The sequence below is a fragment of the Pelophylax lessonae genome (genome assembly GCF_965119305.1).
Source record: "Pelophylax lessonae genome assembly, chromosome: 2".
NCBI classification, from domain to species: Eukaryota; Metazoa; Chordata; class Amphibia; order Anura; family Ranidae; genus Pelophylax; species Pelophylax lessonae.
Window position 1 is genome coordinate 295,799,349 of NC_138769.1, and position 144,179 is coordinate 295,943,527.

At 43.8% G+C, this 144,179-nt stretch overlaps 2 protein-coding genes across 6 annotated transcripts in view; one reads left to right on the forward strand and one right to left on the reverse strand.

Annotated features, from left to right (window-relative positions):
* The first annotated feature begins 14,106 nt into the window (after nucleotides 1-14,106).
* Nucleotides 14,107-81,265, forward strand: BRPF3 (bromodomain and PHD finger containing 3). Its single transcript, XM_082245613.1, has 13 exons — nucleotides 14,107-14,200; nucleotides 23,251-24,663; nucleotides 37,890-38,046; nucleotides 41,331-41,462; nucleotides 53,031-53,159; nucleotides 53,243-53,555; nucleotides 73,572-73,775; nucleotides 74,230-74,526; nucleotides 77,359-77,452; nucleotides 77,534-77,613; nucleotides 78,603-78,697; nucleotides 78,786-78,943; nucleotides 80,497-81,265. Coding segments are annotated over exons 1-13 (3,261 nt in total). The 5' UTR covers nucleotides 14,107-14,198; the 3' UTR covers nucleotides 80,684-81,265.
* A 55,048-nt stretch (nucleotides 81,266-136,313) lies between these two features.
* The window catches only part of KIF21B (kinesin family member 21B), a 212,120-nt gene continuing 204,254 nt past the window's right edge, over nucleotides 136,314-144,179 (reverse strand). For 2 of the 5 annotated variants that reach the window (XM_082245371.1, XM_082245370.1), the window contains 2 exons: nucleotides 137,431-137,630; nucleotides 136,314-137,143 (listed from right to left, as the gene is read on the reverse strand). In XM_082245371.1, the coding sequence (XP_082101497.1) occupies nucleotides 137,044-137,143; nucleotides 137,431-137,630 (300 nt within the window). In that variant the 3' untranslated portion in view covers nucleotides 136,314-137,043. Of the gene's footprint in view, nucleotides 137,144-137,430; nucleotides 137,631-144,179 lie in introns of those variants that run through there. The other 3 variants (XR_014224915.1, XM_082245372.1, XM_082245373.1) reach the window with 3 other exon arrangements.

The following is a 144,179-nucleotide window of genomic DNA, read 5'->3' on the forward strand; positions in this document are numbered from 1 at the left end:
TGAAGTATTACGATCATGATAGGTCGACTCCGGAACCGGAAGTGCGTCATTGCACGTCCGGGTCTTCGGAGGAATATGCTATGATTGGCCAACTCCGCAACCGGAAGTGCGTCATTGCACTTCCGAGTCCCCGCCGAGTCCGCACCGGAAGTCTCCACTTGCCAACACTTAAATGAGAGATGTGGACAGCGCGGCTGTAGCTCCAATCCCAGAAGCCGACTTGTTAGTGGAAACGCGTCGGGGGGAGCCAGCCGTGCTGTCATAGGTCCCGGTTTGTACTGCAGACACCCGCGACCGCCCTGTATTTGCTGTTTGTTCGTCCGGAATGTGTAAGTGTACCCTCATTCGTTTTATCATTAAAGTCGAAGGTAATGCACTATAGTCCTCTTCTTTTCTCTGGGTTGCTCTGTCTTGGCATCTCCCCCTGCTTGGAAGCCTACAGATCCCCCCCCACTTCGGAAGCAGCTGATTGTTCCGGTCCATTCCGAGAGCCATCCCTGCCAGCTTGATCAGTTGGGGACTTCTAGACACAACCAAGTACATGCTCACATCTCTCCACATTGTGGTAAGAGTCCACTCCTAACACTGGGTGTCCACATGTGTACATCAGGCCACTGAGAATCACTTTGGATCATTTTTTGGGACGAGGCCCCACCCACCTCCCAACACTCCCTTACCTTCACTCCAATTTGAAAAGAAAGACTTTTTCACAGTTTTTGCACTTTTGTTTTGGACTGAATGCATATGATTTTTTAAATCCGGTTACCATCCATGTACCTTTGAACACTTGGTTCATTATTTGTTAGCGCACTTTGGTAATGTTTTCCATATTGCCATCTTCTCACGTTTAATTTAAATTTCAGTGCTGCTTTCACTTCACTTCTCATCACTTCAGGACTGCGCACCTATTTTCTTTCACAATTTATTCACACTTTCACAGGTAGCTGCGTCCTTTTTTAGGGAATGGACATCTTTGAATATCACAGTTCCCGCAAACTAGCAGTGGATGATGTGTTTACTAGAACCAAACCAGAATCCACTGATCTCAGGGGAATATTCATGCGACTCAAAAATGTAATGGTGGCAGAGTTACATGCCGCATGGGATATAGTCTTCCTAGAGAGATATATAGCAGAAAAAATGGTTCCCCGTAGCCTCAGGTGGAACTTGAACCCTGACCAAGGGGATACAGAACTTCTGGAATGGAGTCAGTTTTTCAATGGTGCAGGCATCAGCCTGCTAAACTTCCTTGTTGACAAAAAGAGGAGGAAGACCATTAGACTCAATAAGGAGATGTTAGAAATCAAAGAGAAACTGACTCCATTTAAAGAAGAAGAGGCCTACAAAATGTATACACAAGAGCTAAGAGAGATCCTCACCATGGAGGAAGAGGAACAGAAAATAAAAAAACGGAAAAAATATTTCCGAGATTTGGAAGACTACAACTCTACCCGTGTGTTCAAGTGGCAATTGAACACTGGGGAGGGTTCTAGTGCAACCACCAGTACTTTAGTCAATACTGAAGTTGGAAATTCAAATTCAATAGAAATGCAGGAAAACTTACAGCCTGACAACCGGAAACTCCCCCCTGCGGGAAATCCGGTACCTTCTACATCTGGAGCTTTCCACTCCAAATTTAAACCTTTGAAGGAGAAATCCCTCTCCCAATCTACCAAAGGGAAAGGAAAAAGTGGAAAAGGGGTTACCCATTCTCAAACCAAAAATTTGAGATGGGAAGAGGAAGATCATAGATCTGCTTATAAACACCGTACCTCACCCTCTCCTAAAAAATCTAGAAGATTGTCTTTGGATTATGAGGGAAACTATCTTGGTCCTTCTTATCAAGACCCAAGAAAGTTAGTGTCCAATAACAGATATGAATCTTTACAAGAGGACACAGACGAGAGTGAGGATGATGATTATGAACCTCAACATAATCATTCTACCAACACCCCCATTAGCCAAAAACCGAGGGGTTTTTTAGGGAAGGGCCACAACAAAGGCAAAAGAAAAAAACAAGGGGGTGCAGGGGAGGTGACTCCAGGAAAAAGGAAAAGATGAAAGGGCAGGGCATCTTCAACCTAAGTGGAGTCACCCTGACAGATTCAGAACAACGAACCCTAGACAAAGGCCTGAAATACGCACCAAAGAAAGGCATCAACAAATTTGACACATTCATAGATGTGCACAAATATGTCAGAAAATTAAATGTGAAGAGACATTTTTTGTCAAATGCTAAGGAAAGAAACTATACCAGCTATCAAGTTTCTCCTTACAGTCACACTAATTTAAAAAATGCCTCACTCTTTAATCCCCAAGGTGTCAAAAGTAGTAACATCACGGTATTCAAAGATTTGGTTTTGAAGGACCTTGATGAAGCTAAATTCTCTCACCATATTCAGAAAGATTTGATGGAAGGAGTGAAATCACTTTGTGAGCGTAAAGATTTAATTATACGCCCAGCTGACAAGGGAGGTGGGGTTGTGCTGCTGAAAAAAGATGATTATGTGGAGGAGATGGACCGTTTATTGTCTGATGGTGAGACTTACCGGATCCTCCCAAATGATCCTACTTACCTATACAAGAGGAAGCTTGAACGCTTAATTTTGAGAGGTTACGAAGAGGGCATTCTTAATGAAAAAGAAAAAGAACATTTAGTTCCTTTAGCCCCCAGAATCCCACTTATTTATTATCTACCCAAGGTCCACAAAAGCTTAATAAAGCCCCCAGGTAGACCAATAATAAGTGGGATAGATTCAGTCACCTCACGTATAGGTAAATATGTGGATCATTTCCTCCAGCCTCTTGTGCAGCAAACCCCCGCATTTTTAAAAGACACCTCCCAGTGCATCCAGGAACTCACCAACCTGGAGACAGATGGTGAGGTATTGATGGTTACAGCGGATGTTTCATCCCTGTACACCATCATACCTCACCAAATGGGATATGAAGCTGTCAGCACCTTCCTTGACAACCATTTTGACCTTCCATTCAAACAAAAAGTGCTCATTCTGGAGCTTTTACAGTTCGGAATGGAGCACAATTATTTCTATTATGGTGGGAATTTCTATTTGCAACAGACTGGAGTGGCGATGGGAGCAAAATTTGCTCCCAGCCTTGCAAATTTGTTTATGGCACTATGGGAGGACCGTAACATCTATGATAACCGTGAGCCTAACATCTTCCTATGGAGGAGATATATAGATGATGTCCTACTGCTGTGGAAGGGTGACACCCCTTCCCTCAAACTCTTTATGGAACGACTGAACTGCAACGATTGGGGCATTCGCCTCACCTACCAGTTCAGTGAGGTTTCCATCAACTTCCTAGACCTTACCATCTATAGGATAGGATGTAAGTTTGGCACTAGGACATTTTTTAAACCCACGGATAAGAACGGGTTCATCCCCCTTGATAGCTGCCACCACCCAAATTGGCTATCTTCGGTCCCCACCAGTCAGTTTAGGAGGATCAGCCGTAATTGTACGGACTCTCACGACTTTAAGGTTCAGAGCGACATATTGAAGGATAGATTCCTGGAAAAAGGTTTCAAAAAAGAAGCTTTGGAACAAAGCATCCTCCAAGTTAAAGATGTACCACAAAGAGAACTATTGGTCCCTAAACCTAAACAAACTGGCGCCTTTTCTAAATTCGAATATGCCTTTGTTACCTCCTTCTCCACTGGATACAGATGGGTTAACAAGACTTTACGGAAGTATTGGCATATACTTAAGGGAGATAGAATCCTAGGACCAAATCTTCCCGAAAGACCCCCCATCATATATAAGAGAACCAGGAATTTGAAAGACCTGATTGCTCCTACTCCAGTTGAGAAGCCTGCCATCCCTAGAATGTTTTCTAATATGAAAGGCTTTTTTCCTTGTAAAAAATGCCGGGTATGTAAAGAGTTAAAAACACAGAGAACTAAAACCTTCAACTCTACAGTAACCAAGAAAAAGTACGATATCCAAAACTTTGTTACATGCCAAAGTAGGGGAGCTATATATCTCCTTACTTGTGGATGTGGGTTGCAGTATGTTGGAAGAACGATTAGAACCCCTAGTATAAGAATTGGGGAGCATCTTACCAACATACAAATTGGATTCCCTGGACACAGCCTTTCAGCCCATCACGACAGATGTCATAATCAAAACTATGCACAACTGAAAGCCGTCGTGATTGAAGGCTACTCCCCCCATTGGAGAGGGAGTGATATGAAAAGGACTATCTCCAGGCGCGAAACGTTTTGGATTCATGAATTAAAGTGTTACCAGCCCTGGGGCATGAATGTAGAGTGGGACATTAATGCCCATATAAACAATGACTAGTCCTTCCTACAATTGACACACACTTTCTTTCATAGTCTGTTCTCTTTCAGCCAATCTTTTCCTCTTTCATTATTATTCTCCTTCTTTAAATTTGGTGTTTAATAATTTTTTAAAAATTTTTTAAAAAAATTTTTTAGACAACTTTTATATTTTTATATATGGAAAATTTGGTATTTTATACATGCATTGTTATTAAATATACCAGTTGGCGGATGGAGATTTCCATTGCGATCCACCCTAACCAACAATTTTGTTTTACACATAAAAGTTTTTTAATAATTTTAAAATAAATCCATTTTTTAACATTGATTAAAATATGTCCACCTATTGGATTTTTAGTTTTTAGTCCAAATTGTGGCCATTTATAATTTATCCTCCAAAATTGCTTACTCTCACCAATAGATAATTCTTTCACCGTGAAGATTAGCATTTTTTAACCATATTTTTTGCCTTTTAATTAAATGATTCTCTTCTTAGCCGTTAAGAAAGGTAAACATGGCCACACTGCTTGCCTTCTTACATTGCACCACTAGTCTATGCATTGTTAGGTAAAGTACGTTTCCTTTTCTGGACACTTTAGTACCACCTATCAATTGCTTTGTTGACATCCGCTGTAATTGGCCCAACAAGAATCCGGAAAGATATCGTAACATTTCCGGGTCTTTGAAGTATTACGATCATGATAGGTCGACTCCGGAACCGGAAGTGCGTCATTGCACGTCCGGGTCTTCGGAGGAATATGCTATGATTGGCCAACTCCGCAACCGGAAGTGCGTCATTGCACTTCCGAGTCCCCGCCGAGTCCGCACCGGAAGTCTCCACTTGCCAACACTTAAATGAGAGATGTGGACAGCGCGGCTGTAGCTCCAATCCCAGAAGCCGACTTGTTAGTGGAAACGCGTCGGGGGGAGCCAGCCGTGCTGTCATAGGTCCCGGTTTGTACTGCAGACACCCGCGACCGCCCTGTATTTGCTGTTTGTTCGTCCGGAATGTGTAAGTGTACCCTCATTCATTTTATCATTAAAGTCGAAGGTAATGCACTATAGTCCTCTTCTTTTCTCTGGGTTGCTCTGTCTTGGCATCTCCCCCTGCTTGGAAGCCTACAGATCCCCCCCCACTTCGGAAGCAGCTGATTGTTCCGGTCCATTCCGAGAGCCATCCCTGCCAGCTTGATCAGTTGGGGACTTCTAGACACAACCAAGTACATGCTCACATCTCTCCACATTGTGGTAAGAGTCCACTCCTAACACTGGGTGTCCACATGTGTACATCAGGCCACTGAGAATCACTTTGGATCATTTTTTGGGACGAGGCCCCACCCACCTCCCAACACTCCCTTACCTTCACTCCAATTTGAAAAGAAAGACTTTTTCACAGTTTTTGCACTTTTGTTTTGGACTGAATGCATATGATTTTTTAAATCCGGTTACCATCCATGTACCTTTGAACACTTGGTTCATTATTTGTTAGTGCACTTTGGTAATGTTTTCCATATTGCCATCTTCTCATATTATAAGAATGTCTAATCTGTAATTTGATGCCTTTTTGGATGTTTTTCCATCTTTCCTTGGCTTCCTTATGCACATTAATACAAATTTTTACCTGGGGTGCCCAAACTTTTGATCACCACTGTATCTTGAAATTTCAGGGCCTCCGAAACTGTGACAGGTAGTGAGGAAGTAAAATAAGCAATTTATGCCATTAGAAAACCTGAAGGTGGCGATTGGTTGTCGGGGTCCTGTACACAGCTAAGCTCCCAAAAAGTCTCACACGTGGTATCCCTGTACTCAGGAGAAGCAGCACAATGTATTTTGGGGTGTCATTTCACATATACCCATGGCATCCATGAGCAATATATCATTTAGGGCCTAATTCATAGTAACGTTATTTGGCTAACGCCGGGAATTTTGCGAAGTGGCGAATTTTAACGTATGAAATTGGTATTCAACATACCGCCGGCGGCCAATAACGTATAGTGTTAGATTCATTAACGTGCTCCAACGTCAGGGCGCGACTTAAAAACAGGTCAGGTAAAAGCTGGACTAATGTTTTGCCAAATTTTTTTGAGTACCCCCAAAAATCCCAAATCACTGTGGAAGGTGTGGGAGATCATTTGGAGATTAATGGCTTTTAAACTGTGTCAAAAACTGACCTAGAAAGAGAGACTTCTACAAAAGTGTATAAAGTAAAAATAGCTCCCCAAGTCCTGAGCTACAAGAGAGCTCATGTGCGCATGCGCAACGCCAACTAGGCTCAAAAAGTTAAGTTTTCACAAATTTGATTGAATGTGAACGTAAAATCCGCTGTATCGCCCATGTAAAATGGAATGAACTGACGGATTTGAAAAACATGCACATAGTTCATACTTCTAGCAAGTGATTCCTTGGTAAACACCATCACATTACCACGTTCTAGACACCTTTCCTGCTCAATCATATTTCACTAGAACAATCTTATATAAAGTTTTTAGATCAAACCTCCACATTATCTAGGGTATCCCACAAAATATTTAATCGGAAAAGACGTATGGCCAAGCTTTTGCATTTTAGTACACATTTTACTGCAGGTATATCCCCATACTTGGCTAATTCGCAAAGTCTGGTAAACAAACAAATCTAGCTCTATCTCTCAATATAGCTAGATATTGACTTTATGTGGTATATTTTGTATTTAGATAATGTCTTTATATTAAGAGTTTGGTGATACACATGCCTATGTCAAACAATAGCAAAAGTATTGATGCTAACATTTGGAGGGTTGGAGACCTCCAATTGTTGCCCATACAGAGGGCTCATTCTGGATTCGAACTCACAAACCTACACCAGGAAGGCAGACTCCCTAATCATTGTGCTATTTCTCAGTCCTTACAACTCCAAACTTATTAGGCTATGTTCACATCTCAGCGTTGCTATTACAGGCGTTTTTATGGGCGTTTTTACAGGCGTTTCAGATGTGAACAGGGGCTATTGAAATGATTTCCAGCTGAATTCTCTGGCAAGGGGCGAATTTGGATTGGCGGTAATAAATTGACTAGCATACAAATTAATTTGATCCACAATAGATCTGTAAAGATCTTCAGTGAAAAACAGCTCAAAAAAATTAAGGGGATTAAAACCAGCTGTTTCCACTCGAATTCCGGGTTGGGCAGTGAATGGGGGAAGTACGGGCGCTGTAGAATCTGTGGGCTGCCAATTAGGATATGCCAGCGCTTCAGGGAGGGCACTATGGGCTCTACGGGCCTGTCTTTGAATACGCGGTGGCTGCGGGCCACTACTCGTGCTAGCCACCGCACCAGCTTCAACTGCACTTATGGGACTCGCCACGTCACCAAGTCTTACTGCAGTGCTGGTATGTCTAGGTCCAGGGTGTACTAGGCCGCTCGTGCTTGCCAGATCACGAGAAGTGTGAGCGGCACTAATACTGGCACTCTACTGCATACAAGAAACATCCGGTTCTTGCATCTCAGCAACTCCAGAATAGGGTCGGGTACACCTGACCTTAGCAGGGACCCATCCCTCATCGGAGCTATCTGTCAGGGAGCCGCTGTTCTCTAAAGGTTCGTATACTGACCCTGATTCTGCCAGTGAGGCTTCCCCATCACTCTTATCTGACATGGTCAGTATACTGTAGGCCTCTGCACTACTGTACCACCGTTTGGACATTTTATCAACTAAATTTAAAGGTACAGAAGTGTGACTAACAGGTAAAAAAAGCACCTGGTTGTCAAGGACTTTTTGGTCACTACAAAAAAAACTGCTAGTGCTAGCAGAGATCAGGCCTGACTCTGCTAATGCAGCGGTTTTGTGTGATTTGTGTTTTTTAGAAGTGACAGTAAGTTGCCTGGGTAGGGTGGGCTGGGCAGAGGGGCTAAACGCAGGTGCTGGCAGGAATCAGTGCTGATTGTGCAAACACCGCGTTTTGGGAACACTAAACTATGGGGACGTTAGTATAGTTCTGATCAGATCAGATATTGATCTGTTCAAACCCTATACTAGAAATGGAGGTGTGCGTGTATGTGTGTGTGTGTGTGTGTTAGTGTAATTGACTGTAACTGACGCTAAATAACGGTGGTGTGGTGGGATTCTGATGCTAACTAGCCTAACTAGCGTCACCCGAGACACTAATACAGTGATCGGTAATCACTGTATATAGTGAACACTGTGACAGGGCAGTGAAGGGTTTAACTGGGGGAGATAAAGGGGTTAAACCTTTTTAGGGGATGTATGGCGGGTGGCCTAAACCTATTTGGGCCTAGCGCAAGCGCAAACTGGGGTCACAAGTGACACTAATACAGTGATCAGTAGTTAACTGATATACTGTATATATTAGTGCATGAGTGCAGTGTCATAGGGAGTGAAGGGGTTCACTGGGGGAAATCAAGGGGTTAAAAGTTTATTAGGGGATAGATGGCGGGTGCCCTAACCCTATTTGGGCATAGCGCAAATTAGGGTCACAAGTGACACTAAATACAGTGATCAGTATTAACCTATATACTGTATTTAGTGCACAGTGTGATAGAGAGTGAAGAGGTTAACTGGGGCTGATCAAGGGGTTAAAACGTTATTTGGGGATAGATGGCAGGTGACCTAAACCTATTTGGGCCTAGCGCAAGCGCGATTTAGGATCACAAGTGACACTAAATACAGTGATCAGTAAAAGATCTGTGTCAAGAACGCTCCCTGTGCACACTGAAGTACTGTCATGAATCTGCAACCTAAGGGTTAACCTAGCTCAGACTAATTTAATTAATTGGCAACAGGCTGCCTTATTTAAGCACCTCAGCAGCACAGTGTCTTTGCTGTCTGATCTGCAGCTTCTCCTGTGTTCCTGAACCTGAAACCTGTTGTATCCAGTTTGATTCCTGTTTGACCTCCTGGCTTGTCCCTCACCTCGCTTGTCTGCTGCCTGCCCTGACCTCGGCTGTCTGTTTACCTGCCACCGGATCCGGACCTGTTCACCTCCTGGCAGGGCAACCCCGAGGACCGCGACCTGGTGCTATACATGCAGCAAAATCCATCCTCCCAATCAGAGGCTCTGGTGAAGACTGGTTGGCACTTAGATTCCGCACCTCAGGTTAGCCTGCCTCTACTGCCTAGGTGGCTCGTCTGTGCTCCATCCCTCTGTGAGCTAGAGGCTACTCTCTGCACGTCAGGCTCACCTCCAGAGTCCTGACAATCTGTATACCACTGTACACTGTATATAGTGTACACTGTGAGGGGTTTGGGGGGTGATAGAGGGGTTAAATGTGTACCTATATGTGTTAGTGTCAGTGTAGTGTTTGTGGAACTCCCGTTTAGCTGTCTCTCCTTCTTCTCCTGGAACCGAAAGGGCTCCAGGAGGGAAAATTACATCACTTCCCCTGCCTGTGTTTACATTACACAGGCAGGGGACATGATGCCATTGGCCACAACCGATCACCAGATCCAGACCAAAAATCATTGGTCTGCATCTGGTGACTGATCAGTTCTGAGCCGAATCAGACCAGGATCGGCTCGCAGGGCGCGCTGCAAGCCGGGAATGCGCCCGACGTAGGTCTACGTCGCTGGACCTAGCCGAGCCGCTCTGCTGCAGTAGCAGCAATGAGAGCGGTCGGCAAGTGGTTAATCTGCATTCTCGTGTGGTCTGGCTTCCTGGCACCCTGACAGGTGTAAAAGATGCCACCCGGCAAGGATTACCACACGCAATCCTCGCGCTCCTGCAGTTTCTTACCCTGGACCATGCAGCGACCTACCTTGGGCCATGGGACGTAAAACATGCCATCTGGCTAGGATTACCGCACGCACTTGTGCTTCTGCAGCGGCCTGCCATGGGGCATAAGAGATGCCACCTGGCTAGGATTACCGTACGCACTGACGCTCCTGCAGCGGCCTACCCTCGGCCTATGTCAAGGTCTTACCTTTCCCTCCTGTTGGAGGTGCACCCTCCAACGTGCATCCCTGCTAGCAGTCTTGGGTTCTCTGTGTTCCTCCATGCATGACCTGGCTTGGCTGACGACTCTCCTGGCTCTCGACCCGGCATCGGCTGACGACACTCCTGGCTCTCAACCCGGCATCGGCTGACGACTTTCCTGACTCTCGACCCGGCATCGCTGACGACTCTCCTGGCTCTCGACGCGGCTCTAATGGCTATCGGCCTGGCATTGGCTGATGACCCAGCTTTGGCAGACGACCCGGTATTGGCTGACTACCCACTTCTGGATCCGACCCCAGCTTGGAGTACTACTCACTCCTGGACTTGACCCCGGCTTGTTCCTGCTCTCATTTCCTCACTGTTGCTTTGCTATTATTATTATTGTCGTTCCTCCAATAATCTTTTTCATTTAACCTGCATTCCCATGTGGTCTGGCTTCCTGGCACCCTGACAGGCATAAAAGATGCCACCCGGCTAGGATTACCGCATGCACTCCTCGCGCTCCTGCAGTTTCCTACCCTGGGCCACGGGGCGTAAGAGATTCTACCCGGCTAGGATTACTGCACAAACTTCTTGCGCTCCTGCAGCGACCTACCCTGGACCATGGGGCATAAGCGATGCCACCTAGCTAGGATTACCGCATGCACTACTTTCACCGCTGCAGAGGCCTACCCTCTTGTAGCGGCCTACCTTGGGTCATGGGATTTAAGAGATGCCATCCGGCTAGGATTATTGCATGCACTCTTTGCGCTACTGCAGTGGCCTACCCTAGGCCATGGGGCGTAAGAGATGCCACCCAGCTAGAATTACCGCATGGACTCTTCGAGCTCTGGCAGTTTCCAACCTTGTTCCCATGCACTGCGCTCGGGAGCCGGGTACAGTCATTGTCCTGACTGCAGCCGGCATGTCTGCGTGTCCCTGAGGAAGTACAACTCTCAGCATGCATTGTAAGTAATGGGTCCCAGTGTGTAATAGGATGCTATGGGACTACATATGCCAACATGTTTTTTTTCTATGGAGGAACTACAGATCCTAGCAATCTCTACATAGCCCAGCCTATCCCCCCTCCTCAGGGGTTATTGTGCTCCCTCCACACCCTACCACCTGTACTCCTCTCCCACCACCCTCGTACCCTTCCCCCAGGCCCAACAGACCCTGCACTTATCCTGGGGGGTGCCACCACTCATTGGTGGGAAAGGAATGCAAGAGTTTAGGGCGCAATCACCCCCTGGGGTATGTAGAGATTGCTGGGATCTATTTTGTATCCATAGAAAAATCCATTATAGGATTTGTAGTACATCTATAGAACAATCCATGCTAGGATTTGTAGTACATCTATAGAAAAATCCATGCTGGGATCCGTAGTACATCTATAGAAAAATTCATGCTGGGATTTGTAGTACATCTATAGAAAAATCTGTAGTAGGGATCGACTGATTATCGGCAACGCCAATATTATCGGGGGCCGATATGCAATTTCCCCGATATATCGGAATCGGGCCCTGAGGAAAGTGCTTGTCCCAAGGTGATGCCTGCAGCTAGATGCATCAACCCAGTACTGGCGTCTATAGCCGACAGTCAGTTTTCTTGTAATGACAACCGATGCGGCTGAGAAGCCGCTTGCCTGTCATTACAAGGAGCAGGAGGGGACGTCTCCCCCCTCCCGCCGCCCTCCGCGGCTTGCCCAGGTCTCCTGTTCCAACGAGAGACCTGGGCATCCTACCTGCACGGCCGCCGAAGAGAAGACCTGATCAAAGCTGCATTCGGCTCTGATCGGGTCTCCATGTAAAAAACCCAGAGGTGATGTCATGACATCACTTTCAGGTACTCTGCGGCAAATTAAAAAAAATGGGAGCATTCAAAACAGCCAAACTTCTTTTAGACCCCCATATCCCTCCACCACAGTACATTTAATAAAAAAAAAATATATTTTTAAATGTCTGAAAATATCGCCCAATATCGGCCGATACTGATATCTGATGACCAAAATATCGGTATGGCCGCAAAAGAAACTATATCAGTCGATCACTAATCTGTAGTACAGATATAGAAAAATCCATGCTGGGATTTGTAGTACGTCTAGTACGTCTATAGAAAAACCCATTAGTGGGATATTGATGCAGGTAGGTGGGGTCTGGGGAAAGCATCACAACCCTGGGTGTTGGTGAGTGAGGGCAGATGATGCCTGGGGGAAAGCTCCACTGTCCACACTAATAAAATGTGAAATAACCAATGTGGTACTACTCTTTAACCACTTTCCCACCGCTCACATTGCTGCTACTGCAGCAATGTGGCTCGTTATCGTCCAGCGACGTAGACCTACGTCGCTGGACTCCTCCCCCTGTAGGCGGCGCTTGCGCGCCGCCGGAGGCGTGCTCCTGCTGTTTTCAGTCACAGCGGGAGTCGGGCCAGGGGAGGAGCGGCGGCGATCGCCACCGCTCTTCCCCGATCGCCGGGGAATCGAGTGAGGAGATCTGCCCGCTTGTGTAAACAGAGCGGGCGGATCTCCTAAGTGACAGATCGCAGTGTTCAGCATAGCTGAACATCCGATCTGTCCTTGTGTCACTCAGTCACCTCCCCCCACACACGTTAGTAAGCACCAGACATACATTAACCCCTCCCTCTCCAATAAAATTAACCCCTTCCCTGCCAGTGTCATTTTTACAGTAACAATGCATATATATAGCACTGATTACTGCAGTAATGTCACTGGTACCCCCAAAAGAGTCAAAAATGTCAGTCAAGAGTCCGATCTGTCCGCCGCAATGTCGCAGTCCCGCAAAAAAAAAATCGCAGATCGCCGCCATTACGCGTTAAAAAAAAAACACCAAAAATGACATAAATCTTTCCCTTTGTTAGTAAACGCAATAACTTTTGCCCAAATCAATCAAAATACGCTTATCCTGATTTTTTTTACCAAACATAGGTAGCAGAAAACAAATTGGCCAAAAATTAAAAAAAAAATAGATTTTTACATTTTTTTGGGGGGAATTTCATATAAAAAAAATGTTAAAAATATTGTTATTTTTTTAAAATAAACGTTCTTTTTTTGTTTATAGCGCAAAACGTCAAAATCGCACTGGGGATCAAATACCACCAAAAGAAAGCTCTGTTTGTGGGAAAAAAAGGACGTAAATTTTCTTTGGGTACGGCATCGCACGACCGCGCAATTGTCAGTTAAAGCGCCGAATCGCAAAAAGTGGCCTGGACATAAGACAGCAAAATCCTCCGGTGCTAAAGTGGTTAACTAAAAACTAGAAAATATGGTAAAAAACAAGTTGCAATTCAGACAGATAGCCTTTGTGTGAAACGGCTGCCAATCCTAAATGTGTCACCAAATATAGCTGGGTAATGGATAAAATAAGTGGATAGGCGCTATTAAAAGGTATCACAGGTAAAATAATATTGCACTCAAAATACTATAAAATTATATTTATAAAATAGTCCACTCCCACTCCATGCGCTGGTCACGCCCACCCCAACCACACTGGTCATTCCAGTGGAACCAAAACTACACTCATAGAGAGGGGGACTTACTCCTATTCTCAGCCAATCGGAACCTGAGAGGCAGAGTTGTCGTCACTAATAATAGTTTGAACAGACGGGGCCATTTTGGTTGTGGGCAAGAGACGTTCTATAGGGCAGCAGCTGAATATGATGTTGCAGGGTGGTGTTTACAGCTCAGCCAGTAGGGGGCTCAGAACGCGTAACGTCATAATTCAGCGTGCGCACCCTCGTCGCAGCGGAATGCTCCGGAAGCGGAAGCAGGAGCAGCAGCTGCCTGAAGTTGTCACTCTCCTCTTCCCCGTACTGGTTAGCTGTTATTTACCTCTTCAGCTGCACCCTCCCCTGTAATCTGTGTAGAATTCTTGAGACGATGGAGCTGTGGGTGCCTCACTCCTAAGCAACCCTTCATCTCGCCTGCCGCCTATAACGGAGCCTGACACCTCAGACGAGTAAATGTCTGTTTGTGTGACGTGTAGTGTGTGTCTTGTCCTGTGTCCTGCTGTGTTGTGTGCGTATACTTTGCTAGCACCCTAGTACATGCTGATATTTACTAGGAATGAGAGCCTTGCTGAACAGAGGACAGCAATTAGCAATGTTTTTTAGGGGTGCCCTCAGTGTATGTGTTCAAATAGTAGATTTAGGGCTCCAAGTTCAATGCCCTGTAACGCGTTAGCTGTGGCAATATTTATGATTTAAAAAAAAAAAAAAATTGAGGTATACTTCCATGCATTTGTGGTATGTTTACATGTAAAAATATAGCATGTTGTAGTTTTTCTTAAATGCATGCGAAAGCACCATAATGGTGTATACTAGGCTCATTGAAACACATTTTATTTTTCTTGCATGCGTGTTCATACTGCGTTTCAAAATGACTGATGTAAACAAGACCTTACTGTTCTAGAACCTCTGTTGTGGTTGGAGAATGTGAAATATGTTCGGTCAGCCTAAAGTAAACAACAACAATCTATAATTATTTTAGATTGGTTGATGTTGCATAGTTAGTGAGGTTGAAAAAAGACATCAGTCCATCCAGTTCAACCTATGATGTGTGTGTGTGTTTGCTGTTAACCGTACATTGTATACCCCTGTATGTTGTGGTCTTTAAGGTGTCCATCTAATAGTTTTTTGAAACTATCAATGCTCCCTGCTGATACCACTGCTTGTGGAAGAGAATTCCACATCCTTACTGCTCTTACAGTGAAGAACCCCTTACGCATTTTAAGGTTAAACCGCCTTTCCTCTAGTTTTAGTGAGTGGCCACGTGTCTTGTTGTATTTCCTTACTCTGAATAGTTTGTTCCTTATGCTCGGGTCACCAGTACAGTATTTGTACATTGATATCATATCCCCCCTCAATCGTCTCTTCTCCAGAGAGAATAGGTTCAGTGCTTGTAGTCTTTCCTCATAGCTGATGTCCTCCATTCCCCTAATTATTTTTGTTGCCCTTCTCTGGACTTTCTCCAGTTCCAGCACATCCTTCCTGAGGACCGGTGCCCAGAACTGGACAGCATACTCCAGATGTGGCCGGACCAGAGTCTTGTAGAGAGGGAGAATAATCTCTTTATTTCTGGAGTGAATCCCCTTTTTTATACATCCCAGTATTCTGTTGGCTTTGCTTGCAGCGGCTTGGCATTGCATGCCACTGCCAAGCCTGTTGTCTACCAGTACCCCCAGGTCCTTTTCCATCCTAGACTCACCCAGAGGTTCCCCCCTAGTGAGTAGCTTGCTTTCTGGTTACTGGCCCCCAAGTGCATTACTTTACATTTTTCAACATTAAACCTCATCTGCCATGTAGTTGCCCACCCCGTTATTTTGTTCAGGTCTGCTTGTAAGGTTTCCACATCCTGCATAGAAGATATTGGCATGCCTAATTTAGTATCATCTGCAAATACTGAGATTGTACTAGATATCCCCTCCTCTAGATCATTTATGAATAAATTAAACAGGATTGGTCCCAGGACAGAACCCTGGGGGACCCCACTTTCCACACCCGCCCAATCCAAGTACTCCCCATTAATCATCACCCTCTGGACTCTCCCCTGGAGCCAGTTCTCTATCCAGGTACTCACCTTATGGTCCATACCTACCTTCCTTAGTTTGTACAGTAAGCGTTTGTGGGGAACGATGTCAAACTATGTTCATAGTTTTGGTATTTTTTTACCTTCAAAGTTTGTTGATGGCATACTTTTAACCACTTTAAGACCGGAAGGATTTGCCCCCTTAATGACCAGGCCCTCTTTTGCGATTCGGCACTGCGTTACTTTAACGGACAATTGCGCGGTCGTGCAATGCTGTACCCAAATAAAATTAATGTCCTTTTTTTCCCCACAAATAGAGCTTTCTTTTGGTGGTATTTGATAACCTCTGTGATCTTTATTTTTTGCGCTATAAACAAAAAAAGAGCAACAATTTTGAAGAAAAAAAAAAACTATATTTTTCACATTCTGCTATATAATATTCCCCCAAAAAAATATTTAAAAATTTAAATTTTTTAACATTTTAAGCCAATTTGTTTTCTGCTACATATTTTTGGTAAAAAAAAAATTGCAATAAGCGTATTGTGATTGGTTTGCGCAAAAGCTATCGCATCTACTAACTACGGGAAAGATTTATGTAAATTTTTTTTTTTCTACTAGTAATGGCGGCGATCTGCAATTTTTAGCAGAACTGCGACATTGCAACGGACAGATGGGACCCCTAACTGACATTTTTGACACTTTTGGGGGGACCAGTGACATTTCTGCAGTAATCAGTGCTAAAAATATGCACTGTTACTGTAATAATGACACTGGCAGGGAAGGGGTTAACCCTGTGGGTGATCAAGGGGTTAAATGTAAGCCCAGGGGAGTGATTCTAACCGGGGGGGGGGCTTGGCTTGTGAAATTACCATAGAGACATGTGATCCTATATAGAAGGATCACATGGGCTCTATGGTCATTGCAGGGAGAAGGACGGTCAGCTGTGTTTACAACAGCTGACCGTCCTTCTCTCTCAGGGTCCTTCTCTCTCAAAGGTGGCGGGTGGTCGGGAGGTGGTTAAAGCAGAAGTAAAATTACCTTTGCTTCAGCTTTCCAGTCCCACGCTGGCATCTTGTGCTGTGTGTTGATCTTTGGCCATATTCATTGGCTGGCACAGGATGATGCTGCTCCTAAGCATTCTCAGGAGTCAGTCACTCCGGTGCACGGAGATTGGGCAGGCCACGTAAACTGAGCTGTGCAGGCAGGCGGGTAGGCACATTTTATTGTATTAGTAGAGAAAGTGCATGTTTCTTCTGCAATGAAAGCCTGCCTGTTTGCAATTCTTTACAGCGGCAGAGTTAATCGTTAAAAAATTGTAATCTCGATCTTAATCCAGCATTTCCTCAATTCAGTACAGAGCCAATGTCTGCTCAGAGCGGACAAAAAAAATAAATTAGTAGCCAAATGTTTATTACCATTGCTCAGAGCTGAGATAAATAGAAACATTGTATCATTTGGTTCTTTTAGATCAAAGGGATGAAGTTTGCTCTGTAAATGAGGTCAGTTTACCCACCTAAAGACCAGGCCTTTTTCTGACACTTGTATTTTTTTAATAGAATTTCTTAGAACCCCCCCCCCCCCCCCCAGACAAAAAAAAAATAATATGTCACACTGTATTTGCGCAGCGGTCATTAAAATGCAATTTTTTGGGGAAAAATACATTTCAATGAATTTACCACTTAAGTACCAAGCCTGAAGAGACAAGGACTCACTGCTCCAGGTGGTGTGATTGCCTGATGACTCACACAGGTGCATGCCCCGGCTCGCCTCCGTGAAAACTTGATAAAAGAAAAGGAATTGGCAGCACTCCAGGTTGAGTCAAAATCCAGATTTATTGACTGGACATCCAAATTATGACAACCGTGACAAGGTAGACGCGTTTCACACACTGATTGTGTGCTTAATCATTACCTGACTGTCAGCAGCTCTCTGCTCACGGAGCTGTCAGAGCCGAGCAACCAAACACCGCCGATCGCTTGATTCTCAGTGCAGAGGCACCAGGGGACAGATGCAGCATCCATCTAGGTAAGTATGAATGGGGGGTAAAAAAACCCCTACTTCTTTTAAGTGCCTGTGAAAGCACCGCAGTGGTGTAAGGCTTATTGAAATACATTCATTTTTCTTGCATATGCGTTCTGTGTTTGACCTGTTGCCACCTGCATAACACAAGTGTGGCAGTAAGCAAGTGTTGGTCTTAATACCCACACCCAATGTTTTAATAGTTAAGTGTTCATTACTCATCATTTGGTAACTTAAAAACAAAAGTTTATTGGCATATGGATTGTATTTTGTATAATTTAAATAAGTCATTCTGCGCTTGTCATTTTGTCCTTGTTTTTTATCTGAAATTTGGCAAAAGCTTCCGTCACTAAAACAAAATGTGAGCTTTCTGGAGTCATTTACACTGAAGCAGCTGTGCATGGTAGTGATGAGCTTGAGCATGTTTGCATCCTAGTCCAAACCCACCTGAGCCCACGGGGAAGCTGTCACCTGTACTAGGCCAATGATAAGAGACTGGGGCTTTCCCTGCCCCACAAGCCACTCACCTCGTATATGTGCAGTTGCGAGGAAGGGATTTACCCAGTCACAGATAACAACTTCCTGGCAGGCTCACTTGGGTAGGATCTGACTAGGATCCAAACGCTCTTGAGTCCTAGTGCATATTGACCAATAAAATTTGAAATTTTGTTTTCAAAGTTTAAAGAGGAAGTAAACCCTCCCCTGCAACCTGTACCTACTGTATAGGTAAGCATATGATAAGGCTTACCTATAGGCAGGGCTTGACAAATTTGTTTGGAATCTAGGAGCCAGCTAAAAAAGTTAGGAGCCAGTTTTTTTTTTAACAACAAAGCTTTATTTTCAATAACGAAAATAACCGATCTTAAATTTAAACAGTGCAGCAAGGTTGGGGCGATAGGAGATCCAGTGACCAAGAGTAACATATGCCACCTTAGGCCCCTTTCACACGGGCGCCTACGCTAAGCAGAATCCACATGCTCAGTGGGGATCTCTCTGCTGATCCCCGCTGAGCAGGCGGATGACAGGTCCTGTCCACTCTGCTATGCAGACACAGCCCATTCTCCTCTATGGGGCAATCAGATGGAAACGGATCATCTGTTTCCATCCGATGCCATCCAATCCGATTCACTGGACGGATGGTAAATAGAACCACCATCCGTCTGTTTTTGGCGGACAGGATCGGATGGCGGCGGCTTGTCACTCCATAGAGACTGAAGGGTCCGATCAGGTCCGCCTGAAAAACTGACAGGCGGACCTGATCAGAAAGCCAGTGTGAAAGGGGCCATCGGCTGTGTGGCATGGCAGGGCAGGGAGATGATGAAAAATAATAATTTTTTTTTTTTTTTCCATAAAAGATTCTTATTGTGAATAAGGGATTTTAATGCAAAACAAAAGATCAACACATTGCAAGGAGATCACAAAATGCAATTTTTAAAGTAAGGCCCCTTTCACACGGTCCGCATTCCGTTGCGGACCGTGCTCTGCTCAGCGGGGATCGATCCGCTGAGCCGGCGGATGACAGCTCCGTCTCCGCACTATGTGCGGAGAGGGAGGTGTCAGAGCCCCGCTGCTCTCTATGGGGAATCGGATGAGAGCGGACCGCCTGTCCGCTCTCATCCGATCCCATCCGATCAGATCCCCAGGACGGATGGAAAATAGGGTTTCCATCTGTCCGGATTTCACGGACAGGATCGGATGCGGATGGCAGCTGTGTCAGCGGACATGTCTCCGCTGACATCCGCTGCTCCATAGGGCTGAATGGGGCACCCGATCAGATCCGCCTAAAAAACTGACAGGAGGATCTGATCGGAACGCCCGTGTGAAAGAGCCCTTAGGGCTCTTTCACACTGCCGCTCCGTGTGTCCGCAAATATCCTATTTTTTTGCGGATGATTTGCGGACATAATGTAAGTCTATGGCATTGCGGATGTCAGCAGAATACCATCCTCTGACATCTGATTTTCTTCCTTTCAGTTCTGTTCCGTTTTTTGGAACGGAACAGAACCCTATTTTTCCTCCGTTCAAAAAAACGGAAAGGAAGGAAAATCGGATGTCAGCGGATGGTATTCCGCTGACATCCGCAATGCCCATAGACTTACATTATGTCCGCATATCATCCGCAAACGGATGGGATGATATGCGGACATACGGAGCGGATGACACAAATGTCATCTGCTCCGTGAAAAAAAAAAAAGTCCCGCAGCGGAGAAAAACAGCGGAGCGGCCATCTGAAAGAGCCCTTACACTCTTTTGCAGAATTGCATAAATATGTAGAACACATTATCCTTGAACTTCCAGGAGAGAGCGGTGTAAAATGGGATTTAAAAATAAAATCAAATAATACCCACACTCCCTGCACACTTACCTTTAAGCAAAGGGCGCCAGATGAAGACTGCAAAAACTTCCGTCTCTCCACCTCTTGGGAAGGAGAAGGGCGAGCATTGAAAACAAGCAGTGGAAATCCCTTGCATTCCTAATTACTGCTTGCTGTAATACTCCCGGCCACCACAAGAGGCCGCCAGTTTCCCATTGGCAGCATCTCAGTGGAGAAGGCCCAAAAGCCGGGGCCTCAATTTTCAGATGATGCGGAGTTCGAGCGCTCGAGGGGGGGGGGGGGGCGCAAAGCAACAGGACATCTCCTGCAGTGCACCCCAGGCGCCAGGTCGCTAATTCTAGTCGCAAATGCGACCTGGCGCCCGGGGATTGTCGAACCCTGCCTATAGGTACTGTAAATATCTCCTAAACATGTACCGTTTAGGAGATATTTACTTTGCATGCAGCCAGTGACATCACTGGCGCATGCGCTCTGAAGGAACGGCCACTCGTGCCGTTGCTTCAGAGCCCTGTGCCGTGACCGTTGGCTCCCGCGTGCATGCGTGGGAGTGCCGTCATCGCGTCTCCAGCCAATCAGATGGCCGGATGCTGCAAACCCTGAAAAAGGGCGACCGAACATGTCACCCATGAGACAGGTGAGCGGTCTGCACTGCGGGGCTTCGTTCTAAGGTAAGTATTTCATAATAAGCTAGTATGCGATGCATACTAGCTCATTATGTGTTTGTCTTTCAGGTGTCCGTTTTTTTTTTTTTTTTTAATTTCTGAGGTTTGCAACCTCTTTAATAAGTCATAGTAAACCTTCAATTATTATTATTATTTTTTTTTTGAATAGGTTTATACATACCTGCTCTGTGCAATGGAATTGCACATGGTAGCCCTAAAGCTCCTCTTCTCAGGCCCCCCACTGGTGCACCTAGCTCCTCCCCTTCAGTGAATGCCCCAATAGAAAGCCACTTTGAATGGGGCCACCAGTGCAGGCTCACTCCCCAGCCTTGTTCCCTTATCCGTAGACACAGACAGCAGTCCCAGCCCCTTTGTAACTGGCTTTGTCTAACCGCAGCGAAGCCTGTGAGATCAGGAAGTGAGGGGAAGGTAAGCACTGCAGATGTGCAAAGCTCTGGGTTAAATGAGGCCTCAGGTCATTGTAAGGAGGGGGGGGGGGGGGTGAGGGCGGATACTAATGCCTAAACATTTTAGACCAAACCTTTTCTGGGACTTTTTGTTTACCAGTTTTAATCCATATATTTTGCTAAAAAAATTACGTATAAGGCTACATTCACACCTGAGCGTAGCGTTTTACCGTGATTTTTACAGCGATTTTTACCTTGATTTACAGGCGTTTTTACAGGCGTTTTTTGTGCAGGCATTTTTAGATTGAATAGAGACCAATGGAAAACGCCTGTAATCTGCCCAAAAAGAAGCTCATGTACTTTTTTGAGCGTTGGGCGTTTTGCTCACAGCGTCAAAACGCTCAGATGTGAACAGGGGTCATTGAAATGAATAGGATTTGTCTTGTTGGGTGTTTTGAGAGCTGATCCTAGAGCAGAAAAACTCCCCAAAAACGCCCCAAAACGCCTACATGTGAACGGAGCCTAACACCTAAACCAGGGGTCTCAAACTGGCGGCCCTCCAGCTGTTGCGGAACTTCAAGCTCCTATCATGCCTCTGCCTGGGAGTCATGCTTGTAATTGTCAGCCTTGCAATGCCTCATGGGGATTGTAGTTCTGCAACAGCTGGAGGGCCACCAGTTTGAGACCCCTGCCCTAAACATTATATATATTTTTTAGCAGAGACCCTAGGGAATAAAATGGCGCTCGTTGCAATTTTGTATGTCACATAATATTTGCGCATCGGTTTTTCAAACAGTTTTTTAGGGAAAAATACACTATAATTAGAAAAAACAACCCAATACATACCCCAATTTTTTTTTTGTAAAATATGAAAGATGTTATGCTGAGTAAATAGCTACTTTGTCACGCTTTAAAATTGTGTACGCTAATGGAATGGCGACAAACTACGGTAATTAAAAATTTCCATAGGCGATACCCCAATTTTTTTTATTTTATTTTGTTACTGAGGAGTTCTAGCGCTAGAATTATTGCTCTCACTTTAATGTTCACAACAATACCTCACATGTGCAGTGCGAACATACCTATGCGTGCACGACTTGCATATGTGTTTGCTTCATGAAGGGATGGGGGCACTTTACCTTTTTTTTTTTTTTTTTTTTTCTTTTTCTTTTTATATTATTTATTTTATTTTTACACTGTCCCTTTTTTATTTATTTATATTTATCACTTTTATTCCATTTACAAGGAATGTAGTCATAGATATAAGGATGACCGATCCCGTTTATGGAGAGACCTGGGGTCAAAAATTCCCTGAATCTCTCCTTTACCTTTTAAAAGCAAACAATCAAAAATACATTTCTTTTTTGCTGATCTATTTCTTAAAAAAAAATTGTTTACTTACGCCCTAGACCAGAAGTGACGTCATGGCGTCACTCCAGTCCTCCAAGGCCATAGAGGCAATCGGAGAAGATCCAGTCTCTCATTGCCTTTGTGACCAGCCATGGGGACTGTCGGATCCTTTCTTGAAAAATTTTAAGCTCGAGAAACAGCTGCGGGGGGATTGGGAGTCCCCTCCCGCTGCTTCAGAAAGTGATCCAGTGGATATGAGCCGCTCGATACGCTTTCATCAGAAAGCCAGCCACCGGCTGAAAAAAGATACCAGGGTTATGGCTGATAGCTTCAGCCATATCCCCTGGTAAACCACTTGCAAACTGCAGTGTATATGTACGTATTGTGGTCGGCAAGTGGTTAACACAAGGAATGCATTAAGGTAAAAAATATTTAGGCTTTGGAACCACTTTAATATACTGAAGATAGAAGCTGATTGGTTACTATGCACTGCTGCTCCTGATTCTGTCTGCTCCAATATTCGTAAAATCCACCCATTGTATTTTTTTTTTACAGCACTGTCCATTTACTCTCATTTCTATTTAAAGTTGTGTGGGTTAGGGGACTTAAAAATACAGTTTTCTGGAAAGTACAGATATTGTTGATATTTCTTGTGTTTGTCCTAATTTGTCAGAGCTTAGTTGTTTTTTTTATTTACATCTATGCATATTTCATAGGGCTTTTTATTCGAAGGACATGAGAAAACCACGCCGCAAATCACATCAAGGTGATGATGGACAGCAGTCTTCCTCCCCTTATGGATTATCTTGTTCGCCAAGTCGAGAGACTCTGACATATGCACAGGCACAACGCATGGTCGATATTGAGATAGATGGGCGTCTTCACCGAATAAGTATATTTGAACCTCTTCGGATTGTTTCTGAAGATGAGCTTACAGCTCAAGACATCACTGAATGCAACAGCAACAAAGAAAACAGCGAGGTAACTCTGTCTACCAACTGTCGAAAGACCTCAACCAAAGGTAAAAAGAGAGAAGTTTGTCCAAAGCAAGACGTGAGTACTAATTTAACACAGTTACCCCAGCCTGTATTCAGAGAAGTTGAGCAAGTTTATGTGGAAAACCTACCAGAAAACGCTGTATTGCCAGATACTTTTTATCGCTACACTGAGCGCCCAGTAGAAGAGGTGGATAAGGATATTGAATATGATCTGGATGAGGTTGATCTGGCATGGCTGGAGATGATTAATGAAAAGCGCCTGAATGATGGTTTTTCAATGGTTTCTGCAGACACCTTTGAACTATTGATCGACAGTTTAGAAAAGGAGTCATACCTTCAAAACAAGCGTATTGGTGTAACACAGTCGCCTATTGATGAAAATGCATTTTGTTGTGTATGCTTGGATGATGAGTGCCACAACAGTAATGCAATCTTATTTTGTGATATGTGCAACCTTGCAGTTCACCAGGAGTGTTATGGTGTGCCATACATCCCAGAAGGACAGTGGCTTTGCCGCTGCTGTTTGCAGTCACCTTCAAGCCCAGTTAATTGTGTGCTTTGTCCTAATCAGGGTGGGGCTTTTAAACAAACTAGTGATGGACGGTGGGCACATGTAATATGTGCTATCTGGGTTCCAGAAGTTTGTTTTGCCAACACTGTATTTCTGGAGCCAGTTGAAGGTATAGATAACATTCCACCAGCTCGATGGAAACTTACATGTTACCTGTGTAAACTTAAAGGACGTGGAGCTTCAATTCAGTGTCACAAGGCAAACTGCTATACAGCCTTCCATGTCACATGTGCTCAGAGGGCTGGACTTTTCATGAAGGTGGAACCAGTACGTGAGACTGGACTGAATGGCACTACCTTCACTGTGCGCAAAACTGCTTATTGTGAGGCTCACAAGCCTCCTGGCACCCAACAAGAAGAGTCCCCAAAAAGCTATTTGCAGGAGGTAGATTCTGAGGAACAGGCCACTGACATTGATAAGATGGAAAAGGATAATGAAGATAACAAGAAGGAAGGTGGGAAAAGGTTTTACGAGAAACTATACGCAAAAAATAGCAGGGAGTTGGTGCGGAAGGGCGATCCTGTGCCAGTTATGGCAGCTTTGCAGATCCCGCTTTGTAGGTAAGGTTTTTTTAGATTATTTTTATAAAAAACTTAGTTTGTTTGTATTTTTTTACAGAAAATTGAGAATCCTGTCCCTTCACTTTTCCAGTCACATCTGTTCATATGATCCAGTATCTTACATACATCTAAGTGCCATTTTACACTGCTCCTCCAAGCTGGCAGTCCTTTTTGTTTCTGAAGTGGTCTGGTGTTCAATTTAAAGCTGGTCACAATCCAGTGGTGTATTTTGGTTTTGTGCTGCCCTAGGCAAGACTAAATTTGGGGGCCCACCCTCCCTCCCCCTCCCTCCCCCTCCTATGTAAATTTGCTCCACTCCCTTTTTAACGGACGTGACTCCCTCCAAAATTTAGGTCCAAGCATGAACCCCTGGCATCTAACCAGAGGAGGGGGGTGAGAGGGGGTGGGAGAGAGAGAGAGGGAGAGGGGGGGATGAGGGAGGGAGAGATGGGGGAATGGGAGGATGATAGAGAGAGAGAGGGGGGTGAGAGAGGCAGCTCTAGCAACCAGTGGCCAATAGAGTCTCAGGTGGAGGGGGGGGGCAGCTTTTTTGCTGCCCCCCTGCAAAATGCTGCCCTAGGCCTGGGCCTTGTCGGCCTAGGCCAAAATACAGTACTGTCACAATCATACAATATAATGACCTTATCTATACTACTAGTACATTTGCCTAGGAAAAGCCAGTTTCTTCATCACCACTGTTTTGTACAATTGTTTTTTAAAAACAAACTTGTAATGGGAAAATATGTTGGCTATAACTGCTACCTTTTTAAAAAAAAAAAAATCCTAGTTTCGCAGTAGTCATCACTTGTTGCATACTTGTTTGGGGGCTTGGGATTGGTGCATCAGAATTGACAGCGAGGCAACTGATAATTTTTAGAAAGAGGTTGGCACCAGAAGCCTCAGTATTTCTCCTATGAAAGTTTCTACTTTAACCATTTGACCTCCGGAAGATTTACCCCCCCCCCTTTCATGACCAGGACATTTCTAGTGATACGGCACTGCGTTATTTTAACTGAAAATTGTGCTGTCATGCAACGCTGTACCCACATAAAATTTCTTTTTTTTTTCCCCCACAAATAGAGCTTTCTTTTGGTGGTATTTGATCACCTTTTGTGGTTTTATTTTTTGCGCTATAAACAAAAAAAGACTGACAATTTAAAAAAAAAAACAATGTTTTAATTTCTGCTATAAAACCTATCCAAAAAAAAATGTAAAAAATCAAATTTCTTCATAAATTTAGACCAGTATGTATTCTACTACATATTTTTGGTTAAAAAAAAAAAAAAAAAATCCCAATAAGCATTTGTTTGGCTTGCGCAAAAGTTATAGTGTCTACACACTGGTATATTTTTATTTATTTTTATCGTTATTATTATTAATTTGTTTTACTAGTAATGGTGGTGATCAGCGACTTATAGTAGGACTGCAATATTGTGGTGCAGGCTGGGAAGCGGTTAACATCAGGGCGATCAAAGGATTAACTGTGTTCCTTACCAGTTTTTTACTACACTGTGGGAGGTGCTTTTATTAAGGGAAGACATGGATGCTAGTCCCTGCTTTGCAGAGACACACACATAGGCAGACCTCCCTTCTGCCTCTGCTCGATGAACAACTGGTTTTGGTGGACATTGAGCTTGTGGTACCCACCGCTCAGCTCCCGCTGTGTGTGATCCGGCATAGAAGTGCTGCCATGTAGCAGTAAAACTGCTATAGGGTGGACCTTAAGCGGTTAAAGGCAAAGCTCACCTTTCTTTTTATTTTTATATTTTTTTTTTTTCTAAAATCCAGCTCCCCTATGTACCAATATACCATTAATGTATCTTGGTTGCAAAAAAATACAAGCTTTCTTTTGATTCTGAGAACAAAGCTTTATCTTAGTACTTGCTATAATTCTTAGAAAGCTTCAGAGACTCCATGGTATAGAGACAGCGGAACCAATAAGATACAGGAAGGAGTTTACCAGCTAACTTCATTAGCACACACCTTTCACTCATCAACTAGCTTTCTCTTTCATTCATTGAAGGACACAGCGTCTTCTATTCTCGACCTTAGGGTTATATCCCCACCTACAGCAGTAGGACACTAGGCTGAAAAAAGAAACTCGGCACCGCCTATGGGCAGTCCTGACTGATATAAACCCCTCTCTCGGTTCAAAAGGAATGTGCCGAGGTTCGCGGCCGGAACTAAGGAGCCTTTGGCCGATGCAGTGGATGCCCTGGTGACGTCTTGGAGTCGGTATCATCTCATATATGCATTCCCTCCTTCTACCCTGCCTGCTCTGAAGGATATATACTGAAGAAATTCCAGTCATTATGGTGGCTCCAGATTGGCCCCACTGCTCCTGGTATGCTGATGTCATGCGGTCGGTCGCGGATGCCCCCTGGTGCCTGCCGCTCAGGGCAGATCATCTGTTTTAAGAGCTGATCTTTCACCCTGCTTTACAGTCACTGGCTTTAATGGCTTGGGTATTGACAGCTTAGTTCTATAGGATAGGGGATTGTTTGAGTCTGTCCTCCCTACCATGCTGAAAGCACCAAAGTCTACTTCCCGGAAGATATACAATTGCACTTGGAAGGCTTATGTCTATCCTGTGGTGTGAGGCTGCTGGTGTTTATCTGCAATCCTTCATGGTGGTTAGGATATTGGCCTTTCTTCAGCGGGGCGTTGTGAAGAAGTTAGCCTTAAGTAACATCAAGGGCCAGCTTTTCTTCTCTGGCCATTTTTATTTTCAACGTCTCCTAGCTACACACTCTTTGACCCATACTTTCGTTCAAGGAGTTAGGCATGTGGCGCCTCCAGTGCACTTCTTTTTGCTGCCTTTTGGGTCTGAATCTGGTTCTCTCTGTTTTTCAACGACCTTCTTTTGAGAATATTCGTGAGATCCCCTTGCCTAAGTTATCCTAGAAGGTGGCCTTTTTAGTGGCTATCACTTCTGCTTGTTGAGTGCCGAAGTTTGCGGCCTTGTCCTGCAGGTCTCCTTATTTGGTTCACACGGACAAGGTGATTTACCATCTCTGCCCCTCCCTTTTTTTTTTTTTTTTTTTTTACTGAAGGTGGTCTCTGCTTTTTTTTTTTTTTTTGAATGTGGACATTTGTCCTATATTCCTCTTGTCCTCACCGGTTGCATCCTAAGGAATGCGCTCTGCACGCCCTAGATGTGGTTCGGCAACTCAAGTGTCTCTGTCCGCTAATGAGTCCTTTCAGAGGTCGATTCCCCTTTTGTGATCATGGACGGGCCTAAGAAGGGTTTGACGGCATCCTCTGCCACCATTTCTAGGTGAATTACACAGACTGTGGTTCATGTCTAAACCAACATGTGTCAGGTTCCCCCCTTTCCTATAACGGTGCACTCTACTTGGGTGCTTGGTGCTTCCTGAGCCTTCCGTCATCAGGCATCTGTGCCTCAAATCAGCAAGGCGACTACCTGGTCACCTGTGCTCACCTTTTTACTAATTTTTACACGGTGGATGTCCTGGTGTCTTTAGATGTATGTTTTGGCCTCAAAGTTTTGCAGGTAAATATATTTGAGGTTCTGTCCCCCCCTCCGGAGGGTTCTGGATGGGCTCTTGTGTTCCAGTTGAGCTCCTGTTGGCCTTTTTTTTTTTTTTTTTTTTTTTTTTTCCCACCCCTCACTTTTTGGGCACTGCTTTGGGATGTCCCTATGGTCGAGAATAGAAGACTCTGTGTACATCAATGATTGAAAGAGAAAACTGGATTTTCTTTTTTTGTTATTCACCGTAAAATCTCTCTGATTTTCATTGATGGACACAGCACCCACCCCTCTGTGATTTTTATTTTTTTCCTTTGACACTTGTAACTGGATTGCCTATGCAGAGAGGGGGTTTATATCAGCCAGGACTGCCCAGCGGTGTTGAGTTTCTTTTTTCAGCCTAGAGTCCTACTCCTGTAGGTGGCGATATAACCCTATGGTCGAGAATAGAAGAAACTGTGTCTGTCAAAAGAAAGGGATTTTATAGTGAGTAACAAAAAAATCCAGTTTCTCTTACGTCCTCCGACAGTCGCCGCCCCTTCCCAAGTCTTCACCAATGGGTATTGACCTTTGCTCCGTAGGAGTAGCTAGGCAACAAGAATTGTTAATACAAAAGCTTTTAGCATAGACACACCCCTAGGGGCTGTCCCCTCAGTCAATACCTCCCTGCACCAGCATTCCCAACTCAGTTTGATCTTGCCTAGCTTAGGAGTAGCTGGCTTTCCTGTGCTGGGGCTCAGTCTCAGCCTTCTACCCTTTATTTGATTTTATTTCAAGTATTTTTTTCTTTTCTTTACTAGCTGTTGTTTTGTCAGCTTTAGTTTAGGGATCTTCGGATGAAGAATCATCATGCGGAGCTGGGTCTCGGACTGGCCGCCCTGGATCCCAGGGCTGAGAGCCAGATGGATCCCCAGCCTGCCATCGAGCGTTCAGCTTAGGTTTGCCCTGGCACATTGAACGACCCATCCCTGTTCGCTGCAAGGATGCTGCCTGTGAGGTGGCTACCTCACTGGACGCCATGCTGCGGTCTATGGCTGCAGTCCACAAGCGTCCTGGCTGCGGCACTCCCTGTCTGCCTTGATAGCGGTTTGTCGCTGGAGACGGCTCCCCACGCCATCTGGTACGGTAAGCACCTTCTGTGTGGGGACCTTCTGTGTTGGTGTCAGTCTGTGGCTGTGTAGTACCCCCCATGTCTGTGTAAGTGCGGGCTCCCTTTCAGGTCCTTGTATGGCTGCACTGCCTGTGGGCTGCGAGGGGGGGGCCATCCTGCTCTGCTGTGAGTTGTGCTCTGGGTGCAGTTCTGGGTGCAGACATGTGTTGCTGCGGCGATCCGCCATTTTTCTTGCTTGCATGCTGTGACCGGCCCTGTCCCTGTACAGCGCCGTGTTTTGGCGCCATTCGCCGCCATTTTGGTGGGCCGTGCTCATCCGAGCACATGTCGGCGCCATTTTCCTGTAGCCTCATCCCTTAGCCGGGCGGCCATGTTTGCGGAGCCTCATAGGCTATATCAGTCAGCCAGCTATTGCATCACTTCCTCTTTCTCTGGGAACAGCGATCGGTGGAAGCAGCCTGTTGTGCTCTCTCCAGGTTTTTACCTTCTTTGTCCTGTCATTCCTTGCTCAGTGTTATCTACCTCTGCGGGGTCGGTGCATACAGTAGTGTACGGTGGGCTGCGCTCGCCGTGGTGTTAAAGGGCTAGTACCTTTTTTACTTTTCATTACTGGGGCATGGATTCTCAGGATAGCAAGTTTCCCCCCGCCCTGGTGGGGGACCAGGGGGCTGCTGCACCCCCCGAGGGGGGCGATCTGACCGCTGTGGTGGCTTCCTTAGTGTCTCAGGTGCAGATGCTGATGGCTGAACGATCCGCTAAAAGGGCCAGGGTGTCCTTTTCCTCTGATTCAGAGGGCGATGTGGCTGCTGTGGCTGGCGTACCCTTCTCGGGGTCCCGCTCATCTTTGGACCTTCTGGGGTCCGAGGTGGAGGGGGTTGATGTTTCTCCCCCTGGCTCGCCTGAAGAGCTTGCACTCATGAATGAGCTGATTGCTTCCATTAAGGATACCTTGCACCTAGAGGATGAGCCTACTCCTCCTGCTAGGGTGTCCTCCTTTGGAACGCAGAGGACGCGAAAATCAGCGCAGGTTTTTCCCTGTCCTGCTGAATTTCACCATACGGTTAATGAACAGTGGCGCAATTTAAAGAAGCCCTTTACTGTGCCTAATAAGATTAAACTGCTTTATCCGTTTGCGCCCTCCACCGACGAGCGTTGGTGTGTGGCGCCTCAGGTGGATCACGCGGTGGCCATTTTGAACAAGGCTACTGCGGTGCCTTCTGAGGATACCCCGGTTTTCCGGGACCCTACGGACAGGAGAATGGAGTCTCTTGCCCGTCATGCCTATATGGTTGCTGGTTCTATGCTGAAGCCTATTTTTGCTTCCATTATGGCGGCACAGGCTGTTGCGATTAGACGCACCTTGGTGGCTGATTCAGCTTCGCCTACCACGTTGGCTATGGTGGACCAGATCCATCAGGGTGTCATGTACTTCTGTGATGCGGACTTGAATTTAGCTCCCTTGGCTGCGCGCCTGTCCAGCGTGGCGATCCTGAACCGTCGTCTGATTTGGCTGAAAAATTGGTCGGTCGACCAATCTTCTCGCAAGACGCTGGTGGATTTTCCCTACGCGGGATCTCGCCTTTTTGGCGAGGCTTTGGATACTCTGATAAAAGGGGTTACGGGGGGCAAGAGTACTCTCCTACCCCAGTCTCACAAGCATAAGTCCTTCCGTGGTAAACGGAATTCCTCGTCTAGGCCCTCTCAGGGGTCCTTTCGTGCCTTTAGGTCGCAATCCAAGAGCAAGCCCTTCAAAGGCCAAGGCTCCCAGAAGAAGCCGTGGGCAATGAAGCAGAAGTCCGGCCAGTCTGGTTCAACTTCCCATACCACTTCCGCCTGAAGGGGCGCCCTCACCCATTTCTGGGGTGGGGGGACGTCTGCGCGAATTTCTCTCTCGGCCGGCGGGGAGATTTTTTCCCTCAAATCTTCAAATCTCCGGAGCGCTTGCAGGATCTGCACCGGGCGGTGCGGGACCTGCTGGCCCACGGGGTGGTTGTTCCGGTGCCTCATCGGGACAGATTTCAGGGGTTTTACTCCAATCTGTTCACTGTGCCCAGAAAGTAGGGCAAAGTGCGTCCAATTCTGGATTTGAAAGCTCTGAACTGCTTTGTGCGGGTTTGCAAGTTCCGCATGGAATCCCTGCGCTCAGTGGTGGCTTCCCTGAGTCCGGGGGAATTCATGGCCTCCATCGATCTGAAGGATGCGTACCTGCACATCCCCATTTTCGAGGGTCACCAGAGGTACCTTCGATTCGCCATTGCGGAGGATCACTAACAATTTGTGGCGTCACCTTTCGGTCTCGCTTCGGCTCCGCGGGTTTTTACCAAGGTGCTGGCGCCGGTTCTGGCCCTGTTGCGAGCACAGGGCATTGCTGTCTTGGGGTATCTGGACGATATCCTGATACGGTCAAACGCCAGTCAGAGCCTGGTGACCGACCTGTCCACCACGATGCGGACACTGCAGGATTTCGGTTGGACTATAAACATTCCGAAGTCGACTCTGTCCTTCGGTTCGTCTTCCCTACCTGGGAATGATTCTGGACTCTGTCCAAGCGAAGGTCTTCCTGCCGGAGGACAAGCTTCGGACTCTTCAGGACGAGGTCAGGTCCCTCAGGGACATCCGGCACTCGTCTCTCCGGACATGCATGAGATGTCTGGGTTTAATGGTCTCGGCTTTCGAGGCGATCCCTTTTGCCCAATTTCACATGCGGGGTCTCCAAGCGGAGATTCTTGCCGAGTGGGACGGGCGGCCGCAATCCCTGGATCTGCGGATCTCGTTGAGCCACACCACCAGAAGGGATCTTCTGTGGTGGCTCCAGTCCCCGGCGGTGTCGGGGGGGCAAGTCTTTTCGTCCATTGTTGTGGACAGTGATCACCACGGATGCCAGCCTGTCGGGCTGGGGTGGTGTTCTGGGCGTTTTGTCCGCCCAGGGAACTTGGTCGGAGGAGGAGTCCTCCCTTCCGATCAACATTCTGAATTGAGGGCGATAAAGCTTTGCCTTTTGCGATGGACCGACCGGCTTCGGGGCCGTCCGGTTCGGATTCAGACGGACAATGCCACCACGGTGGCCTATGTCAACCTATGTCATCAAGGGGGCACCAGGAGTGCCCGGGCGGCTAGGGAAGTGGCCGACATTCTGTCTTGGGCCTAGACGCACGTCCCGGCGATAACGGCAGTTCACATACCGGGGGTGGAGAACTGGCAGGCGGACTATCTGAGTCGCCAGACCCTGGACCAGGGGGAATGGTCCCTTCACCCGGATGTCTTCCAGATGTTGTGCGCGAAGTGGGGTTCTCCAGATGTAGACCAGTTCGCGTCTCGTCTAAACAACAAGGTGGAAAGGTTCGTGGCAAGGACGCACGATCCTCGGGCGGATGCCTCGGACGCGTTAGTGGCGCCATGGCATCAGTATCGTCTGATGTATGCTTTTCCACCGATTCAACTACTGTCCAGGCTGCTTCGCAGATTGGCCTCGGAACCGCACACGGTGATTCTGGTGGCACCGGACTGGCCTCGCCGGTCTTGGTACGCAGACCTCGTAAATCTGGCAGTCGACGCTCCGTGGCGCCTGCCGCTTCGGGAAGACCTTCTGTCTCAAGGGCCGATATTCCATCCTGCTTTACAGTCGCTGACTTTAACGGCCTGGCTGTTGAAAGCCAGGTCCTGAAGGATAGGGGTCTCTCCCCTGAGGTCATTCCCACTTTGATCAAGGCTAGAAAAGCCTCTTCGGGAAAAATTTACTACCGTACTTGGAAAGCGTACTTTGCCTGGTGTGAGTCCAGGGGGTATTCTTCTCGCTCATACTCGGTGTCGAGAGTGTTGGCTTTCCTCCAAACTGGAGTGGACCAGCGTTTGGCGTTGGCCACAATTAAGGGTCAGATTTCTGCGCTGGCCGTTCTCCTTCAACGCCCTGTGGCGTCTAATTAATTGGTTAGCACCTTTGTTCAGGGGGTGCGACATTTGGCCCCTCCTAGGAGGGAACCTTTGCCTCCATGGGACTTGAACTTGGTTCTGTCCGTGTTACAACAGGCTCCCTTTGAAAAGATCAGGGAGATCTCGTTGTCTCTGTTGTCCAAAAAGGTTGCTTTTTTGGTGGCGATCACTTCGGCTCGCAGGGTGTCGGAGCTGGCGGCTTTGTCCTGCAGCTCTCCTTCCCTGGTGATTCACAAGGATAAGGTGGTCTTGCGACCTAACCCATCTTTTCTTCCGAAAAGGATCTCGGAGTTTCACCTTAATGAAGACATTGTCTTGCCTTCGCTCTGCGCGAAGCCTAAGCATCCGAAGGAGGTTGCCTTCCATTCCTTGGATGTTTTCCGGGCGATCAGGGTTTACCTGTCGTCCACTAAATCTTTTCGCAAGTCGGATTCCCTCTTCCTTCCTGAGGGACCTCGGAAGGGCATGGCGGCGTCGGCTGCGACCATCGCCAAAATGGATCAGACAGATCATTGAGCAAGCCTATGCCTTGAAGGGGAAGGTTCCACCTTTCCCTGTGAAAGCGCACTCTACCAGATCCTTGAGTACGTCTTGGGCTTACCGTCATCAGGCTTCTGTGGCCCAGGTGTGTAAGGCGGCGACTTGGTCGTCCGTTCACACCTTCTCAAAATTCTATAAGGTGGATGTTCAGGCATCGGCCGATGCCTCCTTTGGCCGTAAAGTTCTCAGTGCGGCAGTTTCTTAGGGGCCCTTGTTTTTCTGGGCCCTTGGTTATTGGGGTGTTTTACCCCTGGGTTACTTGTCTTTCCTGGGTTGTTGCTCCTGTTGAGCACGTGTTCCTGTTGCCCAGTTGGTTCTCTTACTGTGGTAAGGTTCCTTTTTCTGATGTGGGTACTGCGTTGCCTTTTCCATGGTTGCGTCCCCCACCCCTCATGTCTACACTGCTTTGGGACGTCCCATTGGTGAAGACTTGGGAAGGGGCGGCGACTGTCGGAGGACGTAAGAGAAAACTGAATTTTTGTAAAATCTTTCCGTAAAATTCCTTTCTCTGAGTCCTCCGACAGTCGCCGCCCCCCGCCCCTCTTTTGGGGTTTTTGTGTACTCTTACTGCTATGCTACCAAACTGAGTTGGGAATGCTGGTGCAGGGAGGTATTGACTGAGGGGACAGCCCCTAGGGGTGTGTCTATGCTAAAAGCTTTTGTATTAACAATTCTTGTTGCCTAGCTACTCCTACGGAGCAAAGGTCAATACCCATTGGTGAAGACTTGGGAAGGGGCGGCGACTGTCGGAGGACTCAGAGAAAGGAATTTTATGGTAAGATTTTACAAAAATTCCGTTTTTTCACAGCACCCATGGCATTTTTCCACGTGCGCATTTGTCGGGCTTCCCCAGAGTCCCTTCAGACTGGCTCAGCCGCATGCTAAACTCCCTGTGGCCGCATGTAGCCCACGGGATACACCTGACGTAGTGCAAGAGCCTGCCTGATTGGATACAGAGTGATTGGATAGATGGCGTGTCCTATTTATTTAGGTTTAGTATATCTAAAGGAGATTGAACAATCAGATTGTATAGTGTATGGCCACATTTATACACCTAAAATTACCTAGTTGTCTTTTCAGTGTCATTAATTGTCAACGACACACCAAACACAGAAGCAAGCACATATTGAGCCATATGAAAAAACAGGTGACAAATGCAGTAAAAAAAACGTGCACAAATGTCCAATGAGCTACTTTTGTCATGTGTATGTAACACAGCCTATTGAAATCAACGGGCTGCCCTTTGTGTGTTACTGGAAAAACGAGCCAAAACCAGGCACTCCCGCTACTTTAGGTGTAAATGGGGCCTGAAAGTGAAATTTGTGTGTTTACACAACGAACAATGAGGCTCCATTCAAATCTGTTTCCAAACGCATGGCAAACTGCACAGAAAATGTGCTCTTTGCCATGCGTTTCAGAAACGTTGCAAATGTGTATCGTGCTTGTATTGTCTTTACATGTTGAAGGGACCTTAAGTGTGGGTAAAGCACCATACTCCGCTCCAAAAAAAGTTCTGGCTATTCTCTAGGGTGATTGTTGCGCGCAGGGCAGCCCTATCAAGTGAATGGGCTGTCCTATGCATGATGAGTGAAAATGCTCCAACACAAATGCATGCTAGAATGTTAGGTTTTTTTTTTTTGCTACGCAGAGATGTGAATGAGGCCTGAGGATAACTAAGTGTCTGTCCACTCCCTCCTTTGTACTTGTATAAAGATGGCCATACACTATGCAATCTGATTGTACAATTGCCTCTAGATTTACCAGTACTGTGATATAGGAGGACACCCCTGAACAATCCATTCAATTTGTATCAAATCAGACAGGCCCTACAGGTACTACATAGCCGATGGGAGATCTAATGGAGAATGTACAATCAGATTGTGTAGCAAGTGGGTTGAAGGTGGTATTGTATTGAGGGAAGTGTGGTCCAGAGTGGGGAACACAAGAAAGTGAAGGCTGCTGGGAGATGACTTAACAGGAAGTGAAAGCTGAAGAAGTGAAGGAATCCGAAAATCCTTTTAAAAACCCAAATAAACTGACAGATTTTAAACCCCCTGTGGATAAGGTAAGAGAAAAGCACATTGGGATGGCTGGGACAGAAATGGCATTGGAAAACTCTTCTATTTATTATGAAAAGTGGAATTCTGCCATAAAAGGTGAAAATATCCTTTAAAGCGAAACTACATACCATCTGAGCAGCACAAACCAAAAAAAAACAATTTAATTCATTTTTAATATTCAAAGCAAACTCCCCAATCCATCCATATCCCCATGCTTCATTTTGTGGAGAAATTACTTTGAAAAACATCCCCTAATATTTCTGGCTGTGGCCATCCTAAGTGAGGTTCATGTAGCATTTACTTCCTGGGATCCATCTGACCTTAACTCAGGCATGCAGGCAGGTGAGTGTGCTTATCTGAGAAAACCCCTCTTCCCCTCCTGAAGGCTCCTGGGTTGACAGTCTGGAAAGTGACTGAAGAAATATAAACAAAAAAATGAAAATAAGTAAAAATAATATAGTTTCTTATCTGTTTACTAATGCTAGCAGCATAGGGATTAAGTCCCCATTCAAACTAGCGTGACTTGTCAGGCGACTTGGAGCCTGACAAGTCGCGGTGGGTCGCCCGCCATTGATTAGCACAGGACCCATTCTAATAGGAGCGACACAAGTCGCTCCGACTTAGAAAAAGGGTCCTGTACTACTTCGGGGCGACCTGCATTGACTTCAATGATATGAAGTCCGTGCATGTCGCGCCGAGGCCTCACAGTTCGCTCCAGCAAGTAGCGTCGCCCCTGTCTGAACGGGGTCTAAAACTAGCCAATGTTGATTGAAAGAGTGAAGTTCAGCTTCAAGCTATGCTTTCATTTTTCATAATTACATGATGTCTTGGCACAACGGCATACTGCTGATAGTTCTAACTATTCTCCATCTCCAAAAACTGAGATGTAGGTTATCATTTATGTAGAGAACAGGAAATAGCAGTATGTGTGCTGCATGTTGCATCTGGAAAAAGATTGTGGTGAATTCTGGAAGTGTGGACAAAGACAGTCAGATGTATCACCACCAATCGCTTTCATTGAGACATCTGCCTGTGTGTGTCCAGTTTTAGAACTTCTGGGAGATTTAACCTGTCTCCTTTTGGGGTGTGAGGAATTGTGAATTAGATATTGAACTCCAAGGCTGGCCATATATTCATTATACGTTTTTTGTAGTTTTTGTTTAGATTTACTAAAACTATGTACAGTAAACCCCACGCTCCATCGCGGTTCAGTTTTTGCAGTCCCGGTATATCGCGTTTTTTTTTTTCTAATGTTATTTTACTATATAAATCATTAAAAATGAAATATGTTTGTGTTTTCCATAGCTTTTGCTATGTCTCTCAGTATCTTTTATGTGTTTAAATGAGTTTCTATTGTTTTAAAAGTGTGTTTAAAGACCTTAAAATGCTTCTACACGTACAGTGACAGTAAAAAAAGCATGCCTACAATGCATTTTAATAGGGTTTTTCTATTTCGCGGATTTTCACTTTTCGCGGCTGGGTCCGGAACGTAACCCCCGCAATGGAGGGGGGTTTACTGTAATATGAAACACTTTCAATTTTTGTATACAATGAGGCAGAACCTTGCACTGCCTAGTTGAAGGTAAATCTAAAGGAAATTGAACAAGAAAATTGATTAATGTATTTTAAATTAGCACAAGGGCCATTATTTACAGACAATGAGGAGTATCCCTTGTGCTGCTGGCTAGTTGAAATCATTACACCCCCCCCCCCCCCAAATATTGCATTACAAATCCTTCCGGACTGCTTCAAAAATGCAGGACAGATTGAAGGGGCAAATGTCTGTGTGCATAAGCCCTAAAGCTCTAACACAGGAATATGAATGGACATTGCTGGATGCTGAGAGGACAAACCTTGTCACCCTGGTTTCAATGGGTCTCTATGTTGGACCCAGCTGGTCTACTCTTGTTGATGCCTTTCAAAGACTGAAGTGCCTTGGATACTCATAGGAGTATCCAGCAGAGAGCCGAAGATCAGAATGGGCCTGTGTTAAAAAACTGTAAAACTGGGATGTGGCAAGTGGATTTTGTGACATGAGCATCCCTAGTGTTCATGAGAATAAGCACTTACAGTACAATGTTTGTTACCCTTTCAGGTTAATTAAGATCTCTAGTGGAGTCTGTTTGCAAAAAAAGACCCAGTTCATGCGTCATCTACACAGTTACTGGCTACTCAAACGTCAGTCTAGGAATGGTGTTCCTCTTATTCGAAGACTTCATTCTCATGTACAGTCTCAAAGAAGTGCAGACCAGGTGAGAATAGAAAGAAATGTAATAAAGGTCCACAATCATTTGTAATAATCTGTGTAAAATTGAGATATGATTTCATGATTTCTAAAACGTAGTTATTGATTATTTTCTTAACCAAGTGGCTGTTCATAAGGAGATGGACTTCTGCACACAGGAAATTATGGCTTTTTAATCTTGGATCTGATTAAATGTCTTGCGAAGTGATGATTCAGTAAATAATAATAAATTAGCCTACTAAAAATATTGACCGTCATTATATTGGTTGTCCTATTTCTGTCGGGTAAACATGACCAACATGAAAAACCTAACTATTGTCAAAGCAAGCAAAAATTGCAAAAACACACATTTTTAAGAGCCCATTCACACTGCCGCGACTTGTCAGGCGACTTTTCAGCCTGACAAGTCGCGGTCCATTGAGTAGTACAGGACCCGTTCTAATAGGAGCGACACAAGTCGCTCCGACTTAGAAAAAGGGTCCTGTACTACTTTGGGGCGACCTCAGAGCGACTTGCATAGACTTCAATTTTGTGAAGTCCCTGCAAGTCGCGGTGCACGCGACTTCACAGGTCGCCCCCCGAAGTCGTGTCGCCTCAGTGTGAACCGGCTCTAAATGTATTGCAAGAGTTTGGTTGAATTAATTTTCTTAATTAAAAAAAAAAACAACCCTTACATCTAGGATACGATACAGTATACATGACTTGAAAGTGATACATTTAAACTCTAAGCAGATAAAGAAAAACACAATTAAATGTAGTTGTGCAAATGTATTTTTACGTGCCAGATGCATAGGTACTGTACATTAGGCACTGTTATAAGCAGCCAGAGGCTGTCTGAAAAAGTGAGTACAGGCTGCACCAAACATCTGACAGTTTTTCCACCTGGCGTTTATAACATTTTTCTATCAAAGGATGTTGGGGAAGGGGTGGGCTTGATTTACTAAAACTTTAGACTGCAAAATTTGGTGCAGCTGTGCATGTTGGCCAACCCACTTTTAACTTCAATTTATGCAATTAAGCTTTGAAAAAAACTGAAAGCTGATTGGTTTCTATGCAGAGCTGCACCAGATTTTGCACACTCCTGTTTTAGTAAATCAATCTCAGTGTCTCACTAGCTTATAGGCAGTGACAATCCGGGGTCTAAACTGTGAAAGATGGAACCCGGTAAAAGAGCACCACAGGGGTGTGGTTATCTCTGTCAAGTTGCTGATATTGTTGGTAGTAAAGATCTGGCTTGCCATTTACCATCAGTGTAAAGTGACCTATGCTTTTGTTGTATGCAAGGTCAACAACTTCTAGTAAAGCTGGCCCTAGATGGATCTTTATTTGTTTTTTGATGAAAAAAATTTAACCGATTCCCCCCTATTTACACATTTGAGCCATGTTATTGTAGTCTGAAAGGGAGAGTCCTCCACTGTCAGAATACATCGATCAGTGCTGCAGGCGCTAATCGAATGAAACATTTACGGCATGCTTATTCAAGGGAAGCTAATTATTAGATTGACTTGTCTCTAGAGGGAACAGCCATAGATGAATTGAAATTCGGCCAGTACTTATCTGGAGTTTGATCCATCTATGGCCAGTTTAGGTAATCCAGTGTGTTCAGTTGTGGTGAAGGAATATGTGGGGTTATCTAATCCAGGGGACAGTGCTACATTTACAGCGTGGCATATAATAATGAATATACATGTACATAAATATGACTTTGTATCAGCCTCTGTCTCTGTTTTATGTTGGTGTGATGACATTAAACACGCAGAGTTGATGACTTATCACTGCACCTCTATTGTCCAGTTGGCAGGCTGTAGGCAAGAAGGGGACATCACAATATTCCTTAAAGAGGAACTCTAGTCTACCCCCAAAAAATTAAGTCTCCAGTTACAAATACTAACGTATTTGTTACAAAAAAGTATGTGTCTAGGGATCTAGTGCTGTCCTCACCCGAGCCTGTTCTTAAATCCGCTTCTGGGCATTGGTATCTTAACAAATAGAAACCCGCAGCGAAACCTTGCAGGTTCACAGCTGGATTCCCACTGTGCATGTACGAGTAGCACTGTGAATTTTCACGCAGTCTTCTGGGACCTGTGATATGTCCCAGAAGGAAGGCTACGGAATAAGGAGGGGGCCAAACTCCCGAACTGTCAAAACCGGGTACCTACTTCCTGCCCCCAAAAAGTGCCAATTGTTAGGGGAAGGGGGGATGCGAGCAAGTGGAACTTCTCCTCCTCCTTTTAGGAAAAGTTCAGCTTTACCTTTTAAATGAGGAAATCATGTCACCATCTTGGTTGTGATATCTAGAAGAGAAGTATGACTAACAAGTGATTGGATCAAATTAGAAATCTTTTAGTAGATAAGACAATTCAGCCTACATTTTCATTGTTGGTGTGTTGTTCAGCTTTACATGTGGTTACATGTGGTGGCTGCATTCGTTTTTTGTTTACAAATTTTTCTATTTTCACCTGGTAATCATTGGAATAACCCACTTCATGTACCTGAGTGACTACGCTCACTCAGTCTTTTATTTTTATGGAGGAAGCCATGGTTGCCACCCAGGCTCAGCTTTAAACATTTCTGCAGTTGTTCATCTCCCTTTACAGGGGAATAGTAGAGATTAGCTGTTTAAGTAAGGAATATAAGATTGGTTTATGCTTCCAGTTAAAAATTCCAGAAGTGACAAGGACACCAACTCTGGCAAGATCAACATGTATTTTCTGTTTTTGATAAATATGTTCTTAGCCTTAAGAAATTAAATTAGGGCAGCCACTGCATCTTAAGCCTAGTACACACTGAAAAGCACAGGAGAGGAGCTGCTGTACTAACAATATGATGTTAGTACAGTGATCTCCCCTGCTGAGCTATTGTCTTCTGACGGGGATGTCTACCCCCCCCCCCCCCCCCCACCCATTAGAACACGCCAGTGGATAGCTGAGCCGCTGATCGGGTGCCGATCAGCAGACCTTTTTCAGTCAACAAATGTCGGCCGGTTTCTCTTGAACCGACTGATGCTGCCCGATATTCTGCCCTTGTGTATGGCCCTTAAGGAATGATAAACTGCAATATATTACATTGTTGTTCTTGGATTAGACTTTTAGGTTATCTGCTAGTTATCCTGTAAAGTGACATTATCAAAGGGAAGTTGATTATGTACCTGCTTTCATTCATATATACTTTGTGGACCTTTTTTATATTGAACAGCTTGCATGTTTTTGATTTCCTATTCACAAATATTGGGATGTTGGGTGAGAATTATAATGACATAATTTGTTACTCCTATTGCCTGTTGATTTGTAGAAGGAAAGAAATGGACAGACATCATCTGTTAAGGATGCATTGAAATACTGGCAGAAATTACGACATGATCTTGAGAGAGCCAGACTGCTGACTGAACTTATTCGAAAGAGGGAGAAACTAAAGAGAGAACAGGTAAATGAGACTGCTGACTGAATTTAGTATGAAAATGCTTAGAGATATGCTGCATTGTTTACAGATATAACCGTGGGTACACTTTTCATGGTAGAATTACTTTTACTTTTGCTGTCTGAATACTTTTGTTAAACCTGCCCTGCACAGTTTATTTGCTTTTTAGGCCTATAAGCGATTAATCCTGCATCTTGATTATGCCTTTTGAGGTGCAATTATGAGATATACCTTCATTCAATAAAGCAGAGTTCCAGCCTGTACAAAAAAATGAAAAGTCAGCAGTTTCAAATACTTTAGTTGTTGACTTTGAATTTAAGGACATTTACCTGTCAAGGGATCCTGTGATGTCGGCACCCCAAGCCGATTTGTCCATTGGCTTTATGTGCAGGCCCCGGCATTGCAAGTAAGGGAAACTGGCAGTGAAGCCTCCAGCCGGTTTTCTGCTGCACAAGCACAAGCTTTTTCTGAATGGTCAAGTCGTCTTCTGAGACACACACGGGTCCCAGAAGGCAGTGGGGGGGGGAAGAAGGAGGGGCCAGAAATTACGGAGATTTTACCAGGAAGTGGTAGTGGGTACCTGTCAAAAGCAGGTACCCGCCTCCTCCCCCCCAAAAAATGCCAAATGTGGCAGTGGAGGGGGGGGGGGGGTAGGGTGCGAACAAGCGAAGCAAACATTTGCAGGGTTGATCATGGGAATTCCATGGGAGATTCCAGACAAATCTTTCCAGAAGGAGGAGGCGACAAAGTAATCTCCAAGCAAAAAATTGGGGGAGCAAACCCTGAACATTAAAAAAGAATAGCGCACACATGCAAAAGAAATGACTATCAAATATGGAGACAATCCATAAATAAAAATGGGGATTTAGTCCCACCATATGGCCATATCGTGCTCAAGCCCACCACTGCGTCAAAGTACCCCATTCTCAGTGGGTCCTACACTATCCATAAAATTTTTTGCTTGTTTATTATGTATTCGGTCTGACCAGACTTCGGAGGTTGAGCATCCCATCCCCCACACACACCTGTACTCTATTGGTGTCCACTATCAAGTAGATATAGGAGGAGTCCCCTGTAGTGCATTAGCACACCTTCCCAGCAAGGAGTGTTGTCTCCAAGGGTAAGAAAGGCTGGATTCACCCCTTTTTTTTATGGATAGTGTAGGACCCACTGAGAATGGGGTACTTTGACGCAGTGGTGGGCTTGAGCACGATATGGCCATATGGTGGGACTAAATCCCCATTTTTATTTATGGATTGTCTCCATATTTGATAGTCATTTCTTTTGCATGTGTGCGCTATTCTTTTTTAATAGACAAAGTGATCTCACCAGAGTCTTCCAAAAGGCAAACTCTTAACACTTGGGAGCCCTGCATGGGAAACCTAATGGGGTATAGTACCACCTCCTTATGTTGCATGACATTCTTTCAGGTTAACATTTTGCTGAATGTTTTAAGTCATCACAAATATTTTATTCCAATTGGTATGGTTAAGTAGGTGTGCAGCTCATTCTAAAAATCTGGTTGCAAAAGGCTACACGCTTACAGGCAGTTTGGCCTATCATTGTCGAATTCCAGGGTTTTCAGACCCATAGGAGGCAATGGTATAGTGCCCAGGCTAAAATACATGGTGGCTTGACGCTAATGAGTGGTACTTGCATGTAGGGCCATATACCTTCAGGGACGTATACAGCCCTAAATGTGGGTATTGCTCACTACAGTGTTCAGGCACCGCATAGGTCGATGGGACGGAGTAGAACGTATTTGGTGGATGATGTAACATTGTTTGTTTTATTTATTGGCCCTCTACTTTTCAATATAGTAATTTTCTGCTTAAAATCCTTTTCTCTTACGTCCTCCGGCAGTCGCCGCCCCTCATAGTCAGGAGTAGCTAGGCATAAGACTTGTTAAAAAACAAAAGCATTTAACATAGACACACCCATGGGGCCTGTCCCACTGGTCAATACCCCCCTGCAGTAAGCCATCCCAACTCAGTTTGTCTCTGCCTAGCGTTAGGAGTAGATAGGCTTCCCTGTGCTGGGGCTACAGTCTCAGCCCTGTAATCTTTTCTTATGATTTTATTTGCAAGATGTCAGTTTTTTCTTTGCTTTACTAGCTGTTTATTTTGTCAGGTTTAGTTTTTAGTCGGATCTTCGTATGAAGATGGATTTTGCGTAGCTGGGAATCGGACTGGCCGCCCTGGCTCTCCAGGGCAGAGGGTCAGAGGGATCCCCAGCCCGCCATCGAGCGTTCGGCTATGGTTCGCCCTGGCACTATGAACGACCCATCCCTGTTCGCAGCAGGGATGCAGCCTGTGAGGTGGCTACCTCACTGGACGCATCTGCGGTTAAGTGCTGCAGTGTCCTGCGTTTTGGCTGATGGCATTCCCTGTCATCTGAGGACAGAGGCTTTCCGTTTTTAATAGAGGCTCCCCACGCCATCCGGTACAGGTAAGTACTTCTCTGTGTGGGGCCTCTGTCTGGGGTGGCAGTCCTGTGTTGCTGTGTGTCCCCTCATGTCTGTGCGTTTGTGGTGCTCCCGGATGCGATCCCTGCGGGGTTCTTTTTTATTGCACTGCTGGCGCTGTGTGTTTTTGGGGGTCCCTTTCCTGTTTCACTTCTGTGTTTTGGGAGGTGCAGACTGTGTGTGCAGCGGCTAAAAACCGCGTGGTCCGCCATTTTGGATGTGGGCAGCATGTCTGGCTTCACTATGGGCTTTGCTAACAGCTTGCTGTGTAGTGTTTTGGCACCATCCGCCACATTCTGTGTGGCAGAACGATCGTTCCGAACACATGTCGGCGGCCATCTTGCCGAAGCCTCCCATTACTTTCTATGGGCAGCCATTTTCCCTTAGCCTTGCAGCATATAGTTCAGCCCCTGTTAACCTCACTTCCTTTTCCTCTGGAGCAGCGATCGGTGTGGTAACACTCTGTGGGGCTCTGCAGACTGTCTCTTCCATAGTTCTCTGTTTTATCCCTTCTGGCTCAGTTTTGTCCCTTTTGGGGAGTCTGTGTACACAGTGTATTTAGCGGTGGGCTGCGCAATCCGCAGCGCTTTTAAAGGGCCAGTACTCTTTTTTCATTGTGTTTCTGCAATGGAATCTCAGGACAGCAAATTCCCCCCAGCCTTGGTGGGGGACCCCAGTTCTGCTGAACCCCCCGTTATACCTAATCTGGCCGCTGTGGTGGCGTCTTTAGTGTCAAAAATGGAGGTGCTGATGGCTGACTGAGCTGCTAGAAAAAGGCCTAGACTATCTTTCTCCTCTGATTCAGATGGTGATGTGGCTGCTGTGGCTGGCGTGCCCTTTTCAGGGTCTAGCTCGTCCCTGGACCCGCTGGGGTCTGAGGGGGAGGTGGAGGGGCTAGATGATTCTCCCCCAGGGTCGCCTGAAGAACGCGCAGCTATGGATGTGTTCATTTCTTCTGTTAAAGAAACACTACATTTGGAGGATGAGCCCATTCCTCCGGGCATTGTCCTCTTTTGGTACACATAGGACCCGCATGTCGGCGCAGGTTTTTCCCTGCCCCGCTGAGTTTCATCACACAGTGAATGAACAATGGCGCAGTTTGAAACGCCCTTTCACGGTGCCTAATCGGTTTAAACTGCTTTACCCCTTTGCGCCTTCTACGGATTCGCACTGGTGTGTGGCTCCCTAGGTGGACCACACGGTGGGCGTGTTAAACAAGGCTACTTTGGTTCCCACTGAGGATACCCCGGTGTTCCGGGATCCTACGGACAGGAGGTTGGAGTCTCTGGCCCGTCATGCCTACATGGTGGCGGGTTCCATGCTCAAACCTATTTTCGCCTCTGTCATGGTGGCTCAAGCGGTGGCAGATTGGACTAAGGTGCTTAGACGCACTCTCACATCTGATTCTGCCCCACCTGCTACGCTGGACATGGTGGACCAAATTCATCAAGGGGTCATGTATTTGTGTGATGCGGCCTTAAATGAGGCCCTTTTGGCTGCGTGCCTGTCTAGTGTCGCGGTGCTTAACTGTCGACTGATCTGGCTGAAGAGCTGGTCGGCTGACCAGACGTCACGGAAAACGGTGGCTGATTTTCCCTATGCAGGGTCTCGCCTGTTTGGCGAGGCTTTAGATACCTTGGTAAAAGGTGTCACTGGGGGCAAAAGCACTCTGCTGCCCCAGAATCCAAAGAACAAGCCTTTTCGCGGCAAGCAGGCTCCCGCTTTTAGACCCAATCAGGGGTCCTTTTGTGCCTTGAAGCCACAAAACAAGAGTAAACCTTTCAAGGTCCAAGGTGGCCAGAAAAAGCCCTGGGCGGGCAAGCAGAAGTCCGGCCATGCCGGTGCGGCGGCTCAATCCGCCTCTGCCTGAAGGGACGCCCTCACCCGTTTCAGGGGTGGGGGGACGTTTGCGTGGTTTCCTCCAACCTTGGCTGCTCCGAATCCCGGACGGGTGGGTTCAGGAAATCATTTGATCGGGATACAACATGGAATTCCTTTCACGGCCGGCGGACAGATTCTTTCCCTCAAATCTTTATTTGACCCCAGGGCGCCTGCAGAACCTGCATCAAGCGGTGCAGTATCTCCTTGCCCAGGGGGTGATTGTCCCGGTGCCTCATCGGGACAGGTTTCGGGGGTTTTACTCAAATCTGTTCACTGTGCCCAGAAAGGGGGGCAAGGTGCGTCCTATCCTGGATTTAAAAGTTCTGAACCGCTTTGTGCGCGTTCGAAAGTTCCGCATGGAATCTCTCCGCTCGGTGGTGGCCTCCCTGAGTCCAGGGGAATTCCTGGCCTCTATCGACCTGAAGGATGCGTACCTGCACATCCCCATTTTCGAGGGTCATCAGAGGTACCTCCGGTTCGCCATAGCGGAGGACCACTATCAGTTCGTAGCGTTGCCTTTCGGTCTCGTTTCGGCTCCAAGAGTCTTTACCAAAGTGCTGGCGCCTGTTCTGGGCCTGTTGTGGGCACAGGGCATTGCGGTCTTTGGGATATCTGGACGATCTCCTGTTAAGATCGAGTGCCTGTCGGAGTCTGTTGTGCGATCTGTTGACTACGGTACAGACGCTCCAGGATTTCGGTTGGACCATCAACGTTCAGAAGTTGACTTTGTCTCCTTCGGTTCATCTTCCCTATCTGGGAATGGTTCTGGACTCTGCTCAAGCGAAGGTTTTTCTGCCGGAGGACAAGCTCCGGACCCTTCAGGACGGGGTCAGGTCCCTCAGGGACAACCATTCCTCGTCACTCAGGACCTGTATGCGGTGCCTGGGGTTGATGGTGTCAGCCTTCGAGGCGATACCCTTTGCTCAGTTTCACACACAGTCTCTCCAAGCGGAGATCCTGGCCAGGTGGGACAGACTACCTCGGTCCTTGGATCTGAGTGTCTCGTTGAGTCGCCGGACCAGAATGGATCATCTGTGGTGGCTTCAGTCCCCGGCTGTGTCGGAATGCAAATCCTTCCGTCCGTTACTGTGGACAGTGATAACAACGGATGCCAGCCTGTCGGGTTGGGGTGGAGTACTGGGCAACCTGTCTGCCCAGGGCACTTGGTCGAAGGAGGAATCCTCCCTTCCGATCAACATATTGGAATTGAGGGCGATCAAACTGTCTCTTCCAGTGGTCGGATCGAATTCGGGGTCGTCCCGTTCGGGTACAGACGGACAATGCTACCACGGTGGCGTACATCAACCACCAAGGGGGCACCAGGAGTGCCCAGGTGGCCCGGGAGGTGACCGACATTCTGTCTTGGGCTGAGACTCATGTCCCGGCGATTTCGGCAGTTCACATTTTGGGTGTGGAGAATTGGCAGGCAGATTATCTGAGCCGCCAGACCCTGGATCAGGGGTAATGGTCCCTACACCCGGAGGTCTTCCAAATGCTGTATGTGAAGTGGGGATCCCCGGACGTGGATCTGTTCGCGTCTCGGCTAAATCACAAGGTTCGTGGCAAGAACGCGCAATCCTCTGGCAGACGCCTCGGATGCGCTGGTGGCCCCTTGGCATCAGTATCGTCTGATGTATGTTTTTCCTCCGATTCAGTTGTTATCCAGGTTCCTTCGCATGTTGGGCTCGGAACCAAACTTGGTGATTCTGGTGGCCACGCCGGTCCTGGTACGCGAACATCGTTCACCTAGCAGTCGCGCCTCCTTGGCGACTGCCAATACGAGGAGATCTACTGTCGCAGGGACCGATCTTCCATCCTGCTTTACAGTCGCTGGCTTTAACGGCCTGGCTGTTGAAAGCCAGGTCCTGAGAGACAGGGGTCTCTCCCCAGAGGTCATTCCTACCTTAATCAAGGCTAGAAAAGCCTCGTCTGGTAAAATTTTATTACCGTACCTGGAAAGCTTATTTTGCCTGGTGTGAGTCCAGGGGGTTTTCTCCTCGCTCATACTCTGTGAAGAGAGTGTTGGCTTTCCTCCAGTCTGGTGTGGACCAGCGCCTGGCGCTGGCCACGATAAAGGGCCAGGTATCTGCACTGGCTGTTCTTTTTCAATGCCCTGTGGCGTCTCATTCCTTAATTCGTACCTTCATTCAGGGTGTGCGACATTTGGCCCCTCCCTGGAGGGAGCCTTTACCTCCATGGGACTTGAACTTGGTTCTGTCCGTGTTACAGCGTTCTCCCTTTGAAAACATCCGGGAGATATCGTTGCCTCTGCTGTCTAAGAAGGTTTCCTTTTTAGTGGCGATCACTTCGGCTCGCAGGATGTCGGAGTTGGCGGCATTGTCTTGCCGCTCTCCTTACCTGGTGGTTCATAAAGATAAGGTGGTCTTGCGACCTTGCGACCTAACTCGTCATTTCTCCCTAAGGTGGTGTCTTGACTTTCACCTTAATGAGGACATTGTTTTGCCCTTCGCTCTGTGTGAAGCCTAAGCATCCAAAGGAGATTGCCTTGCATTCCTTGGATGTTGTCCGGGCGATCAGGGTTTACCTGTCATCCACTGAATCCTTTCGGAAATCGGATTCCCTCTTTGTCCTTCCTGAGGGACCTTGGAAGGGCATGGTTGCGTCTGCGGCGACCATTGCCAAATGGATCAGACAGACGATTGTCCAGGCCTATGCTTTGAAGGATCGGGTTCCACCCTTCCCTGTTAAGGCGCACTCTACCACATCGATGAGTACGTCCTGGGCCTACCAGCATCAGGCTTCGGTGGCCCAGGTGTGCAAGGCTGCGACTTGGTCGTCAAGTGCACACCTTTTCCAAATTCTATAAGGTCGATGTTCTGGCATCAGCTGATGCCTCCTTTTGGCCGCAAAGTTCTCTGCGTGGCAGTGCCATAGGGGACCCTTGTTTTTTTGTGGGTCTTTTGGTTGTTAGGGTTGTTTATCCCCTGGGTTATTTTGTTTCCTGGGCTGTTGCTCCTGTTGAGCTTTTCTGTTGCCCAGAAGGTTCTCTTACTGTGCGTGTAAGGTTCCTTTCTCTGATGTGGGTACTGCGTTGCCTTTTCTACGGTTGCGTCTCCCACCCCTCATGTCTACACTGCTTTGGGACATTCCATTGGTGAAGACTTTATGAGGGGCGGCGACTGTCGGAGGACGTAAGAGAAAACTGAATTTTTATAAAATCTTACCGTAAAATTCCTTTCTCCGAGTCCTCCGACAGTCGCCGCCCCGCCCCTCTTTTGGGGTTTTTTCTTGTACACTTACTGCTATGCTACTAAACTGAGTTGGGATGGCTTACTGCAGGGGGTATTGACCAGTGGGACAGCCCCCATGGGTGTGTCTATGTTAAATGCTTTTGTTTTTTAGCAAGTCTTATGCCTAGCTACTCCTGCGGAGCAGAAGTCAATACCCATTGGTGAAGACTTTATGAGGGGCGGCGACTGTCGGAGGACTCAGAGAAAGGAATTTTACGGTAAGATTTTACAAAAATTCTGTTTTTTTGTTCTTGGTTACCCTTATTGAAAGAGATCTGATTAGCGTTGTTGTGGGGAGCCTCTCCAGGACCCTTGGTCCTTCATGACTTCATGAACAAGCCTATTTACTGCCGTTGTCTTGGCTCTTGTTGTTCCTTTTTGTTTGTTGCCTTATTCTTTCCTTCCTTGTGACAGGGCTCGACAATCCCCGGGCGCCAGGTCTCATTTGCGACTAGAATTAGCGACCTGGCGCCTGGGGTGCCCTGCAGGAGGTGTCCTGTCCCTTTTGCGCCCCCACCTCCTTCCCGGAGTGCACGGACTTCCGCGCCGTCCAAAAATTGAGGCCCCGGCTTTTCGGCCTTCTTCTGTGAGATGAGAGAGGCTGGGGAATTGGCGCCCTCTTGTGGTGGCCGGGAGTAATGCCTGTTCTCAATGCCTTTCCATCTCCTTCCAAACAGGAGAGGAGAGGGAAGTTTTTGCAGGCTTCATCTCTCTGTCCAGTTACCTTTGCTTAAAGGTAAGTGGACAGGGAGTAGGGTCATTATTATTAATTTATTTTTTAAATTTAAAAAAAAAAAAAAAATATTTTTTTCTTTTTTTTTTTTTCTTCAATTCTTATTAAAAAAAAAAAAAATTTATTTATATATATATATATTTATATTTTTTTTATTTTTTTTTCCCTCATCACCGTGCCACAGCCAAAGGCCCCTTTCACACGGGCTGTCTGAACAGGTCCGCCTGTCAGTTTTTCAGGCAGACCTGATCGGACCCTTCATTCTCCTCTATGGAGCAGTAATCTGCCGCCATATGATCCTGTCCGCCAAAAACAGACGGATGGTGGTTCTATTTTCTATCCATCCCGTGGATCGGATCAGATGGCATCGGATGGAAAGAGACAGTCTGTTTCCATCCAATTGCGCTATAGAGGAGAGTGGGGTTCTATCCGTTTTATTAAATAAAGCTTGGTTGTTAGTGTAAAAAAAAAAAAAAAAACTGGCTCCTAACTTTTTTTTAGCTGGCTCCTAGATTTCAGGCAAATTTGTCAAGCCCTGCCTTGTGAGCTAACTTCTGTTACAACTATCAATGCTAGCCCCTGCGTGGGTGGAACCTTTGCATGTTCGCTACTTGTTAAACCCGATTTAAAACTATTGAAACAGAGATCAGAGTAGGATGATCAGTTTGGGTAGTTTCATGATTTTTACTACTGCTAAACTTCCAATTTAGGAAATGTTATTTGGACCATTTATTGTTAATGTTGATTGAGGTAAAACGGCAAAGAAATCCTGCAAGTTTGAATGCTGTCCGTGTTTTCTTTTTCTGTGTAATCAGCCTTTGAAGTTTCCATCTGTTTCCAGCGATATCAAGCACTTCATAGTGTTGCTCACCCCCTTTATCATCTGCCCTTGATCTGTACTGTGATAAGAGGGGGTAAGGCACAATAACCAAAATTAGGGACAGATTTCTAGTATAGCCCTAATCTCCATTTGCATGTGTAGAATCTTGTGGCTAAAAGCCATGACAACTGAAGCTGCCTGTAACAGATGCCGCACATATTTGCCTTTTTTTAAACACCAGTTTGAACAAGATGTCACAGGAGGGAAGATTTGAGTGCCGGTTCACACTTCTGCGATGAGGGAACGCTGCTAATATGCAGCGTGTTCCCGCATCGCATCCGCACATCTGCGATCTGCAAGTACGCACAGAATCCGATCGCACAAGTATGAACCACGATGCAATCCGATTCTACTGCGGCTCAAAAAAAACTCATGTGCGTGTTTGGTGCGGTTACAGTGCGAATTCAGCAGTACAAAGTGTATGGCTGAACTCGCATCCGCACATCAGATCGCATGTAATTAGGAGCAGTGCGCTCTGAATTACATGCGATCTCCGCAAACGCGGAATTGTGAACCGGCACTTCTACAGCAGAAGCTTCCAAAACCCTTTCCTTCAAAACCTAAGTTCAGCATTTCCTTTCAGTGCTAGACTTTGGCACAAAACCCAACAAGTCTTCCCCAAAGCCCTCTTCCCAAGGAAGGAAAGCCTTCACTCCTAAGAATAGGGGGGTAATTTGTTACAGTTTGCCCCTCCCTGGGTCTTTCATGGTCCTAAAACAGGCTTATCTGTGACTTTCCTCCAGTGCAAGTTCTGTCGCATTTGTTCAAATATAGAGCAAGAGAGGAAAACTGATTCTCATTACACCGAACTGGCGCAGAAGAACCTGGTACACAAGCATACTCTACATGACCCGTGGCATCTCCCAGCTGACTAAACTTCCTGTCTCAGGGCCCTCTATTCCATCCTGCTTTTCAGTCTCTGGCTTTAACGACATGGGCGATGAAGCCCAGGTCTTTAAAGATAGAGGGGTCTCTGAGTCTTATTCCTTCCTTGCTGAATGCAAGAAAAGCCACTTCCTGGAAGCTCTGTTTTAATTTAGTAATCCTTTTTTGCCTGCTATTAACACAGGCACTTCAACCCCAGAAATTCCTCTGTGCTTCAAATTCAAAGCACTCCCAAGGGAGAGGTTTCAGCCTTGTCCATTCCTTTTCAAAGTCCTCTTGTTTTTTGCTCTCCCTTGTAGGGATCGACCAATATCATTTTTTCATTGCCGATACCAATACAGATATTTTGGCCATTGCATAGCGGTATCGGCTGATATGGGCCGATATTATGAACATTTAAAGTTTTGCAAAATAAACACAATTTTCTACACAAATCTGTTACTGAACATGTTAATGTTTGTTTATTAACATTTTTAACATTAAGGGCTCCTTCTTCACACCTTAACTGCATGAAAACTGATAGGAAAACCGCACTTGCAGGGACATCAGTTTCACATCATCTGATTGTGAATGATTCATAAACTGCTGCAGTAGTGCACTCACTCACTGCAATAATTTTAAATTACTACTGCAGTGCAGTAAGTGCAAAACTACTAGAAAAAAAGCTAGACAAACAGCCAGACAGTGGATTGGAGTCAGTGGATCATCATCTTATTACATATTATTAATCGATTCCAAGAATCTAGAGAAATTTCTGTGCGCAAGGGACAAAGCTGAAACCCAATATTGGATGCTTGTGATCTTCCATTCTCAGAAAGCACTGCAAACGGGCATGATTCTATAATGGACATCACTGCATGGGATCAGAAATGCTTCCAAATATCACTTCCATATACTAAACTCTATACTACATCTTTGACAATGACATGGCTTTGTAGTAGAGGAGTCTGGGTGCTTAACTGGTCTTGATGCAGCCCAGACCTTTCACCAGTTTAAAATATTTGGCATATCTTGAAACAAAGAATATGACAAAGACCCACAACTGTTGAGCAATTAGGCTCCTATATCAGGCAAGAATGGGACAACATTTCTCTCCCAAAACTGCAGCAATTGGTCTCACTTCCCAGATGTTTACAGAGTTTTGTTAAAAGAAGAGGGGATGCTACTCTGTGGTAGACAGGACCTTATTCCATTTTTTTTTTTTTTTTTTTCAGCTGTGTTTCTGCCATCAATTTGAAAATTACCTTTTTTTTTCCCTTAAAATGGTACTTTTCGCAGTTTAAACATTTGATATGTTTTTGTTTTCTATTGTAAATAAAATATAGGCTTGTGAGATTTGCAAATCATTGCATTCAGTTTTATGTAGATTTTTACACAGCTTTCCATCTCCTTTGGAATTGGGGTTTTATTCTATCTACTTATTATTAATTATTTTATGTTTTTTGTCTTATTTTTAAAGTTTGCTTCCTTCTTTTATTAGGTTAAATTGCATCAGGCAGCGTTGGAGCTACAGCTGACTCCATTTAATGTGTTTCTACGTGCTACTTTGGATTTGTTGCAGGAGAAGGACCCAGCTAACATCTTTAAAGAACCTGTAAATCTAAAGGAAGTAAGCTGTCTATTTTTTTCTCGAATTGTAAGTTTCAGTATATTTACAATTTACAGTTGTTAAATATATGACTTCTTCACCAGGTACCAGACTACATGGATTTTGTTTTACACCCCATGGACTTTTCCACAATGCGGCACAAACTGGAATGCCACCAGTACTCAACATTTCCAGCTTTTGAAGATGATTTCAACCTAATCATCTCTAACTGCTTGCGTTATAATTCTCAGGAGACTGTGTTCCATCAAGCTGCATTGCGTCTTCACCAGTTAGGTACAGCAGTACTTCATAATGCTAGACGTCAGGCGGAAAGCGTTGGTTATGACCCACATACCCTGATGCACCTACCTGAGAAGCCTCATGCTGATGACTACTACCGATTTTCATGGGAAGAAGGTAAGATCTTTTTGCTCAGCAAAAAGGGATATGGTGTATATAGAGTACTTGATCCCCTGCAGATTTTGTAAGCTTTCCTATACATAGTTGCATAGTTACATAGTAGGTGAGGTTGAATAAAGACAATAGTCCATCCAGTTCAACCTGTGTAGGTGTGTGTGGCCGTAATCCTCTCGCATACACCTGAATGTTCTGATCCTTGAGATGTAAGTCTAAGAGTCTTTTGAAAGCCACCATACTTCCCACAGAAACCACCTCTTGTGGTAGAGAATTCCACAATCTTGTAGCCCTAACAGTAAAGAACCCCCCTCGTTGCCTGAGGTTAAAACGCTTCTCCTCTAATCGCATTGTATGCCCTCGAGTCCTCATGCAATCCCTTCGACTGAATAGCTGTTTTTCTATGCCGAGATCACCATTGAGATATTTATAAATTGCTATCATGTCCCCTCTCAGGCGTCTCTTCTCCAGGGAGAATAAATCAAGCGATTGCAGAAGCTCTTCATAATCAAGGTCCTCCAATCCCCTAATTAGTTTAGTTGCCCTTCTCTGGACTCTCTCCAGCTCCAACACATCCCTCCTGAGGACTGGCGACCAGAACTGGACAGAATACTCCAGATGTGGTCGGACCAGAGTTTTATAAAGTGGAAGGATTATAGTCTTATCTCTGGAATACATCCCTTTCTTTATGCATGCTAATATTCTGCTGGCTTTGGCAGCTGCCGCTTGACATTGCATGCTATTGCCTAGTCTATCATCTACCAAGACACCCAGATCTTTCTCCATTTTTGATTCCCCCAAGGGTTCCCCCCCTAACGTGTATTGTGCTTTTATGTTTTTAGTCCCCAAGTGCAAAACCTTACACTTCTCCACATTAAACCTCATTTGCCATGTCGTTGCCAAACTTATTTTGTTCAGGTAATTCTGTAGGATATCTGCTTCATGCTGTGCAGTTATTGCCCTGCCCAATTTTGTGTCATCTGCAAAAACTAATATAGAACTACTGATCCCGTCCTCAATGCTGTTTATGAATAAATTGAACAAGGTTGGTCCCAGGACTGAGCCTTGGGGGACCCCGCTTACCACCTCAGACCAGTCTGAGTATGCACTGTTTATTACCACCCTTTGGACACGCCCTTTTAGCCAGTTCCGTATCCAAGAGCAAACCCTGCGGTCGATACCTGCAGACCTTATTTTATAAATTAAGTGCTTGTGGGGAACTGTATCAAACGCCTTAGCGAAATCCAGGTACACCACATCCACTGGTTTTCCCCTATCTAGCTCACCTCTTTGTAGAATGTTAAGAGATTGGTTTGACAAGAACACCCATTTGTAAACCCGTGCGGATTACTGCTCATGATGTTGTCTTTAGCAAATTCTACAATATAGTCCCTTATCATCCCCTCCAGAAGTTTACATACGATCGATGTCAGACTGACAGGCCTATAATTTCCCCGGATATGCCTCTGCCCTTTTTTGAATATTGGTATCACGTTAGCTTTCCTCCAATCCCCCTGGTACATTTCCTGTCATAATACTGTCAGCAAAGATCAGGAACAGTGGTCTAGATATAATCTTACTGAGTTCTTTGAGTACTCTCGGATGTACGCCATACGGGCCTGGTGATTTGTTTGTGTTTTATCCAGCCTTTCCCTGATTTCACCCTCTGTTAGCCATAGCGGCAAGACCTGTGTATTACTACTAAACATATAGTCGTGGTCAGTGTACCCCTCCTTTTCCTGTGTAAAGACTGACGAGAAAAAAGCGTTCACGGTTGCTTTTTCAGTGTCCTCTGTAACCATCCTCCCATCATCGTTAATTATGTGTGCAATATGCTCTGCCCTAGCTTTTTTGCTGTTGATATATTTAAAGAATTTCTTTGGGTTCTTTTTACTATCCTCCGCTATTTGTCTCTCAAAGTTGATTTTAGCCATTTTGATTTCGTATTTACTTTTCTTATTTGCCTCCTTGTATTGCTCGAAAGCCGATACTGTGCCCACTAATTTATATTCCTTGAAGGCCATTTTTTTCCCCCTAATACGTTTTATAACATTACGGTTTAGCCACCAGGTTTGGCTTTGTCTCTTCTAAATTTATTTCCATAGGAATGCACTGCAAGATGCGTTTGTTTAATACAGTGCCTTGCGAATGTATTCGGCTCCCTTGAACTTTTGCCACATTTCAGGCTTCAAACATAAAGATATAAAACTGTAATTTTTTGTGAAGAATCAACAACAAGTGGGACACAATCATGAAGTGGAACCAAATTATTTGGATATTTCAAACTTTAACAAATAAAAAACTGAAAAATTGGGCGTGCAAAATTATTCAGCCCCTTTACTTTCAGTGCAGAAAACTCTCTGCAGAAGTTCAGTGAGGATCTCTGAATGATCCAATGTTGACCTAAATGACTAATGATGATAAATAGAATCCACCTGTGTGTAATCAAGTCTCCGTATAAATGCACCTGCACTGTGATAGTCTCAGAGGTCCGTTTAAAGTGCAGAGAGCATCATGAAGAACAAGGAACACACCAGGCAGGTCCGAGATACTGTTGTGCAGAAGTTTAAAGACAGATTTGGATACAAAAAGATTTCCCAAGCTTTAAACATCCCAAGGAGCACTGTGCAAGCGATAATATTGAAATGGAAGGAGTATCAGACCACTGCAAATCTACGAAGACCTGGCCGTCCCTCTAAACTTTCAGCTCATACAAGGAGATGACTGATCAGAGATGCAGCCAAGAGGCCCATGATCACTCTGGATGAACTGCAGAGATCTACAGCTGAGGTGGGAGACTCTGTCCATAGGACAACAATCAGTCTTATATTGCACAAATCTGGCCTTTATGGAAGAGTGGCAAGAAGAAAGCCATTTCTTAAAGATATCCATAAAAAGTGTCGTTTAAAGTTTGCCACAAGCCACCTGGGAGACACACCAAACATGTGGAAGAAGGTGCTCTGGTCAGATGAAACCAAAATCGAACTTTTTGGCAACAATGCAAAACGTTATGTTTGACGTAAAAGCAACACAGCTCATCTCCCTGAACACACCATCCCCACTGTCAAACATGGTGGTGGTCATCATGGTTTGGGCCTGCTTTTCTTCAGCAGGGACAGGGAAGATGGTTAAAATTGATGGGAAGATGGATGGAGCCAAATACAGGACCATTCTGGAAGAAAACCTGATGGAGTCTGCAAAAGACCTGAGACTGGGACGGAGATTTGTCTTCCAACAAGACAAAGATCCAAAACATAAAGTAAAATCTACAATGGAATGGTTCACAAATAAACATATCCAGGTGTTAGAATGGCCAAGTCAAAGTCCAGACCTGAATCCAATCGAGAATCTGTGGAAAGAACTGAAAACTGCTGTTCACAAACGCTCTCCATCCAACCTCACTGAGCTCAAGTTGTTTTGCAAGGAGGAATGGGCAAAAATTTCAGTCTCTAGATGTGCAAAACTGATGGAGACATACTCCAAGCGACTTACAGCTGTAATCGCAGCAATAGGTGGCGCTACAAAGTATTAACTTAAGGGGGCTGAATAATTTTGCAAGCCCAATTTTTCAATTTTTTATTTGTTAAAAAATTTTTAAATATCCAATAAATTTCGTTCCACTTCATGATTGTGTCCCACTTGTTGATTCTTCACATAAAATTACAGTTTTGTATCTTTGTTTGAAGCCTGAAATGTGGCAAAAGGTCAAAGTTCAAGGGGGCCGAATACTTTCGCAATGCACTGTATGTTCCTAAAGCATTCCCATTTTTCCTCCTACTTACAAAGAAATGCAGGGTCTATAGTTCTTTATCAAAGATGTATTTTAAATGATAGAGACAGAATATCAACCAAAAAAATCCAGAAAAAATGATACAAATGTTATAAATTGAGTTGCAGTTCAGTGAGTAAAAAAGTATTTGATCCCCAAGCAAAACATGGCTTAGTATTTGGATGAGAAACCCTTGTTGGCAAACACATAGGTAAGATGTTTCTTGCAGTTGGTTACCAGGTGTACACACATCTCAAGAGGGATTTTGGTCCATTCTTCTTTACAGATCCTCTCATATGACGTCCAGGGCTTTAAGTGGGGATATCTGAATGATGCCTGCAGCTGCAGGCATCCTTCAGATATCATTTTTTTTCAACCGGCGATTCCCTTCACCATAAGAACAATCATAACGGCTGAGCAGCCGCTTGATCGTTCTTACAGGTGGAAGGAGGGGACATCCCCCCCCTCCTCCAGCCCTCCGGTGCTTCTACCGGCTTGCCCGTGTGATCGGCGAGCTGGAGAAGGAAACGGCCGGCGGCGAAAGTGTACCATAGAGACTGCGAGGACCAGATGGTCCCTGGCAGTCTCTTTGACTCTCGGAGGCCCGGGCGCGACATGATGACGTCACGCCCGGCCTGGCAGTTTCAATACTGCACTGATCTCGGCATTCAGCTAAGATCGTTTTTTTTTTTTTTTTTTTATTTCAGGCTTTCTAGCCTGTAGGAGAGATCTGAGGTCTTAGGTCTTATTGACCTCAGATCTCCCTATAAAGAGGACCTGTCATTAACTGATCCTATTACAAGGGGTGTTTACATTCCTTGTAATAAGAATAAAAGTGATCAAAAAAAAAATTAAAGAGAAAATGTAAAAATAAAATGATAAAAAAAAAAAATAATAATTTTAAAGTGCCCTCGTCCCCGCAGCCACATATTGCTGTGAACGTTATAGCAAGAGCAATAATTCTAGCCCAAGACCTCCACTGTAACTCTAAAATGGTAACTTGGAAAAAATGTTTAAAGCGTCGCCTATAGAGATTTTTAAGTACCGGAGTTTGGCGTCATTCCACGAGTGTGCACAATTTTAAAGCGTGACATGTTAGGTATCTATTTGCTCGGCATAACATCATCTTTCACAATATACAAAAAAATTGGGCTAACTTTAGTGCTTTCTTTTTTTTTTAATTCACAAAACTGTTTTGTTTTCCAAAAAAAAAAAAAACGCCTTTGAAAAGTTTCTGCGCAAATACCATGTGACATAAAAAGTTGCAATGACTGCCATTTTTTTCCCTAGGGTCTCTGCTAAAAAAAAAAAAAAATTATATATATATATATATATATATATATATATATATATATATATATATATATATATATATATATATAATGTTTGGGCTTTCTAGCAAAAAAATGATGATTTTTACATGTAGGAGTGCCAGAAATCGCCCCGTGTGGAAGTGGTTAAATTGACAGGACTATCTGTGTACTACATGAGCACATATAGTGTGCTGTGGGAGCCAGATGTATTGTTGGTTGGTAGGGGATAAAATACTTTTATTATACTCACTGAACTGCAACTCAATTTATAACATTTGTATGATGTTTTTTTTCTGGATTTTTGATTGATATTCTGTTTCTATCATTAAAAATACATCTATGATATAAATGATAGACCCTTCATTTCTTTGTAAGTGGGCAAACATAAAAAAAATTAGATATTTATATCATTTTTTTTCCCCAGGACAAACAAGCTTTTCTTTTGAAACATTGGGAGGAAAACCTTTAAGTTTTGATTATTGCAAAAATATATATATATTTTTTTCTTTTTCTAGTTTAAAATATTTTCTTAATAAAATAAAATTTATGAAAAATGAAATTTAAATTAAAAAGGTATTTAGGGTTGATTAGGGTTAACTATGTGCTAAGGGGTAACACAGAAACATTTTATTTAATTTGATTTATTCTTTTTTCTAAGGTTGTTTTAACTGACATAATATGCCGATCTATATATTACTGAAACAATGTTACTACATTGTAATTCTTAATTAAAGTAAAACTCCAGAAACCCAGTTTGGTGTTCCTGACTATGCAATGATTGGTGTGTTGAGGTCAAAAGGCCCTGAGGGCTTGATCTCCACTGTAAATTTCATTTACGATCTACATAAATTAATCCTCTGTCAGTTCGTGATAAGTGGCAAGTTCTTATAACTGATCTGTCATGAAGATTGGAAAGAAGCATGCTCTTCTCATTTAACTGTCTCACTGGCTAATAAGCACAAACTCCTTCATCTCTATATGTTACTCCAGTCTTGTTTCACTCCAGAACACTTGCATGCCATGCATCGTATACCAACTTCTGCATGTACTAGCTGTACCTACCAACTGGAAGATTTTGCTCATGTATTGTGTCATGTGCTGTTATATAAAGATTTTGGCAACAGGTGAGAACAATACTGTCCAACATCCTTTCTGTTCCTGTGCCATGCACCCTATGGACTTGCCTGCTGGATATACTAGATGAGGAGCGATGGTGAAAGTACACCAGAATTTTGCTATGGGAAACATTATTTTTGGCCTGTACTGCTATCGCACTTCAGTGAAATCAGTGATGATGGTGAATCAGATACTTTCTTGTGAAAAACAAATTTTTGAGCATAGGGGCTGTCCATATAAATAAATAAAACAAGGTATGGGACTAATGGTGCTTCTCTACTCTCATTATTACTATTAAATGAGATGTATATTCCATAAACTCATTACATGTGTGTCAGAATGTATGAACTTTTGTATACTACATGGACTTGAGTTCCTAACCTTCTTTGCCATGAGGTGCCACGTTGAACTTCCAGTGACCAGTATGACCAGTATGAGAGAGTGACAGAGAACACCAAATTTAACACACCTGAGACCTTGTAACATTGAGTCACATGACACCGGGGAGGGAAAATTGCTAATTGGGCCCAATTTAGATATTTTCACTTAGGGGTGTACTCACTTTTGTTGCCAGTGGTTTAGACATTAATGGCTGTGTGTTGAGTTATTTTGAGGAGACAGCAAATTTACACTGTTATACAAGCTGTACACTCACTACTTTAGATTGTAGCAAAGTGTAATTTCTTCAGTGTTGTCACATGAAAAGATATAATAAAATATTTACGAAAATGTGAGGGGTGTACTCACTTTTGTGAGATACTGTAGGTTTTTCTGCCTAGTCAGGCGTAAGACCAAGTTCCTTGCTGGGATCTCTGGTCCTGGAAATTTTTTCTTTTTAGATAGATTTTTTTTTTCTTTTTCTTTCCTGTGAAATCTACAATCAACTGCTGGACTGGGCGACGGGTTGGATAATCTAAATCCAGTGGTCACCCCAGTATGGCCAGCGAGCACGTGCAGACCTCAGCTCTGTGCTAGGACAGGTGCGACATAGCCCCACCGGACTTGGGCTGGCCTGCGAGGCCGCATACAACCAGGTCTCGGCCTGCGTCGCAGCGTTGCTCCTGGCCGACAGCCCTCCATTTAGATGGTGCGGAGGTTCTATCTGGAGTGGTGCTCGCCTGGTTCCTGGTATGGTGAGTAGCTATCCCCCTTCTCCCTCTAGAGGGTTTTGGAATGGTCATACCCCCGGGTTCCCCTCCTTCCAGTTAGGCCCCCCAAGTCTGATGGTCCCCAAGTCTGATGGTCCTGCGGGTCATCTATTCCCCCCCTCTCTCTATGGGTGGTCTGGCTACCGGCTGGGGCAGGGTGCTGTATTGGCGATCGGGACGCGGTACGCCACCGGCGACCTGGCGATCTGCTCTTGGGGGCTCCTGCAAAGGCCCTTCTTGCTGTGTCTTGTCTGGGCCCAGGGATCCCTCCTGGGTCCCTGGGAGCCTCGTGGTGCCACCGTTTCGTTGTAGCCTATTTTCTGTATAGGCTGGATGCCAGGCTTTTGTAGCCGCGGTGGCCATTTTGTTAGTCCAGCATTGAATTAAATGGGGGCCATTACTGTGGAGCCTTCTGGGCGTCCATTTTAGCTGTGGGAGCCCCTCCTTAATCCCTGTTAGCAAATCTACAATATGTAAAACACTAAACAAGAATGGATTTCATGGGAGGATAACACAGAGGAAGCCACTGCTGTCCAAACAAAACATTGCTGCACGTTTACAGTTTGCACAAGAGCACCTGGATGTTCCACAGCAGTACTGGCAAAATATTCTGTGGACAGATGAAACCAAAGTTGAGTTGTTTGGAAGAAACACACAACACTGTGTGGCGAAAAAGAGGCACAGCACACCAACATCAAAACCTCATCCCAACTGTGAAGTATGGTGGTGGGGGCATCATGGTTTGGGGCTACTTTGCTGCCTCAGGGCAGATCATCGAAGGAAAAATGAATTCCCAAGTTTATCAAGACCTTTTGCAGGAGAACTTAAAGCCATCTGTCTACCAACTGAAGCTCAACAGAAGATGGATGTTGCAACAGGACAATGACCCAAAGCATAGACTTAAATCAACAACAGACTGGCTTAAACAGAAGAAAATACGCCTTCTGAAGTGGCCCAGTCAGAGTCCTGACCTCAACCCAATTGAGATGCTGTGGCATGACCTCAAGAAAGCGATTCACACCAGACATCCCAAGAATATTGCTGAACTGTTCTGTAAAGAGGAATGGTCAAGAATTACTCCTGACCGTTGTGCACGTCTGATCTGCAACTACAGGAAACGTTTGGTTGAAGTTATTGCTGCCAAAGGAGGTTCAACCAGTTATTAAATCCAAGGGTTCACATACTTTTTCCACCTGCACTGTGAATGTTTACATGGTGTGTTCAATAAAAACATGGCAACATTTCATACTTTGTGTGTTATTAGTTTAAGCAGACTGTGATTGTCTATTTTTGTTACTAGATGATGATGATGATGATGATGATCAGATTACATTTTATCACCAATTTGTGCAGAAATCCATATCATTCCAAAGGGTTCACATACTTTTTCTTGCAGCTGTATGTATATGTTTGTGTGTGTATATGTGTGTGTGTGTATATATATATATATATATATATATATATATATATATATATATATATATATATATATATATATATATATATATATATATATATATATATATGCAGGGCTTGACAAATTTTCCTGAAATCTTGGAGCCAGCTAAAAAAGTTAGGAGCCAGTTTTTTTTTTTTTTTTTTAAACTAACAACCAAGCTTTATTTAATAAAACGGATACTAAATTTACACATAAATACGACTAGAACCCCACTCTCCTCTATAGCGCAATTGGATGAAAACAGACTGTCTGTCTCTTTCCATCCGATGCCATCTGATCCGATCCACTATCCGATCCAATATCCTATATATATATATATATATATATATATATATATATATATATATATATATATATATATATATATATATATATATATATATATATATATATATATATATATATATATATATATATATATATATATATAATATATATTCTTTTTTTTTTTTTTAAATAATTGGAAAAATAATATATTTTTTTTATTTTTTTTAATAATTAAAAAAAAAAAAAAAAAGAAAAAAATATTATTTTAGTTTTTACATTTAAAAAATAAATTAAATTTAATAATAAATAACCACACTCCCTGTCAAAGGTAAATAACTGGACAGGGAGATGGTAATGCATTGTGAGCAAACAGTGGAAACAGTAATTACAACAGTCATTACTCCCGGCCACCACAAGAGGGCGCCAGTTCCCCATTGGAAGCCTCTCATCTCAAGTAGGCCGAAAAGCCGAGGCCTCAATTTTCGGACGGCCCGGAAGTCCGTGCGCGGAAGTCCGTGCAAAAATGAAAGGACACCTTCTGCAGGGCACCCCAGGCGCCAGGTCGCAAATGCGACCTGGCGCCCGGGTTTTGTCGAGGCCTGTATGTATGTATGTATGTATGTATGTGTGTATATGTAATATTGCACCATTCTTATTGTAGGGCCTTCCATCTTTAGCCTTTTTTTTTTTTTTTTTTTTTTGGGGGGGGGGGGGGATTGTCCCTTTTTGCTGCATTCAGCAAATTTATGATTATCGTGTTTTTATATTGCTTTAGGGGTCTATCTGTTTTATGGAACAGGCATATCCATGGGTCATCTATGATGTTCACTCCTGTGATTTTTCTGTGATTTTTTCTTATAAGTTGCTGCACTTCTAGCCAATAGTTTTCTAATCTTAGGGCATTCCCACCAGATATGAAACTTTGTACCTTGTGCACCACATCCCCCTCAAACATAGGTTTGACCTCTCTGGCTGACATTTATGTACCCTTACTGGTTTTATACAGTGGGGATCGAAAGTTTGGGCACCCCAGGTAAAAATTTGTATTTAATGTGCATAAAGAAGCCAAGGAAAGATGGAAAAATCTCCAAAAGGCATCAAATTACAGATTAGACATTCGTATAATATGTCAACAAAAGTTAGATTTTATTTCCATTATTGACACTTTCAAAATTACAGAAAACAAAAAATAGGTGTCTGCAAAAGTTTGGGCACCCTGCAGAATTTATAGCATGCACTGCCCCCTTTGCAAGGCTGAGACCTGCCAGTGTCATGGATTGTTCTCAATCATCGTCTGGGAAAAGCAGGTGATGTCAATCTCAAAGGTTTTAAATGCCCAGACTCCTCTGACCTTGCCTCAATAATCAGCACCATGGGATCGTCTAAGCAGTTGTCTAGAAAACTTAGTTGACGCTGACAAAGCTGGAGAAGGCTATAAGAAGATAGCAAAGCGTTTTCAGATGTCAATATCCTCTGTTCGGAATGTAATTAAGAAATGGCAGTCATCAGGAACAGTGGAAGTTAAAGCAAGATCTGGAAGACCAAGAAAAATATCAGACAGAACAGCTTGCAGGATTGTGAGAAAAACAATTCAAAACCAACGTTTGACTGCATGATCCCTCCAGAAAGATCTGGCAGACACTGGAGTTGTGGTACACTATTTCACTATAAAGAGATACTTGTACAAATATGGTCTTCATGGAAGAGTCATCAGAAGAAAACCTCTTCTACGTCCTCATCACAAAAATCAGCGTTTGAACTTTGCAAATGAATCTATAGACAAGCCTGATGCATTTTGGAAACAAGTTCTGTGGACCGATGAGGTTAAAATTTAACTTTTTGGCCGGAATGAGCAAAGGTACGTTTGGAGAAAAAGGGGCACCGAATTTAATGAAAAGAACCTCTGTCCAACTGTTAAGCATGGGGGTGGATCAATCATGCTTTGGGGTTGTATTGGAACCAGTGGCACAGGGAACATCTCACGAGTAGAAGGAAAAATGGATTCAATAAAATTTCAGCACATTTTGGATGGTAACTTGATGCCATCTGTAAAAAAGCTGAAGTTAAAGAGAGGATGGCTTCTACAAATGGATAATGATCCTAAACACACCTCGAAATCCACGGGGATTACATCAAGAGGCGTAAACTGAAGGTTTTGCCATGGCCTTCACAGTCTCCTGACCTCAACATAATTGAAAATCTATGGATAGACCTTAAAAGAGCAGTGCATGACACAGCCCAGAAATCTCAAAGAACTGGAAGACTTTTGTAAGGAATAATGGGCAAAGATACCTCAAACAGGAATTGAAACACTCCTCTTGGCTGGCTACAAAAAGCATTTACAAGCTGTGATACTTGCCAAAGGGGGCAGTACAAGATATTAACTCTGCAGGGTGCCCAAACTTTCGATCCCCAATATATACCATCTCATTATGCATTTATAATTCATTTCAATAGTATTCACATCTATAGCTGAACAATATGCGGCTCTTAGTATAACCTCCCCACATCATGTTTTTCCAAACGTGATCTGATCTCTTTTTCCCATTGTTCCATACATAGAGGTTTGCTCGAGCCTACCATCTTGGTTAACATCTTATATATCTGAGATCTAATATGTTTTGCCTTTGTTGATGGATTACTAAGCATTTCTATCATGTTTAACTCTTTCTCAGACCTAATCAGCTGGGGCAAAGCTCTCACAAAATGTTTTAATTGTAAATATCTCCATTCATTTAATCTCCATTCATTTAATTTCATGTTTCCTTCATTATTAAGTTTGTGAAATGGCCTAATCTTTCCCCTGTAAATTATATCTTTAAACTATGTGTTTTTTACCCAATTTCCAAATTTTCCCTCCTTTCCCAGTGTAAAATATTTTGTGCCTTCTAATGGTAATAACAGAGTTATATTCCCACTTGGCTTGTTTATAAAACTTATCCCAAATCCTGTATATAACTCTCGTTATTTTGTGTATATCTTCGTGTATCTCCCTATATTTTGATGGGAACCAGATATTCTTATTTAACTGTGTTCCATTTAATAAAGATTCAATATTAACCCATCTTTTATCTACATTTTCCTTTGTCCATTCTGTCATACATGCAATTATAACAGCCGTGTAATATCTTTCAATATCTGGTGCCGCTAATCCCCCTTGTGTTTTATCTCTAAGAGCCGCATATTGTACCCTAGGTTTTTTCCCTTGCCAGGTGAAACCCAGCATCATTGTTTTTATTGTTCTGAAATATGTCTGTGGGATAGCAGATGGCAGCATTTTGAATCTATATAATATTTTTGGCAGTGTTAACATTTTAAACATATTTATCCTCCCCATCCAAGAAAGTGGGCAGTTTTCATTGAAATCGTGGGTACATAAGTATTCAGAGCCTTTGCCATGACACTAAAAATTGAGCTCAGGTTCATCCCATTTCCACTGATCATCTTGAGCTGGTTCTACAACTTGGATTTGGAAAATTCAGTTTATTGGACATGATTTTGAAAGGCACACACCGGTCTATATAAGGTCCCACAGTTAACTGTGCATGTCAGAGCACAAACCGAGCCATGAAGTCCAAGGAATTGTCTGTAGACCTCCGAGACAGGATTGTATTGAGGCACAGATCTGGGGAAGGGTACAGAAAGATTTCGGCATCATTGAAGGTCCCCAATGAGCACAGTGGCCTCCATCATCCATAAATGGAAGAAATTGGGAACCACCAGGACTCTTCCTAGAGTGGGCTGCCGTGCCAAACTAAGTGATCGGGGGAGAAGGGCTTTAGTCAGGGAGGTGACCAAAAACTGATGGCCACTCTGACAGCGCTCAAGCATTTCTCTGTGGAGAGAGAACCTTCCAGAAGAACAACCATCTCTGCAGCACTCCACTAATCAGGCCTGTATGGTAGACTGGACAAGCAGAAGCCACTCCTCAGTAAAAGGCACATGACAGCCACCCTGGAGTTTGCAAAAGGCACCTGAAGGACTCTCGGACCATGAGAAACAAAATTCTCTGGTCTGATGAAACAAGGATTGAACTTTTTCCTAAATAACAAGCGCAATGTCTGGAGAAAACCAGGCACCGCTTATCAACTGGCCAGTACCATCCCTACAGTGAAGCATGATGGTGGCAGCATCATGTTGTGGGGATGTTTTTCAGCTGCAGGAGCTGGGAGACTAGTCAGGATTGAGGAAAAGATGAATGCAGCAGAAGACATCCTTGAGGAAAAGCTGTTTCAGAGCGCTCTGGACCTCAGACTGGGGCAATGGTTCATCTTTCAACAGGACAAGGACCCTAAGCACACAGCCGAGACTGTGTGGCTACGGGACAACTCTGTGAATGTCCTTGAGCGGACCAGCCAGAGCCCATACTTCAACCCCCGATTTGAACATTTCTGGAGAGAACTAAAAATGGCTGTGCACTGACGCTCACCATCCAACCTAATGGAGCTTGAGAGGTCCTGCAAAGAAGAATAAAGGAAACTGCCCAAAAATAGGTGTGCCAATAGGTGATGCTTGTAGCATCATACTCAAAAAGACTTGAGGCTGTAATTGGTGCCAAAGGTGCTTCAACCAAGTACTGAGCAAGGTTTTCTTCTTCTTTTTTTTTTTTTTTTTTTTTTTTTAATACATTTGCAAAGATTTCAAACAAACTTCTTTCATGTTGTCATTATAGGGTATTGTTTGTAGAATTTTGAGGAAAATAATGAATTTAATCCATTTTGGAATAAGGCTGTCACTACACAAAATGTGTAAAAAGTAAAGCACTGTGAATACTTTGTGGATACACTGTACACTGTCAAATGTTTAAAAAAATAGGTTTTAAAAAAAAAAGTCTAATAAATTATTTACACTGAATAAAAATAAACTATTTTTGATTGGTCCAGATAAGTTGCTTCCAGTGCTGGTTATTAGGGATGCGCTGATACCAGTGTTTTTAACGTACTTGCCGATGCCAATTACGGATACCTATTCTGCCCTTGGATGCATTTATTTGTTTATGGTTCACACCAGTGCAATTTGTCATGTGATTTGACAGTTCCATCACATGACAAGTTGCACCCTATTGCCAGAAATGGAACTGTTCAAATTGTTGCAACTTAAGTGGCAGTGACTTTGAAAAAGGCACCTGCACTACTTTTTTGTGATTTCATTGCGACTTGCATTGACTTGTGTTAAATAAAGTCCCAAGCCACAATGAAATCGGTGGTCCAAATCGCAATGATCTGCGGCCTTGAAATAACACTACTACATTGCGATTTTAAAGCCGCAGATCAGTGTGATTTGGACGTCCTATTTCATTGTGGCTTGCAACTTTATTTAATAGAAGTCAATGCAAATCCCAATGAATTTGAAAAAAAGTATCTCTTTTAGTATCGTAGCATTTGCACAAGTACTCGTGCAAATGCTTAAAGAGGAAGTAAACCCTCCTCTGCAACTTGTACCTATAGGTAAGCCTATATTAAGGCTTACCTAGAGGTACTGTAAATATCTCCTAAACATGTACCATTTAGGAGATATTTGCTTTGCATGCAGCCAGTGACATCACTGGCGCATGCATTCTGAAGGAACGGCCGCTCGTGCTGTTCCTTCAGAGCCCCGTGCCGTGACCGTCCGCTCCCGCGCGCATGCGCGGGAATGACGCCATCACGGCTCCAGCCAATCGGATGGCCGGATGCCGCAAACCCGGAAGAAGGGCGACACAAAATGTCACCCATGACAGAGGTGAGCGGTCGGCACTTCGGGGCTTCGTTCTAAGGTAAGTATTTCATAATGAGCTAGTATGCGATGCGATGTATTTCAGTTTTCTTGCAAACCTGGCCTGTTAGTGTGCCCTGAGGACCGGAGTTGAGAAACCCTGGGCTATACTACATCCATATGGCTGCTGAAAATCTTAGCTTTACTCATGCACAATACTGTCTGCGGTACTCTTCTGGATCAGCTGGTGTTAAATCCAGTGCTCTTACAGTGAAGCATAGTGCCAGTTACTCTTGCTTTCTTTTCCCTTGTCCATTCACAAAATGTCTTGTATTCATTTCTATATCGTACATCACGGGACACAAAGCCCGTAATAACGACTATTTGGGTATACGCTACCTTTTGGTGATTGGACACTGGCAACCAATAGACAGGGGTTCCTCCCATAAAACCCCTCCCATACAGGAAGAACCTCAGTTTTTTCGCCAGTGTCTTGAAGGTGGTGGTCATGGCTGTTAAAGCTCTTCAATCTTAAATGATGTCCCAGTAAGGGGGCGTTTTGATCGGATCTATTCGGATAGCAAAGCTTTAAGTGGATAGTACCCGAGCCTCGGTTAGGAAGACCCAAGGTTTTGCCTGTAATGTGACTCATCTGGGCGCTGGACCCTGATAAATAGAACCCTGGTTATTTATTATCCCAAGGAGTTTGCCAGTAGGGTGCTCTACGGGTCCAAGGGTGTGGACCCCATGAAAGAGGGGGACCCAGTCCCTTAAGGTCTTATTGACAAAGCCTGCCGTAATGGGTGAAGTTTGGGTCCTGTATAGGACCCTGCAGTGGGACTGGTGAGTCTGTTTCTTTTTCCCTCTCTTAAAAAATTTTTTAAAAAAAGTTTGCAGGGAAAGAATTGCACTTTTTCTCTCCTGGGCTGTAGTACCATGTTTTGGCCACTAGATGTTGCTGTTCGGAGGAAATGTATTGTGCCTGTGTACCTTCTGTGTCTGGACTCTCCGGTCAGCTTGGCTCCGTTTCTCCATATATCTCTATGGGCATACACGGATCACGTCACGGATATGCACCTGGATCGCCTCCTACTCTTCTAAGCGGTGCTGCTGGCTGGATGTGACTGTTTCTCTGCTAAGCTGAGCTACTGACTGGGACCTACGGGACACAGAGCAGGTTGCAGTTTCTGTTTGGGCATGTGAATTTGGAGGCTTGGGTCCGGCTACACGGTAGAAGAAGGGTGGTAGTTCTGTGATAGCTGTACAGTGCTGGATCACAGTTTTTGTCTACCTTTTGTGCAACAGGTTGTTACCTTCTGGGTCTTACTTTATTTAAAGCAATGTCTTCCAGAAAAAGAAGTGGGGGAGGCGCAGCAGGGAAAGGGACAAGTGTTCCTGCATTAGTATTAAATAGTCCTAGTTTGGCTCCCGCTGTGCTATCTTCCCCTGAGAGGCCTGAAGCAACTGGTCAGTCTGAGGCATTACGCTTATCAGGTATTGTTGCTACCTTAAATGTCTGTGTCTACCTATATTACGAAGGATGACCTGGCATCTGTCCTGGCTAGCCTTTAAGGTAAAATAGCCGAATGATTGCTTCTGTTTCACAGGGTGGGAGAAAACTGAATAGATCTCCCTCTCCTGTACCCGGACGTAGCAGAGCTCCTAGGCTCTCAAGGTCTTGCCGGGCTTCTGGTTTAGAGCCAGATTGGGCAGAAGGCGTTGAAGAGGTAGCTGTTAATGATTTGGAAGAGGGGCAGGCTGAGGATGGTTTTGCTTCTGAGGGCTCAGATTCTGGGGAACCATTTTCAGCATCTCGCTCTGACAGTTCGGGCAGGATTTATATTACCATCTCTGGAAATGTCAGAAGCCTCCTTTTCTTCTTTGGGTTCTTTGCACCCTCAGCAGAATTCCCAGGCTTTTCCTTTACACCTCCTGCTGGAACAGCTGGTGTATGAGGGTTGGGATCATCCTGACAGGTTATTCATGCCTCCAAAGAGATTTTCTTTGCTTTTATCCTATGGAGGAGAAATTCAAGAGGAAGTGGTGTATGACTTCGGTAGACGCTACTATTTTTTTCTGTGAACAAGAATTTGACCTGTCTGGTTGATAATGCACAGGTTTTTAGGGATCCAGCAGATAAAAAGTTGGAATCCTTAAAGCTTCCTTTGCTGTCACTGGCTCTGCTGTTCAACCAGCTATAGCGGCTATAGGAGTTTGCCAATCCTTAAAGGATTGTTTTAAAAGGGTGACTAGAAGTCTGCCTATTTAAGGGGAGTCGTCTTAAGATTTGGTGGAGTTTCCTCACGTCTTGTGTTTTGTGGTAGATGCCCTTAAGGATTCTATCCAACAGATTTCCCGAGTTGCTTTTCTCTCTGTTCATATGCGCAGAGTACTATGGCTTAAGAATTGGTTGGCAGAATTACTTTGTAAAAAAACTGCTGACCACTTTTTCCTTTCCATGGGGAATGTCTCTTTGGTGAGGCTTTGGATAGATACATCCAGAAGATTTCAGGCGGAAAACGCGTTGTTGCCGGTTAAAAGGATTACTGTATATACTCAAATATAAGCTGAGGCACCTCATTTTAACACAAAAAATTGAGAAAACGTATTGACTCGAGTATAAGCCTAGGGTTGGAAATGCAGCAGCTACTGACCCAACTGGACCACCATGAGACACAAAACAGGGGCTGCGGGCATGGTGAAGGAGATGCAGGGTACAGGAGATGGTTCGGGCATGGCACAGGTGATAGGACAGGTGATGGTACAGTAGATGGTACACAGGCATGGCACAGGTGATGGTACACAGGCATGGCAAAGATTGTACAGGAGATGGTAAACGGGCATGGCACAGGTGATGGTACACAGGCATGACACAGATTGTACAGGAGATGCAGTGCTGCGGGCATGGTACAGGAGAATGTCCTGTACCATGCCCGCAGCACTGCATGAGGAAATGCAGGGGCTGCGGAGGAGTCTCACCTGTTGGTGAGGCGCCTTACATTTAAAAAAGGCCCAAAACACGTCACCGCGTATGTGCCGCCGATGCTCGGGAAAGCCCGTAAACGTTTGGCTATTCCCGGGCAGGCGGTGCATGCGCGGTGACGTGTTGGCGCCGGGCAGCGCCATTTTTAAAAGGCAAGTCAGACAGTGACTCGAGTATAAGCCGAGGGAGGCTTTTTCAGCATAAAGAAAACATGCTGAAAAAGTTGGCTTATACTGTATATACGGTAAAGATCTTTTAAAACTCCCAAGTGTTACGGTACCTCCTAACACGTCAGCTTCTAAGCAGTTCCAACTGCCTTAGCTGTCAGAGTTTAGAAGACCTCAAAATCAAGATCAGAAAAAAACCCTGGGTCCAAAGGCCTGTTAAATCAGGTTCAAATCCGCCTTATGAAGGGGCGCCCCCGCTCGTTCGAGTGGGGTGAAAGGCTCCTACAGTTATCAGGAACATGGGAAGGAGTGGTGAAGGACAGGTGGGTCACAGTGGCATGGGGCTACATGATAGAGTTCTGAGAATTTCCTGCTTCTCGGTTTCTGGGTTCAAATGTCCCTGTTTCCCAGTAAAAAAATAAGTCCTTGTTTTAGGCCCTGAAAAATTTGTGGGTGCAGGGCGTGATTGTGGAGGTTCCAACCAGCAAAAGGTTTACAGGTTTTTACTCAAATCTTTTTACAGTGCTAAAATCAAATGGTGAGGTAAGACCCATTCTAGATCTCAAAACTCTGAACCAGTATATGAACATTTGGTCTTTTCGCATTGAATCAATCTGCTCTGTGGTAGCCTCTCTAGGAAGAGGAGATTTTCTGGCTTTCATCGATATCAAGAATGCATACCTCCATGTACCAATTTTCAGGCTCCATCAGAGATTTCTGCGTTTTGCAGTAGGGCAGTTTGTGACTGTGCCGTTCGGTCTAGCCACAGCTCCCCGGGTGTTTACAAAAGTCTTGGCCCCGGTGTTGGCTCTTTTAAGGTCTCATGGCACTAATTTGTAGTACTGATGCTTTCTTTATCCTCCTAGAAGGTCCTAAGAAAGGCCAAGCGGCAACTAGTTCCACTATTTCCAAGTCAAGTCAAGTCATTGCTCAGACATATGGCTTAAAGGGTAAAGTTCCACCCTTTAGGTTAAAAGCTTACTCTACCATTAGGGTAAGTGCTTCATGGGCAGTGCATTATCAGGTGTCTATGGCTGAGGTTTGCAAAGCTGCTACCTGGTCTTCAGTTCATACATTCGCAAAGTTTTACCAAGTGGATGTAAGAGACTGAGAAGAGGCTCAATTTGGAGGCAGTGTACTTAAGGCAGAAGTATAAGCTCTTTCATTGCCCGGGGGTCATTTTGGGCTTACTGTGTCCCCTTCCCTCATGGGCATTGCTTTAGGACATCCCATATAGTCATTATTACCAGCTCTGTGTCCTGGGATGTACGATAAAGAAAATAGGATTTTTCCTTTAACTTACCTGTAAAATCCTTTTCCTGTAGTACATCACGGGACACAGAGGTCCCTCCCCTCTTTTCTGGGATCTTCATTGCTTGCTTCAAAAACTGAGGTTCTTCTTGTATGGGAGGGGTTATATAGGAGTAACTTCCTGTCTATTGGCTGCCAGTGTCCAATCACCTAAAGGTAGCGTATAACCCAGATAGTCATTATTACCGGCTCTGTGTCCCGTGATGTAATCTATGAAAAGGATTTTACAGGTAAGTTGAAGGAAAAATCCTATTTTCACAGAATATAAGGTGTTCTGTGAATGGAAAAGAGGAGGTCCTGGAGTGTCACTTTTAAGCTTTTGAACAATGTCCAGGCACGGTTCACATATTTCCTGTTAACACAGTTGTGACTGTAGCAATACAGTGTCCTGTTCTGCTGGCAGCGATTGTGGAAGAAGAGGAACAGGGTATATTCCTTTATGTACTTTGATTCAAGTTTTAATCTGTAGTTCCTAAGTTCTCAACTACCTCCATATCCTGCATGTTATATTAAAACAATTGTCCTGGATGATGTTTTCATTTGATTGCTCATGCATATTTATTTATTCATTCATAGGGCGATATGTCTTACATTTTTTTTTTATTTCTGTTTGCTGCTCAGTACTTTTTCCTAGTTTACGTAGTTTTTAATCTTTATAAATCCCAGTTAATAAATTAATTTAACGTGTAGCAGTTAAACCTTGTTTTTTTTTTTTCCATCAGATAAAGCTGTAACTATTAGACCAAAGTTATTCCGAAGGATTAGGAACCTTTTCTATTTGTCATTTTGCAGTGGATGATCTTTTGCTTCCTGAGAACAGAGCTCATATGTCTCCTGAATGTCAGCTTAAGGAACTCCTCGAGAAGCTGGATATTGTTAGCAGCTTTCGAACCAGCGGAGCACGCACAAGGCGCTTGAAATTGCTGAGAAAGGAAATAAATCTTTTGCGGCAAAGACTGGCCTCACGTAGCAAAGACCTGAATGATGCATGTTCTGGTAAAGTACTGTTAAAAAATAACTGTATAAAAATTCCTGTGTAACAAGATGTCTGTGTGCAGTGATATTTGCATGAAGTGAACTTGAAATATTTATAAAGACACAGTTGGTGTGTATACATTTAAGTGGCAATAACGCTTATTGACATTTAAAGACAAAAAAAAATTACGGTTGCAAGAATTTAGGCGGTGCACCAGGGTCTGTACAATCATTGGCCCGCAGAAGTGGTGAGTGAATACCCAAACACCAAGGATGCTTACTGTGATAATCTCACAAAGTGCTCCAGGAAATGGAAAAGTTAGATGTAGTACTCAGCTTTCCAGTTTAGTCCCCTACATATTTTTTTGGCACACTCCAGTATCCACACCGCCATCTGAATGCATTTTAATATGTCTTTATTTTTTTGTTCTTAAACAAATATTTACTGTTGCTTTATGTTGACTTATCATTGTAGATGGAAAAGTTACCAATCCTCCTATGCTGGAGCCTACAGACCCAGCTCTCCCACTACAAAATGTTACAGCTCACGAGCATCCTCCTACACTGCAACCCATAACCCAGAGTCCTGTCCACAAACAAGGGAAGAGTATGTCTCATGTGAAAACTCGAGGCTCTCCTGTGCAGAATAAGAGAAAAAGGGCAGCTGTGCATAAATCCTGGAAGAAGAAAAAGACTGTCCCTGAAAACAGCCATCAGTCTTTAAGTGGAAATGAAAGTGATGAAGGAAGAACCACAGAATATCCAGCTCTCGGTATCCTGTTTTAGAATTTTATCTATTTTCCTATTTCATGTGCTGTAGCTAGATAACCTAAACCCAAAGTAGCTTAGATTACATAGTTACATAGTAGGTGAGGTTGAATAAAGACAATAGTCCATCCAGTTCAACCTGTGTAGGTGTGTGTGGCTGTAATCATCTCACATAGCCCTTAATGTTCTGATCCTTGAGATGTAAGTCTAAGAGTCTTTTGAAAGCCACCATACTACCTGTAGAAACCACCTCTTGTGGTAGAGAATTCCACAATCTTGTAGCCCTAACAGTAAAGAACCCCCCTCGTTGCCTGAGGTTAAAACGCTTCTCCTCTAATCGCATTGTATGTCCTCGAGTCCTCATGCAATCCCTTCGAATGAACAGCTTTTTTTCTAAGCTGGGATCCCCATTAAGATATTTATAAATTGCTATCATGTCCCCCCTCAAGACGTCTCTTCTCCAGGGAGAATAAATCGAGCGATTGCAGACGCTCTTCATAGTCAAGGTCCTCCAATCCCCTAATCAGTTTAGTTGCCCTTCTCTGGACTCTCTCCAGCTCGAACACATCCCTCCTGAGGACTGGCGACCAGAACTGGACAGAATACTCCAGATGCGGTCGGACCAGAGTTTTATAAAGTGGAAGGATTATAGTCTTATCTCTGGAATAGATCCCTTTTTTTATGCATGCTAATAATATGCTGGCTTTGGCAGCAGCCGCTTGACATTGCATGCTGTTGCCTAATCTATCATCAACCAAGACTCTCAGATCCTTCTCCATTTTTGATTCCCCCAAGGGTTCCCCTCCTAACGTGTATTGTGTTTTTATGTTTTTAGTCCCCAAGTGCAAAACCTTACACTTCTCCACGTTAAACCTCATTTGCCATATCGTTGCCCACTCCTTTATTTTGTCCAGGTCATTCTGTAGGATATCTGCTTCATGCTGTGCAGTTATTGCCCTGCCCAATTTTGTGTCATCTGCGAAAACTGATAACGAACTACTGATTCCGTCCTCAATGCTGTTTATGAATAAATTGAACAAGGTTGGTCCCAGGACTGAGCCCTGGGGCACCCCGCTTACTACCTCAGACCAGTCTGAGTATGCGCTATTTATTACCACCCTTTGGACTCTGCCTTTTAGCCAGTTCCGTATCCAAGAGCAAACCCTGCTGTCGATACCTGCAGACCTTATTTTATAAATTAAGCGCTTGTGGGGAACTGTATCAAACGCCTTAGCGAAATCCAAGTACACCACATCCACTGGTCTGCCCCTATCTAGCTCACAGCTCACCTCCTCGTAGATCTTTGAGATTAAGTTATAATTTTGGAATGCGACCTGCTGCTTTTAATTCTCTGCATTCACACCTGAACGTAGCATCTTTGAGCGTTTTTGGCGCGTTTTTTTTTTTTTATGCACGTTTTTATACAGCATTTTTGAGCTTTGTTTTTTTTTTTTTTTCTATTAGCCAATAGAGAAAACTATCACCTGTTGCATCATTTTTTTTTTTGCTAGGTTCTTCAGCTTTTTAAGCTTTGCTATCAGGTTTTATTTCTTTTTATATTATGAACTAAACACCCTAACGCAAAATAAATTATTAATAATTATAATAAAATATTTATTTTTTGTTTAGTCTTGGAGTTTTATTATTTTATTAATAATAATAATAATATATATATATTTTTTAAGTTAGGGGTAATTATATATTGTATATATTTTATATATTAATGAAGATTTTTCATTATTTGTGTATTTATTTTACATTTTATTTATATAGTTTTTTACATTTTTTTTTAATTTGATCAGAAAATCACTTGACAACAAACGCGCAAACCGTGCGCTTCCTTTCATTTAAAGGAATAAGCTCCAGAATATTTTTGAGCTTCAGGCGTTTGGCTTCAGGCAACTTGAGATAGAGTAGAGATGTGAACTAACTCCACAGAGTACTGTAATTGTTTTTTTTTTTTTTTTCTGCTCCAGCGTTTTGGAGCTGGAGCTTCAAGCTACAAAATGCTGAGGTGTGAATGAGAGAATCTTTTTGGGAAAGAAAAAAACAAACAAACCTGGTATACTTACCTGCTCTGTGCATTGATTTTGCACAAAGCATCCCCGATCCTCTACTTTTTGGGTTCCCCGTCTGCAGTCCTGGCCTTTCCCCCTTACTGAGTGCCTTCAATAACAAGCCTTTCTTGCTCTGGGGGCACTCGAGCAGGCTCACTCCTGAGCTCCCCGCTTTCTCCTCATTGGCTCACTGGCTGTGAATGGCAAAGAGGAGAAAGATCTGACCGAGCTGCTGCTCTCATGCTTTTTGCTGGATCAAGATGGGCTCAGGTGAGCATAAGTAGAAGCTGGGTGGGGGGGAGCTGCACCCAGATATTTTTTTTTTTACGTTAATGCGTAAATGCATCACGATAAACCTTGAGCCTTTAGGCATACAAACAGAAGATCGCAAGCTTTCTTCTTCCATACGGTCCCATCCATTATCCTTTCTTCATTTCTCTTTCCCACTGTACAGATATTTGAAATGTTACTGGTTAAGCTATGTCTTAATATGCAGATTGTTTTCCAACCCTCCTGTTTATTATTCACCGTTGAACACTAACAAAAATAGTGCTGAAAAACTTGCCTATAAGCAGCTCCGGCTTTCTTCATTTTCCCAATCCATAATAGATTCTTCCTTCTTACAGCTGTAGTAAGGGACTAGATTTGCGCAAGTCCGAGGCAACCAAATATTGATTTGGGCACAAGCTGTAAATTAGGATAACTTTTTTAAATTATTAATAATTATTAAATTAAAAATGCTAAATCTGTTTTCATTTCTGTTTTTCATACTTTCATAGAAGTTGCCAATGGGTTTACAACACATACAGAAAGTGGTTTAGATTCCGACAGCAGCTCTGAGCTATATAGGGAACCAACTTTATATTCCAATGGGTACGTGATGTCCTTTGTTTTCTCAGCTTGTATTACTGTGTACAGGACCACATAATAACTCCTCTTTTTCAAACTTTATAGGAAAATGACTCCTCTAGGAAAACCTGCCCTCTCACATCTGCCCCTGCTTGGAGCTATGAATGGTGATTATGCCACTCGAGGTGAGGAGATTCTAGGACTTCTGCTGTTTTTGTATGTTGAATTATAATACTGTTTGTCTGTTACCATGATAGAATTTGTAAATTATATTGATGATGATCATGGTATTAGAAAAACAGTTGTTACCGAAAACAGAGGTCTGATTCCATAATCGTGAGAGAAAACCATTATCGTATTGAAATCTAGTTTCAACACCAGGCTCCTCCCCTAGTATTGCCTTTTTTGCGTGTTTACTTTCTCTTCTATTTCTACAGTCAGTCACTAAATGGGGCTTCCTTCTGGGGATGCTTTCGAACCATACATAGAGTGGTTTCAGCTAGGTTTAATGGTACTCCAGCTTAAATGAAGAATTGTGCAATGTCCCCTCTGATTTTGTTGAGAGAAATTTGTGATGTGGCACAAATAAAGGGGTGGGCTGTAGGGAGCACAAATGTGGGAGTATTTGTTTGTATTAGGGTGGTAGTAGCAGTGATTTCTAGTAGTTTCCCCAGTGTGACCATCTACAGTAGCATATCTGCAGCCTGACCATCTCTTGTAGCATGCCCAAAGTCTCTGAACATTGTGGTGTTACATTTGTTGCATATTATGAGAGACCTTTGAATGTCATGGGCTGTACCACCATTTTTATTAAGTTGACCACCGCTGTTTTAGAGTAAAGGTGACTATAAAATTAACCGACATTTTGTAAACTATTTAAGATTACTGGGTCCTGGGAGGTAATGGCAAGTAGTCAAGTGTGCTCATTATTAACAGAAAAATATTGTCATTAACAGAGCCCAAACATGCCCCCTGTGTACAGTTTCTATCCTTAAGCTAGATTTATAACAGGTCCAAGACTCAAAAAAAAAAAAAAGATGGGTGAGTGTATTTTCCTGCCATTTATTCTGAGGGAGACATTTGTTCATTTATAGGTAGCCATAGGGTGCACCACAAGTGAAGTCTTTGCTATATAATCTTTCTCTTAGCACATATACTACATCTGTCTCTGCAGAAAGCCTCTTGATGTCCTTTGATAGTTCCGTAGAACTGAAGCCTCTCCAGTTAGTATGGGCTAAGTGTCGTGGATACCCTTCCTACCCTGCCTTGGTATGTGGCAGTCCTCAATTAAGGAATATGATAGCTGTTGGAACAAGTTTATTTGCCTAGGATTTTATTCCTGTTTTCTATTATATAGATCATTGATCCAAATATGCCAAGGGAGGGTTTACTTCACAATGGCATACCTATTCCTGTTCCACCTATGGACGTTCTTAGGCTTGGAGAGCAGCGACGACTTGAGAATGTTGGGCAACAACTCTTTCTAGTTTTATTTTTTGACAACAAAAGAACGTGGTGAGCCATGTGATCTTTTAATTCTCTTAGCATGTTTTGCATACTATTGGGGCTTTGCATACTATTGGGGCATTGTTTATTTCATTATTTTTGAAAGGCACCCCAATGTACCACAACACACCTCAAATACATGTAGTACACCACAGAACACAATCTGGTGCTCTGCAAAAAAAAGTTCAGCATATCTAAAATGTTCCTGTTCAGTTATTATTCTGTATATATTGATATAGTTCAACCGCATGGGTCTTCTAAAATATGTGAAGTGTTAAAGTAGGGTAAGTAGAAAATAAACATTACTAATTTCTTTTCAGAGCCACCATTGAAACCTGCTTAGACAATCTATTTCCAGAGGGAACAAGGGGCATTTTACTAGATTTAGTAGAGATAAATGGGGAAAAATTAAGCTCCCTGAAAATATTACTGTATCCTAGACTTTACGAGAATGAACTAGAGAGGGTTGTATGGTCATGGGTCATAGGTGTGTTGGTAACCAGAGTAAAGAAGAGACCGCAATATGATCACCTTCAGTTGTGTCCACAGGGATCCAGAAAGGAGTTTCACGGCTAGCGTGGAGTAGTGCAAATGGAGAAACGTGCGCTACTTCATAGCACCTTTCGTAATAGTGCAATTCCCATGCTGCCATTTAACTTATGGCATATAAAGTGGTTATATTCACCTTGGTTTGTGTAGAGCTCCATATAAATTACAGTATTATATTTTTGCAGAGCTTGAAAGGCAGAAGGGGAAGGAGAAGGGGTCATCACCTAAGGATACTACCAAAAAAACTGGGGTTTTAACCCCTTATATGGGGTTATAAGGGTACACTTCGGGGGGGGGGGGGGGCATGCTCCCAGGAAAGCTTTTGCCAGTGTCAAATCAACTGAAAGTAGCGGCATATAACCAATGGTTCAAAAAACAACTCCTGTGTCCTGTACTGTACAATTAGAATAGTGAAAGATGAAAAATTAAAAGGAAGAAAACACCTAAAAATAAACTAAGACAGCCACCAACTGCAATTTATTTTTCTTGGTTTTAGTCACTGTATGCAAATGATACTAATATATGCAAATCTGGGCATTCCACATGTAGGAGAGAGAATGGTTAGCTTGTTTAGAAAAATGAATAACGCATATCCCTCTATAGTGTGTGGACTTGCCTCAGTCTAAGGCAACTAGTCTGCTCTCTTCTTCCTCTGTTTGTTATCAGTAGGAGTCACTGACAGATTATGCGTACGCTACAGAATCTTTGGGGACGGCCCACCCCTGGAACCGATTGACAACCTCAGCTGTGTATGCTGCTCAGGTCTCGGATTACACTCAGCTATCCTCTGTTGTGCAGTGTGTGACTTCAAATCCCCGCCCCTGCTTCCTGATGCTCAAAAATGCTTTGCACTTTGAATAGTGCAGATAATCAAGTACAACTTATGTAGGAATATTTGTTTCATCTCTGTGTGTCACCTGAGGCTAGTCACTTCAGTGGGTATATATAAGGTCTTACAGCCACTTTAAATGTTATTTTTATAGCTAATGTGGTATTATTTCTCTTGGCTTTAGGCAGTGGCTTCCCAGTGACAAGCTTTTACCTTTGGGAGTTGAGGATACTGTTGACAAGCTGAAAATGCTGGAAGGCCGAAAGCCAAGCATTCGCAAGTCTGTACAGGTGGCTTATGATCGAGCTATGACCCATTTGAATCGTGTTGGGGGTAGCCACCCATTTATTACCACAAACTACCTATACTAATTCCTTTTAAATCCGTAATGGAAGATGTTGCACTTTCCAACAGTAGATTATATTCTGAATCTCGGTAGTAATTTTTGAATTGTACTGTTTGAAGTTCTTCATCTTACTGCCTAAGAGGACAATAAGCATTTAAGATAGTGAGCGTTATATCTGTTGATTGTGCCAAATCAAACTGATCCAAGCATGTTGTTTTCAACCCTACACCCACATATGGGAAACAAAATGATAGAGGTTTTTATATTTTTTTCACTTGTGTGCTGTTGGTATGAATTAGAAGCTGACCAATATGTGTAATTTGATTTGCTTTCATTTTAGCTTTTAGACATGACATAAAAGATCTACCCACTTTAGAAGTCAAATAATTAGTGTATTTTGAGTCTTAGAGATAATTGGGTTTTATTTCTGTTTTGGGAACTTATAACATTTAAAGAGTTATGGCTGGTTCCAGCAAGCTAAAAATAATAGCTTATTAAACAAAAGAATTTATTAAATGTAATTGATACTTTTATATATCAGTAATAATGTTTAAAGATTATATCTAAATTATAATTGAGAAATGAATACATAGTTTTCAGATGTTTTTGTCCTGTGGTTTTGCTGAGTATTTAGAAAGATATTTTATCAATATCACAAAGTTAGTGGCTTCAACTTCAAAAATACCAGTCTTGGGTGGTGGAAAAACTTTCTTTGAAATTGTTAGGCCACCAAAAACTTATATTTTAGTATTGGATAGTTGCTGCTAGGTTTAATCAACCATTCTCTCTTAGGGTAGTCTATTGGTTCTCCGCTTCACCTTCTATTACAGGACGTTCTCACATTTCCCATTAATTTTTATTCTTTAAGATTTTTTCAGGGTCTCTGAAACTTTTCATGCTAAAGAAGTGAGACTTCCTGGCTGTGGTGCTACAGTTCGGGATCTCCAGGAAAGAGCCTTCAGAAATAGAATCCCCAAAAGAAAGCTAAGTTGGTAAATGAACATGCCAACAATACTATACCATATACCAAATATCAGTTTTGGGTAGACTGTTTAAACCGTATTTACTTACGTCCTATGCTGTGTTAGGTATATTTGTGATGGGGGAAGGCAGTTTAGAGCCTAGTCTGTGCATAGTCTTGTAGTTTGTTTAGAGCTACATGATTTAAACTGAATCTTGTATATGTGCCACGTAAGGTTCTACGCCATATACATAGCCGTTCTGTTTTTAGCAAACCAAGAAGCAGTTTGCATAAAATCAGAAATTGAGTGCAATAAAATGTACCTTTCTGTCTTTTAAACATATGTCTATTTTCATAACTGTATAAATATCTTTGGAAAGATAAAATGCAGTGAACATGGCTTTGTGTTATTTCAGCTTTTTAGGGATTCAGTGTAAAGAACAAGCCTTTGTTGTCTATTTTAGTCGGTTTAAATTCTTCTTTAATGCAGATTGATTTCTATATTCTGTCTGTGACATGGTATAGAAGACCTGACTACAAGGCTTTGGCAATCATGTTCATGCATGTGGCTGTTCTACATTATTATTTCCATAGGATTAGGCAAACATATATGTGTGATTTTTAGTCAGGGAAAGTGGTGGGCGGGGACCCTTATCATTGACAAATTCCTAGAGAATAAAATTGCTTGTCTGTCTTGTTCATTGAGGGACACAGATAGATGACTGCTACCTACAGAAGGATTTTGCCACTGGCAAACAAAACAATGTCCAAAATAATCCCTCCCACTCCCAGCATACCTCAGTTTTTTTTTTTTTTTTGCTAGTGTCCTAGAAGGATGGGCATCTTTTCTGTACTGAAAAGTGTTTTTCTCTTTTTATTTTATTTAATTTATTTTTTTGATTCGTTTTTTTTCTTCATTTAACTTTTTCTTGCTTGAGATGGTCTCTATACGCAGCTATCTGGATCAGTGTGTCCTCAGCAGGAAGTTTGGAGGCAGTACCTGAACCCAGTCCAGTGCACCTAGCCAGAAATATGTTCCTAGGGCACTTGACTCCTCATTGATACGCTTTCCAGACCTCAGTGTACTGTTAGCCATAGAATGGAGAGAGATAGCACCGCTCAGACTAGTCAAAGTCCATGAGTTAGGGTGGGTGCTGAACCTCGGCTCGCCACCAGGAGAAGCATGAAAGAAGAAAATGGTCACACGCCACCACGGAATCCAATGAAGAAAAGTTCCTTTATTCACATAAGTGGTACAAGGTACAGCAGGGTAGGACAGTAGACGCGTTTCATACGACTGCTACGTGCTTGTTCACTACCAGTAATAGTGAACAAGCACGTAGCAGTCGTGTGAAACATGTCCCTGTTGTACCTTGTATCACTTATGTGAATAAAGGAACTTTTCTTCATTGGATTTAGTGGTGGTGTGTGACCATTTTCTTCTTTCATGCTGTTAGCCATAGAACAAGTTCCAGGTCCAGTGCCGTGCAACAGTCTCATAAGACTCTCACTTTTTGAGTAAGCTTCGTGGGCTGAGCCTCGGGAGTTCTCTAACTATCTTGTACAAATATTTTATTAAGTGTATTTCCATGTATATATTAATACATATAACAAACGCGTCAAATCAGGAAAATTCGGAAACCTATGGGAGTTGCCTTACTATCAAGACTGTTGGGTGTTCCATTATCCCTATTTTTAGTTGGTTTACCCCATGGTCAACTTAGTTTAGGGAAGGGTTGCCTGCGTTTCTCTTCCCATCATTCAGTGTGAAATAGCGGCTTCCCTTAACTGCTCCTAGTCCCAGGCAGATTTGGTACTCCACCTGGTCAGACTCCTGGCAGATGCTCCATGGGCTGTCTCAGAGATTCAAGATCTTCTGTCCCAACCGTCCCTTAGTTTACCATGTTTCTACTTTTTTTTGGTCTTCCTTTTTTTAAGTGTCCAAATCCTTCTGTATTCTAATGTATAATGCAATTGTCTCTTAGGCCCCATTAACATCTGTGCGTTCCAGAAACATACAAAAATGTTGTATTGCACTGTCATTAATTGTTAGTGGCACTTCAAACACAGCTAGGAAACGCTGTAAAACGCACAAACTGAAATGCAGCAAAAAGCTCAGTAAGCTACCTTGCTGTGTTGCTTGTGAGGCAGTCCATTCAAGTGAATGGACTGCCCTGTACTGTCATGTAAAAAAAGTAAAGCTTCTAGTCGATGCACTGTAATAGAAAAAGTAATGCTTCTTTTTTATGCATCAAAACATGATCACAGGCATTTTTATGCTCCATTTGTTTTGAGCTTCAAAGGGAAATAAGCACATCATGTCTGTGAGAACATTACTTTTAAGACTAGCATTATATGATTTTTTTTTTTTTTTAATTACAATTGTAGATTTAACCCCATACATGCCTTAGAGTAGCCCTTTGAAAAAAACTAAAGACGCTGCTTTTATCTATGTACTTTTTTTATTTTGTTTCTGTGCGTCTTTTTTTTTTTTTTTTTTCCATTCATTTAAACTAAAGTTTATCTTTAAAGAAGAACTCCAGGATTCTGCTATCTTTGCATTTACAGATCCCTCTCCCCGATCTCTACTAGATTGCTGAGAAAGTTGTAATGAAATGCAGTCATGTTACAGCAATTGCAGTCTTCTGATTGGGAGTGCTTGGGCCTGTGGGTGGTAACAAAAAGACACATCATCATTTCATGCTGCTGTAATGTTATACAATCATGCAAGGATCCCATGTCAATAAATTGAAAAGAACTGCCTACAGCCTTTGACATGTGTGTTTGACACACAAAAAGAGATGATGCTATGCCACAGTATGCAACTACACTTAGCAGGTAGGGATCCGGAAGGTAGTGTAGTCGCACGCTACTATGCAGACAGTCAAGCTGGCAGCTGCAACAGGTATTTTTCACTTCATCATAAACATTTCTAAACAGCGATTTGCACAAGGAGTTTAATGAGAAGTTTAGCAAGCCAAAGATTTTGATTATTTTTTTTAGTTTACAAACACTTTAGGTGTGTTACTAGAGGAATGTCATTAACCGCTTGCTGACCGTATAACTTTCACATATGGCGGCAAGGCTGCTCTCCTGCGCCAGGTCACGTACTAGGTATGTGATCTGGCACTTCCCAGTAGGGTGCGTGTTGCCGGCAACCTGACTCTAAACCTGACCTGATTATACACAGCAGATGCCGATCAGCGATGCCAGCCAATAGATGATCGTCGGGAAGATGCACAGGACAGGGTTCTATCTATGTTAACAAGGCAGAGCTCTGCCTTGTCAGTGGGGAAGTAATGCATTTTCTTTCCCTACAAAGCAGGGAATAAAATCCACTACTTCCCTTAGTAAAAGCACCTAACATAGTGCACCAAAACACTGGCTAGGCACACATTTAACTCTTTGATCACCCTAGATGCTTAACCCCTTCCCAGCCAGTGTCAGTACAGTGACAGTGCATATTTTTAGCACTGATTACTGTATTAGTGTCACTGGTTCCTAAAAAGTGTCAGTGTCCGATTGTCCGCTGCAATATCACAGTCCCGCTGTCAGGGGCGGATCCAGAGTCTAATCTCAAGAGGGGCACTGCCAGAAAATAAGTTGTTGCTTACAGAACTGTATTGCAAAACGAACTGCCACCCTCCCATGCATCAGGGCCCCAGAGCCCTTTCTTTATTACATCAGGGTCCCCACAGAGCCCCCCCCCTCACATCAGGGTCCCCACAGAGCCCCCCCTCACATCAGGGTCCCCACAGAGCCCCCCCTCACATCAGGGTCCCCACAGAGCCCCCCCTCACATCAGGGTCCCCACAGAGCCCCCCCTCACATCTAGGTCCCCACAGAGCCCCCTCCTCCCCTCACATGAGGGTCCCCAGAACTGCTCCTACTCACGTTTTTAGGCTGACACTCGATTCACTGTGCTAGCCTGGCCTGGAGTAGCTGGAGGGAGAAGATGGGTGGAGCTAACACTCCACTCAGCGCGCAGCAGAGGAGGAAGGAGGTTCCGCAGTGAATGCTGGGGCCTCGCTCTCCTCCTCCTCAGAGGACGTCACTAGTTGCTAGACGCTGGGCGGCGATAGCAACCAGTGCACTGCAGTATAGTAAGGTGACCAGATTTTTAAAATGAAATTCGGGGACATTTTTTTTTTATTGGCAAATGGTAAACTACTTTATAAGTATATTTTCCTCAAATTATATATGCAGTGTATGTGGGATGTGTTTATGGAATGATTGTATGAAATAAACGTTATTTCTCACATTTTGTTTATGAGATAACAAAAAAAAAGATACTTCTTAGAATTTTTTGGGCTAGGACTACCAAATGTTAAGAAGATAAGATAGAGAAAAAGCTTGGAGGAAGGGACGGGGTGGCAAAATTCAAAGCCAATCCGGGCGGCTCCAGACAATTTTTTTGAGGGTGCTATGGTGGTGCTTGAGGTAAAAGCAAGGGTGCTAATGCGGCGAGTGAAGCGCACACCTGCAAAAGGGAAGAAATATCGCAGAGCTGCGATGTGCAAATAGTGGTGATACCCCCTATATATAATCATAATAAAATGTACAATTGATGTGCATACTTTACATTTTATTATGATTTTTTATATATATATATATATATATATATATATATATGGGGGTCACCGCTATTTGCACATCACAGCTCTGCAATATTTCTTACCTTTTGCAGAGAGAGTGACACCATCACTACTATGTTCTATCACACTGGTTGATTAGCATCTCCGTTGTTGTATGTGGGGGATTTCACCATTATTTGCACATTGAAGCTCTGCAATTTCTCAAAATATTTTTGCAGAGGGGGTGGCACCATCACTACTATATTGTGATACATTGGTTGATTTGCACTAGATATTCATTCATAGGTTTTACCATTGCACGTATAAGTCCATTTGTACAATTTCACAGATAAATTGTAGGGCAGCGCTGCATTTTTTGCTTTTTAATGATTGGCATTAGATGAAGGAACCAGCTCACAAGATTCCTATTGCTTTTGAGATTTTTTTAGTTGCATGGTAGTTTTACTTTATTTGGTATGTCCTCTGTATATTGGTAACCACTGGCCCTGCATATTGGTGGTGTGCCCTGTATGCTGGTGTTATGTGCAGGGCTCGGGAGGACGCTATGTACAGGGTGCAGAGTTCAGGAGTGTGCTACATGGAGTGCACAGTTGTGAATTGGCTGATTCTCTTGAATAGACTGCATGACATGAGGGAGAGATAGTACAGAGGGAAAGTTCACGCGCTGATTGGCCACAGCCAATTAGTGGGTCAGGCGGATGCAATGTCTGTTGGGCACCCGTGATCGCTCTCCGTGGAGACAGAACGTCGGTCTGCCGATGCAAAAATGGCAGACCGCCGTTCTGTCAAGAGATAAACACAGGGATCCTGTGTTCCTCCTATTTAGGAACACAGTTTTCTGTGTTCATTCAGCAAGTCCATCCCCCACATAGTTAGAAAGCACCCCCTAGGGACATATTTAACCCTTTGATCGCCCCTGGTGTTAACCCCTTCCCTGCCAGTGTCATTAGTACAGTAGCAGTGCATATTTTTAGCACTGATTACTTTAGTAAGGTTACTGGTCCCCTCAAAAGTGTAAAAAATGTTAGTTAGGTGTCCCATCTGTCTGCTGCAATGTCGCAGTCCTGCTAAAAATCGCTAAACGCCACCATTACTAGTAAAAAAAAAATAAAAACTACATAAATCTTTCCCCTAGTTTGTAGACGCGAGAACTTTTGCACAAACCAGTCTATATACACTTATTTGGATTTTGCAGATTTTGCTTTTTGGGATTTTAGCAGAATACATATTTGCCTAAAATGATGAAAAAATTTGGATTTTTTTTTTATTGGGAATGTTTTATAGCAGAAAGTAAAAAATAGCTTTTTTTTTTTTTTCCAGAATTGTTGCTCTTTTTTTGTTTATAGCGCAAAAAATAAAAATCACACAGGTGATTGAATACCAACAAAAGAAAGCTCTATTTGTGAGGAAAAAATACATCAATTTTATTTTGGTACAGCATCGCACGGCCGCGCAATTGTTAAAGTAACGCAGTGCTGTATCTCAAAAAATGGCCTGTTCATTAAGGGGGTAAAACCTTCCGGTCCAGAAGTGGCTAAAGTAATATTACTGTCATATTGTATTTTTTGCCTCTAGAACTGCTGTATGGTGTATATATAACTTCAATGGTCTTCCAGATCATTTGTGTAAAATTTATGGAGACTTTGACAATCTGCAGTTGAGCAGGAGATAAAGCTTGGAAATGTATGCTAATTCTTAAAATAGATGCGTTTTTTATATATATATATATATATATATATATATATATATATATATATATATATATATATATATATATGTATATATATATATATGTGTGTGTGTGTGTGTGTGTGTGTGTGTGTGTGTGTGTGTGTGTGTATGTATGTATTTTTTTTTTTTTTAAATGTGCAACACAAATGAGACTACATGTGATTAATCTATTTCTGTTTTAAAGGTTGCACATAAATTTACTAAAAACAATCCTCATCCTCATTTATACTGTTGTTCCTGCAGGCTGTCTGCTTCATATATCTATAATCATGCACTACCTTTAAAAAAGTTTTATTTTCTCTTTAGATGTGCATTTGGTAAGGCTGTGTAAATTCTATTGTTTGTGCTGCTATGAGTATTTTAAGTAAAAAGTTTATATATTCACGCGTCTAGCCAGAGGTGTGCCTTCAAACCTCAATGTATGATTTGAGAAGCCATTATTTCTTCACGTTTGTCTTCAAGTGTTTAGAACCCTTGTGCTGGGATTTGTTTTACAAATGACAGGTGGGAAAAATCTTGGTCTTTATTCAATAAATTTACCTGAGCATAATTAAAGCACACCTCTATTAAAGTGTTAATAAACCCACAACAGTAATATCAGTCTGTATATGCAGTAATGCATGCTTGTTATACTCTGGAGCTTAAGGGGTTAATCCTGTGCATTGTGTAAAAAGACTGTTCAATCCTGTCTTCTCTGATCCTCCCCTTCTTCAACTGCCCTAAATCCCTCTCTTGCTAGAACAGAGCCTTGGGGGGCATTCTGCACATGATCAGTTTGTGTATTGCTAGAGAATATTTTCTTTTCTTTGGTGGGTACATGTGATCGGCACAGCGTCAATCAGCATTGTCCAGGCAGAGGGTCAGGGGTCATACAGCCTCATAGGACAGTCAGAGTAGAATGACAACTCCTCCTACAAGCTTTAACCAGATATAAAAGTCACAAGACTGCTATATACTGCTGATGAGAAAAGGTATTTAGCAGTTTATATTTACTGAAACTATTACATTTCCATGTACTGTGAGAGACCAAATATAGTAAAAGCAGGGTCCTTGGTTTAGTAACACTTAACTTTAGTAAGTTATAATTTAGGTGAATAAAATGGAACTCTGGTGAAAACTATAATGTGTAGAAGAGTTAGAACCTCTATCAGGTTTTAATGTCTGTGTCTCCCCCTTCAGTGGGGATAACGACCGCAACTGCAGCATTTTTATTTAGTAAAATGGGGAAGAGATGTTCACTTTTAGCTGGTGTTCTGCTTTAACCACTTTAGCCCCGGAGGATTTTCCTGCCTAATGTCCAGGCCACTTTTTGCAACTTGGCACTGCGCGACTTTAACTGACAATTGCGCGGTCATGCAAACCTGTCCCCAAACGAAATTTACGTCCTTTTTTTTCCCACAAACGGAGCTTTCTTTTGCTGGTATTTGATCACCTCTGCGCTTTTCATTTTTTGCGATATTAATTAAAAAAAAGAGCAAAACTTTTGCGAAAAAAAAATTGACATTTTCTAATTTGACAGTTAAAAAATATCCAATATATTCAATTTTTGTCAAATATTTAGGCCAAAATGTATTTAGCTTCATGTCTTTGACAAGATAATTCTCAATGAGCGTATTTTTAACCGTTTTAAGACCGGAAGATTTTACCCCATTCCTGACCAGGCTACATTTTGCAACTTGGCACTGTGTTACTTTAATGAACAATTGCGCGGTCGTGCGACGCTGTACCCAAATTAAATTTATGTCCTTTCCCCCCCCCCAAATAGAGCTTTCTTTTGGTGGTATTTGATCACCTGTGCGATTTTTGAAAAAAAGAGCGACAATTTTGAAAGAAAAAAAAAAAAAAAACATTTTCTACATTCTGATATATAACATTCCCAAAAAAACATTTATAAATCAAAATTTTTTAACATTTTAGGCCAATTTGTTTTCTGCTACATATTTTTGGTAAAAAAAAAAAAATCACAAGCGTATTTTGATTGGTTTGCGCAAAAGTTATTGCGTTTACTAACTACGGGAAAGATTTGTCATTTTTGTTTATTTTTTTTTACTAGTAATGGCGGCGATCTGCGATTTTTTTTTTTTTTTTCGATCTGTCTTCGACATTGTGGCAGACAGATCGGACCCCTAACTGACATTTTTGACACTTTTGGGGTACCAGTGACATTACTACAGTAATCCGTGCTATAAATATGCATTGTTACTGTAATAATAACACTGGCAGGGAAGGTATTAACTTTATTGGTGATCAAGGGGTTAAATGTATGCCTCATGCTTACTGATGTGTGTGTGGGGGGAGGGGGGTTGTGTGACAGAGACACAGATCGCAGGTTCAGCTATGCTGAATCCTGTAATCTGTCACTGTCTGTCACAGAGGAGATCCGCCCGCTTTGTTTACCGCCTCTCCTTCCCTAGCCTGACTCCTGATGTGTCTGAATACAGTGGGAGCGAGCGCCTAGAGAGGGGAGAGTCTATTGTGACATAGGTCTACGTCACCAGACCTTAACGAGCCACTTTGCCGCAGTAGCAGCACAGTGAGCAGTGGTAAAGTGGTTAAAGCAATTCTTTCTCACGTTAGATCATCTTTGCCCTTCTACAAGATGACCACCAAAGCTTATGGAGAATGCTAATAGCAAGTTATTGGGCATTTTTCAGCTCTGACAATTTGTGGTTCCAACTACAATCCCCACTGTACATGCATTCAGCTGTGATAATTTAAACCATTCTTCTTTTTTCCTATGGTCTTTGGTTAAAATGGAACCGCATCAAAAAATCTTTTCAATGGAAAGGGTTAGGTCAGGCTTTGTCATATTTGTTCACTTTTGAGGACATTTACACTTGCTTCTTCTATCAGTGACACCCAAGGCATTGCTTGAGTCTACCAGTTTTTTATCCATTTACATATTTCTTTGAGTACTCTGCCAAGTGCTATTGACAATGTCACTGAAGCTCTATCTAGTGATCTATCTAGCTATCTATATATCTAGCTATCTATATATCTAGAATATAATTCTAAAAAAGGTAAACAGGAAGTTCAGCTTATAATTCCTTCGGAGTCTGTGGCACAGAAAGTTGGACTAAATCTGTAAATCATCTTTTAGGGGGATCAATGCAACCCTTCCCCACTATCCTAGCTAAAAATGTTTTAAATGGGGTTGCATTTCAAAACATATTTTCAATGCATTCAAGGCATTTTGAGGGTCTAGTTGTAAAACTGTGCTATATGATATTCCCTGCTTTGTAAGCGTGCTAATTTCAGTATCAATTTTCCAATACTGTTATGCAGTACATTTATAAAAACTGCAGGAAATGAAAATGTTGCCCACTAATACGAGGGGTCTTCAAAACGTTTCCACACTTTTTTATATTTGACTTAATATTTTTTATATTTAAAAAAAAAAAAAGTGTGGAAACTTTTTGAAGAACCCTTGTACTTATCCGATTGTACTTATCCGATTCTATCTGCTTTTTTCCTAGAACTGATTTCTTTTCATGAATTCCCTTTCTTCATCTTCAAGTCCCATTTTTCAATATGGAAATAATGGACCTGTGTCAGTCACATGCACACAGCTACTGATCATATACTAATAGATTTTTGAACCTTCGTATGGGAATTATCACCGTATAATGTTCAAAAGTACTTAAAAATTGTTTTTGCTTTTGACAGTCTATTTTGACAGCCGATTTTGGATGAATAGATGAAAAAAAAAAAAATCACATTTACTGTTGGCAATTCATCTTCACTCCATCCTGCTCTCTTAGGATTTTCTTGTCTTTGTGGTAAACAAATTACTGTCAATTTTACCCTGGTAATGATTCAAATATTGAATGTTCCTGAACCAAATCCTTTATTTTCCAGATAAAAAAAAAAAAAAAATTTTTGAGAAGGAAGTTCCAGAGCAGGCATCGATCCAAAAGACAATTAACAACATTACACAGTGTTCAGTAGATAGAAAATAGTTTGCTATGATGTCTATCCCTTAACCAAAATACCGTATTAACCACTTGCCGACCGCCGCACGACTATCTACGGCGGCGGTCAGCCCCTCACAGGCAAAGTGACGTAGGGCTACGTCACTAGCTTGTGAGGGTCTAGGGAGCGAGCGCGCGCCGCCGGAGGCGCGCTCCCGCGTGGTCACGGACCCCCCCCCCGCGTGTGACCGGCGGACCCGATGTCCGCCGGCCACTCTGCGATCGGCGGGGGAGAGGGAGAAAGTCAGGCAGCTAGTGTAAACAAGCTGCCTGTCATTCTCCCCTCTGTATGAGAGATGATCATATGGATCTACTATGTAGATCCGTTGATCACTCTGCATACAGCTGAAGCTACAGCCAATCACAGTAAGAATCACGCCCCTAGGGACACACACAGCCCCTCCCTCTCAAATAAAGTTAACCCCTTCACTACCAGTGTATTTTTACAGTAACAGTGCATATATATATAGCACTGATTACTGTAGAAATGTCACTGGTAACCCCAGAAGTGTCAAAAATGTCAGTCAAGGGTCCGATCTGTCCGCCGCAATGTCGCAGTACCGCAAAATAAATCCCAGATCGCCGCCATTACGCGTTAAAAAAAAAAATGACAAAAATCTTTCCCTTAGTTAGTAAACGCAATAACTTTTGCGCAAACCAATCAAAATACGCTTTTTGCGATTTTTTTTTTTTTTTTTTTTTTTTTTTTTTTACCAAACATAGGTAGCATAAAACAAATTGGCCGAAAATGTTAAAAAATTTTGATTATTAGTTTTTTGGGGGGGGAATTTCATATAAAAAAAAGTGAAAAATATTGCTATTTTTGCAAAATTTACGCTCTTTTTTGTTTATAGCGCGTGATCAAAAAATCGCACAGGTGATCAAATACCGCCAAAAGAAAGCTCTGTTTGTGGGAAAAAAAGGACGCCAAATTCGTTTAGGTACAGCGTCGCACGACCGCGCAATTGTCCATTAAAGTCACGCAGTGCCGAATCGCAAAATACCCCCTGGTCGTTTAGCAGCCAAATCCTCCGGGGCTTAAGTGGTTAAGCAGTGGTATAACATAAATGGGGTATAGCAGTAAATGTTCCAATTGAAAGGATGACATCAAAACACAACCTTTCAAACAAAATTCCTCTATTGTATGGCCAGCTTTACCTGAATATTTGAGTTTAAGTGGTGGTTGTGGAGTAACGACAAACCTTAGCAATGACACTCTGCTACATCAGTTGCTCTAATTATTATTTCTCTATCATCAAGCTGTGTCCCTTATTGGACTGCAAGAAAAATCTTTTACAGCAAGCACAAAAATAAAGCTGCATTTTAACCTGTTTGTAGCAGACATGTCATTTTCTTCTAATTAGTGCAATCTTCTACTGCAGTACATTACACTGAACTTAGGATCCAGAAGGCAGCCACAGTATACTGACCGCCAAATTGCTGCTAGCAGCTCTCCAAAAATGCCATGTGCACATAAACAGGTTTTCACTTTAATCATCAAATGTCTTGCAGTGTCAGAAGAGCAAGAGCACACTAGCTGATTACTGAGGGAGACTGTTGTCAAACCACTTTCCCTTTCTTTAGTGAAGTGCAATTTACAGTGGTTGCCTAGGTGTCTATTACACTAAATCTGTGATAAAAAAAATTGGTTAGACATTATTTTTATTTTTCCTTAAAGGGTAATTTAAGAAATGCATTTTTTTTTTTTTGGTCCTGTCATTTCATGTCTTATAGGTTTTTATATTGAGGTCACTAACTTTTTAATATTAAGATTATCATTGAAAGGCTGCAGTGTGTTTGTTGATGTGTTATTTCCCAAAGAAAGCCCTGTTTTTACTGAGAAATAAAATATAAATATCTGCATTTTCAATCAATAGAAACAATGTAAAAAAAAATCTTGCCCAGTCATATGGGGATTCGCAACCTGGTGGATCGTATTTATTTATTTATTTTCAAAGGTCATTTCTTTTTTTTTTTTTTTTTGTCCAATTCAGAGCATTATGTTTCCATTTTATTAAATTAAAATCTTGGGGGGGCGGGGGGGATTACTACAATTTTAAATCACTGTATATGCTTAAATGTAATGTTTAGTTTTGTTGTGAAATATATGAAATTTATTAATGGATTATTAAAATAAGATAAATGCAAGTAAAATTGTGAATGTCTTTTTATGAATATTAAAATAAATGTTACAATAAATTATGTTGTGCATTTTTGTTTTATTCACATTTACTTGAATTATGTAAGGGAAACTATAAGAGGTCCATTTTATTCGTTTATAAAGGGATCTTTAAAATATTTTATGGTTTAAACTTTCTCTCTGTGTTCATTGGGGGGGACATGGTAGACCTCTGGGAATCCTCTCTTTCACTAGAAGAATGGACACTAAGAAACCAGAAGGCTTAGCTCCTTATGTTCTCTTGCATGGCCAGCCAGCTTTAGTTTAGCTTGTTGTGTGCTAAGGAAGGAAGACTGATCTTTAATGCTTCTGTAGTTATCGCATTAGACCCCCAAATGTTGGAAATTCACTGCCCCCGCCATCTGCATGCTTAGTTTTGTACCCTTGCACCCAAACTGTGGAGATTAACTGCTGCAGATGAGTGCCCTTCCGCTTGCCCCACCAAATCTCAGGTTCACAGTAGACTGCTACTTGCTCGCTACAGCCCAGGATCTCTACAATTAAGTATCCCCCTATGGTCTGAATTTTTATCCACCTCTCTAAGGGTAGGGCTGTTCCTTGGGGGTATTGCTGTTTCCCTTTTGGTGAGTAGGGAGACAACCTAGAATACTCTTTCTTGCTGCTTTCTGGGACAAATGTACTATGCTTGTTAACAGGGTGATCATCACAGCATGGAGCAATCCACCCTGCACATTGGTAACTTCTAACCAGTGCTAATAAAACTACTATAGTAGTTTCCACTGAGTCTTCCCTGGCCCCTGAGTCTTCCCTGGCCCCTTTCTCCCCAGATAGGTTGGCGTAACCTTTGGTGCACTAGATGTTCTAGGTGACTTTGCCATGGAAGTGGTGAGAATGTGAACACAACAGCTGGCTACAGCTTTTCCTCTACACCTGCTACATGACTACACTTTTCTAGCTGATTTCACTATGTGTTTTAGGCCCTGAGGAATACAGGAGACCACAGGACTGCTTGGCTTGGGCACCACTGACCACCTCACCCCCTGCAGAACTTCTAAATTGGAACATCAGCCTAATATCCTAGTGCCCATCTGAAGAGTGTTAAAGCACTGCTTCTCTCACTGGTATGGCCTCAGGATTAGTCTTCTACATTTCAGCTTCTCGTTGCAGTGGTACTCTGAGTGAGTGTTTCACCCTCCAAATTAGGCCTCTTGTCTCTTTAAAGCCGGCAGCATGTCAAAAACTGTTCTCAAATTACTTTGTACCCACTTCATATTCAGGCTGACCAAATATGTGATTCTTTCAAGACTCTGTGGACCAAAAGTCACAATGGCCACCTTAAAACACTTTTTAGGTGCAATATAATGAATGCATCTATGTTTACATTTTTTTTTATAACAAATGTTCTTTATTGCATTTTAGAACAAAACAAAAATCACTTACAAAGAAAATACAAATGAGAACACTTCAATTGACATGCATACAAACCAAAAAATTGATATATGTAGTCCCAGTGTCTAGATTATCCATACAAGAAAAGCCAAAAGGAAACAAACACCTTTACGGCAAAGTGTAGAGCCCAATCCATGATGGTAATTACGCATTTACTCAAGTAAAAGGGAGAGAGAGAATGGAATAGGAAAAGAGGAAGGAAAGGATAAGATAAAGAAGGCAGAAGAGTAGAGCAAAGAAAAAGGGAATAGAAAGTAGATAAGGTCAGCATACCAGACATCATTTGCAAAAGTAGAATCTAAATAGGAGTTAGGTTACCAACAGATAGTGGAGAGTCTCACTATATCACATTGTTAGGCCTCTGGCTTTCACCCAAGCTCTCCAGATCTTATCACATTTCTTAGGGTAGTTACCTTTCATCTATGTGTGTTTATAGAAGGGAAGAACAGAATTCACAGTTCATCTACACAGTTGAAGAGTAGGGGAATTCGATAGTTTCCATTTAGCCAGTATTGTTTTCTTAGTATAGAAAGCAGCTTAAAAAAAAAAATAATATCTTTATGGGAAGTGATAGCAATATTGTCACCAACATCCAGGAGCAGGTGTATTGGATCCACAGTGATCGTTCGCTCAATAATTGTGTTGAGATCTCTCACTACATCAACCCAAAACCTTTTTTTTTTATATAGGTGCAGGTCCAGACTGTATGTATGAATGTACCAACCGCCAATTGGCATTTTGGGCAGTGTTCACAAACTAGTGTAGAGGGCCATTGAGGAGTATAATTTAACTCTGTGTAGAAATTATAATTAAATAACATAGAATGTGTCGGCAGATAAGAACCATTTGGCCCATCTAGTCTGCCCAATATATCTGAATCCTATGAATAGTCCCTGGCCCTATCTTATATGAAGGATAGCCTTATGCCTATCCCATGCATGCTTAAACTCCTTCACTGTGTTTGCAGCTACCACTTCTGCAGGAAGGTTATTCCATGCATCCACTACTCTCTCAGTAAAGTAATACTTCCTCATATTACTTTTAAACCTTTGCCCCTCTAATTTAAAACGGTGTCCTCTTGTGGTAGTTTTTCTTCTTTTAAATATGCTCTCCTCCTTTACCGAGTTGATTCCCTTTATGTATTTAAAAGTTTCTATCATATCCCCTCTGTCTCTTCTTTCTTCCAAGCTATACATGTATGTTAAGGTCCTTTAACCTTTCCTGGTAAGTTTTTTTTTTTCCTGCAATCCATGTACTAGTTTAGTAGCTCTTTTCTGAACTCTCTCTAGAGTATCTATATCCTTCTGGAGATATGGCCTCCAGTACTGCGCACAATACTCCAAGTGAGGTCTCACCAGTGTTCTGTACAGCGGCATAAGCACTTCTCTCTTTCTACTGCTTATACCTCTCCCTATACATCCAAGCATTCTGCTGGCATTTCGTGCTGCTCTATTACATTGTCTTCTCACCTTTAAGTCTTCTGAAATAATTACTCCTAAATCCCTTTCCTCAGATACTGAGGTCAGGACTTTGTCAAATATTCTATATTCTGCCCTTGGGTTTTTACGTCCCAGGTGCATTATCTTGCACTTATCCACATTAAATTTCAGTTGCCAGAGTTCTGACCATTCTTCTAGTTTTCCTAAATCCTTTTCCATTTGGCGTTTCCCTCCAGGAACATCAACCCTGTTACATATCTTTGTGTCATCAGCAAAAAGACAAACCTTACCATCGAGGCCTTTTGCAATATCACTTATGAAGATATTAAACAAAATTGGTCCCAGTACAGATCCCTGAGGTACCCCACTGGTAACATGACCTTGTTCTGAATGTTCTCCATTGACTACAACCCTCTGTTGTCTGTCACTCAGCCACTGCCTAATCCACTCAACAATATGGGAGTCCATGCTCAATGACTGCAGTTTATTGATAAGTCTTCTATGTGGGACAGTGTCAAAAGCCTTACTAAAATCTAGATATGCAATGTCTACTGCACCTCCACCGTCTATTATTTTAGTCACCCAGTCAAAAAAATCTATAAGTTTTGTTTGACATGATCTCCCTGAAGTAAACCCATGTTGTTTTTCATCTTGCAATCCATGGGATTTAAGATGTTCCACAATCCTATCCTTTAATAGGGTTTCCATTAATTTGCCTACTATTGATGTCAGACTCACTGGTCTATAGTTGCTCGATTCCTCCCTACTACCTTTCTTGTGAATGGGCACAACATTTGCCAATTTCCAATCTTCCGGGACGACTCCTGTTACTAATGATTGGTTAAATAAATCTGTTAATGGTTTTGCCAGCTCACCACTAAGCTCTTTTAATAATCTTGGGTGTATCTCATCAGGAACCTGTGACTTATTTTTCTTCACTTTAGACAGAAATCTTAGAACGTCTTCCTCTGTAAAGACACATGCATCAAATGATTCATTAGTCATCCTTTCAAGTGGAGGTCCTTCTCCTTCTTTTTCTTCTGTAAAAACTGAACAGAAGTATTCATTAAGGCAGTCGGCTAGCCCTTTATTCTCTTCTACATACCTTCCGTCCTTTGTTTTTAACTTAGTTATTCCTTGTTTTAATTTCCTTTTTTCATTTATATATCTGAAGAATGTCTTATCCCCCTTTTTCATAGACTGAGCTAGTTTTTCTTCTGCCTGCGCTTTAGAAGTTCTTATAACTTGCTTGGCCTCTTTCTGCCTAATCTTGTAGATTTCCTTATCTTCATTGCTCTGGGTTTTTTTATAATTACAAAATGCTAGCTTTTTATTTTTAATGATTTGGGCCACTTCTGCTGAGTACCACAGTGGTCTCTTCCTTTTTTTGCTTTTACTGACAAGTCTAATGCAATTTTCTGTTGCCTTCAATAATGCACCTTTTAAGTAGTCCCATTTCTCCTGGACTCCATGTAATCCGTTCCAGTCTGATGAGGACTCATTTATGACTAATTTCATTTTTGAAAAGTCTGTTTTTCTAAAATCTAAAACTTTTGTTTTTGTGTGGTTTGACTCTTTCACAGTTCTTATATTAAACCACACTGACTGATGATCACTAGATCCCAAGGTTTCGCCCACAATGACATCATATACCGAATCCCCATTTGTGAATACCAAATCCAAAATGGCCTCCCTCCGGGTTGGCTCCTCAACCACTTGTTGCAGAGACAACCCCAGTAGGGAATTTAGAATATCTGTACTCCTGGTAGAACTTGCTATTTTGGTTTTCCAGTTTATATCTGGAAGATTGAAATCTCCCATAATGATAACTTCTCCTTTCATTGTCATTTTAGCTATTTCTTCAACTAGTAGATCATCTAGTTCTTTGACTTGACCAGGTGGTCTATATATCACACCTACACGAGTTACTGCATGATTAGCAAACTGCAATGTAACCCAAACTGACTCTATGTTGGCCTCACCAACTTGTATTAGTTTAGATTTAATGCTATCTTTCACATACAGGGCCACTCCTCCTCCTTTCTTGCCTTCTCTGTCTCTTCTGTATAAAGAGTACCCTGGTATGGTTATGTCCCAGTCATTTCTTTCATTAAACCATGTCTCCGTAACAGCCACTAAATCTACATTCTCAGATGCCATTATTGACCCAAGTTCATTGATTTATTTACCTAAACTGCGAGCATTTGTAGACAGGACTCTGAGCTTATCATTTCTTAACCTCTGTGCTTCTGACCTGTTCTGGCATTGTTTCGGGGGGCAATTGGACTCTTGTATTTCCACTCTTTTGCCCCCCCCCCCCTTCCTAGTTTAAATACTCTTTTGCAAATTCTTGGAGTTGTTCACTAAGTACATTTGTTCCTTTGAGAGAAAGATGCAAACCATCTTTTTTGTACAGTTCCTTTCTATTCCAAGTAGAGCTATCATGAGAAACAAAGCCAAATCCTTGCTCTTGACACCATTTACTAAGCCATATGTTGAACTCCTTTATGCGCCTCTGCCTATCATTCTGAACATTATGCACAGGCAGAACTTCAGAAAATGAAATGGTGGATGCAAAATCCTGTATGTCATTTCCAAGTGTGATAAAAGATTTTTTCACCTCTGACACTTCATTGCAAGCCAGGTCATTTGTCCCTAGATGGACAAGAACATCCACGTCCCCTTCCTGCTTTGCTTGCCTAACAATATTAATAATACATCTTCTATCTCGCCTAGCAGTAGCACCAGGGAGACATCTCACAGAACCATTTTCTTTAAGCTCCACACTTCTTATGATTGAATCACCCAGCAACAGCTGCTTCCTTTGAGACTTCACTTTATCTTTTTTGTCCTTGGCTGCAGTCTTGCATACATTAGACATAAGAGTCGATGGTTTCTCACCCTCTGTGCTTGAGTCCATATCCATGTTGTCCTTACATTCTGAGAGTGCTGCAAATGAATTTTGGAGAACCACCGACTGTGGGACTTGTCTTCTATCCACCACTCTAAGTCTTCCAGAACCTACAGTAACCCATCTGCCATTTCTGGGGGTCCTCTGTGGCAGTGGCATTGCAGCAGTCCCAGCTGGAGTTTGTTTAACAGATAATTTAAATATCTCTGATTTCAAAAATGCAATTTCCTGCTGCAGTAAGAAGAATTGCCTACAGATCTGACAGCATCCGAAACTCCAAAGAGTGGAACATGAAATAAATGCACAACAATTCCTGCACTGAACCAAGTCTGCCATTTTAAAGAGGAGAAAAAAAAAAAAAATTTGTAAATTTAAGTCAAACAAATCTTACCTCCTTTTTTTTTTTTTTCGTTTTCCACCTTCCAGCCTACCTCCTGACTATCTCCTGCAATATCTCTTCACTGTACTTGCAATGGTGTACTTGCAGCTAATTGAATTAGGCCAGCTAATTAGTATTTCTCTATATATACACACTCCTTCATAGCTCCTCCCCCAGCAACAATTGTAACACCTTAATGGGCTAGTCTCATTAGCAAATGCAAATAGCAAACACCTAACCAAATTCCTTTCCCCTTCTCAAGCAATAGCCAGCAAAAAATACAGATGAGTCAGTTGCAAACTCCAAGCCAATCTCTTGCAGTATCTATTCAATCTCTTCAGTTTCCTGCAATATCTCCTGCAATAAACCTGTCCCTGGCCAAGATCATAAGGTATTGTTGCACTCTCATTTATTGCCAAAAGCAAAATATTTGAGATACCTTGGCAGTACCTTTTTAGAAGTGATCATAAAATACAAGGACGAAAGGTAAGTAAGAACTTTTCCACTGAATGAGAGGCCAGGACAACCAGAGTAGAGAATTTGACTTGAATTGCATGTCTCAATTAAAGAAAACTAAAAAAACATCCAGGTAGGGGGATGAAATTACGTCCTCAGTCTATCAAAAGTAAGGCGACATCCCTCAGGCATGATATGTTGCAGGATTCTTATCGCATAGCCAGCCTATGACTAGGGTCAGGTATAGAACGAAGGTGAGGAAGGGTCAGATTGCCCTATAGAGGTGTATAGGGGGAAATAGTATTCCACTCACCAATATGTCTGCTCATCTGTCTTCAGACCATAGGGGTCATAACTAGGGCTGCCGATTATTTTTTCGATTAATCAGATAAAATCATAAAAAAAACTCAATATGCCTTTCTTTTCATTTATTTAAAATAATAATGAACAGAGTGTTAGTGCCGGTTCACACTTGTGCAGTTTGCGAGATCGCATGTAATTCGGAGCGCACTGCTCCTAAATTACATGCGATCTCATGTGCGGATGCGAGTTCAGCCATACACTTTGTATGGCTGAATTCGCAGCGCAACCACAGCAAACTCGCACATGAGGCTTTTTTTGAGCCGCCTCAGAATCGGATCGCACAGTGGTTCACACTTGTGCGATCTGATTCTGTGCGAACTTGCAGATCGCACTGCAATATGCAATCGCAACTGGGGGTGTCGTTAACTTTTAATTGACACTCCCTGCGTATCGCATATGGCAGTGTGAACTGCCAGATGTGCGGATGCGATGCGGGAACACGCTGCATATTCGCAGCGTTCCCGCATCGCACAAATGTGAACCGGCACTTATACCAAAACTTTTTTTTTTTTTTAATTAAGCTGCTATATACTGTAAATAATATAATAAATGCTTATCTAGATTAATGAGTTAATATTCCTTATAAGGTGCAATATTATAATAGAAAAATAAGTGAATAAAAACGTCCATGTCAGCCATAGATATGAAATAGGGAGCAAAGAAAGACCACCTATATGTGCTATATGGACGTTTTTAATCACTTATTTTTCTATTATAATATTGCACTTTATAAGGAATATTAACTCTTTTATCTGGATAAAGCTTTTTATTCTGTTTTTTGGCGGGCTGCATTGCATGGAATCAATGGACACAGTAACACTAAGCTCGGCACTCACGTTTTGCTGCTTCTCCCTCACCTCAATATGACTCACTCCCTCACTGACTCAGCAAGAAGGCGGAGGGGGAAGGGGGGAGGTCACGGAAGTGCAGAGCTATGATGAGACAGTGAGTGCACACTGCAGCTTCACAGAGGAGACGGCGCTCGCTGACAGGCGGGGAATGTCAAGAATGCAGCACAACTAATCGACGGAGCAACTAATCGATAATGACAATCGTTGACAACGATTGTAATTATCGATTATTATCGATTTAGTCGATTAGTTGTTTCAGCCCTAGTCATAACATTCAGGTTAGAGCTGGGACCTCTAAATAACGGAAAATTGAATACTCACCTTTCCGTAATTTTCCTTTCCTGGTGCCTATCCATGGCAGCATACATATGGTGGTTGCTCCGCCCTCAACCAACCCACAGGACCTCCTTAACTCTATAAAAGTAAGAACTGCCCCCCCCCTACGCCATTCTTGTAACTAGACTCAAAAATGCAGATTACGTAAAGGGAGGGCGTATGCTGCCATGGATAGGCACCAGGAAAGGAAAATTACGGAAAGGTGAGTATTCAATGTTCAGTTTTCCTGGTGCCTCCATGGCAGCATACATATGGTAAATAACTCGCTCATAGGGAGGGATACTGCACAGAAATATAGTTTATTAGGATTCACAAAACCGCCAATTGCAGCGCTTTCTTCCCAAAATCACGGGAAGTTAGAGCAGCTGGATCCAGGCTATAATGGACCATGAAGGTATTAAATGAGGACCAACTGGCTGCATGACAAATTGTTTCCGGAGAGACATGTGCTAGAGCTGCCCAAGAAGAGGCTATCCCCCGCGTAGAGTGAGCATTGATTGCTTTAGGCACTGGAAGCCTGCTAGCCCGATAAGCCCTTTGAATCAGACGTACAATCCAGCTTGCGATAGTTCTTTTTGATGCTGCCAAGCCCTTTCTACCTCCGTTTGGAATGATAAATAGGCGTTGCTCCCTACGAAAAGATTGCGTTAAATCAATGTACCGACGTAGAGTTCTTGCAACGTCCAGTTCATGCAACTTTGATGTAGCTGGATCTTCCTCAAAGGTTGGGAGAACCCATTCCTGATTAAAGTGGTAGGTAGTTGGCACTTTAGGTATGAATTGATGGATTGGTCGTAGGACGACCCTATCTGGGAAGAACGTAATATATGGATCTTGAGCACCCAAGGCTTGAATTTCAGAAACCCTACGGCCTGAAGTGACAGCTATGAGGAAAACTGCTTTAAGAGTAACATCCTCCAGAGAACAGTCCTCAGTAGGAGCAAATGGTGGTGCTGCTAGAGTATCCAGCACCAAGGGTAAATCCCACTTCGGGTACAATGTTTTCCTAGGTGGTCTCAACCTCAGTACTGCCTTCATAAACCGCTCTATCAAAGGATGTAAGGCCCATCTGATGTCTGTCAGAGCTGATAAGGCTGAAACTTGCACTTTAAGGGTATTGAGCCCCAAACCTACATCCAGACCTTTCTGTAGAAACAGTAGAACGTCCTGCACAGCTGGCTTCAATGGATTAAACTTGTTGGATTCGGCAACTTCTGAAAACTTCTGCCATACTGTGTAGTAGGAGCTATTAGTGGACGATTTTCTGGCTTGGAGCAACGTCTGGGTTACCTCATGAGAGTAACCTAACTCCTCTAACCTCTTCCTTTCAACTTCCAGGCCCTCAGATCCAGGATTTCTGAATGTGGGTGGATGTAGTCCCCCTGCGACAGGAGACCGGGAATCTTCGGAAGGACTAGAGGGTTGCAAACAGACAGCTGGGTCAACAGCGTGAACCAAGGCCTTTTCGGCCAATAGGGAATCACCGCCAGGATGGTCACCTCCTCCCCTGTTAGGCGTTGAAGGAATCTGAGAATCAGAGGGGTAGGAGGGAACGCATACCCGACTCGGAAGGACCACGGTTGAGCTAAGGCATTTACTCCTGCTGAATTCTGGGCAGGGTATCTTGTGAAAAAACGAGGTGCCTTGGCATTCTGGGGGGATGCAAATAGGTCCCACTGAGGACTGCCCCAGTGTTGACAGATCCACCGAAACACACAGTTGTCCAGGGACCACTCGTTGTTGTTGATGAATTGCCTGGACAGGAGATCCGCCAAATGATTCTGGGAGGCTGGCAGATACGCTGCTCGGAGGTTTACAAGGTTCTCCTCGGCCCATGCTAAGATCGGGGCCACTTCGCGTGACAATGACCTGCTGTGGTTTCCCCCTTGGTTCTGGACGTAGGCTACCGCCGCCCTGTTGTCCATACGTAACAGGAGGGAGTTGCCCGCGAGATGAGGTGCCAAGTGCGATATAGCTTCCCAAGCTGCCCTCAGCTCCAGAATGTTTGATACTACATCCTCCGCATCGAACTGTCATCTTCCTTGGATCAACTGGTCCCTGAAGTGTGCCCCCCAGCCCAACCGACTTGCATCGGTTGTAAGCGTGATCCATGAGATGGGGCCAAGATGGCAATGATTTTGAAGGTTGGGCATCTTCGTCCACCACCATAGGCTGGACTTCATTGATACCGTGATCAACACCTCCTGGGAAAGGGACCTCCTTCTCCACTGGGATAGAAACCCCTGTTGAAAAGCACAGAGATGCCAGCGGGCCCACTTTACCATCGGGATACATGAGGAAAAGGTTCCGAGGAGACTCAGACACTCCAATGCCGACATGGCTTTCTCGCCAGTGCCTTCTTCATCTTCCCTGTGATTATAGGAATCTTCTCGGGTGGCAGTGACACTGCCCTCCTCCGTGTGTCGAACAGTGCCCCTAAGTATATCATCTTTTTGGCTGGAGTAAGCTGGCTCTTCGAGTGATTGATTAGCCATCCGTACCTCATCAGTGTGTCCAAGACTTGTTGAACATGGATCTTTAGGAGCTCTTTGTCCTGCGACAGGATGAGAATGTCGTCTAGATAATGTAAGACACTGACCCCCTTCTCCCGGAGGGGTGCCAGCATTGCCACCAACACTTTGGAGAAGGTTCTGGGGGCTGTGGATATGCCGAAAGGCAAACACTGGAACTGTAGGTAAAGTTCCCCTATCTTGAACTTTAGGAATGACTGGAAGTCGTGAAGTATTGGTATATGTAGATACGCATCCTGAAGGTCTATAGAGACCATCCAGTCGCCTGGTTGCACAGTTAAGATGACCGTGTTTAGGGATTCCATCTTGAACCGCTCGAGGCAGATAAACTTGTTCAACCACTTCAGATCTAGAACTGGCCTCCATCCTCCCGCCTTTTTGCGTACCAAGAAGACTGGGGAATAAAAGCCTAAGAATCTTTCCGACTCCGGCACTGGTACCACTGCCGCTGTGTCCCCTTCGTCTTCTGAGCTGGAGCCGGAACCTGCCAACTGGACTGGAGTCTCAAGGGATCCCCCACTTGTGGTCGGGGCCATCAACTCCTGGGACAAGTTCAGTTCTCGAATTGAGTCCTTAATCAGCTTCTTCATTGTATCAATGGACTTTTGCTTTTCTTTTTCCCGATCCCCCGTGGCTTCTAAAAAGCATGTTTCGCAGACCAGTTTTCCCGGCAGAGCTTGTCCGCCACAGACCCAGCATACTTTGTCCCCAGGCCGGATGGAACTGCGTTGTCTGTCAGATCGATGGGGTGATCTGCGAGATTTGTGTGATGTGCGAGGGGTAGACGAGTGATATTGGTCATGTCTTGAGCGGCTGTGGCCTCTGGACCTCCTCGCCGGTGAGTCCCTGCGGGATGATCGGCGTTGCGGGCTGCAATGAAACATCGGAAATTTTGATGTTTCATACGCCCGATGCTCTTTTTTAAATTTTTTTTAAACTTACCTGAATGGTGCAGCCCTTACCTAGCGGAATGTTGAGGATATTTTTGTGCCACTGGACTACGGGAGATGGCTGGGATAAGAGAGACACAAAGGGTAAGAAGAAAAGAAAAAGTAAATGGAAAGGTCCCAACCTAATAGTCCCCTTTTTTATTATAAATAAATATATATTTCCAAGAAGAGGAGAGAAAAAAAAAGAAGCTGCAATACCTCTGGCTTCCATCGGGAGGCAGCAGCACAGGCAGACTTGAAAGCTTCTCCTCAGCAGCAAGGGAGATGTTATGCTTATGACATCCGCCCTCAGAATGAGAGAGGCTGGCCATATAAATACATGTACTCCAATGGGAGTACCAAGATGGCCGCCGATGGCTTCATCTGCCTACTGGGCATGTGCAGGTGATGTCATAGGGCGGCACCATCGCCCCGCCCCCAGAACAGTAAAACAGAGGTTATTTGGCAGGCGCGAAGCGCCCCAGGGGCTCCGGAGGGGCTTACTAGCGATCCTGCACCCCAGCGCCCACATGAGGACAGACTGTAAGTAGGACAGGCTAAATTTAATGCAGGAAGCATCAATGTTACCGGGGCAGCCCCCAAACCAGAGGGGGGGGGGTGGGTTCCCGGGAGGAACATGGCTGAACTAGACTCCTTACCTGGAAAAAGATCCACAGAAAAACAGGCTCCCAGCCTTGTTGGCGCCTTTAGCAGCCTAAGACCTGGGACTCCATCCTACAGGGGAGCATGACCCTGTAATGGTAACACCATGTGAAGGTGCAGTAAGGGCTGATCGTGATCCTGCAGGCTTGAGGACAGAAAAAGAAGGTATAAACTCCACGCAAAAGTCTCTATTTGGATGTGCAAGAAATGTGCAAATATAAGCACGAATGTTTGAATACAAATAATTGGTAGATGCAAGTGTAAGATGAATAAAAAATATATATAAGTGAATGCGAATATGAGATGAATAAAAAAATATAATATATAAAAATGTGATAATAAGGCTGCAGCCTCCCAGAATATTAGTCCAAAGACTAAATATAGAATGAGTAAAAGATGGGTGTTGGCGCTGCCTTAAGTAAATTAGGGATCTGTGTGCAAAGAAAACATATAAATTATAATGTAATGAAGTGACTAGTGCAGATATCACAACATATAAAGTGCAGATATCACAATATATAAAGTGCACACTTAAATTGTATATTCATCAGATGAAGTGCTGATCAAAAAGAAGTGCAATCAAATAAAGTGCATGTGCAAAAAGATTTTTCAACTGTATCAAGCAATATAATATAAGTGCTATAAGTGCTAGTGAAAAAAGCCAATTAACTCTAGGATATAGAAAAGTGTAGCAATATAGTCCAGATTGTCGCTGATATGCAGCAAAGAGTACAGCAGTGCAAAGTAATAGAGTCTCTAGAGTCCAATGGCTATATATAATGTGAAAAATCCAAAACAAGCAAAGGTTGATGATCAGGTGGAAATCACACTACGAAACATAAAGGGGTGGACCCGTGTGGTGAGGTGAGGTGCTAGGTGATCCCTTCTGGTAGAAAAACTCACTCACCAGAAGCACCCACCCCACACAGGGGTATAGGGCGGGTGTGTAATGGTCAAAAGATCTCCTTATCTCCCTTCTTTCTGGGTCGATGGGTCCTGGTCAAAGGATCTCCTTATCTCCCTTCTTTCTGGGTCGATGGGTCCTGGAAATAATCTCGGCGGTCCTAACTGCGGGGGTCCCTAGGGTAGCAGTAGGTCCTAATGGTATCCTATGGGCCGGGGTTAGTCCGAGATGTCCGCCAGAAAAGGTCTCACAGCCGTATGCCAAGGGACAACAAATAAATAGGGCACATAGCGTAATAACGTCTCTACAAGTTTATTTGGTGCATATAGTGGAGAGGTACTCACATAAAAGGCAGGTGTACAAGCATAAATACGAGTGTGGAGCGCGATGCGGTCCGACCCTCGTTCTCGATTCCACAACCGGAAGTGATGCGACACGCCGTACGCGTTTCGTAATCAATACGTCCTCAGCAGCGTGGACGTATTGATTACAAAACGCGTACGGCGTGTATTTATGCTTATACACCTGCCTTTTATGTGAGTACCTCTCCACTATATGCACCAAATAAACTTGTAGAGACGTTATTACGCTATGTGCCCTATTTATTTGTTGTCCCTTGACATACGGCTGTGAGACCTTTTCTGGCGGACATCTCGGACTAACCCCGGCCCATAGGATACCATTAGGACCTACTGCTACCCTAGGGACCCCCCGCAGTTAGGACCGCCGAGATTATTTCCAGGACCCATCGACCCAGAAAGAAGGGAGATAAGGAGATCCTTTGACCAGGACCCATCGACCCAGAAAGAAGGGAGATAAGGAGATCCTTTGACCATTACACACCCGCCCTATACCCCTGTGTGGGGTGGGTGCTTCTGGTGAGTGAGTTTTTCTACCAGAAGGGATCACCTAGCACCTCACCTCCCCACACGGGTCCACCCCTTTATGTTTAGTAGTGTGATTTCCACCTGATCATCTACCTTTGCTTGTTTTGGATTTTTCACATTATATATAGCCATTGGACTCTAGAGACTCTATTACTTTGCACTGCTGTACTCTTTGCTGCATATCAGCGACACTTAATTGGCTTTTTTCACTAGCACTTATAGCACTTATATTATATTGCTTGATACAGTTGAAAAATCTTTTTGCACATGCACTTTAGCACTTTATTTGATTGCACTTCTTTTTGATCAGCACTTCATCTAATGAATATACAATTTAAGTGTGCACTTTATATGTTGTGATATCTGCACTAGTCACTTCTTTACATTATAATTTATATGTTTTCTTTGCACACAGATCCCTAATTTACTTAAGGCAGCGCCAACACCCATCTTTTACTCATTGAGGACAGAAAAAAGAATGGCGTAGGGGGGGGCAGTTCTTACTTTTATAGAGTTAAGGAGGTCCTGTGGGTTGGTTGAGGGCGGAGCAACCACCATATGTATGCTGCCATGGAGGCACCAGGAAACAAGGTTACTTAGCTCAGAGTAAAGACCCAGCAATGCAGCTTCAAAAGTCACCGCAGGATTAGTAACTGGAAAAACCACCAGGAAAGAGCTAATCCTCCCCAAAAAATTGACAGCTGCAAAGTAGATTAAGGCTCCTTTCACACACTCCGTCCGTCGGACGGATGCCGTTTTTCTCAGCGGGGGATCGACCCGCCGATCCCCCGCTGAGCAGGAGGATGACAGCTGTGTCTCCGCGTTGTGTGCGGAGACACAGTTGTCAGTTCCCCATGCATCTCTATGGGGGAAATCGGATGGGAATGGACCGTCCGTCCGTTCTCATCCGATCCGCTGGACGGATGGAAAATAGGGTTTCCATCCGTCCAGATTTGACGGATCAGGTCGGATGTCAGCGGACATGTCTCCGCTGCCATCCGATGCCCCATAGGAATGCATGGGGGGACCGTTCAGATCCGCCAAAAAAACGAACAGGCGGATCTGAACGGTCCGCCTGTGTGAAAGGGGCCTAAGGCCAGCTATACTGCCCGAGATTCTAACCATTAATGGACAAGATGAATGTACTAAGTTGATTGACCAACTTGGGTACAACCAGCTTACCGGATTCTCTTGCTAGCGACTGCTATAGCCACTAACAATCACCGCTGTTTCCTGGTGGGGACGGCTCCCCCCACCTGCCCATCCCCCGAGAGAAGACATTTGCTCTGCAGTAGGGATTTCCCTGTCAACACTGTGTTGATGGGGGAATTATGCAAATTGTTGCAGGAAAGAAATTTGCACCGTGTATGGGGGATTCATTTGATCCAATTTAGTAACAAAAGTTTTTGAAGTATTTCAAAATATACAGATATATTAGACATTAGGAAGGAAGATCATTTTAATAAGGTTGATCCTACTTCTTGGGGTCAATGATAGTGACTTCCAGACAGTGCATTTCTGAATTAGTTGATGGAGGATACGTTTAACATTGTTGGCAATGTAACGTGAGAGATCACAATAACTCTTCACCCCTAAATATTTAATAAATTGTAATAATCGGTGGAGACACTGATGGATGGGAGAACAACACAGATTTGTCCCAGTTGACCATGATACCTGCAAAATCACCAAAATTGACAATAACCTTCACAGCCACAGACAGACATATGGCAGCATCCTTTAAATACAGCAAAGTGTCATCTACATACAGAGACCACTTTTCCTTCAAGGAGCCTACTGATTTACCTGTCGCTGCCCTCAGAGGAGCGTAATATTATACCCTATAGCAAGTGCAATCAGCCCAAGTGACAAGGGGTAGCCTTGCCTTGATCCCTTATTGAAGAGTGAAGGAGGAGGCAACAGCATGCCATTAGTTGGAACTGGGGCTGTGGAGTTGGATTAAAAGTTGCACTCAGGAATACAACTTTAGGGCCAAAGCTAAATTTACGCAGAATCACCCACAAGTATTCCTACTCAGCACAGTCAAAAGCTTTTGCGTCCTGAGTCCACAACTACCGTATTGTCCAACCTTCCTAAACTTGGGAGGGTGTTGAGTGCTCTCATAGTTCATTGACACTTTTTATACAGCTTTTAACCATTTGCCTACCGCAATATGTATGTTTACCGGGATTATGGCTGTAAATATCAGCCATAAGCCCAGTATCGGTTTTTGCAGCCGGCGGCTTGCTTTCTCATTAAACCATTCTGAGCATCTCATGGGTGCGTGCGTCCCCTTCCACCGCTCACCATTGTTGCACGGGCTTACTGTTTCTGCCGGTTCGCCTGAGAAACGATCCGATGGTGCGGCTGGCTGCTCCCATAGGCGATCAAAGAGTTGATTCTCCTTGATCGCCTCTATGGCCTTGGAGGACCAGAATGACTTCATGATGTCACTTCTGGTCCATGCTGGAAATCAGTTTTTTTTTTTTTGATCTTTTGTTATTAAAGGTAACGAAGAGATTTAGTACAATATATACATACATTCAAATAAAGTGCATATCCCCCTGAATAAGACACGAGGTCCCTGTGTGGTTACGCGTATGGGAGGGGCTCGGACAGACACTGCAGACACTCTACAGACTCAGAGAGGTGGATGCGAGCAGAGAGGGCTGATATTTCATGGACTCACTGCCACTGGATTTCCCTGATACCGAAATACATTACAGAGTTTGGTGCACTTATAGCACCACTATGTGTGAGTATTTTTTCTTATGCTTAATAAATTGGAGTTTAAAAAGATATAAGCACTATTGGTGATTCCCTTTTTTCTATATGTTATACCTACTGATTGCACAAGAAGTTAATCCATAACAGAATCCCCACCTGGGGGGATTGAATAATCACCTTTAGCCTGGGAGAGGCACAAAGCGTGTTAGACTGAGCTTAAGGGCTCTTTCACACGGTCCGCCTCCGTAGGCGGATCCGTGTTGCTCAGCACCGATCCCCGCTGAGCCGGCGGATGACAGCTCTGTCTCCGCTTTCAGAGCGGAGAGGGAGGTGTCTCAACACCCGCTGCCCTCTATGGGGGATCGGATGAGAGCGGACCGCTTGTCCGCTCTCATCAGATCCGCTCCGCTCCGATTACTGAACGGATGGAAAAATAGGGTTTCCATCCGTCCAGATTTCAGCACAGGATCGGATGCGGATGGCAGCGGGTGTCAGCGGAGGTGTCTCCGCTGACACCCGCTGCCCCATAGAGCTGCATGGAGGATCCGATCAGATCCGCCTAAAAAACTGACAGGCGCATCTGATCGGATCGCCCGTGTGAAAGAGCCCTAAATGCGAGATCACTGGAGATGAGGTGAGAACCCACCCACTGGGGGATGAATGGCTTGAGGTGTCATTTTCCACGGAGGAACATATTTGAAGCACGCTGTCACTTTTGGAGCGGATTATTAATAGAAAGTTTTTTGAATGTTTCGAGCACTATTAGCACTTTTATGAGTGTTCTGTTTATGTTCACCTGAATTGAGCACTCTTATACATGGACTTTTAATGATTGATTGCACTACATATTTATATACAGTGCATTGCGAAAATATTCGGCCCCCTTGAACTTTGCGACCTTTTGCCACATTTCAGGCTTCAAACATAAAGATATAAAACTGTAATTTTTTGTGAAGAATCAACAAGTGGGACACAATCATGAAGTGGAACAAAATTTATTGGATATTTCAAACTTTAACAAATAAAAAACTGAAAAATTGGGCGTGCAAAATTATTCAGCCCCTTTACTTTCAGTGCAGCAAACTCTCTCCAGAAGTTCAGTGAGGATCTCTGAATGATCCAATGTTGACCTAAATGACTAATGATGATAAATAGAATCCACCTGTGTGTAATCAAGTCTCCATATAAATGCACCTGCACTGTGATAGTCTCAGAGGTCCGTTTAAAGCGCAGAGAGCATCATGAAGAACAAGGAACACACCAGGCATGTCCGAGATACTGTTGTGGAGAAGTTTAAAGCCGGATTTGGATACAAAAAGATTTCCCAAGCTTTAACCACTTTACCACCGGAGGATTTTCCTGCTTTACGTCCAGGCTACTTTTTGCAACTTGGCACTGTGCGACTTTAACTGACAATTGCACGGTTATGCAACGCCATACCCAAACAAAATTTATGCCCTTTTTTCCCCACAAACAGAGCTTTCTTTTGGTGGTATTTGATCACCAATAAAAGTTAACCCCTTCCCTGCCAGTGTCATTTTTACAGTAACAGTGCATTTTTATAGCTCTGATTACTGTAGTAATGTCACTGGTACCCCCAAAAGTGTCAAAAATGTCAGTCAAGGGTCCGATCTGTCCGTCGCAATGTCGTAGTCCCACAAAAAAAATCGCAGACCGCCGCCATTACTAGTTAAAAAATAAAAATGACATAAATTTCCCGTAGTTAGTAGCTGCGATAACTTTTGCGCAAACCAATCAAAATACACTTATTGTGATTTTTTTTACCAAAAATATGTAGCAGAAAACAAATTTGCCTAAAATGTTAAAAAAATTTGATTTTTACATTTTTTTGGGGGGGAATTTCATATAAAAAATGTGAAAAATATTGTTATTTTTTCAAAATTGTCGCTCTTTTTTTGTTTATAGCGCAAAAAGTAAAAATTAGCACAGGTGATCAAATACCACCAAAAGAAAGCTCTATTTGTGGGGGAAAAAAGGACATCAATTTAATTTGGGTACAGCATCGCACGACCGCGCAATTGTCCGTTAAAGTAACGCAGTGCCGAATCGCAAAATATGGCCTGGTCAGGAATGGGGTAAAATCTTCCGGTCATTTTGGCCTAAATATATGACAAAAATTGAATATATTGGATATTTTTTAACTGTCAAAGTAGAAAAATATTGTTATTCTTTCAAAATTGTCGCTTTTTTTATTAATATCGCAAAAAATAAAAATCGCAGAGATGATCAAATACCACCAAAAGAAAGCTCTCTTAGTGGGAAAAAAGGGTACAGCTTTGCATGACGGCGCGATTGTCAGTTAAATTCGCACAGTGCCAAATCACAAAAAGTGGCCTGGAGTTAAGCAGGAAAATCCTCCGGTGGTAAAGTGGTTAACATTAAAGGCTCATTCTTCACACCTTAACTGCACGATAACTGATAGGAAAACCGCACAGCTTTCACTTGCAGGTACATCAGTTTCACATCATGTGAACGAGTCCTAGAAGAGTAGACAACTGTGAAAAATAAAGTGCTGGGAAAATAATAACTAAACGCTTCCCAAAACAAAATTTACCTAAACTGCTAAAAGTAGTGCACTCACTGTCTGAAATTATTAAATCTAGTAGCTGCAGTGCAAAAGTGCAAAAGACAGTGGACTGGACACTAGTACTTCTCACTTGCAATACTCGCAGTTAAGTAGAACAATATTATAGTGCAGAAAGCATAACATTTCAGCATGTTCACCAGTTAAACGGCTGCTGTTTTTTTCATATATTGCTGCCACTTCACTAAAAACACGCTCACTTGGTACCAAGGAAGGAGGAACATAAAGGTATCTTCTAGCATGAGAAACAAGTCTTTTGTAGCGTGCCACATTTTCTTTCCACCACTGAAGAGGATCACCACTTCTGTCAATTACTGGTTCCTTCAAACAGAGATGAAGTTCATTATACAAGGTCATTATTGTAGATTCAGAAGAATCCTCTGCATGATTACTGTTAGGGCTACAAGATTGTGGAATTGTCTACCACAAGAGGTGGTTTCTGCGGGTAGTATGGTGACTTTCAAAAGACTTTTAGACTTACATCTCAAGGATCAGGAGATTGAGGGCTATGTTAGATGATTACAGTCACACACACCTACACAGGTTGAACTGGATGGACTATTGTCTTTATTCAACCTCGCCTACTATGTAACTATGTAACTATGAGGCCCCAATAAAACACTGGACATGGCATCTATTCAACCACAATGAGGTTTCTCTTCTGTCCGTTATCTTTTTGGACATTCTTCTCTTTTTGCAGCATCCTGCTCTTCCAGATGGCTGGCTGGCACCCTGTGGTGGGTGGCTGTCTGGCACCCTGTGGTGGTCGGTGGCTGGCTGTCTGTCACCCTGTGTTGGGTGGCTGGCTGGCACCCTGTGGTGGATGGCTGGCTGGCACCCTGTGGTGGGTGGGTGGCTGGCTGACACTCTGTGGTGGTGGGTGGCTGGCTGGCTTGCTGGCACCCTTTGGTGAGTGGGTGGCTGGCACCCTGTGGTGGTGGGTGGCTGGCACCCTACAGTGAGTGGCTTGCTGGCACCCTGTGGTGGGTGGCTGACTGGCACCCTGTGGTGGGTGGCTGGCTGGCTGACACCCTGTGGTGGTGGATGGCTGGCTGTCTGGCACTCTGTGGTGGGTTGTTGGCTGTCTGGCACCCTGTGGTGGGTGGGTGGCTGGCTGGCACCCTGTGGTGGTGGTGGGTGGCTGGCTGGCACCCTGTGGTGGATGGCTGGCTGTTTGACACCCTGTGGTGGGTGGGTGGCTGGCTGTCTGACACCCTGTGGTTGGTGGCTGTGTGACACCCTGTGGTGGGTGACTGGCTGGCTGGCACCCTGTGGTGGGTGGCTGGCTGGCCCCCTGTGGTGGGTGGGTGGCTGGCTGTTTGGCACCCTGTGGTGGGTGGGTGTCTGACACTCTGTGGTGGGTGACTGGCTGGCTGGCTGGCCCCCTGTGGTGGGTGGGTGGGTGGCTGGCTGGCACCTTGTGGTGAATGGTTGGCTGGCTGGTACCCTGTAGTGGGTGGCTGGCTGGCTGACACCCTGTGGTGGGTGGCTGGGTGTCCGGTACCCTGTGATGGGTGGCTGGCTTGCTGGCACCCTGTGGTGGGTGGCTGGCTGACACACTGGTGGTGGTGGATGGCTGGCTGTCTGGCACCCTGTGGTGGGTGATTGGCTTGCTGGCACCCTGTGGTGGGTTGCTGGCTGTCTGGCACCCTGTGGTGGGTGACTGGCTGGCACACTGTGGTGAGTGGCTGGCTGACACCCTGTGGTGGGTGGGTGGCACCCTGTGGTGGTGGTGGGTGGCTTGCTGGCTGGCACCCTGTGGTGGATGGCTGGGTGGGTGGCTGGCTGACACCCTGTGGTGGGTGGCTGGCTTGCTGGCACCCTGTGGTGGGTGGCTGGCACCCTGTGGTGGGTGGCTGGCTGGGTGATACCCTGTGGTGGGTGGCTGGCTTGCTGGCACCCTGTGGTGGGTGGCTGGCTGACACACTGTGGAGGTGGATGGCTGGCTGCCTCGCACCCTGTGGTGGGTGGCTGGCTTGCTGGAACCCTGTGGTGGGTGGCTGGCTGTCTGACACCCTGTGGTGGGTGGCTGGCACCCTGTGGTGGTGGGTAGCTGGCTGTCTGACACCCTGTGGTGGGTGGCTGTCTGACATCCTGTGGTGGGTGACTGACTGGCTGGCACCCTGTGGTGGGTGGCTGGCTGGCCCCCTGTGGTGGGTGGCTGGCTGGTAGAGGGCCGGTGGGTGGGTGGCTGGCACAGAGGCTGTGGGTGGCTGGCTGGTACAGGGCCTGTGAGTGGCTGGCTGGTACAGGGCCTGTGGGTGTGGGTGACTGGCTGGCACCAGGCTGCTGTAGGTGGGTGTATGGCTGTGTTATACACTCCCCAGAGACTCCCAACTCCAGACGAGGCTGTCCAAGGCGAGGGAGGCGGCCTAAGAAGGCAGAATGTTAGGCCCAGTGCGTGGAGGCATGTGGCGCAACATACGCAATAACGTCACGACAATATCGGTAAGTTCCGGGCCGATACTGATATATCGGGAAAAGTGAATATCGGCCCTCCGATAATCGACTTTGCCGATAATCGGTCGATCCCTAATATTCTGTATATTCTTTGACGTTCTTTAGAGATGTTACATATTTATTGGGCATTGAAAAAGTAATATTGGGCAATATAAAGGGTTAATTCCAAGATGTTTAAGGAAGTAGTTATTTAACCAGTTATTTTACTGCCTCTGATTCAGTTAATTGATAAAACATGGCTCACTTTCTAGAGCTGATGTTTTTTAACTGTTTTTACTTTGTTTTAAACAAACCAGTAACAGTTGCGGGTTTTATTTAAACTCCATGAGTGTATCAAGTTCTTTCTAAGGGTCCTTTCACAAGATGGATCCGATCAGATCCGCCTGTCAGTTTTTCAGGCGGACCTGATCGGGTCCTCCATGCATTCCTATGGGGTAGCGGATGCCAGCGGAGACATCTCCGCTGACACCCGCTGCTATCCGATCCGATCCTGTCGGTGAAATCCGGACCCTATTTTCCATCCATCCAGCAGATTGGATCAGATGGGATCAAATGAGAATGGATAGGTGGTCCGTTCCCATCCAATTCCCCCCATAGAGGACAGCGAAGATCTGACAGCTCCATCTCTGCACACGGAGCGGAGACGGAGCTGCCATCCGCCTTCTCAGCGGGGATGGGCGGATCGATACCCACTGAGTAGAACGTAGTCCGCCGGCGGATGCGGACAGTGTGAAAGGACCCTAACGCTCTTGTTCCATTGCAGCTGCTGTTCTCATTCCAGCATCCTGGTTTTGGCTGAGCTGCACCCTCCATGTCTGACTGTCCACCTGCAGGGTGATTGATGTAGACACAGCCTCAGGGTGGAGACCAAACCTGCCAAGTCCTTAGTGTCATGCTTGTGATAGTGTTTGCAAAACGTGCTTCAAGCTCCCTGTTTACCTGCCTTCACCTTTGCCTCTGCCTGATCCCAACACGCCCCCCCCCCCCCTCACCTGCTAGTTTGGATTTCCTTGGTATTGACCTCGGATTGGACTTTGGACTACTCTCTGAATGTTGCCTGCCTTGAACCCAGACTGCCACTGGACCACTCTGCCTGTATGACAACCCAAAGTACCTATTTGCTGTGCTTAGCTTGCACCTGCCCCATCGTGGTAGCCAGGCACTATGGCACTGTGTATAAGACCTGGGGTGAACCAAGTACCAGTAGCCCTGCTTGCCTTATGAGAAAGGTGGCTGCTATAAGGGAAGAACACTAAGCCAGCTATACAGGACTCGAGTCCTGCAGGAACGCATGGGAACGGCGTTCCCGTACTTTTTCCACAGCAGGAACGCCGTTCCCATTAGCGTCTTGCAGGCAGGACCGCTGTCAAGGGGGACCACCAACCATTATACAATCCCCCGCTGTGCAGCTATTTAGAAAAAACATGTCTCCAGGCCCCCCTGTGTCCGGTGGGAGCGGGGACAGTAAGTGGACTTTTATTAGTTTCGGGTTTAGGCGGATTAATCTGCCGCAGCGCGCTGCACAGTTGAAGCCTGGTTACCGGCCTCTTCAATATGAATAGACCATGATAGGCTGGGGACGCTGCGGTGGATTGATCCGCCTAAACCCGAAACTGATAAAATAGTTCACTTACTGTCCCCGCTCCCACCGAACACGGGTCCCAGAGACATTTTTATTTTCTAAATAGCTGCACAGGTGGGTATCATCTAATTGGTGGACACTTCCAGGATTTGGGAGTCCCCACCTGCTCTACTTCACCCCCCCCAGTTCCCTCCAGCCCTAGTTGCCCAGCAGGAAGGGAGAGGACCAGATGTACCAGCAGTGCTCAGCTGGTCTCTGGGCTCCCAGCTCCAGGAGGAACCACCTGCAGGACTAGCACCGCACCCAGGCTGCAGGTAGAAGATGGCATCCAAACCAGGTACTGGGGGGGGGGGTCTAACAATGCTGCATTTGAATTCTCGTCTTAGCGCCGGTTCACATATGTGCAATGACAGACATCGCATGTGTGTGTGTGATGCAAATTCAGCTATACAGATTGTATGGCTGAATTTGCATCGCATTCGGACACAACTCGCACAGGACCCTTTTTTAGGTCTGCACCAGAATTGGATCGCATGGTTGTTCACACCTATGCGATCCGATTCATGTCGGAACTGACAGTATGCAAACTGATCTGGGGGTGTTGCTAACTTCGTATTGCATATGGCAGTGTGAACTGCCTGCGAGTTGAATGCGATGAGGGAACCCACAGTGGATTTGCAGGGTTCCCGCATTGCATATGTGTAAACCGGGACTAATACCAAGCACGTTTGGAGTGACACATCTGAGGGGCATTGCTGTAAATTAGAGTACACTAGTGTTGCCCTCTGAAGAGTGAACCACAACGGTTGACTTTTCAGAGGGTGTTTGCCAGGTGGCAAGGAAGCATTATGATGCCTCCTCACTATCTAATTTAATCCTTAAAAACCTGCACCACCTCGCTGCAACTGCGTTTTGTTGTACGTGGTTGTGAGGCGTCCTCATTCAGTGGAGTGGGATGCATTTTGCCACTGAATGTGATTGGGGGATATTTTTGTATACCCTCATGTGCTGCCTTTGCCATTACCCCTTCCTAGCCACTGCATTCTGTACATTACATATCCCAGACCCCTGCATTCTATGCATTACCCGCTCCTGACCTCTGCACGCTGTATATTAAACACTCCTGACCCATGCACAATGTACGTACCCCTGACTCCTGCAAACTTCACAGTACATACTCCTAAAACTATACTGTGTAAATTACATAGTACTGACCCCTGCACTCTGTACATTACATAGTCCTGACCCCTGCACTCGGTACATTACTTAGTCCTGACACCCGCATTTTTGTAAACTTTATACATGCACCTGATACCTACCCTCTTACTGTTAGTGCAGTTTTGACACATCCTTATTTCTCCAAGGCACACATTCCATGCTGCCTCCTTTTTCTTTACTTGCTGCCTGCGGGCTAGGGGGAGCGGTGGTTGGGCTCAGGTCCCAGGGCGGTCAGATGGGGGGGCCCTGTCAAGTAGGCTGTATGAGGTCCCATGATTTCTAACAGCTGCCCTGCCTGTATCATGTCCACAGCCTCTGACCATCTCCTGTACCATGTCCACAGCCTCTGCCCACCTCCTGTATCATGTCCACAGCCTCTGACCATCTCCTGCAGCATGTCCACAGCCTCTGACCACCTCCTGTACCATGCCCACAGCCTCTGACCACCTCCTGTACCATGCCCACAGCCTCTGACCAACTCCTGTATCATGTCCACAGCCTCTGACCACCTCCTGTATCATGTCCACAGCCTCTGACCATCTCCTGCAGCATGTCCACAGCCTCTGACCACCTCCTGTACCATGCCCACAGCCTCTGACCACCTCCTGTACCATGCCCACAGCCTCTGACCACCTCCTGTATCATGTCCACAGCCTCTGACCACATCCTGTACCATGTCTGCAGCCTCTAACCACCTCCTGTACAATGTCCGCAGCCTCTAACCACCTCCTGTACAATGTCTGCAGCCTCTAACCATCTCTTGTATCATGTCCGTAATCTCAGACTCTGACCATCTCTTGTCTTTTATCATGTCTGCAGTCTCTGAGGGGGTGTATGGAGAGGAGTCAAGAGTGGGAGCGCCGTGGGGGTGGGGATCACAGAAGAATTCAGACATATGTGGACTGTGGAGAGGAGACTATAGAATAAGAAAGCATGGTGCACCTAAGAGGAGGTCAGTGACAGTGCTGCCAGGCCAGTCTGAGGGGGAAGGGGGGGTCACTGATGTAAGGGGAAGTGAATACAATAATGTAAGGGGGCACTGATATAAAGGTTCGCCCTTATATCAGGACCCCCCCTTTCTTAGTGCATTTACTCTGCGGAAGGTGGTCTCTGGTCACCAGAGTCCCCCCCCTACATCAGAGTTCCTGGCATTCCCCTTTACATCAGTCTACAGGATTCTCCCTTACAGTTCAAGGGGGAACTTTGTGGACGCTGATGGGAAAGGGAGCACTGATGTAAAGGGCAATGCTGCAGACCCTGATGTAAGTGGGAACTCTGATGTAAAGGGGAACGCAGTGGACTCTGATATAAGGTGGTCTCTGGTCACCAGAGCCCCCCCCTTATATCAGAGTTCTCCTTTAAATCATGATCTGCAGAATTCCCCTTTATATCAGAGTCCCCCTGCACTGTAAGGGGGAATCCTGCAGACTCTGATATAAGGAGGAACTCTTTGCTGGCTGGGTTATATTAACCTGACCTTTCGTGTAAATGGAGAAATATGGCTTTTGACTTTTGTTTACCATAGCACTATCTGCATGATTATAGTTAAAATATTGATATTTGCACTGTTTAGCACAGAATATGGGCTTTTTAGCTACTTTTTGGAGGGAATCTTGGGTGAGTTCCCACACTTTTTTTCCTAGGACTTGACCCCTGCAGCTATAGTGCCTGACCACCAATGTTAGGGGTAACTGTGACACCTACAGTGCCTTGCGAAACTATTCGGCCCCCTTGAACTTTGCGACCTTTTTCCACATTTCAGGCTTCAAACATAAAGATATAAAACTGTAATTTTTTGTGAAGAATCAACAACAAGTGGGACACAATCATGAAGTGGAACGAAATTTATTGGATATTTCAAACTTTGTTAACAAATAAAAAACTGAAAAATTGGGCGTGCAAAATTATTCAGCCCCTTTACTTTCAGTGCAGCAAACTCTCTCCAGAGGTTCAGTGAGGATCTCTGAATGATCCAATGTTGACCTAAATGACTAATGATGATAAATAGAATCCACCTGTGTGTAATCAATTCTCCGTATAAATGCACCTGCACTGTGATAGTCTCAGAGGTCAGTTTAAAGCGCAGAGAGCATCATGAAGAACAAGGAACACACCAGGCAAGTCCGAGATACTGTTGTGGAGAAGTTTAAAGCTGGATTTGGACACAAAAAGATTTCCCAAGCTTTAAACATCCCAAGGAGCACTGTACAAGCGATAATATTGAAATGGAAGGAGAATCAGACCACTGCAAATCTACGAAGACCTGGCCGTCCCTCTAAACTTTCAGCTCATACAAGGAGAAGACTGATCAGAGATGCAGCCAAGAGGCCCATGATCACTCTGGATGAACTGCAGAGATCTACAGCTGAAGTGGGAGACTCTGTCCATAGGGCAACAATCAGTCATATACTGCACAAATCTGGCCTTTATGGAAGAGTGGCAAGAAGAAAGCCATTTCTTAAAGATATCCATAAAAAGTGTTGTTTAAAGTTTGCCACAAGCCACCTGGGAGACACACCAAACATGTGGAAGAAGGTGCTCTGGTCAGATGAAACCAAAATCAAACTTTTTGGCAACAATGCAAAACTTTATGTTTGGCGTAAAAGCAACACAGCTCATCACCCTGAACACACCATCCCCACTGTCAAACATGGTGGTGGCAGCATCATGGTTTGGGCGTGCTTTTTTTCAGCAGGGACAGGGAAGATGGTTAAAAATGATGGGAAGATGGATGGAGCCAAACACAGGACCATTCTGGAAGAAAACCTGATGGAGTCTGCAAAAGACCTGAGACTGGGACGGAGATTTGTCTTCCAACAAGACAATGATCCAAAACATAAAGCAAAATCTACAATGGAATGGTTTACAAATAAACATATCCGGGTGTTAGAATGGCCAAGTCAAAGTCCAGAACTGAATCCAATCGAGAATCTGTGGAAAGAACTGAAAACTGCTGTTCACAAAAGCTCTCCATCCAACCTCACTGAGCTCGAGCTGTTTTGCAAGGAGGAATGGGCAAAAATTTCAGTCTCTCGATGTGCAAAACTGATAGAGACATACCCCAAGCGACTTACAGCTGTAATCACAGCAAAAGGTGGCGCTACAAAGTATTAACTTAAGGGGGCTGAATAATTTTGCATGCCCAATTTTTCAGTTTTTTATTTGTTAAAAAAGTTTGAAATATCCAATAAATTTCGTTCCACTTCATGATTGTGTCCCAGTTGTTGATTCTTCACAAAAAATTACAGTTTTATATCTTTATGTTTGAAGCCTGAAATGTGGCAAAAGGTCGAAAAGTTCAAGGGGGCCGAATACTTTCGCAATGCACTGTATATGCTTCAAAAAATGGAGAAAAATCACTTTCGTGAAATAAAAAAAACAAAACAGTAAAGTTAGCCCAATGTTTTTGTATAATGTGAAAGATAACATTATGCTGAGTAAATAGATACCTAGCATGTCACAGTTTAAAACTGCATACACTCGTGGCATGGTGCCAAACTTTGGTACATAAAACTCTCCATAGGCTACACTTTACCATTTTTTACAGGTTACCAGTTTAGAGTTACAGAGGGGGGTCTTGTACTAGAACTATTGCTCTCACGCTAATGCTGGCGGTGATGTCTCACATGTGTGGTTTGAACGTCGTTTACATATGTGGACGTGACCTACATATGCGTTCGCTTCTGCGTGCGAGCACAAGGGGACAGGGCACTTTAATTTTTTTCTTTTTATTAAAATTGTTTAATTTTACGCTTTCACTTAATTTTTTTTTTTTTTTTAACACCTTTATCCCTATTACAAGGAATGTAAAGTTCCCTTGTAAAAGGAATAGGGCATGACAGGTCCTCTTTATGACGAGATGTGGGGTCTATAAGACCCCCACATCTCTCCTCTAGGCTGGAAAGCCCGAGATAAAAAATAAAAAAACACAATCTCAGCATTTCCAGCCAAACACACCGCAGTGTTTACAACTGCCGGGGCCGGATATGATGTCATAATGTTGCGCCTGGCCTCTGAGAGTAAGAGAGATGACCAGGGACCATCCACTAGTGGATTCCTTCCCCGGTTCGCCATTTGCATGGGTGAGCCAGTAGAAGCACCAGAAGGCAGCGGGAGGGGCGGATGAATGAAAAACAATTAGGTGGCTGAACTGCTTGTTTTTACTGTGCAGGGAATTGCCAGTAGAAACAAAAAAAAGATATCTGAATGATGCCTGCAGCTGCAGGCATCATTCAGATATCTCCACTGAAAGCCCAGGATGTCATATGATGTTCAACGGTATGGAAGTGGTTAAAGCACACCCTTATGCTAAATGACAGGGTTAATGTGAAATCTCTATATTTAAAGCTATAAATAATATTTTAATTAGAAATATATTTCAGTTAGAAGGAAATGGATTAAAAGCAGTGAGTGTTGTGTTGGTGTTACTGTAATTCAAGGTTTCTCAACCAAGGTTCCTCCTGAGGTCGCTAGGGGTTCCTTGAGCAATTTCTGCCTCTCAGATAAGTTTCCAATGACACCATTGTTCATTTTAGCTATCTGTAAAGGGTGATTCTTCCCAATGATGACAAGAGTAAGGAGCATTCTTCCCACTGTCACACTAATGTGTCATGAGTTGTAGATTTTTAATGTTTAGCAGGGGTTCCCCGAGACAAGAAATTTATTTCAAGGATTCCTCTCTGTTGAAAAGGTTGAGAAAGACTGCTGTAATTAGTTCCACTTCAAGGTTGGCCTTTTGTTTACCCTGATCACTACACGGGTAGTAAATCACAGCCTTCTTTGACTCATCCGACCAGGCTGTGCCCAATATACATTTGCTAGGTACAGTCACCAATTAGGGAGAGTTAAATAAGCCACAGTACAGAAAGGAGAGGGGATATAATGCTTTGTCACCAAGCTATGTACCTCTTTTGTGTGGGGAAACACGGCAGGCACCATGCCCCAACCTGAAGTGGACAGGTAAACTAACTCCATGCTTGTACATTGTATTGTAAATACGGTTGTTGTGGGTAATTTGTAAATATCATATAAGCCAGGTGACTTATACTGATAATGTGTTGTAAATACTGTCTAGTGTGTAATTTGTATATATATTATGTAATCCTTTCAATACATGTGTATTGCGGAGGGAACTACCTCTTTTGTGTAAGATCTCTCAGGATCTAGATGTGTATAGGTACATACTACTACAATGGTTGCGGTGTATGCACATTTACACATAACCTAGGCAACAAATGGCAACCACGACTTGGATGCAAATTTGGTGGTCTCTTTCAGCAATATCTCAAGTGGTTGCAAAATTTACACTAAGGAAAGGTTTTCATTTCATTGCTAAAAATTTATATGCCTAATATAGAAAAGGTCTATGATTAAAAGCTGTGTTGTACAGTGTGTAATCAATAGGGAGCCTACTGTTAATATACTGAGGAATACATACCTTTAGGGATATATGTCAAAATCTAAATATAATAAAGAATTTGTACAGGAAGAGTCTAGATTCGTGATGATGAGATGAAAAGAGCTGTTGCCCAATTTTCCTATGCATGAAGATTCAGTCTATTAAAAAAAAAAAAAGATGTTTCCTACTTCTGAGGAAGTGCAGGTATAGAGAGCAACAGGAATTGAGAGCACAGCACCAAAATATAGATAGGGAGGACAGACAATCTTTAGAAAATGTGCTACTTGTAGCTAACAATTTTGGCAAACTATTGCCAGGAGTGCACATAACATTTCATGCAGACAATGTCTTGCAAAGATGTAAATTGCTGGGGATTACCAACTCCAGAGATCAGGTGAAAGTTTTACTAATAACAGTTACCTTAGACACATGGTCTTCCTTACCAGATCATGTTAACCCTCCTCTTATGTTAGCTTTCTGTTACTATCCATGATGTTAACAGGTCGGTTTTGACCCGTGTCTTAAATCAGCCATAAAATACCCTCTGAACAATTATTTATCATCCAATTTGTTTCTTACCTCTTGGTTACCTTGTTAGGCTTCTTTATCCTTGAAAAGATTGTTTTTTATATTTTTGGTGTGACCCCTTAGACCTTTCTTTTGATAGCATACCTCTCATTTTCAAATTTTAAAAATGGTAAAATAAAGTCAGCAACTCTGAAATGAATTGGTCCTATGTTTCTTCACTTTATTTAGAGAAGCAGACAAGCAGGCAAAGAGATAGGCCCCTCCCTAACTACAGCTCACAGGGTTGAGAGGTGATTGGCTGTCAGTGTTACTAAGCAGAGAGAGTGTTTATGATTTCAGTTTTGGAACTTATTAGTGTCCTAAAATCCTATATTATAACTGGGTCAGAATTGACTCTAACACCATAAACGTCTACATTTTCACCACAGTATTTTATAATTTAGTGAAAAGGATTATTTTTCTATTACATTGTTTAAATAGAGGTTCCTGACAAAGTAAAACAATCTTGATGCAATAAACAAATTTATGTGATACTTATAGACATTCAAAACCTGAAAACGGGTCGGTTCTGACCCTAACATAAGAGGAGGGTTAAAGAAGGAAGAGCAGATTACAATGAAACTGTAGATGAATTGCAAAAAATATTACATCCCTTTGACCTAGGCTTAATTGCAGCGTATAGAACAAAAACAGGAAAAAAATGAATCCACTTCTTTATGTAAACAGGCTATGATCAGTCTACTATGTAGGCAAATAGAGAAACAGACAAAGATAGGACCCAGATTATAAAACCCTCCTAATATCTAATGCCCATCCAAAATGTAAAATGAAAAATGTGGATTTTTTATGAATCCTCAAAGATTCATATCAATACATCATGGACTGTATGCACAAGTATTTCCATGTATTCAGAAGGTTTAAGTCTGTAAAATCAAAGATATATCACCAGAGTACAAACAACAATACCTGTTTAGCAAGTCACACTACGGGAGAATTTCCCACCTTTTCAAAAAGAAAGAGGCACCATTAACATTACAAAGCCTCCAAAGATAAGCTCAATAGACATGGCCCCGCAGTTACTAGTCAGAAGCAAATATTCTCATGTGTCCCTTTTGGATGTAAATACCATTGAAAGAGATCTCAGATTACAGCACAGGAAATCAGTTCTGAAGGAACTTACACACAAAAATTAACTCTTTTAAAAATGAGATTGAGCTACTGAAGTCTCATGTTCGTGATTGGGAAAATACCAGTGGTACAGTGTAAGAAAGAACTGAATGAAATAAAGCAATATTTTGCTCAAATTGTTAAGGTTCCATTCAAACAGAAAATACAGGAGGGAAGCCCAACCTATCTATGGTACCTGATAGAACTCCTTACTGGGAACAAAACCTGTGTGACGGTATTCGCCATCACTGAGACTGAAAAAACTATGTGACAGATAAATTGATGGTTTGGACTGCTTCAGTTGATCAGACTTGTAACAGATGCATGCCATCAGCTCAAACACCTGTCTTCCATGGATTGTAAATCATGTTGATTTGGTCATCTATTGTTTACTGTGGGTTCTCAGTATTTACACTATAATATGTGTATTTGTATCTTGTTTTACTTTTGGTGCCGGTGTAACGTGAGAATTACCTACCCCGTGAGAAAAACCTACCTTCGTCACTTCCGGCCAGGAACAGCTGAGCAGCGCAGCAGTGCGCATGCTCACAGCCCCGGCAACCTAATGTAAAAGCTGAGGAGCTGAGTAGTGCGCATGCGCACTAGTAGAAAATTATGACTGATCCGTGAAAAAACCTACCCACGCCGCGCTTACATTAAAACATGTCGGCTGCAATATAAGTCATCTCCAATCCTTTCCCTGTGACTTCCCTCATCTCGGCTAGTAAATATAAAAGCGGCTGGTAGCTCCGTGATTTATGTTCTCATACACCCGCCGCCGCTTTCATATTTACTAGCCGAGATGAGGGAAGTGACAGGGACAGGAGTGGAGATGACTGTTATTGCAGCACAGCTGTTTTAATGTAAACGACGCGTTACAAACAGTGCCGTGCAACCGGCAGTGACGAGGGGTAGTTTTTTCTCACGGGTAGGTAATTCTCACGGAACACCGGCAGTCTGGGCTTCCAGGCTGACTTAAAGCGGAGTTCTGGGCACAAAAACGATATTTTTTTTTTGTGCCCGTCCGCTAGTTCAGCCTAACCTGAAAAGGAATTGGATAGTTAGATTTTTTTTTTTAAAAACTCACCTTGTAATTGACGATCGTAAATACTCACCTATGACAGCTTCCTCCTCCAGCGCCGAGGCTCACCCCGTCACTTCCTGCCTCGCAATGATTCCTGGGAGCTAAACGTCATAGCTCCCAGGAATCAATGCGCCGCACCGGCCCCGCTCGTCATTTCCGGGCGACGCCGCATTCCCCTGCTAAACAGCTTCTGGGCATGCCCAGAAGCTGTTTAGGAATGCGGCGCCGCACCGGAAGTGACGAGAGGGGCCGGTGCAGCGCATTCTGGGACACGAAGACGCGGAAGAAGACAGAGAAGAGGACCGCGCCGGCTTCAGCTGCCCACAACCGAGATGGAAACGCTGTGGAAGAAAACTTCTAAGTAAGTATTTCTTCTAAAAGGTAAGTGCGAACCGGGACAGATCAGAGGCTAGCCATTGTGGAATGTGCTAGCCCTGACTGTCCCGGGGGTATGTTAAAAAAAAAAAAGTTTCTCTACCCGGAACTCCGCTTTAAGTACGCTGAGCTAATTAGCATGTGAATGATAACCTTGTCTAGATGGGATTAGCCATGAGTCAGCTGTACCTCGTTAGCTATTCATTGTGTGATGCTTTATGTAAATATTCAGGTCATTGTTCGTGTAGTGACTGTCATGCTTCTCAAGTGTATAAAAGTCTGCTGCTTGTTTTAATAAAAGAGTTAGTTGCTTTCGGAGACATACAAGCTAAGTTCATGCTAGTTCTTGTATGGGGGGCGGCTGGAATATCTCTATATGTCCAGACTGGAGGAAGCCGTATACTGACGGAAGACCACAAGCACGGTGTGGGTCGACGGTTCCGTTACAACCTGAATATAAGCAATGTAGAAACAGCAGGGGAAATACCAGATCTAATGTGTGATTCAGATGTCTATGATCTGAGATCTTTATTTTCACCAGATCCAAGTGTGACTATCAGTGACTGACCATATACCAATGTAAATGTAATGATGTGGTATTGTTTGCTTTCTTTGTGTATCAAAGAAATGGAAAAGGGTAATAACTTTTGTCTATATTTTCCAGGTTCAGTGAGCTTATGAAAAAGTATTTTCATATAAAACAGGTGTGTGTATATAGATGTGTGTGTGTGTGTGATATATATATATATATATATACATAAAAACACACACACCTAACAAAGGTAATGTATAATAGGCCAGGTACTCCTGTTTCACTGTTTTGTTTCTCTTTCTTTCCGAAAAGTTTAATCTGGTAAAACAGCAGACTAGCAGTGTCTGTTTTGTTTTATGACATAAGTAAACTACAAATAGGTTTTCCATGTTTTTTTAATTGTTCTTTTCTCCACTTTCTTATTCTCCTGTTTGCAGGAAACCCCTAGTAACCCATTAATAATTACTTAAGCTTTCCCTATCCATAACATATTGGATTCAATCTCAATGAATAGGTGTGTCTGTGTGATGTAATGGATATGTATGAATGGTCTATGCGTAAACAAACACTTTTTTTTCCAGAGGTGTGAGCATACCATTGGTTAATGGCCATCAAAAAGAATTGTGATCACAATAATACGCATGCGTTTACTTATTTTTTGTTTGTAATAGACTCAGTACTGGTACCAAAAAGTTTCTAAATTTTCGATAACCTGTGCACAGATATGAGGTCTCAATAACCATAACATGCAGAAACTGTAGGAATTTTTTTTTTGTCTTTCCCTGAGGCTCAGAATGAAGTTTTCATTCACTCTGACACTCAAAAAGCACATAATACATTTATTATTTTTTGTGTTTTTGTTCTAGATTTCAAGTACTTAGAAACTAACCAAGTTTTTCTATAACCTTTTTTTTCCAGAGTATAGGTATGTGGGGGTGTCTTTACATTTTTGAATGAACTTACTGTTGACTGACTCATTACCTCTGCTGGGAGTCTGTTTTAAGCATCCACTACTATTTTAGCACAATAGGAACCTCTCAGAGAGGTAGAGTGAGGTGTAATTAATGGTTTCTTTTTGGCCTACAGAGGTGAACACATGGTTTGCTGCCGCCATCTTTGTTTGAGAGTGAGTCATCCAGCATTCCTGTTGTCTGGCAAAGTGAAATCAGCAACCCCAAGGAAATTATTCCAGGCTGATCGCATTAATTTTTCTGGTGAGTGGGGTCACCTAAGGGGAGCACTGGCACTTTTTGAACAGAAGCATCGGAGCAATTTGTGTATAACAGCACTGAAGCACTTTTTTGCACAATGAACTTTATTATTTAATGACTTTCTTGCACAATGAATTTCATCAATTAAGGACTATATTTGTTATTTATTGGCTTTTCATTGTTTTGTTATTGATTTGATTATGCAACAGCACTAGCACTTAATGATATTTTTCATATGTTGACACATATTAATGCAGATTGTTTTGCACATTTATTCTAAGTTGCACTTAGCACTTTTTTCATATATGATTCAGCACATATAAATTCAAACAAAGAGAGGAGCAGCGCTGACCTTTTCACTTATTCAATCCAAAGGCACCACACCTTATTTTGTCAGCAGCAGCCCCATCTAAATATTCACATTTATTTTTTCCATAAGCCCTCGGACCTTTGCTCATTTGTCACAGCACAAAATGACCCCATTTTGGAAAGCAAACACCCCAACACATAATCTAGGAGGCATGAGCTGCAGATAGGTACTCAGGTACTCTGATGGGCTGCAGACAGGTACTTAGGTACACAGATGGGCTAGAGAAAGGTACTTGGGTAATCTGATGAGCTGCAGATAGGTACTCGGGCACTCTGGGCTGGAGACAGGTACTCGGGTACTCTGGGCTGGAGACAAGTACTCGGGTACTCTGGGCTGGAGACAGGTACTCGGGTACTCTGATGGGCTACAGAGAGGTACTCGGGTATTATGATGGTCTGCAGAGAGGTACTCGGGTACTCTAATGGGCTGGAGACAGGTACTCAGATACTTTGATGGGCAGAAGACAGGTACTCTATTGGGCTGCAGATAGGTACTCAGATACCCTGATGGGCTGGAGACAGGTACTCAGGTATTCTGATGGGCTGCAAATAGGTACTCTGAAGGGCTGGAGAGAGGTACTCGGGTACTCTGATGACAGGTACCCGGGTACTCTAATGAGCTGGTGACAGGTACTTGGGTACACTGATGACATGTTCTCGGGTACTCTGATGGGCTGCAGAGAGGTACTTGGGTACTCTGATGGGATACAGAGAGGTACTCGGGTACTCTGATGGGCTGCTGAAAGGTACTCGGGCTGGAGACAAGTACTTGGGTACTCTGATGGGATACAGAGAGGTACTCGGGTACTCTGCTGGGCTGGTGACAGGTACTCGGGTACTCTGATGACAGGTACTCTAAAGACAGGTACTCAAATTACCCGAGTACCTGTCATTAAAGTACCTGTAATTAGAGTACCCGAGTACCTGTTATCATAGTAACCGAGTACCTGTCACCGGCCCATCGGAGTACCCGAGTACCTGTCATCAGAGTACCTGAATACATGTCACCAGCCCAGCAGAGTACCCGAGTACCTGTCATCAGAGTACCCGAGTACCTGTCATCAGAGTACCCGAGTACCTGTCACCAGCCCATCAGAGTACCCGAGTACCTGTCATCAGAGCACCTGATGGGCTAGTGACAGGTGCTCGGGTACTTTGATGGGCTGGTGACAGGTACTCGGTTAATCTGATGGGCTAGTGACAGGTACTTTGATGGGCTGGTGACAGGTACTCAGGTACTCTGATGGGCTAGTGACAGGTACTTTGATGGGCTAGTGACAGGTACTCTTTATTGGGGGGGGGAAATCAGTGTGTTTTGGGGTGCACTGTAATCAGTAACTAGCTGTTACCACTGTAACGGTGTTAACCGTCACTATGTGTGACGGATCCCCCTGTCCCTGGAGTGTAAACCCCTTTGTGTCATTTTCCTATGAGTTTGGGACATTGCCCTTTTATTGCATTTTATTTTCCCTTTATTCATCCTCTGAAAAACTGAAGATGGCATTGAGTTAATGTAATGTAATGTTACAGCCCATCCCCCCCCCTCCTGTTTCTGTGTCTAATTGTGTGGAATCATGACACAGACAATGGTCTGGGCTGGAGACATCTCTCCGCAGGGGGTGTGTATTAAGACTGCCTGTTTCAATGTACAAATGTTACGTTCCTATTGGTTGGTCCTTGTCCCCTTCCACCCTCTGTGGCAAGGCTAAGGGGAGTTTCCCTAACTGTGTGTAAAACTGTATGTCTTGGAATTTAATAAACAGTTCTTGCTTAGACTCACAACATAGAGTTTCATCTCATGTTTGTGGGAGAAGGCTATACCAGCTTTATCTCCCTTCGGCTTGGATCGCTAAATCACTAGCTATGGTAGGAGCGGTTCCTGCTCCACTCTAAAGCATCCCTCACACTAGGGGGGAAGAGAACATCTCTGGCGGCGAAACCCCTCTTTCCATGGGGGCGGCCGCTACAACTGGTGGCAAGCGGTGGGATGGTTCTTTTCCCCTAGAGGAGATGCTACAACTGGATCCAAGAACAGAATGAGCAGATGGAGAATCGCTACGGAAGCTTGAAGAGGTCAACCTTGAAAGATTTGTTGGAGAACCGTGGCTGACCAGCAAATAACCGTACCAAAAAGGAACTACTGGCCGAGCTGATGGAAATGGACCGAAACGACGGTGTGACTGAAGCAGTAGCCCCAAACCTGGAGGATGAGTTGATGCGGACTGTGCGTATGCGGTTGGCATTGTATGGACCCAATCCTACTGCAGACATCATTTCCCAGGTGATGAACGCCGCTATCGCTGAGACCCGGGAGAAACGGCAATACCAGTTGCACATGGCGGAGATCCAGAGACCAGTGAGCCCAACTGTGGAGCATGCTCCAGCCCCAACAGAACGGAAAAAGGTACCCTTCGCAGCCTTTAAGAGCTTCCAGGAATTGGAGGGGGAAATAGATGGCTACTTAGCCGTCTTTGAAAGACAATGTGCCTTACACAAAGTACCCACGGAGGAATGGGTCACCATCCTGGCCGGTTAATTAACAGGTAGAGCCGCCGAAGCCTTTAGAGCTATACCTGATGAGGAGATTCACCTCTACCCAGCAGTCAAGGAGGCTTTGCTTGCCCAGTACTCAGTCACCCCCGAGGCGTATAGGAGACGGTTCCGGGAGTCCAAAAAGCACAGCGGGGATTCCTACACAGAGTGGGCCTGCCGTCTTTACAGAACAGCCTCCCTCTGGATTACCGGTTGTCAAGCCATATCAGGAGAAGATGTGTTACAGCTGTTTCTATTGGAACATTTTTTCAATACCCTGCAGCCAGAGATACAGGTATGGATTCGGAATCGGAGACCGCTCACCTTACCCAAAGCAGCTCGTCTGGCTGATGAGTATATTGACTCCAGAAAAATGGAGCAACCCTCCATAAGACCTGCTCCAGGACCAGTGGCACCAACCGAATCTCAGTTACCTGCAATCGCCCACCACCAAGCTTCCAACAGCAACGTCAGGTACAGTGCCATCGGTGCTAACAGTTCGGACACTACCAGAGAAATTGTGACCAGAGAAGGAACCATGATTCATGGCTTCGAGCAGGACTACCTTCCCCAGCACGGACAGCCATCCACTACTACCATGGCAATAGGCAGCAACAACCTAGCCTCAGACCAATGCTCAAGCCCTGGATTACCAATCTTGGACCACCCCTACCACAGAGAGGGGGGGACTCCTCCAACTTGCAGGCACGCAGATACCAATCCCGCAGTGAGGTACAGTGCTACAGGTGCAAGCAGGTTGGGCACTACCAATGAGACTGTACCCAGAGCAGGGACCAAGCTGCATGGATCCGACCAGGGTCACCCCCTCCAGTAAAGACAACGGTCCCCTACTATCACGCAGAGGCTCCCCCAGTCATACCAATATTCAAACCCACCGAGGAGCAATTGGGTACCCTTCACGAAGCTGACCCAGTGAAAGCCGCTACAGTGAACCGACAGCACCATTGCCAATCTGTCCAGTTAAACGGAAAGCCTGTGCGAGGTCTCCGAGACACGGGAGCCACTCTCACTTTGGTCAAGCGACATTTGGTCCCAGATGCCGCCCGAACTGGAGGTTCAGTAGTGGTACGGGTAGCAGGGGGAGGGGTGCACCGGATACCCACTGCGAGGGTCCACTTGAATTGGGGGGCTGGTTTAGGTCTGATTGATGTGGGGTTGATACAGGAGCTCCCCACCGACGTCTTACTGGGGAATGACCTAGGCCACTTGACCTCAGCATTCCTGCCTGTCCAGATCCCAGGCCCACATCACAGAGACCTACTTACATTCTGAAGTCCAGACGCTTGAATGTTTGGATGGAGTGCGATCATATGGGATAGGTTTTGGTTTGGGAGGGGAGGGCCATGGCCGATTTACTTGGAACTCCCTGGATTGACTCTTTGGGACTTGTTACCCGACTAACTCAGGCACAGACCAGTTGGAGATCTGGTACCTGGATTAGTCTACCTTTTGGGGGGAAGAGATGTGACGGTACTAACCGTCACTATGTGTGACGGATCCCCCTGTCCCTGGATTGTAAACCCCTTCGTGTCATTTTCCTATGAGTTTGGGACATTGCCCTTTTATTGCATTTTATTTTCCCTTTATTCATCCTCTGAACAACTGAAGATGGCATGACTCATGGCATTGAGTTAATGTAATGTAATGTTACAGCCCATCCCCCCTCCTGTTTCTGTGTCTAATTGTGTGGAATCATGACACAGACAATGGTCTGGGCTGGAGACATCTCTCCGCAGGGGGTGTGTATTAAGACTGCCTGTTTCAATGTACAAATGTTCCGTTCCCATTGGTTGGTCCTTGTCCCCCCCTCCCCCCCCTGTGGCAAGGCTAAGGGGAGTTTCCCTAACTGTGTGTAAAACTGTATGTCTTGGAATTTAATAAACAGTTCTTGCTTAGACTCAAAACATAGAGTTTCATCTCATGTTTGTGGGAGAAGGCTATACCAGCTTTATCTCCCTTTGGCTTGGATCGCTAAATCACTAGCTATGGTAGGAGTAGTTCCTGCTCCACTCTAAAGCATCCCTCACACTAGGGGGGAAGAGAACATCTCTGGCGGCGAAACCCCTCTTTCCATGGGGGCGGCCGCTACAACCACAATCTCCTCCTCACACCGGATCAGTGTGTGAGGAGGAGAACACTGTGACAGCTAGTTACTGTGTTCTCTGTTGACATTCTGTGACTGGCTGTGGTTGGACACAGCCGGTCATGTGGCAAAGAGCCAATTTCATTGGCTCTTTACCCTGATCAGGGATGGACTGTGTCAGAGTGACACTCTCCATCCCCGATCGCCGCTCTGCGTGCCCATGGGGGCGCGCGCGAGTGGCGTGAAGAAGGGAAGTGCATGTGGCCGGCTGTGATTGGACACAGCCGGTCACATGGTAAAGAGCCATTTTTTAATGGCTCTTTACACCGATTGGGGATGGGCTGTGTCCCGACGGACACGCCGCATCCCCGATTGCCGCGCTGCAAGCCCCCGGGGGGGCTGGAGAGCAGCTGATCCGGGCGGACGTCATATGACGCCCGCCCGGATCGAGGGACACTTCCTGCCGGCGTCATTTTACTATGGCCCGGGAAGGAAGTGGTTAACCGGAGTTTAAATTCCTCTTTCTGTACATTCATTTTTTTTGGTGCCTGCCTGACTTTCACACTCGTGTTAAAAGATGACCAATTAGTATGTTAATCAATACAGGAGAGGGAGTGCTTTTGTATAGCTGCAGTGTTTCTATGCCAGACAAATAGGCATCATAACTTCAAGCAGCGATCTCTGCCAATAAAACAGCATAGTGTGCTATACCCTGAAGATTAATAGCCAGAAATTGGCGTCAATATATGTGGAAACTTTATTACCTTATCAAAGACACCAGGCCTATGACGCGTCCAGGCTTCGCCTGTCATGGTGGATCTGTCAAGGGGTCTTCAGGGTCTGGGAACTAAAGAAATGGACCATGGCTCTGGACCTGTATAATGCAGGTAAGGGGAAAAAGCCATTCAGGTGAGGCAAAGTGTTCCGGTGCAGGTCGGATCCGTCATCCAATAGTCCAAAAATTCCAAGAAAATGTGACCGCACTCAGGAGAAGTTGAAGAAAGAAGTATTTAATCCACCGTATAATAGAATACAAACAGTGCTTCACATAGACACGGGACAGGTAAACGCGTTTCACAATTCCACAGATCGCTTAATCATTACCAAAGTGATAATGATTAAGCGATCTGTGGAATCGTGAAATGCGTTTACCTGTCCCGTGTCTATGTGAAGCACTGTTTGTATTCTATTATACGGTGGATTAAACACTTTTTTCTTCAACTTCTCCTGAGTGCGGTCACATTTTCTTGGAATTCTGGACCTGTGTAGCTCCCTGTGACTAAATACATGTTACATAATGTGCCAAGGTGAGCACCTCACACAGGATCTAGTGCCCAAAAAAAACAAGATAGGGTGCCTCATGTAGTTGGGTCTGGGTATGGCCTTTAAAGTACACACCAAGAGTAAATTAACAAGAAACAAGAAACTGCTTCATCACTTTAGCGTTTATTATATATAATGGCCAGAATAAATTCCTATTCTGGCCATTTTAATAGATAAACTTCCAAACTCTGTTAACCGCTTAAGGACCAGGCCTATTTCTGACACTTGTTGTTTTACAAGTTAAAATCAGTATTTTTTGCTAGAAAGTTACTTAGAACCCACAAACATATTTTTTTTTTACTATTGCCATTATATGCAGTGTTATATAAAAAAATAATAATTATTGGGGGGGGGGGGGGGGTGACACCATGTTTTACCGCACCAGATGACACTAACCCTAGTGATGCCATCTGCACTTCTAAAAACAGATGTAACTAAAAGCATTTAGAGCAATAAGGCTGACATGATGTATTGTTGACATGGGGGAGAATTGGTCTTATAAGTATATATGGACTTTTACTTGATGCTAGATTTAACCTTGGCTTGAAATAAACATATACAAAAGGGTACCAGATAAATTTTTATTAAACACAGATTTCCACTGAAACTTTTTTGTGCTAATCCTTTTTTTCCAGTTTAATCTTTATTGACACAAGAACACTTGGCACTCACAGACAAAATGTAGAAATTGTGCTTTAAATAAAATTATTTAACACTTTATACATAGCAACTTAACCTTTGCTGCCAGTACAGCCTTCATTGTCAACTTATATTTCAAAGTGGGTCATATGTAGCATGTTAATGTGAAGCTTAAGAGGTAGCATGTTTAGAGGTATACATTTAAATTGTCATTAAGTTAACCTCCTTTCCTCTTTCCCACTCTATTTCCAGTAGATTTGGCTGTATTAAGTCATTTAAATGAAGAATATATACAGTATTTGATCATTTGATTCTGGCAGCTGGGTCAGAGTGTGCTTTCACAGGGGATGGAAAGTGCTGCTTCATAGTAAGAACATACTAAAGAAACACAGTAAGGCAAAGTAGACAGTATTTCAAGTACATAAAGGGGGTTTTTGTAGAAGTGGAGCATGCTGGGAGAAGTTTGATGCACTAGGCTCTAATTTCTTTTAAGTTTTTATTTTGTTTTCTTGTAAGCGTTGACCTTCCATTTTGCCTTTATATTTCTCCAAAAATACAGTAACACTACATAGGCTTGAATGGTGTATTATAGTGTATCATAATAATTACAGAGGTAGTGCAAAGTTGAGTAGAGAACAGGTTTTCCTTGTCATGACAAACTGTGTGCTCCTCTTTGATGAAATAAATAAAATGTCTTCATCATCCTTGGTCTTTTAACCCTGCTTTTACTAAACCCTGTTGAGCTCCAGATGTCATTAGGGTCACCTAGTCCAGGCAAAACGTCTTCTCCCACTCCATATCTTCACGACGAGATCACTGCAAGGTCAGAGGTCATGAGAACTTTCTGAATTTGTTTTTTGTTTATTAAATCTGGTAACAAGTAGCAGAGGTATTGTAGACAGACTAAGCTGTCTGAATTGTTAAAACACTCATGTTAAGGAGGTGAGTGTCCCGTACCTTAAATGAACAGAGTGGAGGGACGCTGGTATAAAAGGGGCAGTAGGAGGAAAGATGGGAAGGTGAGAGATGGACAGGTTACGGAAGGCTAGTGGCTCGGCCCTTGATTGCCAGAACACGTCTTGGGAGACACGGAGTAAGACCAGGAACATAGACCCAAAGCTTGACCCGGCAGTCACTGAGAGAGAGAGGGGGAAGGGAATATATAGAACAGTATTTGGACAAGAACAAAAGAGGGAAAAAGTGAACAGGGAAAGGGAGGAGAAGACAAAGCACAGAAAGGAAAGAAGGTCAGTGGAATGAAAACCATGTTAGTGATAACGAGAGAAAATCTGAAACATAGAAAGCAGTAAAGATGGAAAAAGATAGAGCAAAAATAGATACACACACATAATTTAAAGAATGAATGTAACAGATTGCTCTCACTACTACTCTGGCATTTCTATTAATTCCTTCCCTTCTTACCTGGATGCGGTAAAGATGTGACGGCTGTTGGCACACATAGCGTTGATTGGACTCTCGTGGCCTTTAATTTCTCCAATAGGTGAGAAATTTTCCATATTCCAGACTTTTAGAGTGCCACTGCGACAACCACTGAGCATCATAGGACGTCCTGGCACAAAGCCCAAAGCACAAACCCAGTCTCTGTGTGCATTTGGGACTTGCTGCAAACATATAGTTAACATATGTCTATTAATGCTGCTATGAAAGTAGGCAGTCAAAATGTAGTCATTAAGTCAAAATGTGGGCATGAAGAATTTAAAAGGCAGATTTGTATGGTCAATAAATAAGGAGTGGTGGCATTTTGTATTCCAAATTGGACACATAAATTTGTACTGCCAATGCATAGTGTAAAAAATGGTTAAAAGCACTTTTTTAGGATGTTACAAACTTGGCACCTTTCACTGTATCTGGTGGCCTTGCCCTATTGTATACTCTATATGGTTCAGTACTTATCACAATAAAATGTTTTTATTTACCGTATATTTTTTTTCCTAAAGTCTCTTAGGCCCCTTTCACATTTGTGCGACTTGTTATGCGATTTGGGACTGCAAAATCGCATGACAAGTCGTTCTCCATGATTTCCAATGAGCCCCATTCATATCTGTGCGGCATGATTTTGATGCGTTTTGAGTAAAAGACATTATAAGCCCAGTCAAAATCGCAGCAAAAAGTCACGTCAAAATCGCGGTAAAGTTGCGCGACTTTGAACTCTCACAAGTGTGAAAGGGGCCTTAAGGAACTCAGGAATGTAGTAATACTTAGAAGGATAATACATTGAAGGGCATCCCCCATATAACCCCGCATCTCACCAACATGATTCAGATTTGTAAAAAAGCAAGACATAAGTACAAAGGGATGGGACCTGTGTTCCTCACTGGACTTTAAGAAAATTATTTTGCGTATAAAAATCTTATTTACTGTTATTTTACTGTTTATTGAGTGTCCAAATGTAGACAAACTGATGTGAAAATGATGCTAGCAGAATATCTAAAGGAATTAATATCTAAACAGGACAAAATAAATAAAAAGAATTAGTAAATATAGAAATTGATACTAACAAGGACAGGCGCTATGCAGAATCTGGTGTTTCAGAGCAGTGCCACTGGTAGCACCATTAAAGCAAGAGACAACTATAATTAATATATATATATATATATATATATATATTAAGTTATATAGATAGATTAATATAAATATATATATATATATATATATATATATATATATATAGATAGATAGATAGATAGATAGATAGATAGATAGATAGATATACCGTACTGTGCAAAAGTTTTAGGCAGGTGTGATAAAATGATGCAAGTATTCTTTCAAAAATATATTTCCTGATAGACTCCATGGCAGCATACATATGGGTTAACCCTGCCTCGACTCCTCCCCTATAGGACCTCCCTCCCATAAATCTAAATTGGAGAAACTCTATCAGCGGTCAGTACTGTTGATATTGGGATTTCTCTGTGGACAGCTTGCAGCAGTTTCCCTAAATGCTGTGTGCAATCATCACAGGTATATGCTCTGCAATAACACCCTTGTGTGCTGCCTGTGTATGTGATTCTGCATGAGTTCTATCACCTATGCAAGTTTGCTGTCTGTGCAGTTTCCATCCTATGTATGTATCACTACCCCCCCCCCCCCTTGTGGCCAGCCCTTGTGTAGCAGGTATGAGAGGGTGTGTTTAACCCTTTCCTTTCCTCGCTTGCCTGGGCACTCCTTTTGGGTTTCTAACCCTTTCCTTTCTACCTTATTTTTTTCTTTTAGGTTTTTTTAGTCCTTCTAGGTCAGATTGACAATACACTGCACAAGGTCCCAGAGAGCAAGTCTCTGTGTGAGCCATGCTAAGCCCAGGCAGTTGGAAAAGGTGATGGTGATTTCCAGCAAATGGAATCTTTGGTAAGACATTTAGTGCAAGAATCCCTTGAAAAGTGGGGTACAAGCCTCGTGCAAAGTCCAACAGCCGTTACGGCGTGTTCTCCCACTAGGGACAGCCAGGAAGCACTGGAACCGTTCTAACCAAGCCATCCATCTTTGAAGACCTCAGACAGTGAGGCAAAGCGAGATAAGTCCTTTTGCTCTTGTGACGCCTTTGGTCAAGGCAACGAAGGAGGCATTTACATGAGTAGAACCTGTAGAGTCTCCTGCAAAGCAAAAGGAAGTTCTTTAGAAACCTCTAGAGCGAGTGTTCTAATTTTCCATTCCTAACGAAAATAAGGGACATCATTTTGGATGAGTGGAGCAAGGTCACGAGATATACCTCCCTTCTGAGCAAGATGGCCAAGCTCTATCCATTCAGAGATAAGGATGTGAAGCATCTAAAGGCTGCCTCTCTAGTTGTTGAGGTTTTGATGAGGCAAGCAAGCATGTCACCTTTTCTTGGAAGATGCAGTGAATGGCCTGAAAGTTGGCCTGGCTCTTGTAGCCATGTTTAAAGGAGAATGTGGAGTGCTTTCAGAAACTTAGTAGTTCAGGAGCCAGGGCTGGTGTCGGTTTCCATGGTGAGGCTCTAATTAACATCCTATGCAAAGTGACATGGGGTATGCTTTCGTCAGTTACGGTAAAGTGAATGTTATGGCTGTGGCCTGGGCTTGCTGATCCCGCCTCTAACAGGCCTAGTGTAAGATCCCTCTGAGGGGGCCTCATCTTTTGGCAAGCTGGATAGCACCGTAACCCAGGCCACAGTTGGCAAGTTGGGTCTTGCCTCAGGACCAGCGCCTGATAGGCCGGAAGACGACACAGCCTAGAGGACAAAGTTCAGTGCGTGCAAGGGTAGCACGTTTTTACTGACAAGGTCTGTAAAAGCTGGTGAAGAGGCCAGATATGCTAAAAACTTAACTTCGGGTATCCAAGAAGCTACTGAGTCTGAGGTTCAGACTATTAGAACGTCAAAGCGGTCTTTTCAGGACACGCATGGTCTATCAGAAGTCCTCCTCCTCTCGGATTCTTTCCATGGATTTTGCCTCACTCTGAGGTAAAATGAAGCATATACATACTCTTATATTACATATAGCCAATGGTGTCGCAAAGTGCTGCCGTGTCAGTCCCAGAATGCAAGAGATTTCAGGGCATGTATTCGCTCCTCTTTATGGTCATGAAGAGGAGCGGCTTGCGGAGGCCAATTTTAGACCTTGTGCACCCGAAACAATTTTCATCAAAAAGAGAAGTTCAAGATGGAAACATTGTCCCTGATTCATAGGGGGTCCAGCCTGGTGACTGGCTTGTTTCCAATAGATCTTACCTTAGAATAGATGCTTACTTTCATGTGCCCATTGTAGAAGACTTGCACAAGTTCCTTTGGTTCGCCGTAGGTCAAGACCAACTCCAGCTTGCTTGTACACCATTCGGGCTTTCAACATCACCCTGTGTGTTTTCAGGATCTTATTGGTTGTTAAGGTCTTTTTCAAAGCAAGGAGCATACGCATGCATAATTACTTGGATGTCCTTCTCCTACTGTCCCAAGACAGAGGGCAGCTGCTGGAGCCCAGAGCTCAGGTCTTTTCAATGCTTCTCAAATTCAGCTGGTGGCTAATTCTGGAAAGAAGACACCTGGAGCCCACTTAGTCTATTGTGTGCCTCGGGGCTCAGTTCGATATAATCAAGAAGACCATTGCTTTGTTTCTGGATTCCGATGTTCTGGAACAGAATACTCCTGGCCCTGTCTTCTTCCCACCTGTGCGCCTTTCAGTGTCTAAAATGATCGACACTATGACGTCTATGGATCCGATGGTCAAGTGGACGCTCCGGAGAAGGCGGCCCTTCCGAAAGGGGTTTCTCCAGCAATGGGAGCCAGGAAGCAGAAAACTACGGGCAGCCTTCTGCACCCTACAGGCCTTTTCACTATATAATGAAGGGAGCGTCATTGCTCTTAGGCTAGTCAACACTACAGCGGTCTCCTTAATTAAAAGACAAGGGGGACTCCTAGACTGTTCTCTATTACAGGAAGTGGCGCCAATTATGTCTTGGGCTCAGAAGAATCGAGCCTACATCTTAGAGGTTTATGTCCAGAATATTCTAACAGACTTTCTATCCAGAGTTCAGTTGGACAACAATGAATGGTCTCTACATGTGGAGGTTTTTCAGGAGCAGATGCCCTGACGGATCATTGGAAATGCAGTGGATCCTGTGCGTTTCTTCAAGTCCTGGTCATACTCGGTTTTCTACAAAAACCCTAAACAGTAGTTGGGCTAGTAGTGGCAGTGATGTCTTATTGACCAATTAAGCCATGGTTCCCTTTGCTAGCACTGTTCAGCTACCAGAATCCAGTGCCCCTTCTCATCAGACCAGACCTTCTGTTTTCTACATCCATGTCCAGCACGGTTACATCTGACAGTCTGGTTCTTGAGATTGGAGGTCATCGGCTGCTTCTCCAGATTCATCTCCTCTCTCTTGAATGCTAGGAGAGTGAACACAAACAAAGTTTATGGGAGAATCTGGTCAAAGTCTGTGCAATACATGTCTGCTGCTGACAGATCATGTACTGATCTAGAAGTTCTAAATATTCTGGGCTTCCTCCAGTTGGATTTAGATCTGGCTCTATTGATCAGCTCCCTCAGATTACAAGTGTCAGCTTCATCAGCCTTCACAGGTGTTTCCAGGTCTAGGCATCTTTTCCTGTCCAACAATTCTTCAAGGGAGCAACTAGGCTCAAACTTAGGAGAAAGCGGAGGTTTTCCAAATGGTTTCTTGCTCTTGTTCTCAACCCCCCTCAAGTGTTCTAGAGCTGTCTACGTTAAAGGCCTCCCTGTCATGTTTGCCTTTCTCCTGGCTTTCACGTCAGCATAAAAGCCTCAGAGATTGATTCACCTGTCATGAAGAAGTTTTCTTAACGTTCTTCCAGTTTGAGCGGTGCTTTTACCTATGCTATACCAATTCCCAAGGGTATATCAGTCTTTCATGGGAACCAAGTCATTTTTCTGCCTACCTTTGGAGTACTAAATTTCGTCCTTTAGACGTGGGAGAGGTCGTGATGTGGCTTAGTTGGCTAAAGCACATGTCTAGTAAACAGAGAATCCTGAGTTTGACTCTCAGCAGTGCCTTCCTTTGGTTCTAGAAATCTCTCAGATATTGTGAAGTTATATCTACGAACTACAGCTTCCTTCAGGCTTCAGAAGGCCTGTTCATTCTGTTTGCTGGAAAGGACAAAGGGAAACGTGCCTCATCTAGGACGATTGTGGCATGGATTGTCTGGGCCATTCAACAGGCTCACAGAGTCGAGGGCTTGGCTCATGGGGATGGTGACTGCTCACTTGACCAGGAGTGTGTCTACATCCTGGGCAGCTTTGTAGCATGTGGTCCCCAATGTAATTGGTAGGGTGGCCTTGAGGTCCCCAATCAATACATTTATGGCTCATTATTTTGTAGAGCCGGCCTCTTTATCTTCTGTTAATTTTTGGTTTACAAATCCTGTCAGTTGACAGTGTAATTTAAACCCTTTTCTTTTGTTCTGCAATTGCCCACCCGGGTGTTTATGGCTAGTTATTTCCCATAGGTATGCTGCCATGGCGTCTGTCAGGAAAATGGAAAATTTCCTATCAAATGCTTACCATCATTTTTCTTTCCTGATGGACTCCATGGCAGCAGGAGTTCTCACCCAGAGTCATGAGCTAGTTACGGAACGTGGCCTCTGGCTCAGAGCAAAGATTTATGGGAGTGGGGTCCTATAGGGAAGGAGTGGAGGCGGAGTTAACCAATACGTATGCTGTCATGGAGTCCGTCAGGAAAGGAAAATTACGGTAAGCATTTGATAGGAAATTTTCCGTTATTTTATTTGGTGTGTCTATCCTTTGGCTTCAAATCAGCATCAATTCTTGATACACACAGTGCTTGTGCACACAGTTTTTGAAGGAACTTGGCAGGAAGGTTGTTTTAAACATCTTGGAGAACTAACCACAGATCGTCTGTGGATGTAGGCTGCCTTAAATCATTAATTCTCTTCATCTAATTCCAGACAGACTCAATGATGTTAAGAAACGGCCCTATGTAGGGGCCAAACCATCACTTGCAGGACTCCATGTTCTTTACACTGAATATAGTTCCTAATGACATTGGCTGTATGTTTGGGGTTGTTGTGGTGCTGCAGAATAAACTTGGGGCCAATCATGCCCCCCTGATGGTATGGCATGATGGATAAGTATCTGCTTGCTGATAAGTAGGAACAACTTAACTGTGCTGGTTTGAAGCCAAAGAGTAGTCACACCAAATATTGATCTGGATTTCTCTTCTGTTCATTTATTTTACATTTTGTTAATTGATAAAAATAAACTTTTAACACTTCTATTTCTGAAAGCTTTCCAAATATACAGTATTTTCTTCACACCTGCCTAAAATGTTTGCACAGTACTATATAGGACTAATAAGGTGATAATAATAATGATTTCAGGACTTCTGCACCCTACAGGCCTTTTCAATCACGTATCAGAGTGCAGTGTCTGTTGATCTTCCAGGGGAAAACAGAAGTAATAAAACAGAATTTTTGTAAAATCTTACCTGTAAAATTCCTTTCTCTGAGTCCTCCGACAGTCGCCGCCTCTTCATATTCGTCACATATGGGGTATTAGACTTTGCTCCGAAGGAGTAGCTAGGCAACAGAATATGCTAACATTAAAGCTTTTAACATATCCCACCCTCAAGGGGTGGTCCCCTCAGTCAATACCCTCCTACTTCCTGCAACCATATCTCAGTTTTAGTGGAATAGCAGTAGA

Bases quoted from the DNA above. Each gene is read 5' to 3' on its own strand.
- BRPF3 (XM_082245613.1), top strand. The intron at 41,463-53,030 runs GTAAATGAGACT...TTCTTTTATTAG, and splicing joins AGAAACTAAAGAGAGAACAG to GTTAAATTGCATCAGGCAGC. The intron at 53,160-53,242 runs GTAAGCTGTCTA...CTTCTTCACCAG, and splicing joins AACCTGTAAATCTAAAGGAA to GTACCAGACTACATGGATTT.